This window comes from Helobdella robusta, assembly GCF_000326865.2.
Source record: "Helobdella robusta unplaced genomic scaffold HELROscaffold_45, whole genome shotgun sequence".
Classification (NCBI taxonomy): Eukaryota; Metazoa; Annelida; class Clitellata; order Rhynchobdellida; family Glossiphoniidae; genus Helobdella; species Helobdella robusta.
In genome coordinates this window covers 215,701-345,288 of record NW_008705095.1, presented here as the reverse complement: position 1 = coordinate 345,288, position 129,588 = coordinate 215,701, and the positions used below count along the sequence as shown (strand labels likewise).

The 129,588-nt window shown below is 32.8% G+C and overlaps 13 protein-coding genes across 13 annotated transcripts in view; 7 read left to right on the top strand and 6 right to left on the bottom strand.

The window, feature by feature from the left end:
- The window catches only part of HELRODRAFT_187336 (hypothetical protein), a 6,882-nt gene extending 4,938 nt beyond the window's left edge, over positions 1 to 1,944 (bottom strand). Inside the window, exons 1-5 of the mRNA XM_009026076.1 lie at positions 1,918 to 1,944; positions 1,351 to 1,452; positions 991 to 1,073; positions 582 to 642; positions 94 to 221 (exon numbers count right to left, since the gene is read on the bottom strand). Of these exons, the coding sequence (XP_009024324.1) occupies positions 94 to 221; positions 582 to 642; positions 991 to 1,073; positions 1,351 to 1,448 (370 nt within the window). The 5' untranslated portion in view covers positions 1,449 to 1,452; positions 1,918 to 1,944. The remainder of the gene's footprint in view (positions 1 to 93; positions 222 to 581; positions 643 to 990; positions 1,074 to 1,350; positions 1,453 to 1,917) is intronic.
- Positions 1,945 to 9,664: 7,720 nt separating this feature from the next.
- HELRODRAFT_177918 (hypothetical protein) lies at positions 9,665 to 12,466 on the bottom strand (the record flags this gene model as incomplete). The annotated part of the gene is made up of 6 exons (XM_009026075.1): positions 9,665 to 9,804; positions 9,912 to 10,049; positions 10,815 to 10,947; positions 11,291 to 11,402; positions 11,929 to 12,089; positions 12,317 to 12,466. 6 exons carry the CDS (start codon positions 12,464 to 12,466, stop codon positions 9,665 to 9,667), a joined length of 834 nt encoding a protein of 277 aa, XP_009024323.1.
- Positions 12,467 to 38,009: 25,543 nt separating this feature from the next.
- Positions 38,010 to 41,869, bottom strand: HELRODRAFT_177916 (hypothetical protein; the record flags this gene model as incomplete). Its single annotated transcript, XM_009026074.1, has 9 exons — positions 38,010 to 38,218; positions 38,347 to 38,470; positions 38,651 to 38,793; positions 39,387 to 39,560; positions 39,840 to 39,977; positions 40,042 to 40,251; positions 40,732 to 40,857; positions 41,095 to 41,169; positions 41,815 to 41,869. The coding sequence occupies 9 exons, from the start codon at positions 41,867 to 41,869 to the stop codon at positions 38,010 to 38,012; spliced, it is 1,254 nt and encodes a 417-aa protein (XP_009024322.1).
- Positions 41,870 to 44,798: 2,929 nt separating this feature from the next.
- HELRODRAFT_177915 (hypothetical protein) lies at positions 44,799 to 45,221 on the bottom strand (the record flags this gene model as incomplete). The annotated part of the gene is made up of 1 exon (XM_009026073.1): positions 44,799 to 45,221. The coding sequence occupies one exon, from the start codon at positions 45,219 to 45,221 to the stop codon at positions 44,799 to 44,801; it is 423 nt and encodes a 140-aa protein (XP_009024321.1).
- A 549-nt stretch (positions 45,222 to 45,770) lies between these two features.
- On the top strand, positions 45,771 to 55,362 carry HELRODRAFT_177914 (hypothetical protein; the record flags this gene model as incomplete). The annotated part of the gene is made up of 12 exons (XM_009026072.1): positions 45,771 to 45,952; positions 46,368 to 46,514; positions 49,814 to 49,938; positions 50,470 to 50,685; positions 51,628 to 51,797; positions 51,946 to 51,999; positions 52,066 to 52,126; positions 52,675 to 52,839; positions 53,333 to 53,448; positions 53,993 to 54,074; positions 54,573 to 54,732; positions 55,134 to 55,362. 12 exons carry the CDS (start codon positions 45,771 to 45,773, stop codon positions 55,360 to 55,362), a joined length of 1,707 nt encoding a protein of 568 aa, XP_009024320.1.
- A 2,324-nt stretch (positions 55,363 to 57,686) lies between these two features.
- Positions 57,687 to 62,363, top strand: HELRODRAFT_193217 (hypothetical protein). The gene is made up of 8 exons (XM_009026071.1): positions 57,687 to 57,809; positions 58,375 to 58,545; positions 58,870 to 58,955; positions 59,229 to 59,304; positions 59,674 to 59,852; positions 60,062 to 60,221; positions 60,611 to 60,765; positions 61,269 to 62,363. Exons 2-8 carry the CDS (start codon positions 58,401 to 58,403, stop codon positions 61,470 to 61,472), a joined length of 1,005 nt encoding a protein of 334 aa, XP_009024319.1. The 5' UTR covers positions 57,687 to 57,809; positions 58,375 to 58,400; the 3' UTR covers positions 61,473 to 62,363.
- A 13,010-nt stretch (positions 62,364 to 75,373) lies between these two features.
- Positions 75,374 to 76,683, top strand: HELRODRAFT_185900 (hypothetical protein). Its single transcript, XM_009026070.1, has 5 exons — positions 75,374 to 75,611; positions 75,676 to 75,769; positions 75,863 to 76,043; positions 76,120 to 76,265; positions 76,349 to 76,683. The coding sequence occupies exons 1-5, from the start codon at positions 75,403 to 75,405 to the stop codon at positions 76,508 to 76,510; spliced, it is 792 nt and encodes a 263-aa protein (XP_009024318.1). The 5' UTR covers positions 75,374 to 75,402; the 3' UTR covers positions 76,511 to 76,683.
- A 1,550-nt stretch (positions 76,684 to 78,233) lies between these two features.
- HELRODRAFT_185899 (hypothetical protein) lies at positions 78,234 to 83,280 on the top strand. The gene is made up of 7 exons (XM_009026069.1): positions 78,234 to 78,454; positions 78,538 to 78,631; positions 78,701 to 78,874; positions 78,937 to 78,961; positions 81,274 to 81,356; positions 82,854 to 82,898; positions 82,976 to 83,280. Exons 1-7 carry the CDS (start codon positions 78,243 to 78,245, stop codon positions 83,135 to 83,137), a joined length of 795 nt encoding a protein of 264 aa, XP_009024317.1. The 5' UTR covers positions 78,234 to 78,242; the 3' UTR covers positions 83,138 to 83,280.
- Positions 83,281 to 83,897: 617 nt separating this feature from the next.
- Positions 83,898 to 87,334, top strand: HELRODRAFT_177907 (hypothetical protein; the record flags this gene model as incomplete). The annotated part of the gene is made up of 7 exons (XM_009026068.1): positions 83,898 to 83,970; positions 84,745 to 84,877; positions 85,180 to 85,328; positions 85,697 to 85,842; positions 86,111 to 86,249; positions 86,685 to 86,801; positions 87,192 to 87,334. 7 exons carry the CDS (start codon positions 83,898 to 83,900, stop codon positions 87,332 to 87,334), a joined length of 900 nt encoding a protein of 299 aa, XP_009024316.1.
- Positions 87,335 to 87,971: 637 nt separating this feature from the next.
- Positions 87,972 to 92,609, top strand: HELRODRAFT_177906 (hypothetical protein; the record flags this gene model as incomplete). Its single annotated transcript, XM_009026067.1, has 8 exons — positions 87,972 to 88,167; positions 88,697 to 88,839; positions 88,974 to 89,109; positions 89,656 to 89,810; positions 90,365 to 90,497; positions 91,132 to 91,259; positions 91,969 to 92,038; positions 92,380 to 92,609. The coding sequence occupies 8 exons, from the start codon at positions 87,972 to 87,974 to the stop codon at positions 92,607 to 92,609; spliced, it is 1,191 nt and encodes a 396-aa protein (XP_009024315.1).
- Positions 92,610 to 94,280: 1,671 nt separating this feature from the next.
- HELRODRAFT_177905 (hypothetical protein) lies at positions 94,281 to 98,227 on the bottom strand (the record flags this gene model as incomplete). Its single annotated transcript, XM_009026066.1, has 3 exons — positions 94,281 to 97,060; positions 97,367 to 97,509; positions 98,136 to 98,227. 3 exons carry the CDS (start codon positions 98,225 to 98,227, stop codon positions 94,281 to 94,283), a joined length of 3,015 nt encoding a protein of 1,004 aa, XP_009024314.1.
- A 5,083-nt stretch (positions 98,228 to 103,310) lies between these two features.
- HELRODRAFT_144059 (hypothetical protein) lies at positions 103,311 to 104,547 on the bottom strand (the record flags this gene model as incomplete). The annotated part of the gene is made up of 4 exons (XM_009026065.1): positions 103,311 to 103,435; positions 103,678 to 103,746; positions 103,875 to 103,969; positions 104,423 to 104,547. Coding segments are annotated over 4 exons (414 nt in total), but the record flags the coding sequence as incomplete, so codon positions are not given.
- A 13,292-nt stretch (positions 104,548 to 117,839) lies between these two features.
- Positions 117,840 to 129,504, top strand: HELRODRAFT_85297 (hypothetical protein; the record flags this gene model as incomplete). The annotated part of the gene is made up of 6 exons (XM_009026027.1): positions 117,840 to 117,923; positions 122,322 to 122,579; positions 125,926 to 126,039; positions 126,140 to 126,355; positions 128,844 to 129,068; positions 129,400 to 129,504. The coding sequence occupies 6 exons, from the start codon at positions 117,840 to 117,842 to the stop codon at positions 129,502 to 129,504; spliced, it is 1,002 nt and encodes a 333-aa protein (XP_009024275.1).
- Between the last annotated feature and the right edge of the window lie 84 nt (positions 129,505 to 129,588).

The following is a 129,588-nucleotide window of genomic DNA, read 5'->3' as shown; positions in this document are numbered from 1 at the left end:
CCCACACAAACAACCACACACACAAACAACCAACCACACAAACAAACAACCAACCATACAAACAACCACAAAGACAAACGAAAAATAACCAACTGCACATATGAAACAGGGCATCGCACGCCCTAATTTGTGACAGGAAGGCATTTCCCAAGCCCTGGCCCTCGTGAGCCCCCTTTACAAGCCCCGCTATGTCCACCACATTCAAAAACGACGGCACCTTGCTGTTGGCATGTTTAACAATCTCAATTAAACGAACCTACAAACTTAACTCTGGAAAAATAGCAGTAACAAATGAACGACCTAGAGCTAGTCGTAATGAACTTTTAACACTCTAAAAATCAACACGGACTATAACACATGAAAAAATTTTCTGCTTTCTTTTTAAATATTTAATTAAAAAATACAAAAATACTAAAAAATACAAAAGTCAAATACAAACAAATCAAAAAAATACAAAAAAATACAAAAAACAAACAAACAAAGTTTATAAATTAATAGAATGTTAAGAAAATACAAAAGAAAAATACAAAACGATACAAATATACAAAAATATATACCAAAAAACTAACAAAGCCACCTACCTGGCTGGTTTGAAATACTTGCAGAGGTAATCAAATCGAGCATCTGGCACCGGTACTCGGCCTTAAATTAATTAATTAACATTTAATTTTTGATTTAATTTTTTTTAAAATACACTCATACAATAATTTCTATATAAAAAAAAATAATAAATATAGAAAATTAATTTAGTTTGTAGCAGGAAAATTATGTATCAAATGAACAAGCTAGCATAGATATAGCTTAATAACAACACTATCAATCAATCAATCAATCAATCAATCAATCAATCAATCAATCAATCAATCAATCAATCAATTAATTAATCAATCAATCAATTATTAATGATGATGATGATTATACAAATAATAATATTATAATAATTATAAATAAAAATATATGAATAATTATGAAATATAATAATAATAATACTTTCATTAGGATCTATTGTACAGAAAGGGAAGTTTTCAGCTGCAGCTTGGCTTTTGGTTAGGACATTGAAAAATGTTGATTTGCTGTTGATCAAAAAATATATTACATTCTTATTATAATATATATATATATATATATTATTTTTTTTTTATTTATTTATATTATATATATATATAATAACATTACATAAATGTATATTTTAGGCAATTTTTATAGTTTACAGGCTAGTAATTTAGTAATTCTCTGAGAAGTATTAACAACAAACACACACAGCATGCATTTGATGTGTGTGTGTGTGTTTGTATGTGTGTGTGTGTGTGTGGTGATCAATTGGGTGAAACTAAAGTTCATCATGCCCACCCGACATTAGGCAGCCCGACGATTCCACATTTCAAATTAGTCCCCATGCGACCTATAAGAATGGGCCTTTCCTCTTCTTGCTTCTTCTTTGGGGCCATTTTCCTATATTTTCAGAATAAAAATATTAGATTATTTTCACATTTTGAAATTAAAAAATATATTAATAAGAAGTTTTTAACCAGGTAAAAAAATACCATTAGGAAAACATTTGCAGCATGATCATGATCCATGATGTGATAATAATTGGATGATGTGATTGATGATGTGATTGTATTGTGAGTGAAGTGATGAAATGATTAATCATTAATTTAATTATTAATTTAAATTAATATTAACTATTTCTATTGAAAAAAGTTATCAATATCAATGTGATGAAATTAAATGAATTGTGTGAAAATTAACATGGAAAGGACCACTAGTCACTGAATATTAAATAATTCATAAGTTAGGAAATGCAGACGTATTAGAAATATAAATATTCAAAAAATGGCAAAAAAAATATTTAATATTTTAAAATTATTAAAAAAATTATTTAAAAAATATATATTAAAAAATTCACTCACGCTTTAGCATGAAGCAACAAACCGAAAAAAATTCAGATTGTCACTCGACTTAGAACAATGTTATAATGCAATGTTGCAAGTGCTCGGCCTCTAGATGGTTCTAAAATGGAACCGGTCACCACATATATATATACATACATATAATTAGAATATTTTAGTGTGAAGTTAATTTGAAAATAAACCTGTGAAAAGATGCATCAGAAATTTTCTCATTTCTATTTATTATTAATGCAATTTTTAATGCAACAGGTAGGCATGTTTGTGTATAGCTATGAAAAGGAAAATTTACTTAAAAACTAAATTATTGTATCTGACACGAAAATTAGTACAGAAACAAAAACGAAAGAATAAATGACAATATAAAAATTTAAACATTGATTGAAAGAGTTTATTCTAATTATATGGTATGGGCAATTCGTTGCGAAATCGTTGGAGGAAATGGTGTCAACAGTAGTTATTTTACTGCATGGTAGTTAATCAGCCGGTATAAAGGTTATATTCAATTCCTATCAAATAAATTTGACAAAATATCATACACAGGCAGAACTTAATAAAGAAATAGATAGATATATACACGTAGTTATAATACATTTATAATGTTGTATTTACACATTGAAATTGTACAATTGTGTTATGGTGTAATCTCAAATTATTTTGAGTTCTCTCAGAAAATTTTAAACGTTTTACTACACTATATATACTAGTTATTTTTATCAACAATTTTAAAATTTTATCAATAATTAAAAAAAAATTTCAAATTGATTTCATTGCAATATCACTAATGATTTTTGTGACTTGACTGATTAAAAAGCATCAAAGAAAGTTAAAATAGGATGGAGAATTTGTTATATTGGGATATTCGTTTAAAAAGCGAGCAAAATTTTAATATAAAAGCGCTTATAAATCTATGCATATTGGCTCAGCTTGGCTTGGCTCGGCTTGGAATCGGATGTTAAGCAAGGTGTGGTCTTAAACTATTTTGAATTCTCACGAAAAATTTGAACTGCGTGCGTACATATATAGTAATGGCTACTGTTGTTTTTTATAATGAATTTATGCATATTGGCTCAGCTTGGCTTGGCTCAGCTTGGAATTGGATGTTAAGCAAGGTGTGGTCTCAAACAATTTCGAATTCTCCCCGAAAAATTTGAGCTACGTGCTTACATATATAGCACTGATTACTGTTGCTTTTATAATGAATTTTTATTATATATAAATATTATAAAGTGACTAGAATCCATGTATACAAATAATTAAATTATATTATATTAGGTTATGTTTATATGAAAAGCAATATAGCAGATTCAACCAGCCAACCAGAAAGTTTCGAAGGCGTTCGTTCGATGACTTCAATTTAGTACGGTTAGCATTTTGGTTAAGACTGTATAATAGTGTAGTACATACATTAAATAAGTTTTTTATTGATGTGAATGATTGAAATGATGAAAATGTATGGTTGAAACGAGTATAAATAGGAGCTGAAAAAATGTTGAAATCAGATCAGGCTTTTCTGCCTCGCTCGAGTCGGAGTGCCTGATCTCATTTTTTATATTTATATTTTTTTAATTTATTTATTTTTATTTAATTTTATTTTATATAGAGTTATATAGAGTTATATAGAGTTATATAGAGTTATATAGAGTTATATAGAGTTATATAGAGTTATATAGAGTTATATAGAGTTATATAGAGTTATATAGAGTTATATAGAGTTATATAGAGTTATATAGAGTTATATAGAGTTATATAGAGTTATATAGAGTTATATAGAGTTATATAGAGTTATATAGAGTTATATAGAGTTATATAGAGTTATATAGAGTTATATAGAGTTATATAGAGTTATATAGAGTTATATAGAGTTATATAGAGTTATATAGAGTTATATAGAGTTATATAGAGTTATATAGAGTTATATAGAGTTATATAGAGTTATATAGAGTTATATAGAGTTATATAGAGTTATATAGAGCATAAATCCTATATAGATACCGTTCTTTGCGGTTCTTTTCTTTGCCGACCGGTCGGCTTTGCGTTTCTCTATTTTCATTTAAATTAATTAAATAAATAAGATTTGTCCATTCATCTAGGTTCATTCAGGTTCATTCATTCAGGTTATAGCTTCCAGAGGAGTTCGTCGTGGAGGATCAGAATGGTTGTGATGTCACCCTACGTTCAACCTTAACCCTAACTTTCGACTTTACGGTTTCTTAACGTTTTCTTTTTTTACCAGTTTGCTGGCTTTTCCGGCTGGTGGATTTCACCGCGGCTCGTTTCTCTATTTTCATTAAAATTAATTAATTAAATAGGATTTTTTCATTTAATTCAGGTTAAAGCTTCCAGAGGAGTTCATCATGAAAGATGTCAGGCTACGTTCGTTCATTCAGTGGCAAAGAATACCTGCCTGACTGGGATACGTTTTCTTCTTTTTTTCTGTAATTTAACATTAAGTAGGAATGCTCACACACACGCATACACAATTACATTAAGTAGGTATATAGGTAGGTTAGATAGGCCTAATTTTAATTGTAGGTAGGATAGATAGGGAGCATCCAACACTAATGTAGTTGAATAGGTAGGCAGCGTAAGTTTATCTCTTCTATTTTATCTTGCACCCACATTACACGCACCAGCGTATTACACACACACACACAAATACATACATAAACACATATGTTAGTATTTGAGCGTAATTTTATTTTCATTACACATTCTAATTTATTATTACTAAGGTTGAGAGTAATGTAATTTCATTGGTAGTTAAGAGCAATATTGTAATTCTAGGAAAAATATTGTAATGTAAATTAAAACGCTGTAAGTGTATCGATAGGTAGGTTAATTGTTAAGTTTTACATTATCATTATTAAGTTGGAGCCCAAGGCATTACGTAGGTGGTGGGGTGGGTGCCGAAAGGCCAATGAATTGGGCTCTTGAGTTTTGTAATTTTAGGTAAGCTAGGACCGTAATGTAATGAATAGGTAGGTTAAGGCTACGTTGTAACACATACTCATTAATAGATTTAGGGTTTAAGTTTTATATTATTATTACTAAGTTGGAGCCCAAGGCATTACGTAGGTGGTGGGGTGGGTGCCGAAAGGCCAATGAATTGGGCTCTTGAGTTTTGTAATTTTAGGTAAGCTAGGGCTTAATTGTAATGAATAGGTAAGTTGAGGGTACGATAGCCGATAGACTCTGAATTTCGAAGTCTCTTGTCAGAGGTAAGCCTTGGCGGCTAGTGGTGAACCGGCAATAGTTTACTATCCGGACGGCAATGGTTTACTATCTGCACGGTAATGATTTACTATGCGGCATGGCCATAGTCTACTACCCGCACGGCTTCCGGACGGCAAATGGTTTACTATCCGCAAGGCAGTAGTCTACTATCCGCACGGCAATGGTTTACTATCCGGTGCCCTGGCTGTCGGTGAACCTCTGTGCAAGGAGGGAGAATGAAGAGGAACTTTCGACTATCGTACCATTAACAATTTATTATAGATTAGTTAAGGTAATTGAATAGGTAGATAGGATTATTTTTATTAAGCAATTTAAGATGCAGGCACCGCTAAGCTTTCTAGTGAGAATTTTCTCTTTCTCCATTCCACGGGCTGTGTTTCAACAACAATCTCGAGGAGGACTGGCACCAGTTTTGGAGAACAACGCAGGAAACGGAAGGCACTCATCATTTTGCCTTTGTCGAATGGACGACGGTAAGTTTTTTTTACATTTTACTCTCTTTATTATTTTCAAATATTATTTATTTGCCATTATTTCCATTTTATAATTTTTTGCTTCTAAGATTCTAACATTCATTTACTACTAAGCTAATAAAAATAACTTGTCTACAGACTGATGAGAGGTGGGTAGTGGTGGGCGTCAGCACGTTTCAGATGGTGGTCTCATGTTGATCGTTCCGATGACAACTCGAAGAAAACAACAACGACGATTTTTGAAGTATGGTTTAGTTTCGTTGTTTTTATTTTTTTCATTTATTCATTTTGTCACACAATCTTTCATTCATCTATTAATTGACTCATTCTATTCATTCATTGATTCATAGATTGGTTAATTTATTCAATCACTCAATCATTCGCTCAATCATTTATTCGTTTGTTCTTTCGTTTTAACATTCATTTACTACTAAGCCAATAAAAAATGTCTACAGAATGATCAGAGGTGGGTTGTGGTGGGAGTCAGCACGTTTCATGATGATAATCTCATGGTAAGATAAGTTGCTTCTTACTTTTTTTCAATGGCTTATTTTTTATTTAAAAAAATTAACTTTTTCTTTCAATTTTGTTTTTCAGTATCCGGTAAAATTCATTTCCTCGGTGCGTGTCATATGATGGTCGATGCAATGGAGGTTCGTCCGTAGTGGGTGAAGAAGTTTCTGGAAGGTACGCGCGCGCACATTTACATACACGCACACACATAAATACAACACACACATACACAACATCCATTCATTCGGTGTCGTTGTTGTTATGTTTCTCTTCAACTTTCTATTTTCTTTACCGGACTTAATTTTATTCATAGGTAAGTTAGGGATTGAGATGAGTTGAACAACTGTAGGTAGGCTAGGGCTTAACATTAGTTAAAAAGTTTCAAGTAAAATATTAACATTAACATAAATTAAAAGCTTCAAGTAAAATTAAAACGTTAAAATATGTAAAATAAATGAGTTGAGTTATCATTACAGGTAAGCTAGGGCCCTGAGAGTAATTTAATTGTAGGTAGGTGACTGACTACCATTCTTGCGACTTTTTAATATTTTTTTTTGTGGTGTGTTTGTTTTCGCTTCTTAGCACCACACAACACCAACAAAACAAACTACAATTTTTTTTGTCTTCGCCTTAAATTTTACCATTTTTGAACAATCTTTTTAATAATGTCTATTTATTTATTTGTAAAATGTTGACTGGTTTCTAGTTTCTTATTTTGGTTATATAATTTTTGGATATTTCCTGATTTACTTTGTATATATGCATGCATGAATAATTTCTGTTTGGTATGTTGATTTAGTCATTATGATATGCTGTCAACTGTCCTTACTAAGTATTCATGTTTCGTGATAATTATTTTTTATCGATCGATATTTTGTTATATTTGTTTGTTTAAAATCTGAACTTTTTAAAAATTGACATTTAACAAATTTTAATTTCGTCACTTTTCATCTTTTGATGTCAAATAAAAGCAACTGTTGTGTTTTTCTTTTCTTACTAAAATCTCGAATACAAACATGTACACATAAAAAGACACAGACACACATACATACAAACATACATACATACATACACGCATACATACATACTGCCATCATATATACGCAGTACAATAAACATTCATATCATTTCTGTCAATGTATTTTAAGTATGTTATACTGTTAATCTTGTTAACTATGATGACGATCATCATCATCATCATCACAACCATCATCAACGAACAACAATAACAACAATATAATAATAATTACAACAACAACGACAACGAAATAAAAATAGTTGTTCTCATTATGCATTTCAAAAGCTTGCATTCTTCTTTTAATACAAGCGTTATATATATATATATATATATATATGTGTGTGTGTGTGCGTGTGTGTGTGTGTGTATGTGTGTGTGAGTTTGTTTGTGTGAGTGTGCGTGTATGTGTATTGTATATTTTTATCTATTTATTGAAACGTAATTTTTTACGCATACCCCTTGTCTCATTCTCTCTCTCTCTCTTTCTTACTTTATATATATATACATATCTGACTGGCTGGCTGGCTGGCTGGCTGACCGACCGACTGATTGTTTGATTGTTGGATTGATTTATCTCATAGTATTGTGTACATGAAAAAAAATCCGATTAAGCCAACCTACGGCTTCAGTAAGCCACTGTTTTTCACCTGACAAAAGCAATTTCTATATTTATACTGACAAAAATAATTGTGATATGAATATATTGATTTATTTAAAGCATTATATGTACAAAAAAGTGCTATCGTAAGAGTTCTATGAAACCCTGTAAGCCACTTACATGTAAGCCAACGTATGATTTCAGCAACCAGTTTCTTATGATCACCAGCAGAATGTAAAATATTCATTGAATATAATGAAGATAGTTGTTCAAATAACAATTTTGATTTATTTAGGCCGTTTATTTCATAAGCAAACCAATTTTTAACATGTTCGAATAGTGTAAAAAAAGGGTGACTATAGTTCAATCCTACTAAGCCAACCTTCGGCTTCAGTAAGTCACCGGATTTCACCGGACCAAAAGCAATTTTTATATTCAAATTAACAAAAATAATTTAATAATACATAATTCTATTTATCATTATTAAAATTAAATAGAATGACTACAATTTTAATTTAAGCATATTAAATCAAGTAAATATTTCATTTAGCTTGCTCGTTAAAATCCATGCAATTTCGAAAGCCAACAATCCAAGCACGACAAATAGCCCGACCAATAGATCGAATTGATCGATTAGTCCTATTATTTTAGTTATGTGGTTTGGAGCAAGGGGAGACATTACTGAAAATAAATAAAAGTTAAAAAAATTGAGGTTCTTTGCATATGCCTGCTTCAACCCATAAGAAGGTTTTGTATGCTGGTAAATAGGCCTCCCCTTGTATATACATATATATATATATAGGCATGTATATATTATATTATATTATATATGTTTTGTATTATCCTTTAAAAAATCAGAATCTGACAGATGCAGAAACTGCCAAAACATGCAAGACAATATTATAAAATGATAATGGAGTAAGAAGATAAGCATATCTTTAACCATTACAATTTAAATTTTGTCTAATATCCTTAACTGATGTTTTGAATGATTTTGGTTGATTCTGAGTCTTTTGGTTGATTCTAAGTCTAACTCTTCTCATCATTGTCATCATTTTGATCGTTTGTATGTTCTTCATCATTTGTATCACCAGTGGTATTCTTATCTGCATGTGATTGGTTCGTACATTTAAACCATTATTAGCCTACATCGCAAACAAACATATCTAACCAAACACCATTCCTTCGTTCAGCTCACCAAGGTCATTTTGCACCATAAGAGCCTTATAAACTTTCAACATGTTTTGATGAATATTCATCAAATCCTTTTTCTTCTGTTTGTTGAAGATGATTGACGTGACGAAGACGAAGGAGAAGGCGATGCCCACCGGAGCGCTAATGAGGACTGCTGGCGTCAGAAAATCTCTCACGGAGTTGGAAGCGATGAGCGAACTATTTTGGAAATTTTCCGTGACGTTTGTTGGCGGCCGAGTTGAAATCAACCTGCGGCGAGCTGTGGAGGTTTCATTCAGGTGATTTTTTTAATTTTTTTTTTAAATTTTTGACAGTGGTTTACTTGGTTGTGGTTATTATTTTCAATACGATGTCGTTAAACTGTGTATGTTGTTTAATAACATAATGATAGAATTGGATTCGACAATGCTTTTTATGGTAGTCTGTTTCAGAACGCACTCAGCTGCCTTCTTCCCGTTCAACACGAACTCTTCGCACTTCGCACTCTTTCCGCAATCTCCGTTGTTCACTCTGCAATCTTAAATCATTCATTCAACAATTTACTTAGGCTAAAAGCAATTTCTGTCTTTTAATTAAATTTTAAATTTAAATAAATTTGAAAAAACCCAGAAAGTTGCTAAATCTAACGCGAATTTTCGTGCATATTTGCCAGCGTACGTGCAGTAAAAATATGAATACGTACAAATTTCACTTATTTAATTTAACGCATTCCCCAACAGTACTAGCGAAGCAGAGGGGACGCAAAGGTGCAGTCACCCCCTTCCCCTCCAAAAAAATGTGTCAAAGCTAGTCTGAAAATATTTATGTAATAGTAATACTCAAAAATAAAGAACTGTCTTGAGACAGTCATGCAGAGCAAATCTACTTAAAATATTAACATTATGGAATAAGCGAAAATTTTGGCGGGTTTTTCCACCCCTTAAAACAATTTGTCGCGCCCGGCTGGACCCAGAAAACCCCCCACTGACCTCTGCCGTCACAAAACTCTCCTCTCCAGCCAGGAAAGCAGCGATGACGATTGCAGTTGTAGCCACTTTCGCTCAGCTTCTCATTCAAACAGAATCTGTACTGGTGTTTTGTGCTAGCGAATTCTTGCGGGTATCTCACTGAAAGTAATTTTTTAAATAAATTTCATTTAAATTGAGCGATGCGAAAAAAAATTTTATTTACCAACGATGGTAACACGAAAAATATATTCCACGGGGACTGGCCAAAGTAAAATTTTTAAATAATCTTCGCTTATGAACGCCCAGATTTGTATCTATCTCTCTTTTCAAGTTTTTTAGTTTAAAAACAAATGTTTCAATGACTGATTAATCACCAAACAATGCTTCGTTTTTGTGCAACATTAACTTATAATATTAAAATACATTTATATCTTTTTTTCACTGAAAAATAAGTTTAGATAAGATTATTTAGATTCATTCTAGCCTGGTCTGTGTATTTTAGAAAATTTTCGTTTCGCTTTTTTACCTCAACTTTATTTCCCAATAACATAATCAGAATCAAACTCATTTATGATAAACAGCCTGCTTCAAATCAATGGTTGAAAATATGAAGAACATAGTAAAAGATATACAGATGATATATCTGTAACGTTGTATGTGCTATAATAAAAACAAAAATATGATCCAATCTACTTTATATTTCACTGTACTTTAACTCTACTGAAATCTAAATTGTCTAGTTTTTTCAGTTCGCACACACATATTCTGAATAAAAAATTTTTCTTTTTATTTTTCTCCAGCCAAAACATACCACTGTGCTAGTTTGTGTTGGTTGTCCTCCGTGAGTGTGCGTGTGTTGTGTGTGCGTGTGTTGTGTGCGTGTGCGTGTGTATGTTGGTTGGGGAAAAACACAAGAAGACTGACCGGTGTAGACAGAGTAGATATTTTTAAAACCACACATCTTACCAGGGCCGTCCAAACATGCGGACGAACATTCACTTACTGGCAGCATTTCATTCGGTATGAGGAGGTCGCCACACAGACACCATTTATTTTCCTTTTCGATTGATTTGATTTTTTTATTTAATAATAATAATAAAAAAAAAATGAATTAATTAATGAATTAATTATTTTATGACTAATTAGACTTTTATGATGCAATTTTTGTTTTTAGCATTATCAACTTCAGGCGTGTTTTAAATACAAAGTTCTTTTTATTAATTCAATTCTACTTATCACAGGTATATAAATTTTTTGTCAAATGAAATCACAGTTTCCAATTTAAGTTAGCATTCTGCTTAATTCGTATTCAAGTTAAGTTTAAACTTTCTAAATTCACCTATATTTAGAGATGATTTTTGGTAAGACATTCTTCAAAGACACAGTGCAATATTACACACCATACGTTCGTTTATCACAAATAGGAATCTTTTGTATTTGAATCCGATCATTGCGCCTCGCAAAACCGGGCAATTCACCACTACACTATTTCGCCTACCATATATGTATGGTCTTTTGGCGAAAAATTAGTATTAAAATGGAATAATAATAATGAGTAAGAAAGTTTCTTTTTCAACCTTGATACCAAAATGTTTGCTGTTGGCATTTATGCAAAGTTCCGAGCAAGTGTGGAAGGTTTTGTTGGTTGCCAACTTGATGGGTGCCTGTGACAACTTTTCTAACTCTCTCTGTCTGAAGCATCCAACTAATTTGTGAACTGTTGTCCTATGTGTGTTTGTGTGTGTGTGTGTATATATGTATGTATGTGCATATGTGTGTGTGTGCGTGTTTGTGTATGTGGTGTGTGTGTGTGTGTGTGATTACTTTACGATATCAATAATGATTATGATTCTACAAAAACTTTGTGATACTGATAATGATTCTACATAATCAGCATCTTTTTTAGTCTTTCTACATATCAATACAATACAATACAACACAATACAACACCATACAATATAGTACAACACAATACAATATAATACAACACAACACAATACAATACAACACAATTCAATACAAAAAAATTTGTAGACACGTGTACAGTAAAAGTTCTTTGATACTATATGATACAAAACCCGAGTAAACAGCGTAAAAATGTTCGCCGCCACAGACGTATCTGTTGGAGCATTTGTGGCCACACTCGGTGGATGGTACCTTCACGTCCGGATCCACACCGCAGTGGCACTCGCTACCCAGCTGGAGTCGTTCGGTGGGGAAGTTGAGGGAGGAAACAAACAGTATTTAAAAGAAATATGAGTTAGATGTTTTCATTTTATTTAAATATTGTTTGAAAAAAATATCAAATGAGATATTTTTACTTGAGTAACTTGAAATGAAATAGGAATAAAAGTTAAAAAGATAGAAAATAAATGAAATTATTAAAAATGAAAAAAAAATTATTGAAATATAATTGAAAACAAAACCCTGAATGCGATGAGGTAACCTTTCTTGTCACCACTGTAGTTGAGGCACAAGCCGACGCAGTCCTCAAATTTGTTGATCGTGTTCTGGTACTTGGAGTCGAAAATCTCGAAACATCCAAGAAAAGACGTTTCTTCAAAATTGTCTGACATTTTGAGAAATTTAAAAAAAATTGTTATTATTTTTCTATGGAATTCCTTCCTAAATTCATTATGATACCGCCAGTTTTGGATCTAGAATCTAGTTTTGATTTAGATTTGGTCGAAGGGAATCATGGCCTTCACTATTGTGAGCAGAATTTTTATAAAAATTCAGTGAAACTCAGTTTTAGTCAAAAACCGAACAGTGATTCTTACGTACTACGCAACAGAGTTAAATTTAATTTTAGAATATGACGTTAATGAAGGAGATTAGGCTGATAGTTTTTTACTAGATTCATGTAGAACTCAATACTCTAATACCGACGTTCTCTATATATATTATCATGGATCGACCGATTAGTTAACGTTATCATTGCCGAACTCACATTATAGCCATACTATAGCTCGATTTTGTTTGGAATGTAGTGATGATATAGCGATTTAGGCTGGAAGATTTTTTACTAGATTCATTGAGTGGCGGATCTATATGAGCCGGTGGAGAGATATGGGCAGCATTTTTTATTAAAAGTTAGAAAACTTAGTATTTAGTTGAATATCAATAAAAAAATTGATGTGACAAACAAAAAAGAAGTATAAATTTGGTTAGTTTCTTGGTCTCCGACAGATTTTATAATTTAAACATTTAAAATTTTTGACTCTTCAGTCGGAATTGTCTAGATCGGTCCATGCCTCGGGTAACACTGATGTTTTTATTTTCACACATTTCTGTCATTGCTTCAAAGTTTTATTGAAAACGTAACTGAATAACGATTGAAAATAAAATAAATTATTCCAAATTTATTAAAAACTCCCTCATCAAAAAGCTGTGTTTGTGTTTGTTTGTGTGTGTGTGTGTTTTTGTGTGTGTGCGTGCTTTTAGGTTTGTTTTGTTTGTGTGCTAGTTGTATGATAGTTTTTCTGGCTATGGATTTTTGTATTGTATCTGTATGTGCTACGAATTATTATTGTTGTCTCATTGTAATGTAGATATTTGTTAATCATTTTTTTAAATTATATCCTTAGAGGTATCGACAACACACACACCACACACACCACACACACACATACACACACACACACAAAGATAGAGAGAGAGAGAATGAGAGCATCATTCGATGCTTGGGGATCTCGGGGATCTCTAGGCAGTAGCGAGACCAAGCGTTTTAGTCATTATACCATCTCTCCAACCAATTTTTATAGGCTGGAGAGATAATTTTACAAAAAAAATTCACTTATTCTAACCAGATGTAGAGCCAGAAAGAACTGAAACAACAACAAAAACTGACAAAAATCTAGACAGTGCACTACCCATTTCAGTTGATTTTATCCGTTTTAGAGTTTTTTTTTTAAAACGAACAAATATTTGAAATAAAGAGTCAGTCTACAATGAAAATTACTATAATATAAACCTGAGATGTTCCAATCATATATAAATAACATAATTAATAATTCTTTAAAAATAATATCCGCTAATTTAAAATATTTCTTGATGTTGAAATATAAAATTTAAAGTTAATGGTTTTATTTGAATGAATCAGTTTGGCCATGAATATATATATATATATATATATATGTTGGTAATAGGCCATAATTTTTACAATATTCTATAAATTCTACCGAATGTTTGGCGTAAATATGTTTGTAGTTCGTTTTTTCGATTTAAAAATATATATATATGTATGTATGTATATATATATATATATATTGCCATGGTTTAACTTACTCATTGTTTTCAATTTCATAATTTGAATATGTAACGACAACAGCAGTTGCGTCATGCTTTTTTTTTTGATTAAGCATGGTCAATAAATTTTAGTTTATTCTGATCTGTTAACGAATTCTTTTAAGATTTAAATTTATTATTATTATTATTGTTATTTTTATTATTATCATCATAAATGTTGTTATTATTATTTACAATTTTTTGGTAATTGTAAGTTTTAACACACAACATAAGTTACACCAAAAACAAATTTTCCAAAGACTGATATTTAAATGACTATAAATACATCGATAACACGAAATTATTTTATTATTTGAAATATTTTCATTATTATTATGGAAAATAATGAAATTTAACCCAATTACCCAATATTGTCAATGTCCGTAATCCGATAAATTAAACTAATCGGCTGTACTGGAAGAACTTTAAAGTTTAGTGACTTTAGTGAAACATTAACATATTAATCAAATAAAAATGTCAACATCTGTATTACCGACACTCTGCTTTATATCTTCTAAGCCAGAAGATAAGCCCAAAGATAAAAATGTAAGAAAATGTCAAGGTCACCACACCTTAGGATAAATACCTATTAAAACAGAATAAAGAGAGTAAGCAGAAAAATTTTAAAAAGTTTATAAAATTAACACCCCATCTGGAGTTCATCTTTTCCAACGTCAAACTTATATTCTTTGATCTCCGACGTACAGTTAGCACTGAGGCAAAACAGGGTACAGGTTTGTTCAGAAGGCTGGCAGAGGCAAACTTTTTTCTTCGTTGTTAAATCCGATACGCCGTTAGAGATTTCCATTTTTGACGAGGTTCTGAAATTTGTTAAAAATTATTGATTAATAATTATTGATAATAGAATAGCTGTTTTTATTTGAATGAAGAAAACAATTAAAAATGGTAATTAGGGGTTTTTAAATACTCGTTTTCAAAGGTTTTAGTGAAAGTCACAGTGCAGATCTGCAACTGGGTGGCGGTCTGGCTCATGCAATCTAAGTCACCAGCTACAAATTTAATGAGTGTTTTTACATTTTTAATGAGTCACTTTTGTAAATTTTGAAATTTTAATTTTTTTTAACTGCACACGGCGAATTTTCTACTGATACTGGTTGATATATGAATTAAAATTTGATCATTGACTGTAAAAAAAAATTTCAAAAATTCTGCCAATCAAATCGTGAAATCAGTAACCGTAAAACAATCATTGAGAACCCTAACTAACCAGATAACCTGTCGAAGAACCTGTTCAGAGCGTCATTCATAAAATTCTTACACCGCCCCAGCACCGAAAGTGCCCTATTTACCATTGAAGAAGATGGCATGTTGTCGTCATTGCATAGCTCATCAGTACATGTAAAAACGCATTTTGCCGAATCTGAAGGTTCACTACATTTGCAATAACTTTCTCTGGCTAACAGTTCAACTCCGTTTCTTTCGAATTCATACATACCGCCTTGATTTTCTTTCATTAAAAAGTTTAATTTTCATGTTTAATTATTGTTTTTTTTATGAAAATAAATTCATTCATTAAATTTCAAATTGAAAATGTATTGTTTTTGAGGGGGTAGTAGTCTAAAAGCTTAAATCCCTTCAATGTTTTATTACAATTATCATTAGTGGCAGATACCGGCGCTAACGTTTAACTTAAAATTTTATTAATGTTGCCAAAGAGATGAATAATTTCAAAAAAGTTTGATTCGAAAATGCAGTTCTGTAAATTTAATTTATTGCAGGTGACGATTAAAACGATGATGTGGTTTGTTGAAATGGCGTAACGAGGCATTGATAACAAAAGAAAATAGCCAGCTCAGACTTTAACCCATTTATTAAAAAACACCGACTGAGACACTCTTGTTGTAAAACTAGCTGTGGAAATTGTAGTAAAAGAACTGGTTCCAAAGGTATCACTAGTAAAAAATAATACTAGCCATCATAGTATTGAAAACAGTATTTGTATTACTATATAACTATAATTTTATGTAATGAAGAACTACGAAATGCCATCCTCAGAGCCTAAATAGGTGTAGACCTCAAAATTCTGAAAAAAGCAGCTCTGTTGGTCATGTCAAAGTGCAACTTTTGAATAAATTACAACAATTTTAGCATAACTACAACTGCATAACACTTGTATTTCTACAACGTTACAAAATCTCTGGTTGCATAAAAGCTTCATTGACGCGTTTAGTAGTAATTTCTTAAAAATTAATTTTAAAAATTTTAACATTAAAAAAAATGAAAAATTAGGATAAAAAATAATAGAGTTACTTCTGTTATTAGCCACGATTGTGAACGTGCACATTCGCATGCTGGCGCTTGTGGTCGGTGTGGTCCGGTTAACCTTGAAGCAATCAAGGCCGCGGCAAGTGTAGCAACGTTTTGTGCTGCCTGAATTGGGAAATTTTGATATACACGTTTTTTTTTGGGGGGGGGGGAATTTTTATATAAAATTTTAACTTTTGTGTTTGGTTTTTGTGAAAAGTGTTTTTATTAATGAATGAATGATGAATGAATGGATGGATAGATGGACGGACACGGACGAACGTACGGATGGGTGAGTGAGTGAATGAATGAATGAGTAAGTAAGTGAGTGAGTGAGTGAGTGAGTAAGTGAGTGAGTAAGTGGGTAAGTGAGTGAGTGAGTGAGTGTGTGTGTGTGTGTGTGTGTGTGTGTGTGAGTGAGTAAGTGAGTGAGTGAGTGAGTGAGTGAGTGAGTGAGTGAGTGGGTGAATGAATGACAATGAATGGATGAATACGAATACAATTTACGTTTGTAGTTCTTGCGAAAAATGTACATCATCCTGTAAAATCTGTTATGAAAACCTTTTAGAAAAATTAACGAAACGTAGTTAAAGATGGCTGTTTGAAAATAATTGATATGTAAAACTCTCTGCTTGCACGAATAATCATAGAGTGGCAGCATAGAGTAATGGTTAAGGTAACGGCACTGCCATTTTGGCATCCGGGTTCGATTGCCAAGATAGCCCTATTTACCACATCCGATGTATGCCTATACTTACAAACCAAATGGTAAAAAGTTCAACTAGTTAAAATAAACTAAAAAATTGAAATTATTTAAAATTTACTCTTTGGAAATAAAAAAACATCGAATGGTTTAGTTCAGTGGTAGATGGTATAGCTACAAAGACCTAATCACATGTTGTTTACTCCCCAAAAAAAGTATCACAAATGATAATTTATTCATTGTTTCAATGGTTAAATTGTATTTTCTCTTCCATAGATAAAAATATTATCAATTTTTCAGATTAAAAATCTTTTAAAAATCTTACTTTTCAGAGAGGAATTATATTTTTCATAGAGGTAACTGATGTTGGATGAAACGCATTTACTGTGATCGTAAAAACTGAGCCTGGGAAAATCCTGTACATAAGGAAAACCCTTGTTACAAAACTGACCAATGCAGTAGTGCTTACAAGTCATACGCCCGCACTCAAGGTGGCAGAAATTTTTGCGTTTATATTTTGATCCGTCTCTTTTTATGTTCAGTTGCCAGGAGCCAGAAGCTGTTATAAAATTAATCAATTAACACAATCCAATTAACAGATTAATAAAGTAAGTAATTAATTCTTATATTGTCAAGTTTTAATTTGTTAAAATCATAAAAAAAAACAGAAAAAAAAATTAATTAAGTAATTGGAGAATATTTCGAAATTTTTTTCAGTATTACATATGAATTGAAATAAAATAAAACCATCTCCTTAGTTACAATCCAACCGATGAAAATTCAAATGTTAAACTTCCGCCGTTGAAATTTAAAATGTTAAACTGAAGTAACTAACCGCTGTAAGAAGCTACAACGGCGGTAAAGCACCGACGGAAGTGCGGATATGTATGCAGATTGCTCTTTTTTCTTACGTGCAAACAATCTTCAATCCCTCTACAACTATAACACCCGAAAACTTTTCAATGGAATAAAAAAAAATTTCATTTAAATAATTTTGTTAAAATAGTTTGAAGATTCTAAATCATAAAAATCGTTAACCAATTAGCCATACCATTTCAAAACTATCCGACATAGAATGAGTTGAAAAGTTATCAGGTGAAAAATTTTCAGGCTGGCCAAAAAGTGGGTCATATCCAGGGTTTAGGTTTATCAATAAGTAACTTGCTAGGAAACAAAATGAATAAATAGTCTACGCGAGAGCTGTGGAGTAGACGCACTCACTTTTGGGCCATCCTGTTCGGCGTATCGGGAGTAAGTTAATTAAAACCTTTGAGGTCGTCAATAGCTCTCAATCCCGAGACAATTACGGATTCGTTTATTATTTGTAGGAAATCGTAGGATGTAGGGGCGAGAGAGTTGCAGAGGTTGGTCCTGCATATGAACTCACAGCGAAGGCTACTGTTCGTCACAACGCATCTCTCTTTTTCGTCTGATTGTCTTCCGTACTTGTCGTACGACACCAAACCTACAAAATGGGCAATGCTGACAGTTAGACGACAAAAAAGAAATTTTAAAAATTTCAAACAATCAAGGTTGGTGGATTTTAAGGAAGGACAGATTAGGAACCTGTCCTAATAATGGGGGCATCCTCAAGGAAGATGGCGTAGCGAGATTTACACTTTTCCGACAGCCTGGTTAGAATTCTTTAGCTTAATTACAATCTTTCGGCTTTCTAATTTTTAGCTTACGCTGGGAACTCCACACCTATAAATTCGACGCTGCAATGCAAACAATAGTGACCCATCCTACTATGCATCTAGCTGTGCTGCTTTTCAAACGTTACCAAAGAGATTATTTCAAATATCAGACACCTGTTTCATAGTTTAGATTAACTGAAGTGACGCAAGCATTGGCACCGTCTGTTTGTTCCTCTCCTGTTCTCATTGTATGACTATCTTCCAGACACTGAACTGGAGCATTTCAAAAGATACGTTCGTTGATATTGGGTTTTGTATCTATTAAACTATTAATTTTAATTAATTTATTTATTACATAAACAACTTGTTTAAATGAATTATTTATGAATAAATGTGAGTGAGTAATTTAGTGAGTGAGTGAGTTAATGAGTGAGTGAATGAATGAATAAATGAATGGATAAATAAATAAATGGACGAATGAATGAATATCATCTGACAATATCATTGTGTCATTTTCACACTGATTAATTATAGAAATTGTTAAATTGTCTCTGGAAAAAGATAGCCAAAACTTGAGCTGATATTATTTTGATTAGGATGTGGATCCGCATCGTCCAATTTTGTGTGGGGTGCTATGGTGACCCCCGTGTGTTCCACGCATTGACTGTTGTTGACGCTTCTTTGACACAAGGGTTTCTCCACATGTTCTTAAATTTTAATTTAGGTATTATATAGCAACAATATTATAATTTCAATGTATGTCTGGGAGCATACAGAACATCGCCACCCATAAATCTCCATGTTTTTGAAGGAGAAATGACATTAAATTTAAAACGCCAAAATTACCTTTAAATTACATTCTAAAAAATAAATCTGATATGAAAAACCCGGCATATAAATACATAACAACAAAAACCAAGGCACCAAAATCAAAATCGATTTCAACATTTTCAATAAGACTAAATGAATTCATCAAAGACAATAAAAACATAAAGAACGTGGAGGAATTAAAGTTTGAATTTCCTCCTTGGTTACTAAAGCACCCAGAAATTGATACGTCAATAGCAGGAATGGGCCAAGATGTAAAACTAGCAAATACCTTAGTTGAAGAAAAAAATTAATAACAATTTGAACTTCATTCAAATATATACGGATGGACCATAAAGGGAAAGTTCAACGTCTGCAGCAATGGTGGCCTACTGGCAAAGGAGATCTGTTCATGGATTAATGATACACCAACCAGGACCTGCTTCAATATACACCGCAGAGATCCATGCTATAGACATGGCTTTAAACTTTATTATAAATTCAGAGAAAAATGAATTCATAATATTTTTGGATTCCTTTTCTACTCTATCAGCCCTGAAACAATACAAACCTCTAAATCCATTAATAATTCAAATGCAAAATAAGATTCATAAGAACCTGAGAAGCAGCAAAAATTTTATTATAATGTGGTTTCCCAGACACATTGGAATTGAAGGAACTTATTCGATGCCAATATCTAGAGTTCCAAGTCCGTCCAGTGATTTAAATAATTTAACAAATAACCTTATTGTTGAAAAATGGCTGTAGGAGTGGAATAAAACATCAAATTTCTTAAATTTGCATAAATTAAGTATGCCATCAGTAAATAACAAAAAGACCAAAAATAGTTTTTTAAATCGTCATCTTCAGGCTGTTATCGATAGATTAATAATAGGACACTCAGCAATCACACATTCCTGGATCCTCAACAAAACAAAGCCACCTGATTGTGAAGCCTGCGACAAAAAACTATCTATTCAGCATATATTAACTGAATGTGAAAAATACGATCAGATCAGAAGGAAACTCGGGGTTCCATCAAATGTAGGATTGCTCTTCCAGAATAGAAGTCATGAAGTCTTGATCTCATTTGTGGAGGAGAGATAAATTTAATCAACAGAATTTGAAGTTTTCTAGATGTCACAAGAAAATAATCAGTTTCTAATGATTCAATAGCGTTAAAATAGCCCCATTGTGCTTAAACGCCGTTAAGCTGCAAAAAAAGAAAATTTTAATTTTGAAAAAAGATTTAAGATGGGTTCGTTTGTTTGTTTTATATAATAGTTATATTAGAGTCCTGAAATTAAAATGTCTCAATTTTTTTTGTTTTTTTTCATGATAGCGGCACCAAGGCAAATATTTTAACGAGTCGAAACGATCCGAGTATTAAACTTGCAGCTCGATGTGATGGCTTTTTTTTTAAATCAAAATTAATTAAATAATGTACAGTGGAATAATGATTTTCGTTTCGTTTCTATAATTTATCTGCCATATTTTTAAAACAAATTGTTATTCTAAGCGGTGATAAAATTGAAAATAAATTTCAAATAATAAAAAATTATCGATCCGAAAGCAGTTAACAAAAACATTAACCTTCAAGTTGGCTAAGACTATACAGCAGACTCATCACAGCAGTCTTGTTCAGAAGTTGAGCTATAGCTTTGGATGTAATGATTTCATCGTTACATAAATCTCCATTGCAGAGGAGCCAACATCTGAAAGAATCTTTCTCCACAGTGCAACCCGACGTTGTTTCGATGTTTTTGTTAGTGGTTCGGACGAATGTTAGCGCACCTGCGTGTGGTTTATTGAAATTTTTCATGATTTATTGGTTATAAATCTTCAAAAATAAATTAGCTTATATGTTTAATGACTACGTTTGAAAACAATTTCTCATTTTGTGTTGATGAAATTTGATATTTTGCAATTTTTTTCGATTTTAAAACAACTGCAAGCCATTTTTTTTATTGAGGATTTCATAAATTTCATATATCTTATTTTAATCGCCTAAAAATGAAACTTAAAGTTTAAAATAGTATCAAGACAAAATTAGGCAGTGCGTTTGTATAACGGGTAGAACTTCTGTTTCAATTTCAACATAACAGCATCCAGAAACAACACCAAACCTGATTCATAATTTTGGTGAAATTTAAAATAAAGTAACCATTGCTGTAAGAAAGTTCAGTGATGCAACCGTTGGTGGCTGGCTCGGTTTCCCAGATCATATGCATTAGGTAGCAGAAGCGCGTGTCGGTGCAAGTGATACAGCGGAAATCTTTCAAGAAACAAATTCAATGAACAATCACACACACACACACTCTCTCTCTCTCTCACGCCTACACAAACACACTCACGCACGCACACACACACAGTGCCACAAAACTTCTAAGGGCATACATACATACATTTCACCGCAAAATTAATTTTCATAATTAAATCTTTTCAATGAAATTTGCATTCAAAAAGATTTCTAGCAAAATTCTTTTACGACATTTCTGGACATTTTAGAACATCAACGAACCAGAAAATGATTTGATCAATGATTCTAGCTTATCAGAAACTTCACCGCTGGAACGGTTCTCACATTCCGAGAACTTTGTAAGTTCATTCTTGACGTAGCTACTGGGCAGCAGATTCTTGTTGCAGAAGCTGGAGTTGCATAGTAAGAAGCAGACGAAACTATCACCGTGACAAATGCACCAGGCGTTGTTAGTTGATGGGAAGTGGTTCGACTGTCTCCACCCCGTTATCACACCTGGAAATTTATGTTAATGGGAAGCTTTTTTTGGTGAGATTAATTTGGAAAAATTATTTTTGTGTCATGTCTATATTGTTGGCATGTAGTTTTCCATTAAAATTTTTATTTCAAGTTTTATTATGCATAACTTTTTGGATAAAAAAAAGTCATTTAAAAAAAATTGTAAAAGAAGCCTTAATCAACTAAAAATTTATATCTACCTTTAAACATTTTAACGTTAACATGTTGATTCATAATAAAGAATGTTAAAATAACATACAAAAAAAAATTAATTCAACCCGTCGAGGTGAAAAAAAATTTGGTGTAACACGCAAATCCTTTGTGGGGAGTTGTTGTTAGCTGGATTGGGACTTTATTGGATCTAACATGTCGGCAGTAGGGGTTCTTATAGTTAAAGTCGCATTTGTAACACGGCACACCTGCAATATTAATATGTGCAGGTAAGTTAAACTTTGAAAAAACTTTTCAAATTAATTAAAAAAATGGGTTCTTATTTGATGAAAGTTATTTCAAGATAACTCGCAAGATTTCGTGGGGTTGATTTAAAAATTTTAAAGCTGATGACTCTTCATTTCTGCTATTTTCTGTTTACTTTTTTCTATCTCTTACATAGAATTTTCGATATTTTCATCTTTCGTGGTCTGTCTGGTCGGGATGGTATATTCCGCAAATCTGGGTTTGCCTATTTTGCCCTGAGAACATGCTACTTATAATTAAGCCCTTTTGAAAAAATAGTACTGTCACATGATTAGTTTATCTTTAGAGTTGAGTTATGGAGCAACTAATGGAGCAACGACGCAGTAAATATCTTTACAGTTACAACTAAATGTTGAAAATAATTTCATGAAAATTTTTTACTTCTTGAGTAAAATTTAACAATTAATTGAATGCAATTTGAAATCAAATTAAAATAAACTAAACTAAATTAAATTAAATTAAATTTAGTATAAAAAAAACTTATACGAAAAACTTTACCGACCATTAATCTGTTGAAAATATGTTGACATGGCGTTAACATAGAACTTGGTTGAGCAGCCATCCAAAACCTCAAACATTTCAACACGAGGGATGAAATCGTTACAAAGATCATGAAAGCATTGGTAGGTGCACCTTATTGAAGTTTCTGTGCAGATGCAGCTGTTTTCTATCTTCCGTCTGGTCAGACCTCCTCGCAAAAATGTGTGTTCAACTTTTGTTTCGTTCAAACCTATTTCATGTATTTCGGTAACTCACGTGGTTTTTATTAGAAAATGTAACTGTATTGAAATATTTTAAAGTTTTTTTTTAAATATTTTTTTTATAAAATTTAATTTATCATTATTCAAAAATTTTGAAATTTGGCATGCAGCGTAATGTGATCTGAAGAGGAGATAACTGTCCCAAAAAGACGACTTACCCGAATTGGAGACCTTCAGTGTAACGAAGCAAGATTTGTACAACTTTGCTGACTTTTTAGTGTACTCGTCAACGTACAAGCAGCTGGGCAAATTTTCGCAGGTAAAACATGAGAGAAATTTTTCTGTAGAAGTTGAGAAATTTTTTTAAAATTTTGATTTTTTTTAGAAGATGAAAAAAATGTTTGAGCATTTTCATTAGTTAATTATCGCTAATTTTTAATAGAGTATCTTGATGAAAGATTAACTTAAGCCTTTTGGTTGTTTTCAAAGAAATAAATTCATTATTACAGAAAATATAGTTATATATCCAGCAATCGCAAACCTCTGACGACGTATTCAGAATTAGTGTGCATAGGATTTAACCTTTCCAGAACCAGACGGAAATTAAAATTACGGGTAAGGAACTCATTGCACAGGTCCTCTGAACAGTGGAAAGCAATTTTGAGATTCGTGTTGTTCAGATGCCTGATCTGGAATTGGTTTTTTGCCAGCACACCACTATCTTGTCTTATTGTCAGTTTATCTGAATCACCTGGTTATAGTTTCTGGAATTAAAATTCTATAACGGAAACACACACGCATGCACACACACACACACACACACACACACACACACACACACACACACACACACACACACACACACACGTACATACATACAATTTCCACGCATATGCACACAGACATGTATATATATATATATATATATATATATATATCAACATTTTAAAATTTACATATAATACATTCATTCCTTTATTAACTTACGCATATCAATATAAATTAGCCAAAGTGGATAAATTTAGCTGAAATCAACCAGCTTTATTTACTTTTATTGCAATGAATTATCGCAAACGAATTCCAACCTGAATAATCCAGATGTAATATGCATCCTTTTTCAGAGATGACCGCATTGCTTAGCGATTTAAAACATTCTAGGTCGTCAGAAGAGCATTTATAGCACTGTTTCTCTGCGTATGTTTCATAACATTTTTGTCGTAATCACGAAAAATTATATGTATAAGTTGACACTCTAATCAAGTTCATTATAGTGGCAAGGTTATATGGATGTATAGAGTTAAATACATATTTGTGTTTGGGTGGTGTTTGAGTGTGTGTGTGATGGGATTGATTGTGTACGTGTGCATATGTGTATGGGAAGACGTTTTCTACAAAAAAAGCCCCAGAAGAGCAATTGAAATAACCTTGAAGCTGTTCAGCATAATCTTCCAACGCCAACATAGCAGAACTACAGGTGACATTAAACTTTTGGAACATCTCTCTCGATGGCAGGACATCGTTGCAGAGGTTGGCTCGGCATGGAAAGTAGCAGATGGCGTTGTTGCTATCCGTGCATTCGCAGGAATCTTCTGTCATGTCTCTGCGATTCAGTTCTCGAGACATTTCGCCAAAATATTTCTTCTCATCTGAAATGGATTTTAAAATAAATTTTTTTTTAATTAAAAAAGTAATCATTGCGATTTCGGAAACTATTTTTGAAACCTGAGCTAGTCACGGCAATAACGGTAATGCAGCCGACTTTTGAATCATCAGCTTCGATGAATGTCCTCCCATCCCTCACGTATCTACAGCTTAAATTGCTCGGCAAGTTGCAAACGTAGCAGAAGTTAGCTGATAACAAATAATTCGCAAATTCAACTTTTGATTATTTATTAGTATGAAAAAGATAAGAAATATGTTACAATTCTGGTAGAAATTGAACTCCGCCATCCGATTCATCACATTTTCACCACAGTTTTCGAACGCAGGGTTGTAAAAACTTTTCATTTCCTGCTTGGTGATCGGCGTGAATCTATTGCAGAGGTCAGTGTCGCAGCGAAAGGTGCAGCTGATAGCATCGCTTTCGCAGATACATTGGCTTCCCGGGTTGGTTTCCTTTTCAGTTGAACCGCCTCTGACTATCTCAAAATGTGAATCGCTTGTCGCTGCAACGTGTGTTTGAAGATGCCATTTGAGGTTAATGTGCTCTTGAAATTAATTTATAACATGCCAATTTATATGCAAGTTTAGCTAAAATTAAACTCAGATTATGGGAATTAAATTATGATACAGATGTTGAAATAAATAGTCTTTAAATCTGAAATTTAATTAGTTTGAAAACAAGGCAATTTGCTGAAACATTTTAATGAAATCAAATTAAAAACTGAAAAATTATTACTTAAATTTGTTATGGAAACATGAGTGTAACAGTGAGACTGTGTGGCCGTTGTCTTACTGGTGCGTCCATTGATGTGGAGGCAGTTGGGAACACCCGTGCAGTTGAAACAACCGACCTTTTCATCTGGAATTCAATTATTAAAATGTAATTTGTTCATTTATTTATTTGTTAGCTTGTTTATTTATTTATTTATTTATTCACGTGAATTAGTTAGGAATTGACATGAAAAGGATTCAAAAAAGAGTGCAGCTCTCAGCTACTCTATGTAACCTAAGTAAGTTTGAGGGTTTCAGTGTGTATGTTTCATAACATTTTTGTCGTAATCATGAAAAATTATATGTATAAGTTGACAATTCTAATCAAGTTCATTGAAATGGCAAGGTTATATGGATGTATAGAGTTAAATACATATTTGTGTTTGGTTGGTGTGTGAGCGTGTGTGTGATGAGAGTGATTGTGTGCGTGTGCTTGTGTGTATGGGTTTTAAAACAGTTTCCAAATTATTTCATGTGAATTTTCAAAAAGTTCTTCCAAGCGTTGAATTTAAATTTCAGTCGCATAATTTTTATTGAATTACATTGAAAATGAAAAATGAGTTTATTCGTGAGTAGGCTAAAGTCTAGATTTGGTTGAATTTGTTACGACAATAAAATGTTGAAAATAACATTGACGCTAATAAAAATAATGTAAAGATTATCAAAGAGTGTTCAAGAGCTTTTAGCGTGTTAAAGAGATAACTCTAACTTAACTTAACTCTAACTTAACTCTCTCTAACTTATGTGCTCGCCTATCATATACTAGGAGACCTTGCTCACTAGAGCTTAACTAGTTGTCTAACTTTTTCTAACCAGTCAGTCCCTATTATATGCTCTGATTAATTAAACTGCTTTATGTCTTTAAATTTGCTGTCTCGTCGCGAACTACTTTCATAACTTAACTATCATTATAATTGCTCGCATACTTTAGCATATATCTAATAACAACCTATATCTATTTATACATCTTAACCTAAGTTATCATCTACATAATAATATTTTGCCAGTGTTGAATGGATATATTACGTTTGAAAAGCGATGAAAGGATAGCAGTTCAAAATTATTTAAATCAGCTACACTGTTTATCGTTGTTTTCCATGAAATTTTTGCCATCAAATAAAATTTCGTTCAGTTCGTTATGAAACGAGAATTCTTCATAAATGGCACGTACAATCATTTGAATATTGAAAAAAGCCGGAGATATGTTTGGTTTTTACATATTTTTAATGCAATAGCTAATTTGGATTATGTAGATTTTGTGAAAGTTTAAATCAGTGCATTTATCTGTTTATTATGATGCATACCATCTCTCACGTTAACCAATCAAATCGAGTCAATAAAATTATTCAACCGAAATTACACAAAATAAATAAATTCAAAAATTTGTAACCAATTAATTGATAATTTAGGCAATTAAAACATAAATTTAAAAAAAAAATCTGTTTGAATTGGTATACACGGTAAATGCAAACGAGCCAGCAACACTAACCACTAATACGCTTAACTATAGCGTCGCTGAACGAAGAGAATTCTTCCCTATAGTCGAGATCACTCCTGTGGTTGCAGAGGTTGCTCCTACAATACTCGGTGCAGATGTATACATCGTCCACATACTTGCAGTTGTATAGACTCGTCACCATTTTGTCAGAAACTCCTCTTGTATAGTACCTTCTACCGGTTACTGTTAACACAGGTAAATTAATTTTTAATTTAATTTAGTTTTAGTTTTTGTTTAGTTTAGTTTAGTTTGGTTTAGTTTAGTTTGGTTTAGTTTAGTTTGGTTTGGTTTACTTTGGTTTGGTTCGGTTTGGTTTGGTTTTGTTTAGTTTAATTAAATTAAATTAAATTAATTAATTAATTAAGAAGAAGAATTATTTTTTCGGAATTTGGTTTGAATGTTTGAGAATAGATTTAGAATACATTTGTTGTAGTTTGAGTTTGAAGTCGACGAAATAGACATTATACCTTCATTTTGATACATTCTAGCCATGCAGTAACGCGATGAGTTGAGTGCCACGGTCTCAACGTACGTATCTATTATGGCGCATGACTCGTTTTTAGTGAAGGTGCATGAGTAACACTGGATTTCTGCAAAAAATATTTCTCATCAAATTTCATTATTTCATTTCCGAACTACATCTCAGATTAGAAAATAATTCATTTATTCAATTCTAATATCTTCTCTAGTAAATTTAATTTTGAAAAAAGTTAATAATATAACTGTTTTTATTAGTTATTAACAGATAATTCTTGAATCAATTTTTTTTTATATAGCAGTTTGAAGGTGTAGTTAAACAAAATCAAAAAAGTTAAATTTTATTGAATAGGCACAAGAATAAAACAAAAAATAAGACCCAGTGACGGATCTAGACAACGTAAACTGGAGGGACCATAATTTGTGAAAATGATTTAATTTTTAATTTTACTTGGAGGTAGGCCTAGAAATTAGTTAATTGAAGATTTAAATTAATAAGGACACACTACAAAGCATTTTTTCTTCTAATATGATTTTAAAGAACATAATAAAATTACATTTTCAGACATAATTGACATAAATTCGTTATAATGACAAAAAGGTTTCAAAAAATCATATCATAATTTTTATAAATGATAGCTTGTAGCTATGTGTTTGCTCTGAAATAGTTTAAATGTATTAAATAACCGTTCAAATCATCGGCAAACTTTTTCATCCCCTCTACTAGCGAGTTGTTACAAAGGGAATCAACCTTTTCAAAAAGATCTCTAGTCGGTGTCATGCTGTTACACGCCCTCTCATTCAAACTGACACAGGGGATGAAGCATTTTAATGATTTTTCATCGCAGAAACATCCCTGGCGTTCGATGTTTTTGTTGTTTGGTCCTCGCCTTAACAAGCCTTTTGGTTCATTTCCACCTTTTTAAAAAAAAATTATATAATTTCTAAAATTATCACTTCACAAGGTTCATCGAAATTGTTATTATTATTATAATATCAATATCACCATCCTAGTAAGAGAACGTCATGCTATCTAACTAAATATTATTATTATTAAATAATAATAATTATTATTATTATTAATTATTATAAATTATTAAATTATATTATTAAAATTAATAAAGAATTATATGCCGAAATACCAGTAAACACGAATAAAAAACTGTAAATAAAATTACTGAAAAATAAAAGACAGCAAAACAAAAAACAATTTCTAAAATAAAATAATAAGATTACTAAAACTGAAATACTGGTAAACAGAAAAAAGTTAAGTAGTAACGAACTCGTGTCAGTAAAAGAAATTGTGGTGAGGCACCCATTGTACATGGTGTAGTTTTTCTTCACTGTCAACTCAGTGGCTATACCGCAGTGAAGATTTCCATCCCCTGTGCTACATTTAAAACACGTGGCTGCTAGCGCTGCTAACGTTGTTTGATTGTAAATGGAATTTTTAAAAAATATTAAAAATTGTAAATTTGTCTGAAATTGATATTTTTTTTGTTAAAAAAAACTGGTTTTGGCTCGACAAATAATTTAAAAGTTTCATGTTTGATGGGGAACTCCATTTTTTGGAAAGCTTCACAATCGGATAATATTTTTCATGATTAATTTGCAAAAAAAAATTGAAAATTCATTAAGATTTGGATATGAAGAAGAAAAAATTCGCTGCTGATCACAGTTAAATGGAACATAAACATAAACTAACCATTTGGAAGGCAGATAAGGAAAGAACCAATAACGAAATGAAGAAATTTCAACCTCATATCATCCAACGCGTAAAAAATTTTTTTATTCGAAATGTTGTGATCGAAATGCGATGCTAGTACACAGAGATAGTATATTTATATGTGTGTGCGTGTGTATGTGTGTGTGTGTGTTGTGTGTGTGTGTGTGTGTGTGTGTGTGTGTGTGTGTGTGTGTGTGTGTGTGGTTTATTTGAATTGGTGTGAAAATGAAATGATATTATGTTATGAGGGGCGAAAATTAAATTAAGAGCACGCATCAATTTCATTTATAAATTTGCATTTATAAATTTGCATTCTTATTCAAAACAGCAGCTTGATTCAAATTTTGATTTCAAACTTCATTTGTTTCTGTCGCTGATGAAAAATTTTTTTAGTTAGATTTAAATTTAGATTAATAAAATTTATGATCTTAGTATAAGTTTTTAATTATAAGTAATTAGAATTTAAAATCTGTCAAACTTTCGAGAATCTTATTAAACAGGGCCTTCTCTTTTGCATTCCAACCCGGTCAATGCGGCGTTGTGGACAAGTGCCATAACCATTACACCATCTTACCGCCTACTAACTAAAATGAATTAACAAAGCTAGAACACGTGGGTAATTAAGTTTTAATTGAAATTTAACGAAACTAAAATGAAACAATTTATTGGTCAAAAACATTTTTTTTGTTAAAAATGTCAACTCCAAATAACAAAACGTTAAAAAGAGTCAAATTATAATCATCATATTAAATTATTTTATTATTAATGTTTTATTGAAAAATTATATAAATCATGTTATAATTATTGTTATTATTATTGTTATCATCATCGTCGTTATTGTCAGGGGTCATTTTAATGATGGCCTTCAATCGTCCTTGACAAATGTGCTGTATTGCGATTCTGATCGAGCATCATCTGTGTGTATGTATGCTTGTATTTGTATGTAAGTATGTTTATGTATGTATGTATGTATGTATGTGCGTGTGTATGTATGTATGTATGTATGTGCGTATGTATGTGTGTATGTATGTATGTGGTATGTGTTATAAGCAACCATTACTTTCAGGTTCCACAGTAGGACCAAAGGTGCTGTCAGTCTGAGCTGCCAATATTTGATTTAAAACAGGTGTATGTATATATATATATATTCACTTTCTTTTTTAAAAATGTTTGTGTGTGCGTTACTATTCTTAATTGAATATCTTTAAATGAATATCTACTGTGTGTGTGTGTGTGTGTGTGTGGTGTGCGCGTGTGTGGTATATGATGTGTGTGCGTGTGGTGTGCGTGTGTAACCAACAAGTTCTGTTTCCAGAGGGGATTTGTGGAGTCCGATGCCAAAAATAGTTAACTGCTGAGGCAACCGCAATCAAGACGAAAACCGTAATGACAACCGAGATGGCGATGATGGTGTAGGTGCTGTTGGCAATCGTCGATGCGGGTTTTGAGTAGGTATTGGCCACAAACCTGTAGTCCCTAGTCGTTGGCTCCCAATGTTTTTTCAGTTTCACTGGATAAAAATTATAATTATCAGTTAGGTTAATATTTATTTTCTCTCTCTCTCTCTCTCTCTCTCCCTCTTTCTCTCTCCTCTCTGTTTCTCCCTCTTCTCCCTCTTTATCTCTATATCTTTTCTTATGAGTGTATGGGTCTAAACAAAAAAATTTGTAACATTTACCGTCAAAAAAGAGACAAGCAAAAAATTCAAATTTACGTTGGAGATTTGTAAAATAATTAAGATAAAGTAAAATAGTGAAATAAATAATTCACAGTGTTATCTATGAGAGAGAGAGAGAGAGAGAGAGAGAGAAAGAGAGAGAGAGAGAAAGAGAGAGAGAGAAATTTCACTGCAAAAATTAAGTTAAGGCTCTTTCAAATTAGTTTTTTATGTTTTTTAATAAGTATTAAAAAGAACATCTTTGAATAAACAAGAGTGAACAAGGGGCTGCCAAAAAACTTTGACAAATTTTCAACCCCCATGTCATAATATTTTGACCCTTCACCCTCTCAAATCGTGACGTCATTGGTAAACCTCTAATCGTTTATTTTTCTATTAAACAAAGTGTATTATAGCATTTTTTCGAATATTAATATAAAATTGAATTTAAGTTAATTATATAAACTCAGACATCTCATCATAATTAGAATTTCATGAAATGTCTGAACGAGGTTAGTACAGTTGGTGATATTAAATAATCACATGAAAAGCTGACTGGAAAAAAGGTTGAAAATACCCAACTTTACGTTTATTTCCCTACGTGAGAACCAATGCATCAATGCATCAATCTCCTCTCTCTCTCTCTCTCTCTCTCTCTCTCTTACACACACACACACATTACACACACACACATGTTGCATATGACAGACATGTAGAGATCGGCTTGCTTTTGAACCTAGCTACCGCAGCACACTGACCAGTATCTTAACAACTGCACGCACGCCATCTCGCAATTTTCACGACATAAAATTTATTTAATTTTAGAAATGAAATATTTAAACTAATTACAAGAAAACGTGCCATTCTTCCTGATACCCCTTCCTTCAGGGTGCACGCATTCCGCTTTCTCATCTTCTTGACAATTTAAAAAATCACCGCATCCACCGTTATTAATCGAACAATCTGCTTGTTTCGAATTTAAATCCATAAAAAAATATATTATATTTTATTACATTGAAAGTAAGCATTAACTTAGTATAGTAAGTAAGGAAAACGAAGTTATAATACAGGAATTGAACTGTGGTACATGAACTTAACATTGACCTAAAGCATTTGCGACTTCATGTACATTTAACCTAATTTCTTCCAAAGTTCATTGAAATATCATATTGTAACTAAATTTAGACGATCTTTGGTAAAAAGTTTGAATTTTGAATCAAGCCAGAAAACTGGTTTTAGAAGAACATTTTGAACGCTTCTAATATTTTGTAGTTATACAAATTGTAAAGTTGTTCTAATAAAACTAATTGAATAAAACAAAACTAAACAAAAACAAGCAAAAATTTTTGAGTTAACTTCTAATGAGACAAGTTTCAGTAGTCCACCCATTTTCACAGGTTCCTGGCACGCTTTGGGACATTTCTATCTTATTTTCCAGAAAATTTTGGTTATTCCAGAGATAATGTGAATATCTTTCAGTTTCGAAAAACTCGTAAAAACTTTGTGCTGTGAAACGTTAAAATGATTTTTCCCAACTTTTTATTAGTCAAAAGGTAATATAATTTTAAAAACATTTTTATTTGAAATTTCAGAATAAATTGAGATTTACTCTCATATATAGCCAACACTTTGCCGTTTTTTCCACAGAAATATTTATCGTTATCTGGGCATAATTTGTTGCAGTCAGTGATCGGTAGTAACTCCTCTGTGGATATGAAGGCGCTACAAAGACAGGACATTTGGTTCTGTTTGATCCGTTTCAGAAATTGTTGATAATTTGGAATTAATTCATTAAAAATTACCAAAAGGCAGGTGTAAATATGGGAAAGCTTGGGACTAGTTTTATGCTTACTAGGTTATTTTGGAAAAATTTAAGCGTTTTTTCTACCTTTTACAGACTATTACAAAATTTAATTTAGCTTATGCAATGATATTTTTCATATAAGGCTGAAAACCTAAATCGAATTAATTAAATCTGATTATTTTTTAAATCAATCTCACGTTCCGATGCATTGTCCGCTGCTTAGAATTCGTTCACGCTCAGTTACATGTAAAATTATTGCAATAGGCAGCGAAGCCAGAAATGTTCGGTGAGGTGGCTTCAATTTGTGTGAAAAAACATGGCAACACGACTATTTGTATGACATTTTATCTCTCAGATTTCAACAAATCGCTATTAAAACCAGCTATTTATACAAAATTTAACTTCATTTCATTAATGGATTTTTTAAATAGAAAAATGTTGATTAAGTCAATAAAAGGTGACTTTACCCACATAAAATTTTGGGTAATGCATTTGTTGGTTTCACAAAAATGTTATTTTAGTAGTTACTTACGTGGTGATACATAAATTTGAAAAATAATTAACTACCTTGACTCTCTGTAGACCAAAATATAATGATTTTATTTGTTTGCAGTGCAAGTTACACGATGAAAATGCGATGTGTTCTTGTACTCGTAAAAGTTTCTGTCCGTACTTTGCTAATCTATTCATTCGAAAACAACCAATAAACTTTTTTTCTTCCACGAAACCTGTCACAAATTTCACTTTCATTCAAGTAATTGGGATAATGTAAAATATATAATTTCTAAATTCATAATCGTCCTTCTTTGGCACGATGGGGTAAAGCTTAAAGAAAATACCCGCCAATCACATGCCTTGTCTAAGATGCCTTGAAATAGTTCACGTGTATTTATACACACTGTGAGTTTGTTTATTGCTGATACCTCTAAAATTTAAAAAAAAGAGAAGTGATAAGAAATAAACAATAAGTTGATAACAAGTACCGGAATAAACCGAATAAACATTCCTGCTTCCACATGCTTGCTTGCCTGTTTCACATCGGTCCTTGCAGAGCCCGTAAGGATATCTATTGTCTGGATCAACTCCGCAAGAACATATAAATACTAGTTCAGAGTTGTTGCCATATATCTGTGGTTCATGAGAACACGTGTAAAGGTATTAGAAAAGTAAATTTTTTACTAAATGTCTTTAAATTTGCAGTGTGAACGCTCTTAGTTGCGGCTTAAATGATATTCAAATATAGATGTTACAAAAAATTTAATTTTTCATTATTTCTTTCGTGGAACTATTAATTTGTGCAAAGTAAATTAGTTTTTGCAAACACACAGTACCTACCTCAAGTTTTATGGCAAACAGCGTCTCATCCATTGTTTGATCGATACAACCCAAGAAACATTCGCGAAATGTTTTAATTGGGAATTTCTTTTTCACCTTGAAAGTTTCAAAACAGCCAACATAATTCCATTTCGAAGGATCATCCTCTATCCTAGCATTCTCTTGAAGATAATTTCAGTAAACATGATAATTCGGTTAATAAACTTCAAAACAAATTTTTTTAAATTACTAAACATTTTCAACTTTTAATGACAAGTTAATTATTTAGATGAACAAAATAATGAATAACATACTTGAGTACACTTCAAGTTCTTCAATAAAGAAAGCTTTCGTATCCTCGCTTGTAGCGAAGACATAATTATACCGTTTCGTCACCTGTTTACAAGTTATTTTTCCTTTCTCCCACTCGCAGCCAAAGGAGTGAGACCCGCACGTGGCTGCAAAATTTTTGTTCGTCACTGATCTCAAAGTTTCATCCAGCTTCACAGACACATCTCCGAGCTGGTTTCCTACAATTTAAATATTATTTTTAAACTATTAAAAAAAATTCATAAAATTAAAAGGATTTTTTGTTTGTGAATGAGTTTGATGAACAGTTTTGAAATTCTACATAAAATTACTTTTTGCCGGCGGATAAATTATGACCGTTTTAATGGAATAAAAATCATCCAATTTGACGGCAAGCCAATGAAATAACTTTTCTACTCGCGAACCTGCGAATATTACATTTCCATCAACAACAAATGATAAAAGATCATACTCTGGCCCATCCTGGATATCTGAATAGACTGGGCGTCTGTAGGCCAAGTTTATACCAGGTATGGCTGTCGGTCATTGTATTACAAATTTTTAACAGTTCTAAACAAGTGCAGTTCGTTGAATGTAATATTAACAACTTATAAGATCATTGGCGCCGACATTATAATATAGAAGGTTTATTATAAAGGGCCGAGGGGTCAATTTAACGAACAGGCTCCAAATTTAAAGTGATTAAATACACAAAAAATATAAAAAAAATTTGTCCTGTAGAAAATTATACAATATTTATCAATTGTAAACTTTCTACTAAATATGTGTAATAAAAATGGAATAAAAATGGTGTAATAAAAAGTTTGTTCTTATTCCGAATTGGTGGGAGCAAGCCATTTCATGTCGGTGCCTATGAATGGAATTATTTAATCAGGAACCTATGCACTTTCCGCTTTTGCTTTCAACTTCATCATGCGGACAATCGCAGTGCTTGTATTCCAACGATTTGAAATTTGAAGACTCACAGATTCTTGGCGTTTTGCATGGGAACGTGTGGCAATCTAAAAACAAAGAAAGAGTAAATTTTATGATTTGGTATTATGAGTCGTCTCTTGTCAACCTTTCAATTTGCAGTTTGGGTCTGTAGAGTCGGCTTTGCACTCGACCCCCACACCGAGCTGTAACTCTAATTCGTACCAGGCTAGACAAGTCGTAAACAAAATACAAAATTTTAAAAATCTAAAAAATTGTAGTTAGTAGTAGTAGTAGTAATGAAATAAAAAGATTTCACTCAATCAAATTTAATAGCTGAAAGACTTGAATCTGTTTTATTTAGTAAACTAATAATGAACAACTTTGGGATTGCAGTATAATAAAGAGATCAACGATTAACTATCTACTACATTCTTTCTAGGTTCAGAAGAATCAGCAATACACAGTCCGAGCTATCAACACAACGAATTCAAAACCACCAAACTGTTCGTATTTTACAACTCAGAAATCTCGAACGCGCGAATAAATTTCTATATCCCAAATTATCATTAAACAGAAGAACCGTTGCTGCTAAAGTGTTGATAAGTGAGAGTAGTCTAATCAGTTTTCTGTTAAAAACACTGCTTTTTTAAACATTCAAACACTGATATAAACTTTATTGTATCCGTCTATAAGCTGAAAGATATCCGTTACTATTTAATCACTTAACTCAATAATTTTACTGCTAAGTAGCATACATATTTTAATAATTATATACTTATTTTCAGTTGTTGACATTTAAATTATTCAGTTTAATTGAAAGGAAATTTGGAAGATTAAAAGATGTTAACAGGGGGTAACAAATAAACTTGATAGATTGTAAAAAAAACGACTGTTTATTGCTAACTGGCGTAGATGAATTTACAACGATCAGATAAGTTGCAAGCTTTGTCGGCACACCGAACGTTTAACTTTTCATTCGTACAACAGTAATGTTCCTTCTATAAAAGAAATAATTAAATCTTGCTGAACATTAATCCGTTGATTTAAAAAAAATTAAATTCCGGTTACTACTACATCCTAAAAACACTTATGAAACGTGCAAGTAAACCACTGAACTTACTGAAACGACTGCAAACTCTTTATTTTTTTCCAGGCAGGAGAGGAGGTAGTGCTCCATGTCTTCATTCTCTACATCCCTCCTTCTCGAACCTCTCCTACACATGGAACTTGACCACTCGAAAGATGATATTAAAGAATGTCTAAAATCTGTACTTGAGACTATAAGTTAAAAAAAGTTATCGGTATTATAGTGTTACTATTAATTAATAATATTATTGAGCATTATTAATAATTATTATTACGTATTTTAAATGTAGAAACAATATAAAAACACGTTATTGTGTGAACAAAGAGGTAATTGAACAAATTATGTCTTGAATTCGTGAACGAAAAATCCAAACTGACTTGTGTAGACTGAGTAATGTTTGAACCCCCCGCAATACAAATCTTCATCCTTACATCTTATATTACAGATACTAGATGACACCCTGTGCATTGCCCTGGAGGTGCAATAGCATTCACTCCCTCTCTGAAATTTTGTGGACATTTTAAAACATTCTCAACTCTTATGCTTTTTATTAATTTGTCAGTGTCCTAGTTGAAATAGCTAGAAAAAATATCCAGAATGAATATAGAAATTATGTAAATGTGGTCTCACGTGCAATGCGATGAGATGCGATGTAGCACAGAATGCTACACATTCATCAATTGATCTGACGTAAGAAGCAGTGCTCTGGATGATTTGTGTGTAACATCCATTGTGGATGATATCTTGTTTCCGCTTCCTGGCTGAAGTTACGATGTCATTTTTCAAATTTAGCAGTTTACTGAGAATTTAACTATAAAATCTCCAAACGAATCAAAAACGCACAGAGAAATTTAGTCTTAGCACCATGAAACAAAAATTTGTTAGCAGAAAAAAAAGTTAAAAACTTTCAACATCGCAGAAAGTCCCCGACCACCCTTGCATGCAGTCGCCATCACAAACGCCATCCATCCAGTCATTCCCACAGAAGGGATAATAATCTGTACTGATTTTTCGCCATATTTTTGCTGAAACAATTAAATTTCTCTATAAGTATAGTTCGAATGATGAAAAAATTAATTAAGTCAATAAAAGGTGGCTGACTTGTATAGAGAGAATAATACTGCTTATTAATACCGCCACACGTATATTTCGTTGCATCTGGGCAGTCGATATCGCAAAATTTAATCTTCTCAATTGTCTTGGAATCTTTGTACAAGTCACCGCAGAAACAAAATTTCCCTTCCTACGTAGTTTCAAAATTTGTGGAATCAAAATGATCTGAAGCAGAAAAGCCATGAAACTTCCTTGCCTTAATAGCGAAGTGGACGGCCAGCAGTGCCGCGCAGTGCGTTTTGCACGATCGGTATGCTCTCGCCGGGTCCACGCCAACATGCAGGGGCACATGCTTCAAGGCATTTACGCACCCAATGAAGACGTCTTTTTCACGAGGTGCTACGTGAAACATGTTCATGATTAATTGATTTTGTTTGAGATTTTATGAAAATTTGAAATCAGAAATTAGGATTCGATTGAATATATTTGATATACAAAATTTTTTTTTTTTATAAAAATATTCCAACTTGCATAAACTGAATAAGCTTTATCAGATCCACATTTCAAAAAAGAATGATTGGTGCATTTTTTAGAACAATCTGACGACGGCAGGAAGTTCGCGTAATCGCGGATGCAGTAGCAATTCTGTTTCTGAGAATGAAAAAAAGTTTCTCACTCTGATAAACTACATCAAAAAATTTAATATTATAAAATCAAAATCTCTTAAATTGGTTACAAACTAAAAATTGAAAATCTATGTTTATCTGTAGAAGAATTTTTATGAACGAAAAAATTTACATAACACATCAAAGGAAAGTAAATTTCAAAAACTTGTAATGCAATTGCAAAATCAGGAAATATTTTTGAACATTTCTCCGAACAGTCAAAGATAGGCAGGCTGCTGACGGCTACATCGTGGCGAGTGATGGTCCCAAAACAGCCGACGAACTTATAGCCAGTACTCTTAACAGCTCCTATCACATGTTAGTTATTTTGTACAATCTTTAGATCTTTTAAAGATTTCAACATTCGAATAAATAATTTTTTTAAACAAAACTTATAACAAGGATCGTATTTGAATATCTTGTAATCAAATAAACTAAACAAAATGTTACACAATCAATGTCATATCTATGAAAGTGTAACACAAAACCACTCAACGTATTAAAACCCATATAAAAAGAAACCACTCCCAAAAGCAAATTTTTCAATGTCCGGATCCATTATTCGTTATTTTATCAATAGAATTTCTTAAAACATATACACAGCGGCATAGAAGGGATTTTTTGGGGGGTAGCTTTGACTTTTTCAAAGTTTAACAACTTTTATTGTGCTTTTACTGAATATTTCGGAATGCATTCTATCAGACCAGAAAAAAACAAAATGGTCCGTCATTAAAAAAATATTACTTTTGTTTTAAACTAATCAATTAATTAATGAGGAATAAGCAAAAAATGGTCATCGTCAAGTTTAGAAAATCATGCCCACCACACCGTAAAACTCTGGGTTCGCACACACGTTACATAAAACATGACATGACATAAAACACACATGACATGAAACCAACTTGCAAACACTTCGACTTCTGTAACAGTTCTCAAATCACCAAAACTGTCCTGCTGTTTCGTTTTTACGCTTAGAGTTTTGGCATATTGGTCAGCACAGTTGTAATTTATTTTTCTAAACCCACCGGGAAGAGGATTTAGATGACATTCTGACACTTTGGTTTGCGTCACATCAGCTATTGTAATGTTGGAAACGATCGTATTGTATGTTGCAAACAATTTTATTGTTTAGTGTATTAAGCGATTGAAGAGAGTTGACTCGGAAAATTGTTATCAGAGCAAGATTAATCTTACTAAATATTAAAATAACTGATTTTGTTTCTTCAAGAACATTAACAAGTCTTTATACTTATATTTTTTCAAACATATATTTTCATATATTTATATATTTTTTGGAAAGAAGCAAGTTTCAGTCACAAAGAGTCTTAAATGTTTATGAATTATTTTCAACTCACCACTTTTCAAAGATTTTTTACCAATTTTTTCATCATCTTTAGCGGACTCTTCATAACCCTCAACATCATTATTTTTGACCCCATCAAGTACTTGAAAATTAAATTCAGTAGTTGGATAAACTACGTGGATAATAAAAACTGGAAAATTAAAAAAATGTCAAATAATATATGTTTTAGGAGAATGTAGAAAGTTATAAGATACATGAATTTGTTTCAGGCTGTGAGTAAATGTGTATCATAACATCATGAACCGAATAAACTCGGTTAAGTTCAATATTCAACGAATGAACTACAACAGAGCTAGCAGTACCAAATACATTCCCATCAACCAAATACAATGCCGGCTCTCTTCCATTTTCAGTTTCGCAAAATGCTAATCCAGCGAAGGCTACGTTCTTGGTTTTCGGTATATCTAAATTTTTGTACACAATTGTTGTTTATATCTGTTGATAATATCATTTTTTTATATTTTTTATATTGGATTAATCTTTTTTTTATTTTTTTTTGACGATTATAGATTCTAAAAAAAAACGTAATATAATTTAACGAGGCATTTGATAAATGTTTAGTTAGTTTTGAAAAAACTATATTCTTAAAAGGAATTTTAGTGAAACTCGATAATATAGCAGACACTCACTTCTACAGCCTGAGCTAACACGTTAAGAATTCGACAAAGAACTGTAATCTAACATCCTAACTAAACTTATTATAGTAATAATGTGGTTTGTATCTCCAATGAGCACATATATATTATAGCTTAGTATATAGTATGCTTCACAATCTAAATTTAGTTACTCATGTATTCTGTATTTTCTGATTTCAAAATTTGTCCTCATTCTACATTGAAAAGTTAATCGTGATTAAACGTTATTGACACCGGTAAGTGACTAACCCACACAATTTTGTTGTTTATCGTGATAATCGTCTATTAGTGGACAGAAACATTCTTCAAATATTTTTTGATTCATAGACTGGCAAATCAGGGGTCTAGGACAGGTGTGTTGCTTAAGATTGCAGGCTGAAAATAAAAATTGACATGACAAATTTTTGAATGTAACTGCAAATAAATGATCATGCTAACTGAATTAAAAATATTGAATAAATGTTTGATAAAAAAAAATTTAAAAACTTTAAAAAATTATTTATTAAGTCATCAAACCAATCAGACAAGCAATTACACATTTATATAAAATTATATAATAAAACTATAATTATTACAATTTATTTAGCGAACATTTTATAATTTGTTAATTACATCTTTCAGGGCAGACGCCAGCAGCATCACATAAAGTTGTGACCTTCCCAAACATTATGTTTGGAAAATATTCAACTGTTGAAAAGTTTACATCAAATATTATTATAAAAGTTAAATAATTAACAGTAATGTTCATTCGTACAAATGAAAAATTAATTGTTTGACGCTATTCAAATATTTACTTATTCGTCAAACAGTGTCTCCTCTTTGTTATAATGAAGCAACTTAAACAGAAAAGATTTTTAAACCGCGCTCTTGCCCACACATCACGTGAGATAATCATAACATTTTTTTCACTCGCTAGTTACTAATAATTTATAAAAAACACCCAAAACTGTCAGACGTTGAATGTACAAATTTAAATGAAAAGAGCATCAGCAATTTAGTTGTGGCTTATAAGCTTTGAGTACAAGGTTTCAGTTTAAAAGTTGAAATCGGACGATGGAGAGATTACAAGATTTTAATTAAGGAAACGAACGTACGAACGAACGAACGAACGAACGAAGAACAGGCAAACATGTGAAGTAAGCGTGATAAAAAAATCTAACTTTCAAAATATCTGATCATCCATTGTCCATATTATACATCATGTTAGTACGAATAATTCTCGTATTTCCAAAAGACATTAAATTTACTATTCAGTTTGGATATAAAATTTACGATTTCAACAACATTTAAATGAACAGCGATGAAAGTAGAAATGTAGAACGAAAATTAAACCTGTATAATAACTTTCATCAGCAAATCCGTCATGCGCTTCAGCTGCACTCGACATGGTTTCATTGATTTTGTAACAAGAGCATTGTCCTTGACGATCAGACTGAAAGACAAAACAAAAATTCTTCACTTACCATTTGAGAAATAATAAATTATTGACTTAATAAAGTTGATCCAACCAAAAAATGTGAGTGGCGTCGTCGAATGAGTACAAATATGTTTAAAATGGTAAATAAAATATATCATTTAACTACGTTACAGATATTCTAAATTCTATATTGAATAAAAAACAACTACATACACGTTTTTCCATGGGGAAACTTGCGAAATCATAATACTGGGCATGACAGGTTGATAAGCACTGGTCAATAGAAACCAGAGGTAAAAGTATTTTTGTCGAGACTGTTTCTAAATAGCTTGTTGTCTCAATTCCAAATTTGGTTTCATACTTTTTAATTAATCTCGCTTAGGTAGTTGAAATTATACTTCATTTGTAACAAAGTATGAAATATGAATACGATATATATATATGTGTGTGTGTGTTTGTGTGTGTGTATGTGTGTGTGCGTACGTGCGTGTTATTTAGCTTCAATGATAATTTATAATACAATATTGACAGTGAAAAATGATCTTACGATAGGTCGCGGATGCACGGACGTAGTAAATATTGTGACAAGTTTCCGATGAATATACCATTTGGTTCATCGAAATCTCCATATGAATCACGCAAAAACATGATGAGTTATTTATTTTCTGGGAATATTTAAAAAAAATTATCAGTTTAGGCGTTTAAATGCTAACAATTTATTTGCGATTAACAAAAATAATGTACTGTCATTAATTTAATATATCTTATCTATTTTTTTCATAAAATTTTAAACAATTATTTTTTAATTAAGGAATATTGATAAACTAAACAGAAAGCAAAACTTCACATTTGCATTTATTCCAACTAGGAAACTCTGTCCAGTAGATTGAAATTTTGCGCAAAAAGCAACACATTCATCTAATTCTGAAGGTGTTTGTGTGGCAGTATAGTAGATATTTCTGTAACAGCCAACGAACGTTGTTCCTTCTTCGAAAATATTTTAAGGTTATGAAGTAGCAGGTACATTTTAACAATCGTGTATCTTATTCACATTATTAATCAAATGTCGTAAAATTCCTAGTGATTTTGTTTTCAAAGAAAATTTTATTAAATTTACTCACGGAATTTATCCGATGGTACGGTTTCAGCAATTTTCACTTTGGTGGACATCGAACATAGAAGCAGTAAAATGCATTTAAAAATTAAACTTTGACTCAATAGTTGACTGAAACTCATTAATTCCTTCAAATTTTTAAATAATCCTTACGTAGAGTTGAAAAATTTTTTTATAAAAAATAACAACAAAACAGAGTTGTTTACTAAACACAGCATAAGTTGTAAGCGTCATCAAGCTAGGCAACGTTCGTTATTTAAAAAAAATATTTTGAGATAGTTTTTTTTTCTAGAATAAAAAATATAATATACATAACATTCGACACAGATATACAACACATGCAACACAAATAAATAAGGTTCTTCTATTCAAATGCTGATTTGTAAAGAGGGCCGGTCTGAAGTTCCCACAAAACAGGGGCCTCTACAAGAAAAACAATGATCCTTCAACATATTTTTAGGATAAAATTCTTGTTAAAATACTGCTGGCAATCAAAAATTCTTTAAAAATATGGAATAAGTATTGAAATACTTGACTTGGTTAGCGAGATCTGGACTTGTGGATTAAAATAATAAAATCGGTTTGTCTTGGAGAATTTGGCAATTTTTTTTTCGAACAACTCTATTTCATGAAGCGTGATAACGAAATGCATCTGCAGTGGTCTTCATTTTTAATTAGTTTATCTAGGGCTAGACACACGTCGTTTGTGATAGATAGTTATCTCCTGCGTTTGAACTCGGTCACTTCAGCTCAAGATCAGACAAACCTCTCAGAACATTTGACCAAATCACCGTATATGAACTCTCTCTCTCTCTCTCTCTCTCTCTATATATATATATATATATATATATATATATATATATAATATATATATGTATAAAAGTTTTTATTATTTTCTGATAGGGCATTTCAGAGTTCTGCATGAAAATACAAGATAACAAGGAATATAGTTCTTCAGTAGATATCTCTGTGTGAGAACCACTGGAACGATTTTGACTAATAATATGGAATTAAAATCCCAATCTTCTAAGTCTGCCTTTGAACACCTGCATCGTAGAAGCTGTTGCAGTCTTTTTTTCTGGTTTATTCATGTAATTCATTTGATGACGCATGTCAATGTATGTCATTGCTAGCTGTTGAATGTGTGATTTAATTTATATTATACACTTTTCCCTTATGAAATACAATTTTTACAAATTTTACGATTACATTTCTTAGTTATTTGCGCTGTCCTGGCAAACTTTGAGTCAAACAAACCGAGTGAAAACTGAGTAATACAATGACAAACTGAGTGAATATTCTCTCAACGGCAGTAAGCGGGTGGGATTTCAATTGTAATTTAGAGGTGAGTTCGTTGACATCTTTTCAAATATTTTGCGTCTAAATGACAAAATAGTTGTCATGGCAAGATATTGGCATGTATAATTGTATATGTTTGACGATGGTGTATGTAGATACATACATGCTATCTAATTTGTTTTACAGACGATAAGAAAGATTCGATTAAGATAATATTGATTTCATTAGCTCAAAAACTTCTTCATTATTCATTATTTTTTTTTATTAATTTGTTATTTCATTTAGTCATTCATTTATTTATGTATTCATTAAATCAATCATTCGTTCGTTTGTCCATTCATTCGTTTATTTTCATTCATTCAATCATTCATTCATTCATTCATTCATACATACATACATACATACATACATACATACATACATACATACATACATACATACATACATACATACATACATGTATGTATGTATGTATGCTCCAAGGCTTCAATCCCGGTTCTCAAGGAACCATCCGGCTTTTCTGAGCATGATGGTAGGCGCCCGGATACTAATACCTTGGAGAGCCGGCAGATGTTTGGCGTGGGATGTTACGGTCCCTGGCACCCTTGCCGAACGATATGTAAACCTGACAAGTAAAGAATGCGGTTTGGCCGCGGCCAGGGCAGCGGACGAGAAAATGAAAAAATATGGGAACGCCCTCCCCTTGATGGAATTCTTGCTAATATGTATCGAGGTTCTCGGCCCGATGGACCCCAACACCCTTAAATTTCTTAAGGCAATGTGTAAAATGATCAGCGTCAGATCAGGCGACAGCAGGGAACTGTTTTTCGCAACTAACCACATTTCGTGCTTGTTGCAGCGGTTCCTGCGTGTCTGTGTGCTTGAAAATATCCAACTGAATGCCGACATGTGCAATTAACGACAAATCAAAGTGTTAATCCATTTGTTACTTGATGTTTGACGGTTCAGTGTCCTCATCAAGTTTTGATTTTAACATACATACATACATACATACATACATACATACATACATACATACATACATACATACATACATACATACATACATACATACATACATACATACATACATACATACATACATACATACATACATACATACATTCACGTATCCCCGTTTCGTATTTCACTGTTATATAAAAAGAAAGTTTTGCTTCGATTCACTCTCACGATGTTTGAATTTGTCGAGTTGTTAGAATGTAAGAACGAGTTTGTTATTTTTAAATATCTAAACTGTTATTGTCTGCGTGTCATTGCTATTGAAACATTCTGAAAATGTTTTTTTTAACTATTTCAATTTTAAATGAATAACAAATTTTATAAAAAAAAATAATATATCAGAAACGGTGAAAATCAGCTCACATACTCCAAAAAAACATCACCAGAAAAACTTTTTCACCGGAAGAAATCTTGAAAAATTGGCGGGAAAAAAGAAAGATGGCAGTTGATGAGGCGAGCGTTAGTGAAGACATCATTGAAAAGATTACCACCAAGCAGCGGAAGGTCAGTTACTGCGATGCCCATGAGAGGATCGTCGGCGGTGGCCGAGGTGGTGGCGATGCAGACGACTACTACCCGACTCACTCCAGTAGCGACAACGAAAGAATGAACGTCGTCTTGTAAGATGTTTGTTTTATTAAGAAGTTTTTTTTGAAAACAGTCTCATATCTGAATATTTTTTTGTTTTACAATCAATGTTCATAACCAAATAAGTGGCCAAACTTATATTTAATAATATTTTTAAAAATGTCTTTTTACATGGTATTCAGTACAAGAACAAAAGTGAAATGAAGACACAAGACAAAATGAGCGATATAATAATAATGATGATGATGATAATAATAATAATAATAATGATGATAATAATAATGAATGCTTTTATTTTCCAAAAAACACAAAATGAGTATTAAAAAAACCTGTATAAATAATAATAACAACAACAATAACAATAATAATAATAATGTAACAATTCACTGATGATCAATCGATCGATAGATGAACAAAAAAAAAAAAAAAAAAAAAAACCTCCAACAGGCAGAGACGTCGCAAGAGTTGGATGGGAAAAAAGTTCTCGAACGTCCTCATCGAGGATGGAATCCAATCCGAAGTGGTCGAGGAGATAATTGCTGAAGAGGAGAAGAAGAATCGAAGCGAGGACCACGAGAAAACCGGCTGCCACAAGTCGGCTCCTTTTTATTCCCTCTTCCGATTTTATTTATTTTTTTTTATTTATTTATATTTCTTTGTTTTTCTCCATATTACGTAGGTCCGACATACACAAAACTATACAAATGTATACACAAATGTATATACAAATCATTCTATACTTAGCTAGATGCCATGTCTGAAAGGCCGTATTACCCACAACACACGAGGCAAATACGTAATTTGTATACGCGAGCAAGCAGTGTTGTAAACGCACGGTGTGTGCTCATCTATAAGTTTCGGACAAAGAGTATTCGAATCAGACCATTGCATAACAAGAAACAGCGCCAGACATGGCACTTTTACCGACTGAGCTAACTTGTTTAAATGTTAAAACTTTATACAATCTTATTACTTCTCCTTTTTTCTGATTAATTCTGTTACACTGAATGTAATTGTGTCGAATTTTCTTTCTGTAGAATTATTTTTTGATTTGCATTGACGGTCGCAAATTTTTCCACGAGAGAGGTTCGAAACATAAAAATTCCCACGAAAGTGAAACCAAAATGTTTAAATTTTTTAATAATTTCATGTGTGCAAATTTCTGATAACTGTTTTTATCACACAATGGTAAATTTTATCAAAAATTCAATTACGATTTTAAAAAATTTAAATTAAACGATCGTGGGAGAATAAAGGTACCTAATTTGCTTTCTAAGTATCCAAGCTCACACAGCAAAATATTTCAGGTTTCCATGTTTGTTTGTTTGTTTTTCAAATTAGTAGCGTTCAAGACAAACAATTCAGATAATACGGTTGTGAGAAAAATTTGTCGTAAGAAGATACTTCTACTTTTTTATTTAAAATTTATTTAAATTTTATTTAAATAACTCGTTGGAATTCGTTAATCAAATTTGGTTGCTAAATTATTAAAAATCACAATGGTTTAATTTTGCGAGAGTCAAAATAAATGTTTAAACTCTGTACTAATTTTATTGGAATATAAATTTAACACCGACATTCTAATTGCTTAAGCGTCAGCCATAGGATCGAGTTTATTGAGGCTTTTGATTATTCTGTCCAAATTCAATCTAATTAGTGCCTGCTATTTAGCTAATTAGAATGTTCCTTAATTATATTCAACATAGAACTGACTAGCATTAGTATAGCACTCGTGTTTCTCCTTTTGCAACAACACAGATTCCAAATTTAAACGGCTTAGCAATCTCTGTAAATAAATCATTTACTAACATTATAAATCTTTGCTGTTTTAATGAAGGTCGCACACACTAACACTCAAGTGCACGTGCACCAAGACAGACACATGTGTGCTTAGCATGTAGAGAATATTTAATTTTCAACAAAAGATGAGTTTAAGTGACAAACATGCTTTATTCAGTGTTTATATGCACTCGGATATTATTTAGCCTATACAGAGCGCACTCGTAAAACTATTTCAAACGAGTTGAATACTGAAGATGCAAACAATTTACATTAAATTAACCTATAAACACATACAAACGTTGTAAGCACACAAACATCATACATTTCATATGTTAATATATTTTTGAATGTTTCCAAACTGAAAAACACTACCTTGGCGTTAAATTCTTGCAAAATTATGTATAGAAAAAACATTGCCAGTGCAAAATATTTGAGACTACTCCCATGCTTGGACACCTCGTCCAAGCGTGGAAGTAGTCTCAAATTTTGCACTGGCACTGTTCAATATACTCACTGCTAACCGTTATCAGACAGTGGCAGATCTAGACAACCTTAACGGCGTACCAAAATTGTGAAAATGTTTAAATTTTTAGAAATTTTTACGTGTGAGCTAGGATTTGTGTGGTCAAAACTAGGCTAGCGACCTTTTTTTAGATTATTTATACAAATACTGGATCCCTCATGGATCCGCCAAGCATGTTAGCCTGATTGCCAATGATTTCCATGAACTTCCAGTGACATCTCCGAAACGTTTTCACAATTTTACCTTGCTTATTCTTCAAAAGTATCAAATATGACATTTTCAATAAGACTCTCTTAAATAAATAGAAAAAAATTAAACATGAGTGAACTCCGCCGAATTTCACGCACGCAATCTTTTTCAATTAAAATTTTTTCCACGAATCGCGCTCATACTCTATATTAACACTAATAATAAAAATTATATTAATAATTATTATAATATTTATTATTATTATATTATGAATCATTTAAATTACAAACTCATTAGTAACCTACCTTGCGTGTTGCGAAAAATTCATTTTCATCGATAGAACTCGGCGTATCGTTTATAATTATTTTTATTTGCGTGTGCCGTACGGCGAAATTTTTTCAATTTATTCGGTGTCTGACTGTGGGAGAGTGCATGCGTTTAATTGTAATTGAATTTTTTGAAATGTGTCGTTAATGTATGTGTGTATGTGTGTGTATGTATGTGTGTGTGTGTTTTTGTGTGTGTTTTCAGAATTTAGACATTTAGTATTTTTTTCCCATATAATCTAATCATCAACTTCATATCAGCAAGTTGTTGCAAGTGATTCGCCTTTTATTTAATTTAACATAGAAGAACAATACAAAATCAACGTTAACATGTGGAATCACTCCCAATTTGTCTAACCCGAAGCGGTACCTCGATTAGGCTCTTTCGGTGTAGTCACACCAAACTGAATATAAATTGTTTCCATGCATGTATTGATACATACTGCTTTTTGGGTTCATCGAGACTCTTCACTCCCTTAAGAAGACTACGTAGTATATTTCTATTCATAGGCATCGTGGGTTTGATATTTTCAAACTTTAGTCTGGTGGTTCCTTAAGCCAACATCGAGGTGCCAAACAATTTTGTTGATAAGAACTCTAAAAAATTATTAGCCTGTTATCCCTAAGGTAACTTAATCTAGTGATCAAATATTGGATCTAAAAAGGGTTTTTGGGTTCATCGAGACTCTTCACTCCCTTAAGAAGACTACGTAGTATATTTCTATTCATAGGCATCGTGGGTTTGATATTTTCAAATTTTGTCTTTAGTCTCCGCTTATCTACTTGCTACAACATTTACGCAGAACAAGATATTTTAGGTTTTGAAAAACTGATCTTTTTAGGTTTTCGGTTAATTGTATGACAAATCAACAAAACCTCCATTTCAACACAAAATTTATACTATTTTTTAAAACTTTCAAGGTTATGAGAACCTGTTAGACCTAGATAAAACAATAACGCAAAATTTAAACTATTTTTTAAGACTTTCAAGGTTTTGAGAACTTTTAAAGATTTTGGTCAACTCACCGACAAACAAATTAAAACGTTCTTTTCACCACAAACTTTTAAAACAGAGCCCAAGAATCTGTAGAAAGCGTCATCGACTACACTCCTCTGCAGATAGCCCTCCTGGTTCTGGCTCTCATTGACGTGGCCATCGTCATAACCGAGATCATCCTGACGCTGCAGATTTATAAAAGTAAATCCTATTTTCTTATCAAACTCACAAGCACAGACATACAAACACACATACACACACACACAGAGACTGACATAGACATACGCTCAAAAACACAAAAATGTAAACAGTAAACACACACATTTACACACACACAATACACATACAAACACACTTCCACACATATTTTTTAAGCTCTCATGAAGTACCAAAATTACTAACCTAATAACATATTAATTAATATGATTTTATAAATACACGCTATACAGTGAATTCTGGTTAATTGTTTGACAAATCAACAAAACCTTCATTTCAACACAAAATTTATACTAAATTTATACAAAACCTTCATTTCAACACAAAATTTATACTATTTTTTAAGACTTTCAAGGTTATGAGAACCTCTTAGACCTAAATAAAACAATACCACAAAACTACACAGACATACAAACTCACATACACACACATTTAAATAAATCACATTTAAATTAGACATACAAACACACATACACACAATCATTTAAAAACATTCCAAAACCTCCCAAAAAACAGTATCAGAAGAAGAAATAAGCGAGGTCCTGAAGACTACATTTGACTCGTTGACCGGTTTGTTAGAACTCGAGCCAATGTCAGAACTGACCACCATCGTCCAAACCATCAACCACACGTGCATCAGCAGCGGTTGCAGCAGCGGCAACAGTCCCGACAGCCACCCAAAACCCAACTCCCATTTTGTTTCCAGTGACGTCCGATCAGGACATTCGGAAGGTTGGGTTTATTTTTTTATTTAATTCCAATTTGGGGTTGTGTAAAGTTTAATTATCGTTTTTATGTACATCAGATTTAAATATTGATGTATGGACTGTTAATTAATTAATTAATTAATTAATTAATTAATTAATTAATTTTAATTCTAAACCAGTCGGAAGGTTGGGTTTTTTTTTATTTAATTTAGTTTGTGGTTTTTAGTAATGTAAAGTTTAATTATCGTCTATACATCAGATTGAAATACTGATATTTAAACTGTTAATTAATTAGTTAATTAATTAGTTAATTAATTAATTAATTAATTAATTAATTAATTAATTAACATGGTTGGTTTGGGATTTGTTTAGGAGTACAAAAATATTTAATTGTAAAACAATAAACAATAATAAAAAAGTAAAAAATAATTTTACTCATTTTCTAAAATAAAAATAATTACAGAAGGGCTTACAAAAAGTTTGAGTTACAGTGTATTTTTTTTATTGCTCTAAGCTCTACTATGTGATTGATATTTCAAGCATCAGATAAGTATTAGAACGATAACGATCAATTGTGTGTGTGTGCGTGCGTGCGTGCGTGTGTGTGTGTGTGTGACCTCGTGGGAAAATGAAACAAATCCGAACAAAAAAAGATATAATTGAAAATGATGATGACGATGATGATGATGACGACGATGATGATGATGACGACAAATACGAATACTATGACGATGATGATGACGACAATGGTGATAATGATGATGAAGATGATAATGTAAATTACGATGGAGGCATTTTTGTATGCTGTGCTACTTTGAAGGGTACGTATAGAATGCAATGAAATAAGTCACCATCAAGATTTCAATTTCTATATCTCCAAACTTTACATGTAATTACATCTTATTAAAATTAATTTCAACATAAGTTACTTACGCCACTACAAAAGTTAACTTAACCTCAAAAACAGGAGAAGCGCCATCAAGCGGTGATCAGTCCGAAGAACAACATTCGGTCGGCCTCACGTCAATCAACAGGGAAGGCCACACCCACCAAAATCCAACCATCGAACATCTAGAAATGGCAGAGAAAGCCCTCAACATGGCCAGCATCATCATCCTGGGAATTTTCGTAGTGATGGTTGGTTTGGGATTTTTTTAGGAGTTGTTCGGGATTTTTTTTTCAAGGTTTTTCCAAGATTTGTTTGGGATTTTATAGGATTTTTTTTATAAAAACTATTTTTTGCATTTAAAATGTTGGATTTAAGCTCTTTACATTTCTCTTTCAGGCATTTTTGAGAATGTTTGCGGTGGGATTGCGTTACTTCAAACAGTATATGGAGGTTAGCTGTTCATTTTAGCTGATCATATGGTGTAGTTACGATTTCGTCTCGTTTCGTTTAATACAGGGTGGGCAAACTAGGGAGCTGTTTTATGCGGTCCGCGAGGCCTTGTTCGCCCAACTAAAAGGTCGTCAGCCAGAAAAAAAGCCACAAATCTTCAAAAAATTCTCCCCCGAGTCGAAAAAAATTGTTATTTAAGTACATATGCGGCCCTTCAAAGGTAAAATTGTTCTCAATACGGCCCTCACCGCATAAAGTTTGCCCACCCCTGGTTTATTATAATGACTTGCGTGTTTATTCGCAAGACAGACAACCAAATCGAAAATATATTTTATTAGGGTTTCTTTAACAAATGTTCGTTTGTAGGTTTTTTTTAGTTTTTTAAAAATATTCGTTCAAATTTTGAAACAACTTAACCAGCAGATGATGAACTTGAAAATTTTAAATCGTTTGACAAATATAAATTCTTCTAAATTCTGTTTAATGCCAAATAAAATTATTTCAATTTATCCCTCCCCTTTTTACATTTTAAAAAAATATGCAAGACCTTGAACAAGACCTTAAACTTGTACTGAAAATTATAACAGAAGCAAGTTTAGATAAACCAGATAAAATTTAAAAATAACAATCAATTAATTTAATATATTGAATTTTCAAAAACCAAATAAATAATAGGCTATGCAATTTCGGAAAATAAAATTTCAAAGGTATTGGACGCTGTGGTCAGCACCCTCTCCTTCATACTCGACATCTTGAAGTACAGGGACGTCATAGAAAGCGATGCGACTGAGGCTGTAATTGTCATTCTACTGCTCTGGCAGATTGTCAGGATGTTTAATGGTTGGGATGAAATTTGTTTTTCCACATTTTGAAATCTGTCTATTTCGTCCAAACAAGCTCAAACCATCAAATGGGAAATATGCTGTTGATTAGATTAATAGGATTATATAATATTTCATTATTGATATTTGGTATTTGGAGTTAGAAAATAAAAGGATGTTACAAATGATATAAATGTGTTTAAAGAAATGACTTCTAATTAACCTTTTTATTTGAAATTTCAAAGTTTGTCAATTTCATCCAATTCAATTCAAACAATCAAATTATACAATTGAGTTTAAAAAAATAACATGAAGAGCAAAAAGTAATCCACTGATCTGGTTCAATTACAAGAGATTCCGATCCATCATATGCTATGTGTATTACTTCTTGATTTATGCGCGAATTTACAAACGTTTTTAGTTTGTTCCCGATACAATTTAAAAATTATCTACAGACACAACTGTAAAAATATACGCTCACAAAAAATTTTAAGTTTTTTTTCTCCCCAAAGGTATAATGCTGACTGAACTGAAGAGGAGAGAGTTTAGGATCATGTTGTTGAAGAGGATGAAGAAGAGAGCGGATATCAGGATGGCTAACTGCGCCACTGAAAATCGCCTTTTACAGGTTTTTTTTTGGGTTTTTCGTTTTTAGAATTAACAGTTTTGGGTTTTTTTTTAAGTTTTTCGTTTCTCAGATTAACAATTTTGTAATTTCAAAATAGAATTACTAAAGTTTGAAACAGTTTATTCTAGATTTTATAAGAAAATTGTACCTTTGTTTTTCATTTATTTATAAATTTAGCGGGCTGCTTTTATGGCATTCAAAAGATTGTAACTAAAATTTTAACTTAACTGAAACATTTTTATAAAATATTATACTCTGACTTACTATTAATTCATCTCGAATCTAAATCGAAACAAAAATTTGATTGTTTTAGATAATTTAAATGATTGAAATTTTCTGATAAATTTACACCATTACAACTCATTCTAATGTTTCATTTCAAAATTACAACTTTAAATGATGAAACGGTAATAAAAATAAAAAGAATAAGTTCGATGAAGCTGATTATTTATTTTCATTTATTTATTTAAAAACAGAATTATACCATAAAGAATGTCTCTCTAGTTTTTTTAGCATGCGTATCAAGTTATTTTTTTCATACCAGACGGAGGTCAAAAGTTTGCAAAACCTCAGCTGTAGAAAGGGTGCAACTACGGACGAAATAGGAATGTGCCATCCCATTAGGAGTGAGTGTTTCGGTGACATCTATTCGATCCGATACTTGTATATTACCACTTTTATATCGTTACTTGTATTCGATCCGATTCTTCATATATGATCACTTTATAACGTTACTTGTATTCGATCAAGTATTGTACATTTCTTTTTTTTTGATTACTTTGGAGACTTTTTTAAACATAATTTTTATTCAAATAATTTTCTTATGTTGCTTCTGTCCAGTTAATTTTTTTAGTAATCCTATTCAATTGCCATAATAACTTTACTTCCATTCAGTGTATTTTTATCGAATTATCCAGAATATTTCAGAAGCGGATTCGATCCGAGTCTAAAGTTTATTGAGATGTCGGAAATCCGACATCCTAGCATTATCCCATTTTAAATATCTCATTCATAATATCATAAATCATTGCAAATTCCAGTAAACTTATAGCAAAACGTAATAGATTCAAGATTTTAAAAAATGTTTAAAGAAATTAAAACAAATCTCGCAACACCACCAACAGTCTCTGCAAAGCCCTCGATCAAGTCAGCCCTCTCCTACATGGCAGCCATTACGATCGACATGTCTGGCCAGAGTACCACAAAGTTGGAGCTTGCTAGTAGCAGCAAACTCAACAGACTCTCAAACGTTAAGAGTAAACTCTCGGCCGCTGTCTCGAAAAGGTCATTTTGTTGTTTATTTTAAATTCAATTTTCCAATGTTTGGTTTTCTAGAAGACGGTCTTGTCTCCGACTGAACCGGACTAAAAGCAAGGCAGACAGGGCCCTACAGTTCCGGGCTCCACAAACTAAAGGCCCCCCCCATAAGAAAAATAATATCACTTAGTAGTTTGAAAATATTTTTCTTTTGGTTTTAATGAACAAAAAAACGCAATAAGCTAACCAAGGTCACCAACTTTTTTTAAAATCTTATTTACGCCATATATTAAAAACAAGAATATTTAAAACCATAAACCATTCGTTTATCCGTGTTACAAAATACTTGAAAACATTCCCTAGGTATGCTGACTTCACGAAACATTTTTCTTTCTGTACAACATTTTTTTTCTCTCCTAACATTGCAGAAACTCCGCCAACAAGCTCGACGACACCGGCCTCATCAACTTGCCCATCTTCTTCCCCGACTCCCTACCTTCCAAACTTCCCAGCCACCGGTTTGCCACAACTTCTTACAGCGACGACAACAACAACAACATCAATAACAACATTAATGATGACGACGACGACGATGATGGTAATGTGGGTAGTTATAGGGCTGATGGGGGTGCGAATGCGTGCAGTACAATGATCTAGACGGAAATTATTTTTAATATTTTTGATATTTTTTTCATTTAAAAATTGTTTAATCTGTTTTAAGTCATATAGCCTCTTGATAATTTGTAGCCATTAAATAGGTTTCTACTGCATTAAATGAAGTTTGCTTAGATCTCAAAATGAAAAACGTGTAACAGTAATAATTATAGAGTGCATACACCTACACACACACACACACACACACACACACACACACACACACACACACACGCACGCACGCACGCACACACGCACACACAAACAATCAAATTTTTTCATTTCATGCATCATAACCGTCGGCAGCTTCAGCATATAAAGTCGTAATCATTGTCACTGTCAATAAATTAATCTGGAAAAAAAAACATTGGTAACATCATTGTATGGTTATGGAATAAGGGAGACACATTTTAAACGGCCATAAAATCAACAAGTTTCATAGCCAGAAGTTAGCACCAATGTTACCACCTTGTACAATTCCCCATAATTATAACCTGGAATTTAGAAAAGGTACTTCTGAGTTCAAGTAGGCTTAAACATTATTATTGTTATTTATCTTTTAAAAATCATAGAGGTATTACAACACACATACACACACACACACACACACACACACACACACACACACACACGTACACACACAAACACAAACACACATTCAAACTCGTCAGTGGAGCAAAAAGAAGAGGTGCCTTAATCATTAGCCCATCTCGACACTCAGTTATAATAATTAATTAACCAGCCCCTCCAAACTAGTTATAATTATATGTTTGCCACATTTTCATTTTTAATACTTTTTTAATTTATCATTTCACACACACACACATAACACAAACACACATATACTTCATACACTGTACATACTACATACACAAATCAGGGAATATTAAGAAATAAAACCGGTGTTTTTACTTTCATTTTTCAAATATTTCATTATTTCAAACATTTCTATAGACAGTGTTTGAAAGTTGCGTCAAAGTTTAAGTGACCTTGTTCGTGTTTCTTTAATTATGTTGTTTTATTGATAACTTTTATTTCTCCTTTCATGAATTATTTAGCATATAGTTAGTCGTTTTATTTCGATTTTCAAAATTTTTCTTTTAAAAAAATAAAGCAGAAATCACCAAAAATTAAAAAAAATAGATTAAAAATATCGAAACAACAAAGACGTAACGAAAAACCAAAAACGTAAGCGATGAACGCTTCATTACAAATCTATATTACGCGTCCTTATTTGAAACATACCGAAAATTCGGTGGAAATTTATGGCCCGGTTTCGGCTTTAGCCCTTTTTAAAGGGCAAGTATGGCAACTTACGTTCCAGGAGACATTATTTTTGGTTTCCAGAAAAAAGTTTTTTTTATTCTAATTAGCAGGAAATAAATTTTGGCCGTTGTGGCTGTTGTAAAAGCACAAATTGAACAAATGATTGAATGTTATTTGGATTTTAAGAGATAAAGATTTGGATGGAGATTGGAAAGAAATGGATAATCTTCATAATGGTTTGTTTTTCACTCTAAAAAATTAAAATTTTTCTCAAAAATTCTTAACGTTCTCTGTCTTCGATCAGCTACTCTTTCGGATTCACAATCCGGACTATCTCAAATTATTATTATCAGTGAAAGTTGATTGAGTTGTATCATTTGTGGTATATTTAAGATATTCTTCACCGAAATCGTGTACAATAAAAATTAATAATAAAAAAAAAATAAAGGTATAATAAAAATAACTCCCAACGGGTGTACAATGAAGGCATACCAACGAAAACGCTCCTACCATTATCTACTATTCAACACAACTATTCTAAATAATAATAATAATGAATAATAATATTGATGATAATAATAATTAAATATTGGAAATTTTTATTATTATTGTTAATTTCACAATTACAGTACTTGAACATATTTAAGGTATAATGACTTTGTCATATTACTATCTACTAAATGAGTTTAAGCCATGCATTTGAACACAAGCTGGCATTGTTTAGCTTGTCTAAGCATTGTTTAACTAGGGGATAATCGATTAAGTGCGTATGTATGTATGTATTTATGTATGTATGTATGTATGTATGTATGTATGTATGTATGTATGTATGTATGTATGTATGTATGTATGTATGTATGTATGTATGTATGTATGTATGTATGTATGTATGTATGTATGTATGTATGTATGTATGTATGTATGTATGTATGTATGTATGTATGTATGTATGTATGTATGTATGTATGTATGTATGTATGTATGTATGTGCGTATGTATGTGCGTATGTATATGTTTGTCGTGTCACATATGTAAATTATTAATATATGGTTAATTAATAATTTTTTAATTTCGGAAAGTTTATTTAAAATTTTAAACAATCCTACTTTATTTTTCGTTTAAAAGATTCAAATTTGTAAATATGTAAGAAGGGGATTGATCGATTTATTAAACTTCATTTTCTGGTAACTTTGATTTGATTCTATTATTATTTTAAACGAACTCTTTAAATATTAATACTATTTTCATTTCTTTAATTTTTATTTCAACAAAAACGCTCTAATTTTTATAAATATCTAGACATTCTACGATCACTCAACAACTACATTATTTGTCAGAAATCAATTTTAAATAAAGTGTATAATTTGCATTTTAAAACCAACCACACACACACACACACACACACACACACACACACACACACACACACACACACACACACACACACACACACACACACACATACAAACATACATACAAACATACAAACAAACAAAAAGGTTAATGTATACATATAGCAATAACTGCAAACCTACTAAAATTTATTGAAAATTTTTATCAATATATTCCAAGTGAGGCAACAAGGGGTGTAACAAGAGGTAGAGGCACCCGGGGGTGACCGAACGCCCCCCCCCCTTGCTCCATATCCTACACCATACTTCACCCTAATAACAAAAATCACTTTTAAGTACTTCATTTATAACTTTAACATTTATTAAAGAATAAACTTTCCATTCGTCTTTCAGGTAGTATCACAGTATAGATAGGAGAACGGGATGATCAAGTGGTATTTTATAGTTGGCCTGGTGTTTCTTCAATTCGTGATTGTGGTCATTGCTGGTGTGATTCTGTATGGTATAGAGAACAAGAACGAGTGGGCACAGGCAGACCTCATCACCAGGAGGTTCAAGAATTTCACAGGTGGGTGGGTGTCATGGTTATGTCATGAATATGATGATGAAATGATGATGGTGATGATAAAATGGTTGATGGTTAGAGTTATTTTTCTTGATTTTTGAAAAAAAAATTGAAGATAGGTTAACTTTATTTAGAAAAAAAAGTTGATCCCCTATCAAAGAAATGTAAAATTCAAACTTTTAACCGTTACTAAGTCAAAAACTTCCAACAACATCCAAATATTGTTAAAAATTAGTTAAATTTAATGTTAAAATCAATTAAAATGTTTGTTCAAAATCATGGAAAACCATATTTTACATTAGTAAATTATTTTAAACCTTAACCTAGATTCGAACCTATGTTTGTCTAATGAAGACCTAAAGACTTTGTACTACACTCTGAAGAAACTTCTAGACGGAGGACTTAAGTATAAGGTTGAAATAATTCAATATAACTAACTAGCTTGTTGGTGACGGTTAAATGGTGAAGGTACCTGGTTCTGAAACTGCTGTGACCTGTATCGATTGCAAGGAGTTCCCAGTCTATTAGATTGGACGAAGGATGCATGCTCTTACACGTACATCAACATGTGCTCTGTGCTTTGTCATCATTATCGGCTTTATAGTCACCATCACTACCACCACCATCATCATTGACATGATAATCATCATCAACATCGTCATCGTAATGATCATCATCATCACCAGCCATCAGGTGATTACGGAACATCATGGGACTATCAATCCAGTATATACACTGCTCTCCAAGTGGCCAGCGGAGTGGGTTGGTCATGATGGTGATGATGATGATGATGAGATGATAGCGGTAACATGATGATGATATTGATGATGATGATAATGATGATGATGACGATTTAATGAAGATGATGATGATGATGATGATGATGATGTTGATGACAATGAGGATGATGATTACTACAATTGTTTTAATATTATTATAACGGCAAATCAATTTGTTATAACAATCACAATTGTAATCAATCAATCAGTTAATTGATTAATAATTAAAACAATCATACCAATTAATCATAAATATATATTATTAATATAAATTATAATATATAATAAATTATAAAATTATAAATAAAAATTATAATATAAACTATTAATAAATTTCAAACGCATAAAAAAGGTTTCGGTACGAGTTCGCCAAAAACGACTGGCGGTCGAGCCTTTGTGATCTGTTACGCGATACTCGGAATACCGATATTCGTTGTCGTGGTATTCGGTATGGGCGAGCAGCTCCTCAAGGTCAGTGACTGGATCAGGAGAAAGTTCTGGAGTAAAGCTAATTATAGAGATTCCGGATGGGTATGTTAGTTAGTTTGTGTGCGTGTGTTGTCTGAGTGTGCGTGCGTGTGTGTATATGTTGTGTGTGTGATAGAGAGAGAGAGAGAGAGAGAGAGAGAGAGAGAGAGAGAGAGAGAGAGAGAGAGAAAGAGAGAGAACAAATGCTAAATTGTTAACTAATGACTGATAATTGAATAATTAACGAGATATAACTAATCGATCCCTTCTAGGTTCACCTCGTTCGGTCAATAATTCTTGTGGTAATTGGTTTCCTGATATTTTCCGTCATATCCGGTGGGATCTTTTGCGCAATCGATCCGACCTTGAACTACGGCAGCGTGCTGTCCATCATCTCAATCGTGTTTATTGGACCTGGAGAGTTTATGCCAGGTTAGTCTGTCTGTCCATCTGTCTGTCTGTCTGTCTGTCTGTCTGTCTGGATAGATGTCTGGATAGATGTCTGGATGAATGTTTGGGTGTGTGTCTAGATAGATTTGCGTGTGTGTCTAGATAGATTCGAGTGTATGTCTGGGTAAATTTGAGTGTACACACACATAGACAGATTTAAGTGCATGTCTTCTTGATAAATGCCTGAATAGCAGTCTAGAGATTTGGATATATTGAAAAACGTCTGCTAATGTTAGTTAAACGCGATGGCAACCTCAACGATCATAATAACAAAACAATAGACAAAAAATAGAAATAAAAGTATAACGAACAAACAAAAATTAAATTAAAAAAAAATAGTTAAAAACATTAAAAACCGAAAAACCGACCAGGCGAAAACAACGACTCGATGTTCAAAGGTTGGTACAGACTGGTTGTCGGAGTCTGGAGCGTATCGTCTGTCATCTATTTCTCAGGAGTTATCCTCACAACGAGAAGGATCATTCTCATCTATTACACAAATACCGGATTGGAAATTCCCGAGAAGGTTTACGTAATATTTTGGCATTTTATTTTTTTTATAAAATTAATATATTTGTTAATTATTTCTATGTTGTTTTATAATTTAATAGATTATTTAATTATAATAGATTCGTTGTTAGGAAAATTTATTGAAGAGGCATTTTTTATTTAAAGTATATTTCTAAGTTTTAAATACGAGCGCAATTTTCAAAAAATCAAATCTCTATATATACTTGACTGAATGACATTCAGAAAAAAAATCAACTAAATAAGAAGCAAAATAATCAACTGAATAAGAAGCAAAATTAAACATCTGCGTCTCATTATATGAAAATGATACGAAACGATATCGGAATTTCGATTCAATTGAAACGAGACGGTACCACGTGCCACTTGATATAACGAAATGTAACGTTCGATATAGCGAGATATAACGTTTGATATAACGAGACATAACGAGACGCAGGCACTAAGCCAACATCTATTTTACCAATATTTTTAACAATTTTCCAATCGCAAAAAAAACAGCTGGACGAGAAGAAAAACAAAACGCAGCCACTCTCATCAGTAGTGAAAGTTAGCCACAACAACAAACCCGACCAAGAAAAACCGTCCCCACTTCCGTTACCATCTTCGACAACGTTTTTTCCTAACCTTCAGACGTTAATGAATAGAAAGAGTGGAGGCCCGCATGAAATCAAAGGCTACTCCAATTCCGTATACGTGGAATAGGAGAAAATAAAGCTATTTTTTTATCAATAATAAATAATTATCTTTATTTATTATTGTTAATATTATTATAAACATTATTATTGTCATTAATTTTATTGTTGTTGTTATTACCATTATCGCTTACATGATGATGAAAATAATATTGTTAATGATAATGATGGGATAAAAAATTAGTGATACTTTATTTTATATGCTGAAAACATTGTGGTGAACTAATATGCAATCAAACTTGGGATGACCTCGCACACCACATACACACACGCACACACACACAAATGTACATATAGAATTGGTCATATGTGTGTATATTCAACACGCACACAAAAGCGCCGATTTGTGAAAATTTTAAGAAAGGCGAAAATGGTTGAGTTGCAGAAAATCTATAATCACGGTAGCCTGGTTACCGAAAATTTAGCAAAAATTTAGTCTAACAAGGGTAGGTTTTTTTAAATATTGGCGAAAGGGTAACATTGAGGTTTTTCCCTATTTTGATCTATTTGGGAGGGGTCGAAAAGGGCCGTGGTCTGCTTTCGCACCTTCAAAGTCGGCGCCTGTGCATTATATTTATTTAGTATTTATCACTTCTACATTAGTATTTAATAACATAGTAACTGAGTAGTGTTATTTTCTAGGTTTCTTCTATTTCAAAAAATATTTAACAATTAATGATTATATTTATATATTTGATAAAATTATATATTGCTCTAAGTTAAATGAATCATTTTTTTCTTTAAACATGATACGAATAGATGAGAAATAAATTTTACAGTAGTTCTCTCTCAACGTTGTGTTTAAATCTTGTGCTTGTGCAGTTTAACGGCATTTCAACCCAACTGGCTCTCCTTGCGCTTCTTGTACCTTTTCAATAAATCTCTTTTGTCGTTATTCAAACTCTTGAGAGACTATTTTTAAACTGTTTTAAACCAGGGATGGGCAAACTTTTTGCTGTAAGGGCCGCATTGAGAACTATTTTATCTTTAAAGGGCCGCATATGTATTTAAATAGCAAACTTTTTTTCGACCCGAGGAAGAATTTGTTTAAAATTTTTGGCTCCTTTTTTTGGTTTTTGGTCATAATGTCTGACTCACGACCATTTTTTGGCGAACACAAGACCTCGCGGGCCGCATAAAAAATAGCTTCGCGGGCCGAATACGGGCCGTAGTTTGCCCACCCCTGTTCTAAACTATGTTTAAATTTTATAACTCATTAGCTTTGCGATGGTGTGATTGTTAAGAACCGCGGTCAAACGTAAAAATATCCTCCTCTATCACATGCTCTATGTGTTTGTGATGCGAAATAGGTATGAAATTTTTAAACAATAAGAAACTCATTTTAGGTAGGTTTAAATAAGAATTACTTCATCGACTAATCTATTCTAAATTTTTCAAAAAAAAATTAAAAATAAATTAAACGCAGAGCTGACGTTTAGATTCATGAAAACAAACAAAACTCCAAATTTGTTTAAATATACGGAAAGAAATTTCATGTTTAAATTTTTTTTTCTAGCCAAGAGTTTATTTTAAACTAAATGTTAATTTTATTTCTCTTTCTTGTCATTTTGAAAATCCTTCACACAGATAATATCGGTAATCTTACGACATATTGTCAAAAAAATTTTTATTTTGTATCTGATAACACGTTCTAATGCATCACGTAGATGTAGTGTTTAAGTCGAAACAGGAAAAATTACATATATTTCAATTATTGTTGTTGAAAAACGTAAAAAAAAATCTTCGGCTAGGGATAAAAATATGGGTATTGAGATTAAATCTATAATAAATACATAATATAGATGAGTCGATCTACCACGTGGGCTGTTTCTACGACGTTCTCAGCTCGACCGCCACTGTGGCCGCTACCAGACTCGGATGCTTCCAGTACTGCCTTCTTCACACCAATTCAAATCTCATTGGCGTTAAGGTTGGGTTTTTTTGCTTGTGATAATTGGTGATAGTGATAATGACGACGATGATGTTGTACGTATTGCTACTGGCTGTGAACCTTTTTGCAGTTCTTTCTTAAATCTGATTGCGAAATAGATTCATGCTAAATTGCAATATTCAAATTGGCCTTTTTAAGTTTCTATTTATAATATTTTTTTAGTATTTTTTTGAAATATCTTTCGTATTTTTTTGTAAGTTTAGTAAGATTTAAAAAACTTACACGTTCTGAAAATTCACCAAAAAGCTCCATTGAATGCTTGAGCCAATAAACTTTAAGAATTCAAAAATATTTGATAAATTACGGATGCGACCAGTGGAGAAACTGCTAAAAAATGATCAACAAACGCTCTGATTAGACGCAAACTTTTCAGAAACATATTAAATGAAGAGTTTTTTTTTTGTTTTTTTTTTGTAATTATTCTTTTTGAAATATATTTTTAATGAATACTACAAATCTCCAATTTGAAAAATTGTGTTGTCACGGTTAGGACGGCAACAACTGCTTGTGCATAGATAGGACGGAAAAGAGAGTGACCTCAAAACTTTGCAATATAAAGTGTCCAGGAGAGAGTGTTTATTGCGGTGGCAGTAAATATACATCAGTTTACTGGGGTATGTTTCTGTTTTCTAGTTGAACATTCAATTTTGAGAAGAGCTTATCAATATTCACACATTCGACGTGATATTTTTCAGGCAAACTCAAAATTTTTTAAATAATCAGAAATCTAAATAAAAACGAACAAGAAAATTTCAAACTCTACCCGTCAGTACGAGAACCAGTGACCCATGAACTTTGCCATTTGAGAGACTACATAAGCATGTACACGTACGGGCGGGGCAACTGTCGGAGCCTAGGTGAGAAGCATACCATCACGACTTGCATCAGGGTCTGCTTCGAAATGAGTCTGCCTATCACCGTCGTCACATCGGTCAGATGTCACCATTTTCACTGTTTTTGATATTTTCTAGATACTTTTTTATTTTTACTTTTAATCATATTTTTTCTGATTCAACCTTCCTTCACGAATGCTGTTTGCTTATTGCGTAACGTTATTTGCTACACACTGAGCTTGTTCAATGCATCGTTCTTCAATTAATAAACTGTTGTCTGCTATGTATCGCAAAGACCATGCATGCTATTATTTGAAATTTGTATATTTTTTCCTGATAAATAACAACTAATTGAATAAGAAATCAAAATTCCTTTCAACAAATTTTTAACCGTGTGCCTGAAGTTGTAACAACTAGATAGAGGTTATAATAGAATCTAAGACAGACATCCTCTCTCATTTCATTCAATTCTGAACAGCGCAAACTGAGCGAACTCTGCCCCTAAGTTAGATGTATATTTCAATTCCAGAATAAATGTTGCTGCTACGGCCACAAATCGACTTCATGCCTGGATTACATTGAAGAGCCCATCTGTGACAGAAGCTGCCCCGGTCGGGAGGATACCTTTTGTGGGGGCACGCGTTGTGTGCGAGTTTATCTGAGTTAGTGTTTTTTTTTTATTTCCCTTGCCTCAATTTGATAAACTTTTTTAATTTTTTATGGATTTATAAGTTTGAAAATTCAGGTTTTTTCAGTCTAAAGGTTCTAATTATCTGAATCATACATTTTGAATTCTCCAACAACATTCTTCGCTAAATTTTATACGTTGTAGATATTTTTTCATCAAACTTTAAAACTAAAATAAAATTCTTCGCTAAATTTTGAATGTTTAAAAATAAAAATCAATTTTGAGTATTTTATAAACATTTATTTATTACTACCAAACTCCAGATCGTACCCCGTTAATACCCTAAAAATGTCACATCATATTCTGTAAAACAGTTTAATCAGTATAGTGAATGAATACTCGTATATAAAAAAAAGATAAGTACGAAGCGGTCAAATAAAAGCAAAATTTATACCAGCGTTTATATAGTTACGGTTTAAAATCTAACTTGATGTTTTATGACCAAGATATGTTATAAGATTCGCTCGCTGTCTAGACATTTTATGATACTAGGTCGAAAAAATTTTTTCAAGTTGAAAATTTGTACTGCTTAGACTTGAAAAGCTTTGAAAAGTGGGAGATGTAGTCAGTATTTCAGATGTGCATTTCTCAAAGGTCGACAATCAATGTTTTAATGTCTGTTTGGTGAATTAAAAATATAAAACAAATGTTTAACCATTTGGTTTTGTTAATTCGCTTAAATGTAAGGATCAACAATCAGAGTGCTAATTTTTGGCAGCTTTTGAGCAGCTGGTATTCGGCATGGACAGGACAGCTGTCAACCACTGTTTGAGTCGGGAGACTGTCCTGCAGACTTCGTGCGGTGAGAACTGTCAGATTGGCTGGAGTGGAGCTGGGTGCGATATACGAGGTGTTCACTCATCATCTTCTTCCTCCTCATCATTACCACCATCATCATCATCGTTATCATCATCCTCGTCCTCATTTATCATCATTATTATCATCTTTATTCTCATCATTGCCCTTATCACCATTCACTCATCAAACTTCAACGTCGTCATCATCATCATTCTCATTCATTCTCTCGGTCATCATCAAACGTCATCATCATTACAAATTGAATTAATACTCTTTGGGTCTGAAAACTTCAAAAAGAAAAAAAACATTTTGCTAGTTCCATTTCTTCAACAACAAAAAACGCGACGTTGGCAGATTGCAAGTTATACAACGGGAACTGCGGTAACGAGAGGAGATGCAGTCGAACGGTCGTCAATGAAGTTGCGCTCGCCGAGTGCGTCTGCAGTAGCGTTCAGTACGCGAACGCTAGTGGCAACTGCTTCCGTAATTATTCCATAATTATTTTGAATGAATTTCTCATAATTTTTTTTTGAATAATTCATTAATAATTTATTTAGAAAGTAAACAACTTAAAGACACTGGTCTAACTCGATGAATTTTTGCTCTTAACAATTCCCCATCCGAAAAAACACACAGCTCTGGAAGCGTCGACGAATTTGGCCTACTGGCGACCAACCCACTTTTCAAAAAATTTGAACTTCTCAAGTGGCCACGCCGCTGTTGACGGGTTCAGAGTTCACACGAACAATATTTTCTTCCGCGACAACTGCCAGGCCTGGTTTGCGGTCCAACTGAAAGGCGTCTTCATCGTCATGCGCGTCCACCTTTTCACTCCATGGGACTCTACTCCGAGAATTAGTCAGATGATTTGTTTCTAGAATTGTAACATAATCCAAAAACATTGTCCGTGTTTAGAGTAACTGTTTTGTTTGCAATAGCACGTCGGTCTAAATTTAATCATTCAATGCTTCAAATTTACTAAAGCATGCGAGTGTAGTAAAGTAAAGTGATCTTAAATATTGATGAAATGACATCAGGAAGAACGATATTACCCACTATAACTTTTTTCAAGACAGAGGACTTGATGATTTTCAAGTATGGCTGAACTTCACCTTGAATGAAGATCCATTATTTGAAGGGGATATGCCAAACGTGATCCCCTGCAGTACGACAGTTAAGGTGAAAACAGTGGGGCTCTGCCCTGGTACACCGTCTCTGGTTCGATGCGATGAGGAGAGCATTGGAAAGTATGTTTTCCTGACCCAAAGCAAATCATCATGCTCCTACTTGGAGTTTGGATTCTCCGAAATTGAAATATATGGAAGTGAGTGAGTTCAGAGATATTGCTCTAGAGAGGATTTTTTTATTGTGTGCTGGTTGAGGAATGTTAGAAAAAAAAATCCTAATAGAATATCTCGAAATCTTGACAATAACGACAATTAACGATACAGCAACAAATTAAATATTGTTAATAACAATAAAACAAAGAACAAAAATAATATTATTATTCACAATATTTACAACATTTACAATTTAAAACAAATAATCCTAAATATTCCAAAGAACCTGCCAGAGAGATGGAACACCATTACGTAGGTTGCTTCGAATCATTCCTTTGGAGCCAAAAATACACGGTCCAGTCGCTGAACGACTGCCACCAGCTTTGTAGCAACGAGTCGTTGCTCTACGCTATCAGAGTCGTGGAAAAATTTAATAATAAAAATAATAAGATTATTATTATTATTCTTTTTTATTTTTATTGTTATTATTAGAGAATTTATATAGCGCCCTTTAATGCAACTCAAAGGCGCTGCTTTCTTGTTGTTATTATTATTATTATAGTTGTTGTTATTTTGAATAAAATAATAAATCGATAAATATATTAGACAGACACATAGATTTGATACAAATATTAATATAAATTATAACTATCTATCTATCTATCAATCTATCTATCTATCTATCTATCTATCTATCTATCTATCTATCTATCTATCTATCTATCTATCTATCTATCTATCTATCTATCTATCTATCTATCTATCTATCTATCTATCTATCTATCTATCTATCTATCTATCTATCTATCTATCTATCTATCCATCCATCCATCCATCCATCCATCCATCCATCCATCCATCCATCCATCCATCCATCCATCCATCCATCCATCCATCCATCCATCCATCCATCCATCCATCCATCCATCCATCTATCTATCTATCTATCTATCTATCTATCTATCTGTCTGTCTGTCTGTCTATCTGTCTATCTGTCTATCTTTCTGTCTGTCTGTCTGTCTGTCTGTCTGTCTGTCTGTCTGTCTTTCTGTCTGTCTGTATGTATGTATGTCTGTCTGTCTGTCTGCCTGTCCGTCTGTTTGTCTACTTATCTATCTATGATTATTATTATTATCATCATTGTTATCATAATAATAGTAATATTATTCAAAATTAACTTCATAATCCTATTAATAAAGAACGGCAGATCGTGCAGGTGTAGTAACGCGGTCGACTACAAGTTCCCGAGTCACGAGTGTAACATAGGATGCAACGATTCCAAAGAATATTCTTGTGGCAGTTCGATGCTATACTCGGTTTATTCGTGTAAATGCACTAAAATCAGTTAAATTTAGATTTATGTTGTCATAATAAGTGGCCTAGCTTGGGCAGTTGCTTTGCCCTGGAACGCCATTTTGAGAGGCGGGTTGTTTAGGTATATATATCCAGATAAAAATATATTTCATTGAAAAATTTTATTTTGGTTTTAAAAAAATAATTAACATTTAGACAAAATATAAAAAAGTATTTTTTTTCATTTCTCTCTCTCCACTATCTCTCTTTCTCTCTCTCTCTATCTGTTTGTCTGTCTGCCTATTTATCTATCGATCTATGGTTAAGCTAGCTAATTAGATCAAATTTCTAATAAAAATTTAATAATGCTAAACAATCTCTTCAAAAATTTGATGAAGAGAAGTGTAGGAATTAATAAGAAGAGGTTCTTTTATATTGAGACACCAAAATTTGAAAATGGGTTAGTCAACTGGGGTGCAAATAAGGGATTTCCCAGGGCTAATTTTATAATCCCAACACTCCAGTGAAATAATAACAAAAAACAAATATTAATAATAAAACGCTCCATTATAATATCAATAATAATTATAAACAAATAATATTAATAATAAACCTCTGTTCTTCTCCTAAACAGATAAGAGATCGAATGAAAACATGCTCCGATACGTGGGCTGTTTTAGGGGAACTCAGGTGAAGAAAATCTTTCGGAAAGGGATAATCGTGGATGCGGAACAGCCCTTCAACTCCTGCTTGATCATGTGTAGGGAACGCGGCGCTGAACAATTCGGAATCAAGGTTACGGAATGTTTTTCCCGCCAATAATAATAATATTATTAATAATAATGAAAGAAATAGCCAGGATCGAATTTTGAGGTCTAGAGACCCAAAGTCGAAGGCCCTTATTTATTTAATTTTTGGAATAAAATTAGCCATATTTTTTTGGTTAAATTTTTCATAAATGTGTTTTCTACAAACACACACACACACACGTGCACACAGACATACACCAAACACACACACATGCACACAGACACACACCAAACACACACACAGACACACACCAAACACACACACACACACAAACATCATCTTTAACACGAAACACAGCAAGCCAAGACATGCGCGTGCGGGCAGCTGTCGGTAAAACAAGACCTTCTCCCATCGGACCAGTGCAAGGTTAAATGTGCTGACGCACCGACCTTAATGTGCGGTGGTAAAGGCACATATAGTGTTTACGAAGGTCAGTGTTTATTTTATTATTTTCGCTTTTCTTCTTCTTCTTATTACTGTTGTTTTTATTATTCTCGTCGTTGTTAATGTTATTATAATGGTTATTATTGTTGTTAAGTTTCCTTCAAAAATAAATTCTACCTATCTGTATACCTATCTACCAACTAGCCAATCAAACTATCTATCTATATATCTATCAATCTGTATCTATCTACATATCTATCAATCAATCAAAGATATCTATCTGTATATCTATCTATTTGTATCCTGTCTATATATCTATCTTTCTGTATCTATCTATGTATTTATCTTTATGTACGTCTGTTTGTTTATCTATCTACACACAGACACACATTTACAAAATTTTACACTTCAGTGGAGTCATACTATCAGTTTCCATTCGACTCCATCAAGTATCACTTCAGCGTCCGCGAAAAAAACTCTATGTTTAGCACGCTGGGATGCGAAGACGGCTGGAAGGGTGACCTTTGTGACGTTAGAGGTCAAGGGCTATTAAAATTACGATTCAGTTAAATTTTCATGCAATTAATTGATTAATTAGTTAAATAGTTTTTTCGTAAAATAGTCTAATTAATTAATTTAGACTGCTCTGTTGATAACGGAGGTTGTGGCAAGATCCTAAAATGCACGGTTTAATACTTTGCTTTTGATTATTTATAATTTATAATTCAATAACTTCCAGATGCGTCGACAACTCACACACACACACACGCACACACACGCACACACGAATCAGGTCACAGGTCACAGGTCACAAAATCATTGCCAGGTACCTTAACAGTTATACAATCGCGTTGTCCATCATTATTTTCACAATTTTCATTTTTCTGCTTTATTTGTAAAATATTAAAAAAAAATTAAATGAAACAATTGTGAGACAGGAAAGTCTAATAGTCGAGTGCCAACACCCGGAGAGTAACATGGCCCTCCTAATCAACGGATCATTCATAAGTACGTGCGTTGAACGATTTCATTGAAAATTAACATTTTCGTTGTAGAAATTGAAATGAGGGAGTGCGTGAGTGTTGATGATTGAATGAGTTTTGGATTTATTAATGAGTGAATATTTAAACGATTGATTAGACTAATAAATGATTGAATGTATAAATGGATAATTAAATGAATGAACAAACGAACAACTTAAAGAATGAACGAACGAATGAATGAATGAATGAACGAACAAACGAATGAATGAATGAGTGAATGAATGAATCAGTTGATGAATGAATGAATCAATGAATGAATGAATAAAGGAAAGAATGTACAAACGATTAAACTAATAAAAAACTTCTCATTACACTTTTACCTATCTGTAAATGTACGTTCATTTTTTGATATTGTCAAACCACTAGTAACTAAGTCTTACTGATACTATCGTAATGTTAACGGATCAATTGTTGTAAACAATTTTCAAACTCTAGTTTTAAAATGTTAAGCAGTAGGTTAACAAAATGAATGTAATTAAACTCATCAAAGTAGAGGTATCGAATCACAAAGTAATTTAGGTAAAAATAATTAGTATAATATTTCGAAAAGAAAAAGGAGTTTAATTCACAAATTATTCGTGGCAAAAGTTTTGAAACATTTACTTGGCGATTTTTTTCCAGGCAGAGTGAGGCCTGAGGGGGATCCTTCCATCGTACTCTCCACCAGAAGAAGAAAAAATAAGTATTCGATCATTTATTTACTTATCATTTATTATTAATAATCTCTTTTCGATAGAGTACTTTTTTTAATTTATTTTCAACAAAAAGTAAACAACAGAATGGAAGATGTACTCTCGAGTTTCAATATGTGTGACGCTTTTATTCAAATTTAGGCTTAATTTCCCAAGTCGATATCAGTCGCTATTGTAAGGGTTCTTTTCTCAATTACTCTTTGGAGAAAAATGAATTAACGAAACGAACCGAAACGAAAAGCAACTAAAATAAACATGTCTCTATAAAATATAATAAAGCATTTAGTGTTCCGGTATCATTTAAAGACAATCAGCTACACGATAATTTTTAATAGTAAAAACCTCCGCGAATGATAAACTTTACAGAAATGAAAAAGGGAATGCTCTGAACGTCTTGACTTTATTGGTCGCTTTCTTGGCTCTCCTCATCTTCTGTGTTTCACTTACCATAATAGCCACCATGTGTTTGAACGTTTCAATTGATCGGCCAGGTAAGAAAAGTGTATTATTACCTTTATTAGCCCTTGACAGGCCATCATTTTGAAGACACCCTTCACCTTTTTCCACGCTATGTTTTCCGAAAAAAATTATTTTAACCATTTTAACCAAATTTTTATTAATAATTGAGAAATGTATTAGTCTTTTTAAGTATTTTTTCTATAAGAGTATTTAAAGATTCGCCCTTTTAAAATAGTGCCCCAACTAACTATCAAGATCAAACCCCCCATCACAAAACCTCTAGTCTAAAATTTTTGTCAAACTTTAATGACATTATTTACTTAGTAAGAACGTAAACAAAATAGGTTTTTGGGGCTTACCTCCCAATTTAGAAATTTTTTGCAGGGGATAAGTAAAATTAAACAGAATCTATAAAATAACATTTCAATAAAAAAGTATTTATATATTAAAATTTATTCAATGTAAAAACGATTCCAAGAAATAACATTTAAACATAGTGGAAGCGCAAAAGGAAGGATCTTTAGGCCTGAAAACTTCGTCAGATGATGGCAGTTCAAAAAGCTAGTAATTGGCAAGAGTCTAATCTCATTGGTACCTATTCAGCAACTTGTATTCTCATTAGTTTAGAATTTTGGATGAGAATTTCTGACTAACATTTTTTGTTATTTCATTTCTATATGTGATAATTTAATCCGTAACATAACATTTTGCGAATATTGTTCAGCGAGACATTATTTTTGTAATAAATAATAATGACCTCAAAAAAGCCACACGTCTGTTGTTGTTCCATTCAATCAAAATGAAAATTTAAAAACTAATTCTATTGACTGACAAGTTTTTATCAGGAAATGTTTCCTCATAACAACAATAATGACAATAATAATAATAATAATAATAGTACGAATATTTATGTAGCGCCACACTCAGTACGCACTGCTATTACAGAGGCTTCCAGATGCTATATACATGTGTATATATATATATATATATATATACATACATATATATATATATATATATATATATATATATATATATATATATATATTTCTGAGCATTGACATCATTTCCTGAAATCGCTGAGGAGGACCTTGTGAAGATTATACTTGACTCTCCGTCTAAAACTTGTTCACTTGATATCATGCCAACACACATTTTTAAGAAATATCTAAAGTTTTTTTATAAGTTTTCTAACTAGTTTCATAAATCTCTGCTTAAAAAAAGGCATAGTGCCAGACTATTTCAAGCATGCCACAGTTGTTCCGATTCTGAAAAAAGTCGGCAGCGATGACGGGGAAATTGGAAACTACAGACCAATTTCTAACCTACCATTTCTATCAAAGGTGCTGGAGCGTGTTGTGAATGGGTTTCTACTGAAATATTTAACAGACAACGATCTTATGCCAAGGTATCAATCTGGGTATCGACGGTTCCATTCCACCGAAACAGCTTTGTTATATGTTTTATCAAGTTTGTTTGCTGCAGCTGAGGTTCAAAACATATCGGTACTATCATTCCTTGATATGTCAGCAGCGTTCGATTGTGTGGATCATGACATGCTTATAAAGAGATTGGAGTGCAGTTATGGTGTTCTTGGAGTTGCCCGTGACTGGTTCAGGTCATATCTCAAAAATCGTACACAACAGGTCGCTTTTAAAAACACAGTGTCAGATGTATCGTTGGTCTCATCGGGGGTGCCGCAGGGATCTGTACTGGGACCCATCCTGTTTCTGCTTTATACATCAGATATAATAAAAATAATCAGTTCCCACGGATTTGTTTGTCATGCCTTTGCGGATGACATCCAGGTGCTGATCACCGGTTCTCCGAGATCATTTGTAGATGAAATAAACAGATTTAATAAATGTATGTCGGACGTTGGCCGTTGGATGTCCGATAATTCATTGAAGTTAAACCAATGTAAGACTCAGTTCCTCCCAGTTGGGACATGGCAGCAGTTATCGAAGATGAATGTCACTTCAATCAAAGTAGGAGATACAAACATATCCTTTAGTACAACAGCTGTCAATTTGGGGATTCTACTGGATAATGAGCTATCTATGAAAGACCACATCATATGAAAGACAAAATTGCAGTGATTGTGTTTAAATCCTTGAATGGAATGTCACCGGCTTACATCTCAGACAAATTTTCCAGAAAGGCATCTACAACCTGTTTTCATCTAAGATCAGATAATATGAATCTTTTGGCGGTCCCAGCTAGGCATCTACGAATAGGTGCGAGTGATATTGCGGTCGCAGGTCCGACAGTCTGGAATGACCTACCAGTTTCATTAAGAAGATCTGGAATTAACTTTGTGACATTTAAAAGGGAATTAAAAACATACTTATTTTCTGTGGAAAAACAATGAATTTGAATATTTTGATTTATATCAATCATGCACAGTTATTGTTATTTTATTTTTGATGGCGCTTTTGAAATTATTAATTTGCGCTATACAAATGTTTCTAAATAAAATAAAGTTTCTAAATAAATATATATATATATATATATATATATATATATATATATATATATATATATATATATATATATATATATATATATATATATATATATATATATATATATGTTGGTAATAGACCATAATTTTTACAATATTCTATAAATTCTACCGAATGTTTGGCGTTAATATGTTTGTAGTTCGTTTTTTCGATTTTTCTCACTAAAGTTTTTTGGTGAACGTTTAGTTTATTAAAATTCAAAATAACTTATTTTTCGAATTCATGCTGCAAATAAGGCCATATTTCGATTCCGAATGAATCATCGTCAGTGCTCCTTGCTGTATATATAGGGAAATATTGACTTTGTCAAGATTAACACCTAAACCTGACACCTAATTCGCATCAAAGTTCAATTTTACAACACCAAAGTTAATTTTTACAACGTCAAAGTTAATCTTGACAAAGTCAATATTTATATATATATATCTATATATATATATATAAATATCAATTAGAAAATACATTATTACTTTAAAAAAAATTATTCTAATATGAAAAAATTACAAATAATAAAATATCAATTAAACAACTAATTAAAAATTAATAATGAAATTAACATTTATGAATGAAGATTTTAAAATAAGAAATTGAACCAGTTGCTAGTGAATCGTCGGCCAAAGATGTCAATTATAGTTTAAAATGAATAAATGAATTATTATAGAACAATGCAACTTAATTTAATTGCGTTTCTAAATTTTACATTTTGTAAATAAATGTTAGAAAATATTCAAAGCGATCAGTGAAATGACAGCATACGGCAGAATTCACATCTAACCTATCAGTAATTGGCCATTCATTGCTTATCAGAACATTGACATCAAACACAATTATAAAACAACTGAAAATATTCAAAATGAGTAGAACAACTTATCAAGCTCAATTGAGTGACAAGTCTCAAAAGTTTTTCTAAGAATATAAAACGATCGGTTGTTGGCAAAATGGTAGGTCCTATACCGTAACTTTCCTCAATCCACGAAACGTCACTCTTATCTCAGAAATTAAATAAAGTTCACTCTCATATGAAGATAAACTCAATCTGGTGATTGGCATTGAGGTTATCAATTCTACAGATGTTGTTCTTATCAAATTTTCTTATTGCACCGCGATAAAATTTTGAATAAATACCCGAGTCTCTGAACGAGCTTCACTGGTTCAATTTGTTCCGACAAGTTAGACACTAAACGATGAAGATGTTAGTTGCAAACTTGCTGGTGGTCTTCGTGGCTGCGGTCTATGCGGTTCCGGAGTCTCGCATTGTTGATGGGGTGAAGGCTGACGTCGGGGAGTGGCCCTGGCAATTGGCCCTGTATGATGGACTAAACTTCAACTGCGGCGGTTCAATTGTGGCTGCGACTTGGGGGGTGACTGCTGCCCACTGCGTTGGAAAACTTCCGTTGGTTTTTTGTTAATTTTAAATTCCGTATGTTCTGTTTATGTTTTTAAAAATATTTTTATAGATCCATTTACAAAATTCTCGGCGGAACGAACAGAAACAGCTTGAGCTGTACTTCAGCCAACTGTGTGACCAGGGTTCTAAAGAACGCTACCAGGGTACCAAGCTCGTTTCTTCATTAAGATTAATATTTCTTAATTTTTTTTTGAGTTGTAAGTTGTAAAGTTATATATGTTTGAAAATTTTCCCAGCATCCTATGTACGTTGGCGATGGAAATTTGGGTTTCCCGAACGACATTGCGTACATGGCGTGGGTGGAGCCAATCAAGGAAGTCAGCAATACAACCTTGAACGTCAAATACATTCAGAGGGCCACATCACTCAACTACGTCGGTAAGAACTGCTACATCACTGGATGGGGAAGGATCGTAGGTAAGGTTTCAATTTTTTTAGATTTGTTGTTCCATAATCGAATGCCAACGATTAAACTAAATTTGAAAATAAACAGGAGGTGGAAGCCTTCCACTGGACCTTTTAGAAGCAAAAATTGACGTGCTCACTAAGGAACAATGCCAAAAAATATGGGGTACCAAAGTTACTGATAAACACGTGTGCGTTCAAGATTTGAAAGATTACACATCGGCCTCATGCAATGTAAGTGGAGCCTAAATTATAACTCTATTTACGGTTAAAACAAAAATATTTCTCTTTCTAATTTACCACTAAAAATTTTCAAGGGGGATTCTGGCGGTCCGCTTGTTTGTGAAGACGCACCTAACGTATGGAAGTTGGTTGGAGCAACATCATGGGGCGTAGTAGGGTGCAGACCTACCTACCCATCCGTTTACACCAGGATTTCATCCTACAACGATTGGCTCGATTCCCAGGCAAAAGCATAAGTTACATAGCTACATAATCTAGACACGGCTTAAAGAAACAACTTTGAAATAAAAATTGCTTCATTAGATTGCTTTATTCGAAATTATTAAAAAACTTTGAAATTCTTATGTTTACTTTATTAAATTGTTTTATTCAAATTTATTGAAAAAACTTTGAAACATAATCCTAAAAATTTGACCAAATGTGTTGTTTGTCAATCAAAACAAAATTACGCTGATCATGTTTAACATTACCTATACAACAATAACTAATTTGAGTCAAACACATAACAATTAAAATTCATAACTTAGTTTTGAAATTTCAAAATTGCATAGCAACTGTAAATTTAAATCCCATCCATTTTAGTAGCATCTTCACCGACCTCTACTCGCCTCATCCCTTGCAACAAATCTTCCATGCACACTAACATTCATACAAAAGTATTCCCTTCTAAGAAGCGGAAAAATATTGTATTAAGCAAAAAAATCATTTGAGTGACTTACATAGGGAACGAAAGTTTGTATGTATTTGTTGTCATTAATTTTGCTGCCGAAAGTTTGTTTAGGATGTTTAAAAATTGCTGAGGACCTATTTTTTGTACCTCAATCGATTTCGTCATTTCAAACATTTAAATAAAGACATTATATTACAAAAAATGGTCATAGGTTTATTACTTTTGAGAGCAAAAACCACAAAAAAAAAGAAAATTTATACATACATTGAGAATTATTTTTTCGGTAACGGGAGCAGAAGAGAGTAGAGCAGACGGGTTATTGGCAATTCTATTACTGCTCGTGACTACGATAAAAAAAACTCGATACTTAGTATTTAAGTGGCAGTATATGTACTGTTCAGTTAACGACGTTGGAATGGTAAGAAAGAAACTCTATAAAATAGGGCCGAAAATTTTCAAAAATCTTTTATCTTTGACCTTGGGGAGATTTGCCTTGACGTTTCCAAATATTGAATTTTCAACTTCATTTAAATTTTCAACTTCCATTATAAACAGATAAAAGTGTTTTTGATAAAAAAAAATATTCACTACAGTTTAGGTCGAAAGATAAAACGGATTTTCAAATTTAGTTTATTCACTTTATTTGTATGTGTAAATTGTTTGAATAAATTCGGCAATTTTTTTAAATTTGGCCCGTCAACTTTTCACTAACACCCGCCAGTCGATTTGTTCTTGGTGTTACACTAATCAATTGACTACTAAATAACTTTCTCTCTCATTATTAAACCAGTTGGTTTTTTACGAATAAGTGGACAAAAATATTTGTCGTCAGAATTGTTGTGATTTTTTATAATTCTAACAGAAAATCACAGAAGTATATAACCCGAATAAATTTAAAATTAATAATTTGTATATTCCTTACATTTCTCAGAAAGATGTTCAAACATGCATTGAAAAATTAAACCAACGTGATGAACCATATACAAAAAACAATAGAAGCAACTACTTTAAAATTATTAACAATAACTAATGAATGATTTTGGTTGAGATATGAAGTTGTTTAAAATATGACAGTAAGTCACTTCAAATAATCATCCGCGTTATTTAATGAACAGCAACTGGTTGAACTTTCACAATTGTTTGAAAATTTTTTCTGCGAAAACAGATAAGTTATCAATTATACAGATGTTGTTTTTATCAAATTTCCTTGTTGCATTGGGTGAAACATTTGAATAAATATTCGAGCCTCTAAGCGATCTTCAAATGTTCAATTTGTTCCGACAAATTAGACACAGTGAATGATGAAGATGTTAGTTGCAAACCTGCTGGTGATTTTCTTGGCTGCCGTTCATGCGGCTCCAGAGTCTCGCATAGTTGGCGGGGTGAAAGCCGACAAGGGTGAGTGGCCCTGGCAGATGGCGTTGTATGCTTCTGGCAGATTTAGCTGTGGTGCTTCAATTGTGGCTGCGACTTGGGGAGTCACAGCTGCCCACTGCGTTGGAGGACTTCCGTAAGTACAACTACTAATTTTTTATTCGCAATTTAATTCGTCAATGTACAAATAAATCAACTGCAAATTAATTTTATTAACAGTGTTACTTACAAAATTCTGGCCGGCACAAACACCAACAACTTGATTTGTTCGGTTGGTCACTGTGTTACCAGGTCTCTGAGGAACGCTACAAGAGTAAGATGCTCAATTTCTTCAAATATATATATGCTATATACGATCGTTAATTGAGTAATTAATTTCTAGCACCCGGAATACAGTGGAAGTGGAGCTTTAGGCTATCCCAACGACATTGCCTACATATCATGGGCGGAGCCTATTAATGAAGTTTCAACAGTCAACATGACGGTCAAATACGTTCAAAGAGCCACCTCAACCAACTATGTTGGCAAAAACTGCTACATTACTGGATGGGGAAGAGTGAAAGGTGAGATCTTTTATATTTAAACTGCCACAATATTTTCATTTTATAAAATTTCATATTGATAGGGGGTGGAGTTTTGCCAACTGATCTCATGGAAACAAGAATCGATGTTCTCACTAAAGAGCAATGTCAGAAACACTGGGGATCCATAATTACAGACAAGCACGTTTGCGTTCATGATTTGATAGATTTCAGCTCAGGAGCGTGCAATGTGGGTGGAGCATAAATAATTTTTGATAAAATTTTTTACATTTTATTGGTAGCCATTTGGAAAAAAAATGTTATTCTTAGGGTGATTCTGGCGGTCCTCTGATCTGTGAGGACTCACCAAAAGTGTGGAAGCTGGTTGGAGCAACGTCGTGGGGCTCAGCCGGTTGTGGAACTAACATGCCATCCGTCTACACCAGGATTTCATCCTACAACCAGTGGCTCGATTCCCAGGCAAAACCTTAAGTTATGTGGTTGGACTGGACAAAGCTTAAAAAATCAGCATTTAGCATTAAAATTTCAATTGCTACATTTGATGACACTTTTCAAATTATTGATAAAACTTTAAAAACTCAAAATTTTGTTTAGTTTGCCTGAAAAATAAAATTTAAACTATTATTGAATGTGTAGTTTATTAATCCTAACACAACTAACGATTCAAAGATCGAATATTAGGAATTTAATGATTAATGTAAGCCAAACACACCAAAATAAAAACCTCAATAGATAATTTGAGAAAATTTAACTTTAATCTTTTCTTTTGACAAATTCTAGCAACATCTCTCCTCTATTATTTCTGTTTCTATTTCATATTTTCCCATCCCTTCTTGTCACTTTTTTAATTTCTTCATCATTATAGTCTGTAGTTAGCGAGTAAGCTACAATCTCGGATATCGCCTGAAACTAGCGTACATTAGACTGTCATTTACTGGATTTTTGTGCTTTTTCTGATAGCATCATTCCTCCTCTTCTTTCATAAAATTTTTCTCCTGACCAAATAATTCCACTTTATTTTACTTCACCCTGGCCAGTCCATCTTACTTCACACAATATAATGGTGTCATAGTTGTAATCGTTCAACACGTGCTTTATAATTTCATAGCATTATACCTGCTACAACGTTTGCACGTTCCGACTGTAACATAATTTCTACCGGCCATTCTGATATTTCCGAGCTCCGTATAAACTTTTCATCGCAGTTCCTAATCCGCAAAACTGCAACGCGATCCTTGTTATGCTGGCAACAATCGTGCCTCTATGGTTCTTGTTATAAAGCTGCAAACGGCAAGTCAGCAAGTTCTTGTCAGCCCAATTTCAATTTTCAGAAAGATATTCAAAAAAGTATTTTCAACGTGCTTTTTGTTGAAAGCACTGACAAAAATAAAAGAACAAAATAATCAATACATAAAAACTATCATTACTTTTATTAATGTTTAGTAAAAACAATTATAAAAGTTTAAGAGTAACTCAAAGTGATAATCTATTTTTTTGAAAGCCTCCTTAATATTATCATATGAACCGGCATTTGGTTAAGTTCTCACAATTGTTAAGAAATTATTTCACGATAAAAGATAAGAATTAGCTTGTTAACGTTTGCGCCAAATTGTCTGCTTACTTACAATAAAATTTTAAATAAATACCCAAGTTTCTGAGCGATCATCACTTGTTCAATTCGTCCCGACAAGTTAGACACTGAACGATGAAGATGTTAGTTGCAAATTTGCTGGTGGTCTTCTTGGCTGCGGTTCATGCGGCTCCAGAGTCTCGCATTGTTGACGGGGTGGTAGCAGACAGAGGGGAGTGGCCCTGGCAATTGGCACTGTATGTTTCTGGCAGATTTAACTGTGGTGCTTCACTTGTGGCTGCAACTTGGGGAGTAACTGCAGCCCACTGTGTTGGAGGACTTCCGTAAGTACAACTACTAATTTATAATTTATAAGAATTAAATTAGTCAGCTTACCACAAAATAAACTGCAAATTTTTTAATTAACAGTGATACTTACCGAATTCTGGCCGGCACAAATAGCAACTGCCTGAATTGTGAGTCTGGTCAATGCACTACAAGGACTCTAAAAAATGCCACACGAGTAATTTGTTCAGTTTTTTTCCTATAAACGATAATTTATTGAGTGATAAAAATTGTAGCACCCGGAATACAATGAAAATGGGTACTTAGGTTACCCAAACGACATTGCCTACATATCATGGGTGAAGTCCATTAATGAAGTTTCTTCAGTCAACATGACGGTTCAAATACATTCAAAGAGCCAACTCAACCAACTATGTTGGCAAAAACTGCTACATTACTGGATGGGGAAGATTGACAGGTGAGATCTTTCATTTTTCAACTGTCACAATGTTTCACGTTTAACAAATTATTCAATGGCAGGTGGTGGAATTTTGCCAAAAGATCTCGTGGAATCAAAAATTGATGTCATCACTAAGGAACAATGCCAGGCTAAATGGGGATCCAGAATTACAGACAAGCACGTGTGTGTTCATGATTTGAAAGATTACACTTCAGGCGCATGCAATGTAAGTGGAGCCTAAATACTTTTTGATAAGATTGTCTAAATTTAATTGGAATCTTTTTTTAATGTTATTCTTAGGGTGATTCTGGCGGTCCTCTGGTCTGCGAGGACTCACCAAAAGTGTGGAAGCTGGTTGGAGCAACGTCGTGGGGCTCAGCCGGTTGTGGAACTAGCATGCCATCCGTCTACACCAGGATTTCATCCTACAACCAGTGGCTCGATTCCCAGGCAAAACCTTAAGTTACAATACGGACTCCAGTTTTTAGAAAACTGTTGTGAAAGGCTTTTTCAATAATTGAATAACTTTAATTTATTGAATTTTAATTATAGAAATTTAATTTGTGGAATAAAAAATACATCTTAGAAATCTTATATTCTTCTTTTTTAACGACATTGCTTACATGGCGTCGGTGGGACCAATGCCACGAAATTCATGATAAAATCAGGTCACAAAAACTGGAGTCGCATAGGTGCAATAGTAAAGGTACATGGATTGGTGTTGTTGATGCAGTGTTTAGGTTTAAATGTAAAGAAATCCGCGCCTTTCACGTGTAAAAAATGTGTTTCGCCTTGATTCACGTGATATTAAACAATGTGTGTTTGTTGTAATAATATAATGCACCTCAATCGGTTGCCATAGCGCTTTACAAAATGGCATAATTATTAATATTATAATTATTATTATTATTACTGTTATTATTATTATTAATTCTAAAACAAATTTACAATTATTATCTAAAGAGCTCTGCACATTTCAATTTCTAATGTAAATTAATAAAAATTTGTCTTCAAATTTTATAAAACGTTATATGCATTCAGTAGGTACGCCTCTAATAAGTTTGCTTCTTTGATGCACTACTTCGTTTCACTCAATGAAGATATGTGTCTGTTTATTTTTTTAGATCCAACAATATCTGATTCAGTAGATTTTTACTTATTAATAACTTTCTGTGAAATTTAAAATTTGGAATAAACATTTAAAATATTTAGCCACCATGTGGTTATTTATGAGAGAAGGGAAAGTCAAAAAAGGCACAAAGCGTAGACAACCTCTATGGACAAACCCAAACTTATATGAAGTCACAAAAATTTTAAGTAATTATTTTTCTGTTTTAGAGAGCATTTACACGTAAAATTTTCACGCATTTATTTCTAACACGTTTTCTTACTTGGAGTCTTCAACAAAAATAGTGCAATTAACGACAAAACAGGACTTATAATCATCTTCATCCATCAGCTGTGTGCAGTCGCTGATTTCCTCGCGACATATCTCCACCAGTCTCTATCCCGTACCTCTTCTTCATCTGTTCTTTTCTTCGTAACTCCATATTTGGACAATTCTGCCCGTTGTAGATCATTGTCCAAGCAGTCAATCCATCTTCGTGTAGGTTTTTCTCTTTGTCTTGCTTCTTGAAATTTATACACCATGGATTGCCTAGTGGGTCCAATTGGGCACGTGTGCGTTCATGATTTGAAAGATTACTCTTCAGGCGCATGCAATGTAAGTTGAGCCTAAATACTTTTTAATAAGATTGTGTAAATTTATCTGGAATCTTTTTTTTTAAATGCTATTCATAGGGTGATTCTGGCGATCCTCTGGTCTGCGAGGACTCACCAAAAGTGTGGAAGCTGGTTGGAGCAACGTCGTGGGGCTCAGCCGGTTGTGGAACTAGCATGCCATCCGTCTACACTAGGATTTCATCCTACAACCAGTGGCTCGATTCCCAAGCAAAACCTTAAGTTACAAGGCTCTTAATCCGGAATTCTGTTTTTAAGAAACTGCAGTGAAATGCTTTTTCAATAATTGACAATTATTTTAATTTTTGGAATTTTAATTATAGACATTTAATATTTGGAATAATAAATATATCTTAAAACTCTTATATTTTTGTTATTGCTTACCTTGAAATTTATGATAAAAATAAGGTAACTAAAATTTTAAATAACAAATCAACAACAACCAAACCCGACATAAAAATTCGTAATTAAATTTCCAAATTTGAAACATATCTATGATGGAAGTCATCACAACTTGTGCTCAGAACTTTCTTCTCAATCAATATTCTCAATTTAAAATGTTTATTCACAAATAAAATATTTGTGGATCACTCACTATTCATAGGCAAACACCAAATCCTTTCAAAAATGTGATTTATTGTAAAAATAATTTCATATTTAGCCAGAGCAAAATATTTTCTAAATATGACATCACAATTATCTTATAGACATTGAAAAATAATAATCATAAGTCCTAATAAGATATTTTACACAATATTATTGTAAAAAAATTAATTAACTAATGAATTGTTTATTCTTAAAATAAAAACCAAAAAATATTATTAAATTTTTCATAAAAACGCGTGAAAAATTATCATAAAATATTGATTAGAAAATCTTTTGTTTACATAAATCAGTATTGTTTATATAAATAATGATGCACAGAATTAAATAAATATTTAGTTAAATATTAATTTTATTTAGTAATTTTTTATGGATAATAATGGATAAACCTTTATTTTTATTTACATTTGTATATTCTTTAAATTTTTTATTTCGTCGTAATACGAGGACAGGTCAGTCGTAGCAGTAGTAGTAGCAGTAGAAGTACTAAGGTAGTAGTAGTAGTAGTAGTAGTAGTAGTAGTAGTAGTAGTAGTAGTAGTAATAATAGTAGTAGTAGTAGTAGTAGTAGTAGTAGTAGCAGTAGTAGTAGTGGTAGCAGCAGCTTTTGTGTTCAATATAATGTGCATGATTTATTACCGTGATTATTTTTATTACAAAAACGCACTAAAGCCCAACATTTCTTATGTTTCTCTTGTAATTATTACTTTAATGTTGCTGCTAATTCTTTTGTTGGTTTCTGTTTCTGTTGAAAAATTTTGTTATTGCTAAATAATTTTTACGATAACATTTGGAGAGAATGGAGAGAATCTGGACGCAAAACGAAGATTGATTGATTTGGAGAGAATACACAGTTGAACAAAATTAGGCCGAAATCATATTTTTAGAGTGAACCATTTTTCTTTTAAAAACAAAAAAGTATGTTTTTTTTCTAAATTTTTTCAACTTTTCAAGATTTCAACCTCGATGAGGCCCGGATTAGAACTATCCAATTGAGCTAAAACTTTGCAAGTACCATTTTCAGCCAAATGGCAGTTAAATTTCCTATAAAATATTCTACCTTTAATGTTGTAACTACCCAATTGTACATACACGTCAGTTGAACCCAGGCGTTGCAAGAGGTAGGTTAGGTAGGGAATCTAGTGACTGGCAATATCAGAGCCAGGCACCATTCACTTTTTATCGTGAATAATAAAAACTAAAAATTACTAATTTTGAACCGAAAAGATGGACATGAAGAGTATATTGGTTGTTTTTCGAGTGTCATACCATCCAGTGCTTGCTTCGTTGATTCCTACACGGAGTGCAAAACATTCTGTATGGACGATGAAAACTCATACCTGATTGCTTTCAGAGTTTGGTTATTTTAAAAATGTTTTTCGTTTCATTTACTAAGTTTGTATTATTCCTTAGATTTAATTGATCAATATTTTTAGTATTAAACTGCAAATTTTAAGCCCCATTGTATACCAATAAGTGTTCGTGTAAATGTTTATCAAATTAATCGTCTTGCTAAAACCTACAACTAAAAAATGGTCTCCATTATCAAACTTTTAGAAATGGTGAGACAACAATATTTATTTGAGTCTTATACAATTTTATGTTAAAATTTCTGAGATTTCACAAACACAAACATGATCATTAATTTAAAATATTAAGAAGGAATGTTTTTCATTTTGTTGACAAGGACAAGACGGAATGCTACTGCGTCGTTCGAGTAGACCTTATGGTTTCCTCCAGCAAATGTAACATGCTCTGCAATAATAAGATCGATAATTGTGGTGGTGAAATGTTTTATTCAGTTTTTTCAAGTCAGTAGATAATTCTTTTGACGTTTTAAACAATGAAAAGTATTAATTTAATAATCATTTTCAAACTTTTATGAAAAATTTTCCAATAACTAACTTATAACTCGATTTTAAAATCCTGTCCGCAAACATTTCAATAATTTTGTCAAACGATTTTTCCCCTTACACAATTCTATAAAAAATTCACACATTGACAAAAAATTTTTAATGTAGGAAACTCAGAAGTAAAAATAAATTCAACCTGAATATGTAAGGAGCATGAAAATAATATAAAATAAATAATTATACAAAGGAAAAATGTTAGAAATTTCGATAAAATTGTTATTTTCACGAAAAAAAAACTAACACCATCAACTACAAACTACTAACAGTAAAAAAAGCACCACATCTCGATTTCTCGCACATCATGTCCCTGCCATTCAGTAACACGAAAAAATGCTTCGACGCTCTCAACGTTATCTCTATTCAGCTGTGCATAGCCGCATGCAGTGAGATGAAGTTCCCTCATACCATTCTGGTCTCATTTGAAATTTTTGAGTTTTCATTTTAGTGAAAAATAATTTATTGAAATTAAAACTAATGAAAAATAATTATTAAAATTATTGAAGTTCAAACGAGGCTGTGTAGAAAAAAGTCGCATTGCATTTAATTTAATAGTGCTTCAAGATTCAATACTTTGATATGATTGAATCCAGCGCTATTTTTCCAAAATAAATGTTCCGAATTTTTTTCAATCATCGTGATAATATTTCATTATATCTTCTGTTGACGCGCCATTATGTCAGAAAGACACACAATGTTGTTGCGCTCTACTGATGGAAGGTCAATGTGAAAAGCCCTCCTATGACCCTTCTTGCCACAAATTTTGCGAAGGGGACCAGACTCAGATCTGCGGGGGCTACCAGTGCCTGCCCATATACTCAAGTTTTTTTATATCTTTTTTGATTATTATTATTCTTTATAAAATCAAAATCTGACAGACTCAGATTCTGTTACAACACGCAGAGCAGTATGAAGTCTCTTCCTTTGTTATTGATTTGTAGTTAGTTTGAATGTTTACTAAAAAATCATCAACATTCCAACAAAGCTGTTCTTATAATTGCGTTAATATTTTTAGAAATATTTTAAATTAAAATTATCTCGTCGGTGTAACGTTAAAATAAGATTACACATATTTTGGTCTAATGAGCTAAATGATCGTTATAGTCGTCAGAGCCGATTAATCAATATACTAATCACAAATTTTTTTGAAAAATTGTAAATTTTAAGAACCTACGAAAATTTTTTGTTCATCTAATCATTAAACTTTTTCATCTTTCAACCATTACAACTAATTCCACAACTTCAATCTGCACGAAGCATTCAGCCAACTTGTTTTTCAAAGCGGAAAATCAGTATTCCACCATTGGCAGAACAGCCCCTTAAGTCTTATGAACACCCCAGGTTCTGGGGGTCTGTGCCAGGAAGGCTGGACAGGTTCCGAGTGCAACCAAAGAAGTATTGGTTATCTCTGATTTGTATATTCTTCTGTCTGTCTGTCCGTTTGTCTGTCTGTCTGTTTGTCTTTCTTACTAATTTTTTGACTAAACTTTTTTTTCGAATGTATTTTTCTGTATTTTGTCCGTTTGCAAGTTTTAAAAAATTTACAAACTTCTCTTACTTCAAACCATTTTTATACAACCTTTTCAAGCATAAAAACTATTTCTTTTTAAATGTAAGCTTCGCAAGGCAAACTTTATTCAAACGAAAAAAATATGTATACCAAATCTCTTTGAAAAAAAAAATGTCTTGTACTTGAGCTTCCTATTTGAATCTGCAAGAATCGTTTTTGTTGCGGTTATCTTTTTCTATAAAAACTGATTTCAGACTGTTTCGTTCAAAATGGAGATTGTGGCGAAGAATTCATATGCAAACGCCTGTCAGTGAACGGGGTACAGTATGCCGAATGTTTCTGCAGTGATGACAATTACTACACATTCGGAAAATGTCTACGTAATCATTCTTACTAGCTATTTTACAAACTGTTTAAAATGTATCACTAGCATCAAACTTACGTGCCACCTGAAGAAGGTGAATAAAATATAGAACATTAAATTAAAGAAACATTTAATAGATATCAGTATAAAAAGTTGTATATATAATTAAAAATTCATTAATCTCAAATAAAATAGATGGATATAAAAAAAAATTAATCCAAATTTTTTTCTCCATAGCGATGATGAAGACCACCAACATCGCATTGTATCGACCGATGATGTATAAGTCGCTAGTCGATTCAAAGTTGGTTCTGCAACAGCTGGGGGTGACGTCATTGGTGGACGGGCTGATTGTCCAGAATGATATGGAGTACACCTCCGTTTCTTTCTTCTCCATATCTTTCCACGTGTCCTTCTATATTCACTATGTTACTCTCTATCACGCCAAAAATATGAGTCAGTCCTCTATGCGTTTGTATCGGAAATTAGAATTAGGTTGAGAAATTCAAAATAAAATTAGAATAAAAATTATTCACAGCGATAATTGTTTACTTATTAATTGCAGGATAATAATTGAATACGATTAATAACAAGTAATTTTTTTAAAGAGGCAAACAGCTCATGTATAAGAAACCTCGAAATATATTTGGGCGAAAGGGAAGTCGCTAACATGACGGCCAGCAGTATGAAGAACTCTCTGACTTTTTGTCGCAAGTACACAAAAAGTCTGGCCTGTCCCGGCATGCCGATGATCATGCCGTGTGTAGAGTCATCAAGAGTTATCGCCACGAGTGTCATGTATTTCAAGTTTGAGAAAATTCCGTCGAGTGCCAAGTATTCGATCGCCGAAATCGAAGTGTTTGGAGGTGGTTAACTATGCGTTAATTTCAGTGATGATGTTTATGATTGAATTAATTTGAGATTCTCCAAACATTTTATCGGCGATATATGTCACTGTATTTAACGTTATTTTGCCAACATTTAAGTAATAATGTAAGTAATCGAAGTGTTTGGAGGTGGTTAATTTCGGTGATGATGTTTATGATTGAATTAATTTGAGATTCTCCAAACATTTTATCGGCGATATATGTCACTGTATTTAACGTTATTTTGCCAACATTTAAGTATCATAATAATGCAAGTAATATGCCCAACGGCAACAAAACAAATCTTTTTTTTATTCACGTGTTTCAAAAAAGTAAAAATAAACGACATTCTGCGAAAATTGTAATAAAAAATGGCATCTGATGAAGATTATACAATCTACTATAACAAAATCACAATTTACAATAGTTTCGATATTTTTTTCATTTAAACATTTATTCATTTATCTAATTAATCATTATTGATTTTTAATTAATTTTAATTTAAATTCAACTTAATGAACTCAACAAGATGAAACTTTGACCCACGTGTACACCTACATCGGATGCTTTGCAGTATTCAAAGGCCAGAAGATAATAGGCGACTACTCTTTCTCGTCGTGCGTCAGCGAATGTCAAAAACGCGCAAAGGCGAACATCGTGTTCGCATTTAAGGTGCGCGAATTTTGCTACTACCTGGTTTAAAATTTTATTTTTAGATTTTAATTTTCAAAGGTTTATTTGTTTGTTGATGCGTCAATGATCATTCTTATCATACGCTGATCATTCTTATCGTACGCTGAAACCAGAAAAGAACGCTTTGCTACTACGGAGCCGAACCCGAAGAGAAGGTACCGCAAAGATACTGCCATCTAGCTTGTGACGGCAGCGTTGAAGATTCCCAGAAGATCTGCGGTGGAAATAGATTCTACTCTGTGTATTCTGGTGTGGTTTGTGTGTGTGTGTGTGTGTGTGTGTGTGTGTGTGTGTGTGTGTGGTTTGTGTTGTTGTGTGTAGATTGCAGTTGGTTGTGTGTGTGGTTTGTGTTGTTGTGTGTAGATTGCAGTTGGTTGTTGCTAGCTGCTGTTGCATCGTTTCAAAGTTTTTTCTTCTTTTTATTATATCAAACTTGCAAACGCAAAAAATAGTGAAATGTGTAAAAAATCAGTATAACCATAAAAAATTGGACTGGCAAAAATATGAAACTAATGATTAAAATACGTTAAAAGATAATACAAATTATGATAACGGCATCTAAAAATCACATATATATATATATATATAAACAAAATTATCTTCCAATACTGAAAATTAAAAAACTGGCATACCATATGAAAAATTTCTACAATAACTACAACGTAAGAAATTGAAATATAGAAACAATTAGAATCCTCCCATACTAAGGCAACATTCATATCGTACATTTATTTTATTTTATTTCGTAATGTTTTAAAAATTGTCGGACTTTTAAAGTTTACGAATGCATATAAGGTATAGTCACCGAGAAGACACTGATGGGTTGTTTTAGGCAAATGAAGTATGAAAGGGGTGCCAAACATCACAAAATTGAGATCAACCCATTGACCCCTTACGGATCCTGCCTTCTCATGTGCAAAAAAATGCAACCACAACATTTTGCTATCAAGGTTTGGTAAAATTTTTCAAAATATTATCTAGGTTTGATATAAATTTTATTTAACTTCCTAAATTCTACTATGTTTTGATTTGTTAGAGTTTAATAAATTGACACTCGGAACCTCTAGGGTAGATTTGTTGGTGATTTTATTGGCAGGCGGCCTTAAGATTGCAGGCCTTTGATCTATTTTTGTACAGAATTAAATAAATCTTTTTTATCATCTAATAAATATTTATGTTATCAACTTTTGCAAAATTTGACTCATAGCACCAATCAATGCTAAACAACATATGTTTGAAAATTTTTGTGTGAAAAGATGTGGTTTTTTAGATGAATTATGAATGAGGATGTATTAAAACAGACCGGTTATAAAAAGAGGAAATTACTACAGATAATTTGACTGGGGCACGAGAAAGAAAGAAAACCATAAAATCATTCAATTTTGATAGGCCAGAGTTTATTGTCGTAACATTATTTCCCTATAGAAATTTTTCACAATTTTTATTTTTTCGATTTCAACATAAATTCCATCTTTATCTGTTTTTTTAATTTTCAAATATAAAGAATGGCAAGCAATGCCTATGCGGGAATCTGTTCCTCCCGAACGAGCTGCTACCTCTCTCAAAGTGCGATGTCGTCTGCGTGGACAACCCGAAGAAATCATGCGGTGGCCGTGATTCTTATTCGGTTTACTCGAGTTTGTTTCAATTTTTATCAAACATTTTTAAACTAATAAAAGATCTTGACCTATAAATGCGTTGGTAATAATGTCGTTTAATAGGTCGGAGGGACTTGCTTCAAATCTCAACAAATCCGCATTTCACAAGCGAATTATTTTGTTGTGCGCTTGTGTTGTTTGTTTTTTGTTGATGTTTATTAGTACCCATGAATTTTATTGACTCTTGCAAAAAGATTTTAAAATGTAGAAATGTGACTTTCGAAGTTACGATGATTAGATCCAAGTCAAGTTCAAATGGAATTTTTTATTACTAACCTTATTTCTAATTATATGCGAAGTTGGCTCATTCATGCACGTTTGTTTGTAAACATGTTTCGCATTTGTTTGTTGATCCAAAACATTCTGAGGTTGGAAAAGTTTATAAATTAAGAAGATATTTTAAAAAAAACTTGAAAAAAATTCCAACTGCTTCAACACTTAATGTTTATCTAGATTGAAAGAATTTTCTCCAAACTCTGCTATGTCTTTTTTTACAATTCCAACGCAAGAACTTCTACACATGTGACGTCATCGTTTAACGTTAACAAAAACTCTAAAATCTAAATTTCCTCCATCAAATTCGGAATTTATATTAAAAACTTGAAAATCGCAGTTTTCAACGTCTACAACTTCTCGGAACCGCCGCGCGTAAACAGATTCTGCATGAACGAAGAGCCATTCAACAACGAAACCTGTGTACCTGGCAAGTGCCAAAATGGATGGTCGGGACCGCTCTGCGATGTGCGCGGTTAGTCTGTCAGCTGGTTAGCTAATTATTCAGTTTGTCGGCTAGTCAGTTAATTATTCAGTCAGTTAGCTGGTCAGCTAATAGCTCAGTCAGTCAACTGGTTAGCTCATTATTTAGCCAGTCTGTTGGTCAGTTGATTATTCAACCAGTCGATCGGCCGATTGGTTAGTCGGTCAGTCAGGTTATTATTTGATCAGTTAGTCAGTCAGCTAACTATTTAGTTAGTCAGTCAGTCGGCTAACTATTTAACCAGCCAGTCAGTCAATCAGCCAATTAGTTTATAATAATAATAAATAACATGTAGAGAATCAGTTATAAGAATAATGTTGATGACGATAGTAACGCTGAAATGTAAAATTTACACGGCACAAGATTGCTCAGAGGATAACGGCGGATGCGGACCTTCCATGTTTTGCGAGGTTCCTACAGCCTTTCTTATACGATCAGTTTAGATTTTTGGAAATAAAATTGAAAATATGAATATTTATAATTCAATCGGATGAACTAGTTATTATAACACTGATAAAAGTTTTTGTATGTTTTGTGAATATTTTCCGTATCAATTCGAGTCAATTTTTAAACAAATTTCAATCTAATTTTTGTATAGATTGGTAGACATTAAGATATTTTTTATCATGCTACTTATATTGTAAATAGTTTTACAAAAATATATTATTTTGCCGTTATAATTTTTTATTACAGGAAACCGACCTACTGACCGAATGCCAGCATCCAGAAAGAAGAATAATATACAGGAATGGATCTTTCGGCGGTTTGTCGGTTCATTGTGTGACCATGTTTACAACGTAGTGTCTGTTTACAACGTAGTGTCTGTTTACAACGTAGTGTCTGTTTATACCGTAGTTTCTGTGTGTGTTTATATAGTGGTTTATAGCATATGTATTTTATGTTTTTAACCAAATTAATACACGTATCATATATTCACGAGTTCTGAAAGATTTGTTATTTGTTTTCCAAATATAGATTAATTCAAAATAATTATTTTTTAAACATTTATTATTTTTTTTCTCACACACACACGCACACAGACACACACGCACACAGACACACACACACAAACACATACACACGCAAACACATACCCACGTACAGAAATAGTGGACAATATGACTTTCTCGTCTAGCGACGATGACAGCAACAGTACTGCTGACGGAAACAAAAATGACCAAAGCATCAATATGGTCACAGTCGGGATCACTCTTTCCGTTATATCATTCCTTCTTCTGCTCTTCGGAGTTCTCTTTGCCTATTTCAAAAGGCAGTCGAAAAAAATTGAGCAGGCGTTAGCCCTTAAAACAAATCGGAGAATCGGTTACTTTTAAATCCTTCTATAAAAAATTATAATTTTTTTCTATTAATTTATTATTATTTTTTTTTTTATTTAGCAATTACTTAACAATGTTTTACAAAAAAGATTTAGCCTTTATATTGATTGGTGATTTTAATTCTGAAAAGTATTCATATTTGTTTATTTATAAGTAGATTTATAAAAAGTTTTTTGTTAATTCATTCATTTTTATTTATTTATCTATAGTTTTATCTATTCGTTTATTTTTTAATTTATATTAAATTAATTAATAATATTTCAGTCATTTCAATTATTTTCATTAAAAAATTTAAATAAAGATTCTTCTATAGATTTATCTGAGGGGAGCCTAGGTTGGCTAAAATTTATATTAAATTGACTTTTTGATTATCTGCATTTTTTGTTCTTTAATAAATTTTGGGTTTTTTTTTCAATTTAAAAAAACAACTCAGTTGATTTATTTACGAACCAAAAGTTTAAAAATCGATTCATAATAAATAAATGAAATAAAATAAAATTACTTTACGATATGAAATAATGGATACCATAATCTTAACAGATCTATCCTTGTCGAATACTACGTTAAGTTGAATAAGAACATGAAGATAGAACACAGTTAACGCTTATAAATAAATTTTTATACTTTGTTCAACTAACACGCATTCTTATTCAATTGATGTATATTTTTTTAACAATATTTTACAAAAATTGTTTAGTCTTTCATTATTGTGAGTATCATTGGCGTATCTAGACAACGTTGACTGGGGTCAAAATTTTGTAATTTTGACCGGGAGCCAAGAAATTAGACTGACGATCTTTTTTTAGTTTATAACCCCTGTTTATGTCGATTTTGTACTTAAAAACGGTATTTTCCTGTCTACAAAATTGTTTTAATGACTTTTATTAAAAGGATACCTCACAACGGGATAATCCACCCCCCTAGATGCGCCACTGGGCAAAATTTTAAGATAAAATAAATTTACCAGTCCAGATCAAACTTATTCTATGATTCATTTTAAACGTTATAGTGTAAATATTAACTGACTGATGAATGTATATAGCTACGTTTGAATCGGGCTGGTAGGAAAATGTTTTCGAAAAAAGTACAATTCTGTAAATTCTGATACTAAAAGTTTAGTTGAAATGGTAAAAAACTTCAGTAAAAAATAGTTCAAAAATGATCAGGAAATGTTTTTTCCAAATTTCAAAACGAGTCTCGAATTTTTTAGACATGAAAGATTGTTGGTGAATTCGAGAAGTATAGAATTTCATTCTATTTGGTCGTGTTGAAAATATTTGAGTAGTTCATTTCGTTTAGCAAATTTTCTGTTGATATTTTAGAATATTTTTAATTAGGCTTAACTCAAATTAGAAATTTGTGAGTCTGTCAATATATTGCACCAGTAAAAATCAGTGAACAACAATTTCTGTACCACGTTTGTTCAGAATGTTATTTAGACTTTTTAATTGTGAATTGTTATAAAAATATGAATAGGTTAGTCATTTCCGATAAATTTTTTAAAATTCTTTTTCGCTTTTGTAGTTTATAAAAATAAATTAGCAAAAATTCATCACAATCTTTATAAAAATATAAATGTTTTCGTTGAAATGGTACTTAAAGGATTGTTAGTATCACCGCATAAGATATTTGAAAAAATATTAATTGGTTGCACCCACGAGTTACAACTCATTGTACGGAACACTTGTTAATCCTTTCAATGTTTTTTCCCGAAAGAATTCCGGATGGGACAGCGGGATACATTATATCGGACGGATAGATTTCCATTCTCGAAAGTTTGCGATAGGGTTTCAAATTTTCAATCAATGAAGATTTCTTGCGGGATTTATGCAGATGCATCTCGGATTGAGTCTTCAAAATGTTGTAGAGTCCCAACGAGGCCTCGCCGATTATGTTTTTTGAGTTGTCCACTTTAGTTTTTTTCACCGATGATGACTTTTTTGATACTTTCTTTTTGGATTTTTTATCGTTAGCAGTGTCTTCTTTGCCTTGGTGAAAATTATTTTCTTGGCTTTTAGCTTTATTCATTGAGTTTCTTTTCAAGTTTTCCAAATTTTCAGAGGCTCTCCTTCCTCCAGGTTTTAGACTCTGTTTTTCTGCCAACAAATCAACATCTACATTATTATCATTGTCGTCCTCTAAATTAACGACTGACACAATTTCAAATTGTTCATCAGCGGTTTCGTTCTGTAATTTTCTGATTCGAGAATGTTCGTTTCTACTTTGTCCATATCCGCAAATAAAATCATTTTCAAAATTTTTTTCATAAATCTCATCAATGTCGTCGTCATCGTCGTCGTCATCATTGTTAACTAGATGGCAGTATGAACTTTTATAGATGATTCTTGATGTCTGACAGCCTCGATCACCATTATCTTCATAATCACTTAGTGAGTCAACATTCTGAGCCAAAACTAATGATTTTCTTCTTTTTATACTTCCTCCTAATTTATTATTATTTTGTTTTAGTATAATTTGTTTGGGCCAGACATCCTGCTCGATAGCAATGGTTGTAGTGAAGTGAATGTTCTCACAGCTTTTAAGCTCTCTACTTCTTCGGACAGGGTTAACGCACACATTGGCAGTATCGTCCGCCTCTTTTTCAGTTTTTATAAAATTCTTGGTTGGTGATGTTTTAGTATTTTTCGTAGGCTTTGCGTTAGGTTGGGTCTCTTCTTTTGGTTTCCTTTTAGCATTAGTCACATAGGAAACGAGAAGATTTGTGAATTGAGTGTTGTTCAGTTGTCTGTCGCAGGTATCGTAAATGTAGGAGTGTGAGGAATGATGGAAAGGTGACTTGTTGTGAGTCTCGCTCAGCGGGCAGCGAGAGAAGTTAGATGTTTCTCTTGTAACTGATTTTATAGGGCTGATGGGGTTGTTGTTGTAGTTGTTTCTGCTGCTATTTTGCTCATTGCCAATGTAATTAATGCTGTTATTGTTGTTGTTAATTGTTTTGCTGTGTATCATGTAGTTGTTGCAATTGAATGATTTGTTGCCATGCTCTGTTGTTGTGATGTTCGCTGTTGAAAGATTGTTCGGAACAACATTTTTAGATATAATTTTTTTGTTGCTGACGCTGATTTTAGTGTTGTTGTAGTTGCTGTTGTAGTTGGCGTTGTTAGTGTTTTTGTTGTTGTTATAATTATTGCTGTTGGTAACGGTGAAGGTATAAGACTTGCCATGTAGCGATCCGTTAATGTACGAGGTTTTGCTCAATGACGTCTCAATCGAGGTGGTCTTGTTGTTTATTGTTTCGTCTGTGTTTGAAGTAGAACTATCAATGTTGTTGTTGTTTTTGTTGTTGTTACTGTTGTTTTTGTTACTGTTGTAAATACTTTTAATGTAATTTTGGTTGTAGTCATAATTGCTGCTGGTACTGTTGATGTAACTGTTGTTGTAATCGTTTGCGACATTTTGGTTGATGTTGTTACTGGCGCCGTTAGAACTATCCTCCTTCATGCTTTTCAAATAATTAATGACGTCATAATGAGTTTTGAATCCGCCATTTCCGGTTTCATTGCTCTTCAGCTGCCACAAGGATAAGTTCCGGTTTAAGACGGAGTTGAGTTGTTTCCTGGAAAGTTCGTTCGGTGTTAACGATCCATCTATTGACGTGTCGGTAGCCGTGGTGGCTGCGTTTTGAGCTTGTTGGTTTAAAGATTGCTTCGATGAAGCGCTAAATAATTTATAATCAAACAATTTGATGTGGTAGTGGGGATTTTGGTAGGGACATTGATGTTGTTGTTGATGTTGTTGTTGTTGATGTTGTTGTTGTTGTTGTTGATGTTGTTGTTGTTTTAAATGTGTTTGTTGTTGATGTTGTTGTTTTGGATATGTTTGTTGCTGCTGATGTTGCTGGTATTGCTTTTTTATCGGCGTGAACTGATTACAATCGATGAACTTATCGCTAAAATCGTTAAAGTCCCAACAGTCCAACTTCTGTTTTGGAGTGTAGTTCTGGCTACTGGAAGGATGTGTAAGTTTCTTATCCAAAGTTTTGCTCTTGTTAGCCTTGATGCAAGTGTTGTCCGGTCTCTTGTTGACGTTGTTGTATGTATCACTGTTTACCTCCCTACAGTTCAAGCCATTGCATGCGCTGATGTTTTTATTGTCATTGTTGTCAATAACATCATCGTTGCTAATGCTATCAAAATTGATGCAATTGCTGTCGTTATTGATGACATCAACGTTGATACCACTGCTGTTGTAAGCGTTTTTCTTCCTGTACAGCTTCTTGTTATACTCGTAGAAATTTTCATGGTTCCCGTTCATGTATTTCGCAGTTTTTGCGCTCTTGTCCAAGGTCAAAGTGGACAAGTATTTCGCTTTTTTGGGGGTCGAAAGGGGCGATGATGCCAAACAGGAGAGAGATGTGGAGTCGAGAGAAGAGGATGGAGTGGTCATGCGATCTGTTGTTGTCGTTACTGCAGCTGCTGCATGCTTCAAGTCTGTGTTTTTTAATAAGCGTGTTATGTATAGATAGTTTTGTAATTGGTTTCTCAAATTTGTACAAGTGGGATGTTTGTTTAAACTCCAATTTGTTTATTTTAATCAACATTTTTAGGCGCTAATTTTGCTAAAACAGTGTCAAATAAGAAAAATTTAAAAAAAGTTGAAATAAATTTGTTTCAATTTAAAATGATGATGAAAAATTTCTATTTAAACCATAAAACATCAGCGAAATTAACTATATGTTGTTACTGATTAATAAATTTTCAAATAGCTAATCGATAACATAAAATAATTATGGCGACCTTGAAGATCTGGGTCAAAAACGAGCACCCTACTTCCGTTACCCTTGACCTCGATATTTTTTACGATGTAGGTGGCCTTCTGATCCAGAGAACTTCCGGGTAAAAATGGGTTTTCCCGCTCCAGAATAGGTTCCAGATGGAGTCTATTAGCATTTGAGATGTTATTGTTATTAATATTTATAATTTTTAAAATTTTGATAGTTATAATTATCAATTTTGTTATTATTTGTATTATTTTTATTTATTATTATTATTAACATTGTTAGTAATGTCGAAGTTGATGATGGTGATGACGACTCTATTTAGCATGATGTTGATGATGACCATATTGATCATCATCATAATCATTGCTCATCCATTTCTCATTCATAATTCTAATACGATCTTAATCACGATGATTAACTCGTTTTAATCATTTTAATCACACAAATTCTTAATCATTTCAACCATACAAATTTTTAATCATTTCAATCAGAGATGGGCAAATTACGGCACGAGGGCCGCATGCAGCCCGCGAAGCTATTTTATACGGTTGAAAAAATATGCTATCCAAGTACATATGCGGCCCTTGAAAGGTAAAATAGTTCTCAATGTAGCCCTCACAGCAAAATGTTTTCCCACCCCTGATTTAAATCATACTAACTCTTAATCAGTTAGATCACACTAATTCTTAATTGTTTTAATTGTACTAACTCTAAATTATTTTAATCCTACTAATCTTTAATAATATTTAATCTTAATCAAATTACTTAACAATAATGATACTGACTCTTCCAAAGAAATAGGTAAGTATGAACAATCCCCTGTCTGTGTCGAAATGCTCCTCGATCCCATCTCGCCTTTTAGTGTTGCATACATCATTTCTTCCCAAAAAATATTTATTTAGTTTTCAAAATTTTTTTTTTGAAAAATTTCTAAAAATAAGTTTTGACGACTAAAAAATCAAATAAGTTATGCAATTTCATTCAAATAAACTTGTATTTTTCAATCATTTATTGGTAATTAATTCGAAATACGTAATTGAACAAAACTTGTTAATGGATAGGACAATTAAGATCAATCAATCAAATAAGCATCTAATTATGGTTTAATTACTTATTTAATTGGTTGTCTAATTAATTGGTTGACTAATTAATTAATTAATTTACTCAATTAATCATAGTAGCTTTATAGAACAACTTTAACATTGACATCATAATTATTTATATAGCGCACATTATTTGTGTTATTATTTATATAGAGCTGGTAACGTATATTTTTTTGATATATATATATATATATAGAAAGAGAGAGAGAGAGAGTAAGAGAGAGAGAGAAAGAGTAAGAGAGAGAGAGAAAGAGTAAGAGAGAGAGAGAGAGTAAGAGAGAGAGAGAGAAAAAGAATAAGAGAGAGAAAGAGAAAGGGTTTTACTTACTGCGTTCTCTGTTTATGTTTTTTATAAGTGTAATTGGGCATGCAGATGTATATCCTTCAGGCAAACATATAAAAAAAATAACAGTTAATTGGCTAATTTAACAATTAATTGATTAATTTAGATTTAAATCGGAAGAGAAAATTTTAATACTCCTTCAATTTTGAAATTCCAAATATTGAAATGATGAAAATACGAATGAGAAATACAGAAAAGTAGTCCTAAAGAGGTAGGATAAGTTGACATGGAGATAATGGCGCAGAATTTCAGTGATCAGATTCTCTGGTTGAGAGAAAAGCACATTTGATAGACCAGCTAAGTGAGGTGCAAAGACAATCGAAGTCGAACCAAACATCAACATTGTTTCTTTTAGTGAAAGTAGTGGATTGTCGTCGCAATCAATCAACTTAAAACTAAACTCTTGAGCTATTCCTTTTAGCATGAATTTCATGGGATTGTGATGTCGCAAGTATCTCCATATACTTTGTTTAATAGGGATTAATTTGTATTTATTATTCTTCATAATCTATCTCTACGTCTTTCTTCAATTATCGCTTGGTCTGACTCTATGTGTCTTAAACTTAATCTTTTTAAATTTGAATTAATTTGTTTTAATAAATCTAAACGTTTTATTACTATTCCTTCTATTATCTAACCTGATTCTAAAACTTTTGATGTTTTTCATAAGTTTTGTAGTCTAGGCTTTATCTTTGATTTTACTATGTCTCTTTCTTATCCGGTTTATGGTGTTGCTAGAAGTTCTTACTTTCATCTACGTAGGATAAAAATCTTTTGCCTTTTCTTGACAATCCCACTTTTTTCTTTCTTGTTACTTCTTTAGTTTTATTTAGGATTGAATATTATAACTGGCTCTACTATGGTCTTCTTGATTCGCTATACTCTATCTTTTAAGTAAAGCTTTTAACTTTGCTCCACATTAATCGCTCGTGCCCCTTTCTTTTCTCATATATCTCCATATCTTTTTCTCTAGCACTGGCTACCTATAAAATATAAAATAATTTTTTAAATTTTCACATTTGTGTATAAGTCTCAATCTAAATTATTTCCCAAGTACTTGTCAGATGTATTAATTGAATCTAAAAACGCCCCAGTTTACGATCGTCTTGTTCTTCTTCTCAGCTCGTGTTAAACACTCTTATGCTAAATTTGCATTTGGTTTTCTGGTCCTTTTCTCTGGAATTCTCTACCTCTTTTTCTGACTACTTCTCCATCCCTTCTAAAGTTCAGAGTGGATCTCAAGACCCAACTGTTTGCAAAATTCACTGAGGAGCGCTGTTGAACATCGCGGAAATAACTTTTTATAAACTAATTGATTGATTGGTTGATTGATTGATAGGCTGGAAAGACGATTTTATTAGATGCCTTAGGACGTATTTTCTGAGCAGCTTATTCAAATTTAGTAGCTCCAGAATGTTAGGCGCGCCACAAAAGCTTGATCTTGTTACGTAAGCTACATTATGTTATCAAAAACACTAAGTATTCCTGGTCGTCAATATTAAACTCTTTTTATTATTACCATAATTATTATTGTTGTTATTATTATTATTTGTTATTAATTATTATCCTTATTAATATTCATTTTATTCTTTTTTTATTATTCTAACGATATTACGACCTTTCGTCACGTTATAAATGGCGTCAAAGAACACAAAAAGGGACTAAAAAGGGATGGTACATTTTGATTTTTGTCGGAGCGAACGTATCGATAGCCTATCGATTTTTCTTACCTCTGTGTACGATTCCATTCAGTCGAATAGTACCACATGAAAAATTGTTGTGTGTGCTGTGCGTGTGTCTGTATGTATGTATTTGAGTGTGTGTTTGTTGTGTGTGTGTTTATGCGAGTGTGTGTTTATGTGTGTGGTGTGTGTGTGTGTGTGTGTGTGTGTGGTGTGTGTTTTTCGTTTCTATACATTCAAATTTTTAGGACGAAAAAATAATTTTTTTCAAGGGACTTTTTTCTTATTTTTTCAATCCAAAAAACGATTTTCTATGCTTAGTGCTTTGACGGAGAAAAAAAAAATTTGAAAAATTTTTCTCTTTGCCAATAAGAATATAAACTATATAAATAATTACAATTTCGAAAACAATCTTCATAAATGAAATTAACTAAAACATAAGCAATATAAGTTATTATCAATATTTATAGACAAATATATGCGTGTGTGAGTGTGTGATTGTTTGTGCGTACGTATGTATGTGTGTGAGTATATTATAAATATAAGCTATAATTGAAGATGACAATATAAAATATACAAAAATAATGCCTGAATATTATTATTAATAATAAATAATAATGAAAAGACACGTCGTATAAGAACGAGTAGAACATGAGAAGTAAAATACCTTTGATTCAAGAAAAATATCATAAAAAATTCTGATAGAGTGAAAGAAAATCGGAGAAAAGAGAGAGAGAAAGAGAGAAAAGAAAGAAAGAGAGTGAGAGAGAAAGAGAGAGAGAGAGAGAAAAAAAGAGAGAAAGCGGGAGTTATTATGGGAAAGGCTGCATAGAACATTTTACCAAATAATGTCGCAAGAACAATTTTATTAACAGTTGGCTAGGTATTAAAAAACTGCACACAACAATTCCATAAAAGCCGAAAACTGAAAACATACAGACAGTTGGACAATCAGACAGACTGACATACGAGTAGACAGACAAGCAGACAAGCAAAAGAAAGACAAACAAGCGAGAAGAAAGAATTAGACAGGCTAATAAACAGAGAAACAAAAAGACTAGGAAACAGACAAACAAGCATACAAATATACAGAGTGACAAACTAACAGGCGAACTTACAAAACAACATACAGAAATTCACAAGCAGACAGACAGACAGAAACACAGACACACAAAAACACAGACAGACGAAAGTTAATTCCTGTTGTAAGACAAGAGAGATCTGACAGCCGATTGGTCCCACCAACGTAGTCGATTGGCTGGTTTGATAAAATCATCATCATTACCATCAACCACGTCACCATCATCATCATCGCCATCATCATCAACATCATCATCATCATAATCGTCATCATCATCGTCTTCAGGATCGTTATTTACCTTTCTCAAATAGAGCTTCTCCACCCGGTACAAGGACGATGATGTTGTTCATGACTGTCAGTGAGTGAATGAATGAATGAATTATTGAATGGATGAATAAATGAGTGAGTGAGTGAGTAAACAAACGAACGAACGAATGAATGAATGACTGAATGAATGGATGGATGGATGAATGAATGAATGAATGAACTAATAAATAGATGTGAATCAATAAATGGAAAGAAAAGTAGATTCACGTATAAATATACATATATAGATAAACAATAGAGAACTAATCAATAAAAGAACGAACGAATGTTTTAGCTACTGAATGAATGATGAACGAACAAACGAATGAATGAATGAACGAACGAACGAACGAACGAATGAACGAACGAATGAATGAACGAACGAATGAACGAACGAACGAACGAATAAATGAATGAATGAATGAACGAACGAATGAATGAACGAACGAACGAACGAACGTACGAACGTACGAACGAACGAACGAACGAACGTACGAACGAATGAATGAATGGAAAAAAGGTTTATCAGAAAAATTAAAAATCTCAAAAAAAAAATGAATATTAACAGTCCGTAATTATTTCTTGCGGCTTGACTTCATGCCCAATGCCTGTAATTTATAATATAATTTATCAAATAATTCACATAATAATTCGCCATATAATTTACAAAATAATTTACCAAATAATTTACCAAATAATTAACCAAATAATTTACAAAAAAATTTACCAAATAATTTACCAAATAATTCACCAAATAATGCACCAAATAATTCACCAAATAATTCATCAAATATATATACTATGTAATGTCATTTATATGTAAGTTGTGGTACGGTATAGTAGTAAAAATTAAAAAATAGTAATAATAATGATAATAATAATGGTATTAATGTTCCAGTTTTTACACAGGTGCATGATTTCATAGAGACGTCTCTGCGATCGAACCCGGTCACTACAAACTACGCTATCAGGTCAGCCTAGGTGTTCTTACCTTTCTCTTTTCTTATCTCGGCGAGTTGGTTGCGCTTGAATTTTCTCAGTATCTCTCTGTCTGCTTCTATCTGGATGATGATGATGATGAAGATGATGATGACGACGATGATGATGATGATGAAGGTGAGGATGATGAAGCTGGTGATGAAGATGATGATGCTGATAATGATGATGAAGATGGTGACGATGATGGTGATGATAACGACGATGATGTTGGTGGTGATGATGACGACAACGATGATGATGATGATGATGCAAAACAAAAACATTAATAACATTAGCAACAACAATAATTATTATAACAAGAAGGAGAAGTAGAAGAAGGAGAAGAAGAGGAAGAAGAAGAAGAAGAAGAAAAAGAAGAAGAAGAAAAAGAAGAAGAAGAAGAAGAGAAAAAAGAGTAGAAAGAAAAAAAATCTCACCTTATGAAGGTCGTCAAGGTAGATGGCAATGTTGATATCCAGGAGATTGCCATCCACATTCCTGGATCCGTTATCCCACGTGCCGATATACTGCATGTTGGTACTTAGGTGAGTGTACTTGCCAGAGCCGTGCCTCTGGTTGTCCGACCAGTTTCCTGTGTTTCAGTAGGGAGTGATAAAGGAAAGATTGAAAGAGTGAATCAATGAATGGGTTAGTGAGTGAATGAGTGAGAGAGTGAGTGAGGTGAGTGAGTGAGGAAGTGAGTAAGTAGATGAATGGATGGGTGAATGAATGGTTGGATGAATGAATAAACAAACGAACGAACGAATGAATGAACAAATGAACGAATGAATGAAAGTTTGAAAAAGTGGATAGAGGAGTGAAACGTCAAAAAACCTTCATAAACATCTCCATTAGAATATTTATATATTCCGAAGCCATGTCTGTCATCATCTTTCCATTTGCCTGCGTGATGATGATGATGGTGGTGGTGGCGATGATCACGATAATGATACCACCACCATTAACATCATCATCACCATCGTTATCATCATCGTCATCACCATCATCATCATTGTCATTGTCATCATCACCATCGTAACTTGATCCATCCGTATATATGATCTTTCCCACCCCATTCTTCCGTCCGTTGCAAAATTCCCCAGCGTAAACTGCGCCATTTTTGTACCTAAAACATCAAATTTTCTTCAATATAGACGTATATTGACAATATACATGTGCTGGGCTGTATGTAGTGTAGTGGTTAAAAGCGTCTGATTTTAAGCATTGAGTGTCCGGATTCGAATACCCTGTCGATCGTACGGAAAAATTTTTGCGTTCGTTCGTAAGTATTCACGGTTGTGTATGTGTGTGTGTGTGTGTGTGTGTGAGTACATGTGTGTAGATGCGTGTGTGTGTTTGTCTTATTACATTTGTGTATGTGTATTATGTGTGTGTTTAAAAATATGTGGATGAATCAACCAACCCACCAATCAATCAATCAATCAGCCAACCAATCAATCAATCAACCAGCCAATCAGTCAACCAACCAACCAATTAACCAACCTACCAATCAATCAACCAACCAACCATCCAACCAATCAGCCAATCAATCAACCAACCAACCAACAAATCATCTTACTTATAAACCCCAAACCCATGTCTCTTTCCGTACGAATAGTACCCCTCGTATTCATCCCCATTGGGGAAGGTTGCCCGCCCATAGCCGTGCCTCTGGTTGAACTCGTTGTACTCTCCCTGGTACTTGAAGACCTGGATAGGCACCCAAATAGGTTTAAAGGATGGCCGATTGTTAGTATTGAAAAGCTGGTTTTTTGTATTGCATTTATTGTATTGTTTGCAGATTATTGCGACTAACATGCAAATTTGATTGTATTGTATGCCAAAATAGGCACACACATGTGATATTTCAATGATGTCAAACTGTATGCATTTTAACCTAGGCTAACACAAGATACTATTATAGTTATTCGTATTGTTTGAGTAAATAGTTTAGTTTATTCTTTCATCCATCCATTCATTCGTTCATTCATTCATTTATTCATTCATTCATTCACTTACTCTTTCTTACATTTGTTCTTTCTTTCATTCATCTATTCATTCATCTATCCATTCATTTGTTCATTCATTCATTTATTCATTCATCCATTCATTCGTTCATTCATTCATTCATTCATTCACCAGCCTTAGAATCACGTCTGGCTCGGAAAATTTTTAACAAAGTCTCCACAGACATTATCGTTTATATAAAATAAATTTTGTAACTTAATTCTATTGCTAATGGATTGGCTGATTGGTTGTTTGTTTGGTTAGTTGACCAGCGAACTAATTGGTTAATTGACTATTTGAATTATTTATTGATTTACTAATTAACTTATATAACTGTTTTATCTTGAACTATTAAATTATTTATTATAGATAAGATAGCATGATTACTAAGTTGATTGAAATCGTTTAGTGTCTAGTTATACATTTATTTTATTATAAACCAAAGTTAATTCTATTAAAAATTGTCTAACGAAAATATTTTAATATTCAATTTTAAAATGAGTTAATTCGGAAAAAACAAGTTTATTTCAACTAATTGAGAACAGACGAGATATATTTTTCAAATGGAGACGCCAGAAAATGTTGCTTATAAACATAAGCGCGTCACCAGAGTAACCAAAGATTGTGAAATAATATTTCGAAAATAAATTTTTTAGGAAGTACGCTGCTGTATAAATACAAATTGATGCCTCTGAAAGTCGTTGAAGAGGAAATTGTAATAAAAAAATTAAAGTTAAACTCGGGGACAGTTCATCAATTGTGAACATTCTGAAATACTCAGCGATGTTCAGCTTCTAGGCTAGAAAAAATTTAACAAAACACATTAAAGAAAATTATTTTTTAAACTGCCAAACAAGTTCTAAATAGTCAGACAGGATAATAAATTAATTATAAATTATGGTAGTAAACTATCTATAAATTATTTAATCAAAATGTAAAAAAGTTATGATGCTATGGTTGGTAAATTTGACTTCAAATTTTCTGTCTTTCGCTTATGGTTTTCCATGTTTCTTGTGACAAGAATTTACTTTTGGCAGGTATTTTCTGTAATTATTTTTCGTAATTTTTTGTTTTTTAATTTAAATTTATTTTACGTTATTATCTTTTATTTATTACAAGAATTTTAATTCTAGATTCAGGAACCGAAGATTATTTTATTTTTTTTTGTAATTTTATGAGTGTGCGCGCGTGTATGTGTGTGGCGTGTGTATATGTGTAAAAGCGTGTGCGTGTGTGTGTGCGTGCGTGTGTGTGTGCGTGTGGCATACAAAATAAAATTATTTGATAAAATAATTCAACTTCAACGTTTAAAAGAAAAGGAAAATATTTACATTTGTCGCCTTGCTCGCTAGACTGGGTGTCTTTGTGTGTGAAAAAAAAATGCTCACAAAATTAAATTATTTAATTTAATTTTTAAAATTTAAAATTAATTATATAAAATTCATATGAATTAATTAAAATTTAACAAAATCATAATATTTCCTTTAAATTAAGAACTTAACCTTGCTCTCTAACACCAATTATTGTACTCTCAAGTGTTTGAGATTTTAACTGCAAGCACTTGTAGACAGCCCAAAATAGAAGTACGAAAACAAGAAGTGGGGATATGATGGTAAAGATGAAATAGATATTGGTGAATTTGAAGCCTTTATTTGTATCACTGGTATGGTTAGAATCGTCGTCGCTGGATTTAAACGTTAAATTTTTCACTAGATCTGTGTGTGTGTGTGTGTGTGTGTGTGTGTGTGTGTGTGTGTGTGTGTGTGTGTGTGTGTGGTGTGTGTGTGTGTCCTGTGTGTATGTGTCAGAAACACATTTACAAAACAAAATAATTGAAAATTAAATGAAAAGAAAACAAAATATAAACCTATCTACACAATAAACACAACACATGCTACGTTATAAAGAGACACTAAGTTGAAACAAACTCTACGTTATAAACAGACACTTCGTTATAAGCACATACAACGCTATAAACGAACACTACGTTATTAATAATGTCACACAATAGGCCAACAAACCACCGAAGGATCCATTTCTGTATATTACTCTACTCTCGGGGTGCTGACATTCGGTCAGCAGGGCGGTTTTCTATTAATATTATTATTAGTAGTAAAATACTACTATTACATTTATTATATTATTATTATTATTATTATTTTGCGTTTTATAATAAAATTTATATAAATCCTAATAAAACAATTGTATAAAGGTATATGAAACTTGAGTGGATCGTATTCAATAAAAAATCATTCAATGAATCGTCTACCGTATCATTTTCCATATACTCTCTTAGCAGCAAACACGCGTGAATCCGTGCATCAAAACACATTCCGCATGGGATAGGGGGGGGGGGATAAGCTTGCATTCGAAACAGGTCATTGCAACAGTGCCAAGCAACTTCACCACTCCGCCACCCAATGAGCTGACAATTGTACAGGGCTAATCTCAAAGTGTCTTGAAAGCGTTTCTAATTAGCAGAAATGTTTCATTTTAACAGTTCAGTATTTCTGACAAATTTTAAAATTCAATCGAGAATAATAGAAAATGGCAGAATAAGCCGATATAAACTTTGCAAAGCATTGTCTGGCCACATCCTCCATTATTCACCAAGCAATCTAGTGCGGTGTAAATAAACGTGTCAATTTATCAACATTGTGCAGTAATTATTGTTAGATTTTAACCTAAATTTTATTTTTAATAAAAATCAATAATAGTTTATTAAATATTTATATTTTCTATCATCTGTGATAACATTAAATTATTTGATCATGGTTTAAATGACAGTTAAAAGATCCATAATAACTGACGAATTGACTCATTGAAGAACTAATCGAGCGACCGACCGACCAGCCAATCTAATCAACTACCCGACCATTCAACTGACCGAACGATCGAATAATATTTTACAGGTTGACCGATTAACTGAATAACTGACCACGTTCGTCACAGTGCAGTCCAGTCCAGCCGCTCTGGCAAGACCCTGGCAGGCAGGACTGGTTGTCGAAAGGCACTTGATTCGTGCAGAAGTGATTTATCCTCGGTGGTTCGGAGAAGTTGTAGATGTTAAATACTGCATTGGATGATTTTAATACTGAAATAACTTGGAATGAAATTTTGATTTTCCAATTGGTTAACTGAAATAACTTTGAATGAAATTTAGATTTTCCAATTAGTTAACTATTCACTAAAATCTGTGTCATTATCTTTATTTGGGCACCCGGCTAGCTCAGTCGGTAGGAGGGCCACGTCTCGCGCTGCTATTACGCGATGGCATGGTTCGATAACTGACTATCCAACATTCAGAGACGCGTATAATGCGGTGCCTGCGCGTGCATACATAATTTGTATATGCGTCGTGTGGCGTGGATATTACAGCCTTTGTGGCACGAAAGTTTAATTATAAGTATAGAAATAGAACGACCGGTCAGGAATAAGCAGGTCTCCGTTTGACAGAGTCGCATTTTAAAGAGTTTTAAAAAAATCTTTAAACTTTAAACTTTCGAACTCGTTTATTTAGTTTTATAACGATCTATTTCAATATTTGACGGAGAAACGTTGTAAAAATCTGCATGCACGTGTTATGTTTTGAAATTAAAACATTAGTGATAGAAGCACGTGTAAATCGCAGATTTTTTGGCAACTGAAGTAAGTCCCAGCAGCCTTGGACACGGCATTCAAACAATCAAGCCAACATTTCGCCATTAAGTTCTATTGAATTTAAAACAAACCGGTATATATGGAATAGGCCTCGCGTCCACCACAAAATTTTTTGGGGTTGTCCCCGCAAACTACATCGCATTCCGACAGAGGTAGCAACTCGTTTGGGACGAACAAATCGCCACATATGCACCGTCTTCCATTCTTTATTTTAATAAATATGGAATCTATTCCAACTCTAAAAATTGATAATTTTCAATTTAGTAAACTCTAGTAAACCTTGATTCCGAAATGTTTCGGGTGCATTTGGACGCATATGAGTAAGCAGGAACCGTAAGCCGTGCGTGGGTCGACGTCCAGTTGATGCTGCTGAGTTTTCTTATCATATAGAGACCTCCTGAAACAGCCCAGCATCATCTTCTCGGTGACTATGCCTGAAGTGCGTTCGTTCATTGTGAGTTGTTTTTTACCGTTGTTGTTGTCACTTGAATTTGTGCAGTCGTTGGTGCAGAAATTCAGCTAACTCAGATTAGTAATCATATTCACGGTTTAGTTGCTATTTAGAAATATTATCATGTATATACTTTGCTTATATCTGTCTTGCTGTTTTCTGTTCTTTTAAATTACAGGAAACCAAACAAATTTTTACTCTAAATTAATTTTGTTTTTTAATAACTTTATACATTTTTATTCTACAAAAAATCAATCAATCGATTAATCAATCAATTAATTCCCCTAGACCAATTCTGAATATTCAACTGGGCTCAGCTTGAGATTCGCAAAACAAGCAATTACAAAGTAAAAAAATTAAATTAAAAAGAAGCTTGCCATCATCATTACCAAAAAGACAAACAAAACAATGAAAAGCTTTTTAAACAATAATTTTCTTTTGGAAACTTCACCAGAATAAACGGAAAAGAATCTCCTTCCACCGCAAGTCTTTTGAGTATCTTCAAGGCTCCCATCACAAGCCAGGTCGCAGTACTCTTGCGGTACCCTCTCCTCTGGTTCAGCTCCGTAGTAACAACGTGTTTTAGCCTGGTTTGTTTGTTCGTTCGTTCGTTTGCTCGTTTGTTTGTTTGTTTGTTTGTTGCAAAAAATTGATTACGCATGAAAAGTTTTTTTTTGTTAAAATTTTATATATAATTATTTATCATCAATTCGTCTCGATTGATTGGTTGGTTGATTAATATCCAAATATATAAAAACTCAACCAAGAATAAAAAATTGAATGCTAAAGCTTTGGTGAACTATTGAATTAATTTTTTGCCAGCTTTTAAATTAATACTTTACTAAAACATCTCAAATTATTTAGCTCCCCACAAAATTTAAACAAAATCAGAAAAGCCAGAAATCACTTTAAAAGCAAAGATGGCATTTGCTTTGTCAACACGCTGGCACTCGCTGACACACGACGAGAATGAGAAGTCTCCAATTATCTTCTTGCCATCGAATGTGGCGAAACAGCCGATGTATGTATATATATAAGATCTTGCTTTATCTATTCAAATGGTTTTTCCATTATTTTATGATCTGTTTGTCTAATGAAATGGTTTTATCATTATTACTATCCTCCTATTGTCACCAATAAATAATTGTTGGATATATCTGAAAAATAATTTTTTTTCTCAAGAAATGGACGGACAAGTATTTGAACCCGGTCAGTTGTAGTTTATCTACGTTGCACACGAAAATTTTTTCATCTCGAATAACTATGCAAATAAAATTTAATTCTTTGATTTTTTCAGGGTAATGCAAATTGTTATTTCTTTATAAACGAGTACATAGAATTACGTCTAACCGCCATAAACTTCGATTTCAGAAATGGAAAACGACGAAAATATGGATAACTTCTTTTCAAATTTGACGTATAAAGTAGTGGCGGCGAACTCTCTGGATGAATCTATGCATGGCATGATTATTGGCAGGCCGGGACAAGTCAGAGATTTCGTGTTCTTTCTGCAAAATACGAGGATGTTCTTCATACTGTTGGCGGTCACGTTCCTGGTGCTATCATCGCCCAGGTATATTTCAATGTTCTTCATTACCGAAGTTTCTGCTCCTTAATGAACACAATTTTCATTCACGGATTATTATTATTCAAATTAATTATGGACCGAATTTATTATTTGTATACAGATATCATGAAGTTATACTTATAACTAGTAGAGCCAATGGATATATGATCAAGATACTTCCGACTATTTCTAACTACAAATCAAATTTTTAGAGAACTCACTCATATATTTAGAGTGATAAAGAGTAGCCCAGTGAACGTAGTAAGAGACGTGTAAACTGATAGAGAACCATGAAATTAGGGAAGAAACTTTTTCCGGTTGCACTATCAGCCCGTCAACAAGCACTGGTGTCTCCATACGTTTTCTTTTGTTAGCAACGTTTGCTGAAAATACTGGCCGGTAGAATGCGATGTTTGTGGTTCTCTGTTTTGCTTTTTTAAGGTTCATTTTGTTAAATATATATAATTTGAAAATAATTTGCTCTTAATATTTAGTTTTCATTGTTAATAATTCATCGTACAACACAGGAACAATTGTTTCAAGCATTTAGCGATAACGCATTTCGGGTGAAAGTTAAAAAAGAGTTACGTAGGCATTTCCCAAACGTATAATGAGTGTCATCCTTGCAGACGCACTCGACGTACTGCACGCCATTCACGTTTATGACTTTACATTCGAGCCCTTCACCGCAGTCTCCATTCCCAACAAAACAGTCTGGAGTTAATTTTATTGGTAGAAAAATTACTAACTTGGCATAAATATAGATAAAAAAAAACCGAAACAGACCCAGAGAAACACAAATCAATCAGCATGGAAACAGACTAACTTATAATCAACATAAAATTAGGTATAGACTAATTAAAAAACGAGCAGGCGAATAAACGGTTCCCTTATCCTATAAATAAATACCTCTTTGGTTGCACTCGGGACCTGTCCATCCAGACTGGCACCTACCCGAGCCCGCCATTTTTAAAAGACTTGGAGGACTCTTCTCCCAATGGTGAAACATAGATTTTCCACTTTGGAAAACAAGTTGGCTGAATGCTTCGTGCAGGTTGAAAATGATGTTGATTGAGGAAACAGAGATTTTGATAAGAAAATAATTTTACTGTTTGTTTACAATAATTCATAATATTTCAAAAAATTTCAACTCACAAAATTTCATAATTTAAAATTGATTAAATTTATACTAGAGAAATAATAATGAAAAAGACTTGAGTAGAGAGGCTGGCAGTCGTAGCCGCCACAAATCTGGCTACTATCGCCTTCACAAGTCGTCTCGCAAGATGGCTCGACGACGGGTTGATTGCACTGGCCTTCTTTCAGCGAACTACAACAGCAGTCTGTGGTTTTCTGAAATAATATTAATGCAGTTGCATATAAAGTAGCGGCGAAACTGGAAAATCGTGAAAATGGACTTTTTTCGCCATATTTCATCGTAAATTGTTAATAACGTTGCATCCACTTCTTCCGACTTTTTTTTCACATGGCCTTCTCTTGCAATAAAATTACTTTAATTACCATTATTTTAGGATTAAAACCGGGAAAAAACAAACAAATGAGACCAAAATAGTGTGTGGTAGCTTCATCTCGCTGCAAGCTGCAATGCACAACTCGACTGAGATGACGTCGAAAGCTTGAAAGCACTGTCTCGCACTGCTTTTTTTCAGTGACATGATACTCGTGTAGCTGAGGTTCGCTTTTTTTACTGTTGTTGATTTTGATGGCGCGTGTTGAGTTTTTGTACTACATTTTTTGTTAAAATAGATTTTTTTTCTTATTTCGGCAATATTATCAGTTTTGATTTCAGAATTCTATATAAATAATATTAAAATTTTTTTGCTTGCGTGCTCAATGTTTTTTTGATGAGTTTTTTTGATGAGTTTTTTTTAATTTTTATTTATTTAAATTTTATAAAAAATAAATGATGACAAAAATTTTTAACAAATTTATTTAAATTCCTAAAAGTAAGAAGTTAGATTTGTGTCACTATACCGTATGCAAACTTCATAGATGGGATTTAAAGGTATTTCAGATCCCACTGAATATAAAGTAATTGAGTTAGTCAATCGTAAACTTAGAAAAGACTTTTAAAATATTGCATAGTTATTAAACAAGATTCGTCTACGAACTTGAAAATACGGAATAATAATTTTCTCCGCCGCAAGAATCAATTTTGTTCAGGCAGAGCAAATCGCACTTGCTGGATGGCACCATTTGGTCAACTCTTACAGTGCAGAAACATTCGGTCTGCCTCTGGGAACCAAAGTGTAAAACTCAAATCATCAAATCAATGGTTGTCTGTGTTAATTCATGTGTAGATCCTATCAATACTTCCATCCCAATCACGAATTTTTATAAATTAAAATTGCTTCATAATTAGAAATAGAAGAGGTTCTTGTAAAATAATTAATTAACTTGATGAGTTTTTTTGATCGATTTTTTAAGCAATTTCGTTGAATAGGGAAGTCGGAGCAAATTATTACAAAGACTGCAAAACAATTCAGCCTTTTTAGAAAAAAAAATTAAACTAAACTCTGAAAGCGATCAGGTGTGATTTCTTGTCGCGCATGCAGAACCTCTTGCATTCTACGTACGATTTAACGAATAGGGCGTTGGTCGGTACAACTCTGCTGTAACAACCAATGTAGCTCTCATATGCAACTGTTGATAAGAATTCGTAAAATTAAATTCCTCCATTTTTTGATAAAAGATATTTAAACTTTAGCGATGTTTATTGACATTCTAAATTTCATTTTTATCATGTGTTAAAATCAGTGTAGAGCACACTTTCGTGAGGCTCTTTAATTGTCATTTCTAAGCATCATTACCGGTCAGTTAGACAATTAATTTATTACCGTTTTTAGCTTCAAAAATTGGCGTTAACAGACATCACCAAACTAACCTGTATTATGATACGAATACCTACAATGGCGTCAAATAATACTACAACACTATATACTGCTAACAAACTTACTAATCAGAAATACTAGGTAAGACATATAGTATTAAATTAAAGGTAGTAATAATAGTAATAATTTTTATTATAATTATTATTATTATTTATTATTTATATGGAATGATAATAAAAACATACCTGTATTTCGGCGGAACAAGTAGCGAATCAAATATATTATAGAAAATAAAATTAAATTTTGGTTCATTATCATTGAAAATGTAAACAATTTATTACAATTATTAATAGTTAACAATTAATCACGGTTATTATTATTATTATTATTTATATAAACGATGATGTTATCTATGTAAACAAAAGATCACCTAATCACAGTTCCATTTAAATTCACACGTCTGTCAGCTTGCGAGTTTCACTTACTTTGTGTTACACATTTTCAAAAATAAACAAATACCAACGTTAATATTTATTTTCCCCATGATGTTCTTTACATATTATAACATGAATTCCACAAATTTACTTCAAAAAAATAAACCTGTCCGCACAGAGGTTCACCGACAGCCAGGGCACCGGATAGTAAACCATTACCGTGCGGATAGTAAACCATTTGCCGTCCGGAAGCCGTGCGGGTAGTAGACTATGGCCATGCCGCATAGTAAATCATTACCGTGCAGATAGTAAACCATTGCCGTCCGGATAGTAAACCATTGCTGGTTCACTACTGGCCACCAAGGCTTACCTCTGACAACAGACTTTGAAATTCAGAGTCTATCGGCTATCGTACCCTCAACTTACCTATTCATTACAATTAAGCCCTAGCCTACCTAAAATTACAACACTCAAGAGCCCAATTCATTGGCCATTCGGCACCCAACCCACCACCTACGTAATGCCTTGGGCTCAAACATAATAATGATAATGTAAAACTTAACAATTAACCTACCTATCGATACACTTACAGCGTTTTAATTTACATTACAAGATTTTTCCTAGAAATACATAATTGCCCCTAACTGCCTATGAAATTAAATCACTCTCAACCTTAGTAATAATAAATTAGAATGTGTAATGAAAATCAAATTACGCTCAAATACTAATATATGTGTTTATGTATGTATTTATGTGAGTGTGTGTAATACGCTGATGCGTGTAATGTGGGTGCAAGAAAAAAAACTTACGCGCCTACCTATTCAACTACATGTTGGATGCTTCCTATCTATCCTACCTACAATTAAAATTATGCCTATCTAACCTACCTATATAGCTACTTAATGTAATTGTGTGTGCGTGTGTGTGCGTATGAGCATTCCTACTTAATGCTAAATTACAGAGAAAAAAGAATAAAACGTATCCCAGTCAGGCGTGCATTCTTTGCCACTGGATGAGCGAACGTAGCCTGACATCTTCCATGATGAACTCCTCTGGAAGCTTCAACCTGAATGAAACGAATGAAATGAAAAAATCTTATTTATTTAATTAACTTAAATGAAATTAAAAAACAAGCCGCGCTGAAACCCGCCAGCCGAAAAAGCCAGCCAACAGGCCAAAAAGGAACCGCAAATAAACAATAAAAAGTTACCCAGCCAGGCTGAATGAACGAACGTAGCGGACATCACAACGATTCTAATCTTCCACGATGAATTCCTCTGGAAACTTCAACCTGTATGAATGAACCTGGAAAAACCTAAATATAGCCTCAATCTAACGTTAACTCTATATAACTCTATATAACTCTATGTAACTCTATATAACCATGCAAACTACCACATTCAATCAATAAAAAACCAACTAAAACCAGGAACCACCGCATGCCTGCTGAATGTTTGGTGTGAAACATAACAAAAATCACACAACCAATCAAGAATAGAAGTCCCTAAACCTACCTATATAACTAAATTACCTTGTGCCCTAGCCTACCTATACAATAAATTAATTTTTAATCTCACCTACTTATGTTTTATTAACTTAACTTAAGACTCATGAAGAATGAGAAAAAGGAGTAGAACAGAACATAAAATGCTATCATGCAAACAAACATGATGTATGTATGTATGTATGCATGAGCAACCGCTAAAGAACCTACCTAAAATAAAAAAACAAAACAAAATACAAACATACAAACCACATACAAACATATATAGCCGCGCAACTCTATATAACTCCATATAATAAAATAAATAAAAATTAAAAAATAAAATAAAGGAGATCAGGCAGACTGCTTCAAGCCTAAAGCGAGGCAAAAACATATTTAATGTGTGTACAACACTATTATGCGGGCTTAACAACAATGCTAATGCTAACCGCACTAAATTGACGTCAACGAACGAACGCATTCGAAACTTTCTGGTAGGCTGGTTGAATCTGCTATATTGCTTTTTATATAAACATATAATCTTAATAATTTATATATATTATATGAATTCAATATAAAAGCAACAGTTATCAGTTCTACGCTGTTCAAATTTTTTGGGGAGAATTCAAAATAGTTTGAAACCACACCTTGCTTAACATCCAATTCCAAGCTGAGCCAAGCCAAGCCAAGCTGAGCCAATATGCGTAGATTTATAAGCGCTTTTATATTAAAATTTTATATACGAATCTACCCAATATCGATATCAAAGAAATAAAGCGAACGAGTTTAAAAAATATTTTATTCAAAATTTAATTAAAATAGAACATATAAACAAGTTTTATTTGCCAAGTAATTCTATCCAATCATTTAAACAGACAAACCCTTCAATTGAACTATCTCGCACTCTATTTCTTTTTAGGCTTATCAGTTCTCCAGATTTTGAAAAAGCTTGTTCTCTTGGTGTGGAAGTTGAAGAGATACATTTCACTAATTATAGAATACATTTCACTAATTATAGAATGTTGATAAAAGAACTATAGTATATAGCAAAAAATCTATTAAATATCTAACTAACTAATTAATTAACTAATAAGTAAAACACAAATTTATAAATAATTATCAATAAAGTTTATTTGGGTTAATGCGTCTGGCTTGGCCAAACATGGCGGTCTCTGGGTTGGATTGCATCACAAAGAGCCCCCACTATCAAATGCTTTGCGTGTGATGCGCTGTTTATCTCGCATCCATCCAAATACGTAGTTTCCGTCATGCAGTTTCCTCTGAATGTCGAAGAAGTTTTACGTAGACGAAGTAAATGAGAGGATCAACTTATAAAAATTGAAGCGATTAGTCTCAGTGGCATTTAAAACCGTATAAACAGGGGGCCGATTTTGGTCTTAAGAGAAAAGGCAATATAACTAATCAACCAGGGTATATTTTTCAAGTACTGATTTAATGAATTATGTTCTTGTTTGTTTTAATAAATTATCCATTCAATTTATTTACACGTATATTTTCTTGGAATTAGATAAACATTTTGATCTACAAACCATACGTTTCAAAACAAAACTAGCAAACCTAATGTGTCATGACTAAAAAAACTAAAAAAATATACCTGCAATTGCAATGTGTGTGTGTGTGTGTGTGTGTGTGTGTGTGTGTGTGTGTGTGTGTGTGTGTGTGTGTGTGTGTGTGTGTGTCACTCCAAGCTAATTCTTTAAGATAAATTTGTACGATTCGTGTTAAAAGAAATCATATTTTTAGCCATTTTTGATTTATTGAGACACAAAAATTTAAAAAACACTCATACACTTAGAATTTATGATTAGTATCGTTGGTTAGTTCCGGTTGCGTGCGATGCCTGGTTGTCTTAATTATCCGGTGTCTTTGGTTTAGTTGTTCGCGATTAAACGTTAAATTAAATAAAACAAATTGTGTAAAAGCGAAGCTTTTTATCGTGAGTTGAAAATTATTTTTTCATTTGGCTCCATTTATTTGTTTAAAAAAATTTAATTAGGATAGTTAGAAATATTTTTATTAGGCTGGATTTCGATATTGCGTCGAACCTCGCGGCGCAAATTAAACCTGTAAGGTTATTTTATGATAGTTTCGGCGGTACAACAAAAAAGAACGAAAAGTTGAATTAATTCATAATTTTAAATGTGAAGCAGATGAATTAATTTTGTTTACGTTCGGTTTTAAAATTTCTAGTCGAGTTTTTTCTAAGAAATGAATTTAATTTCTTCTTTGAACCTGAATTTTTATATATGCAATGTCTCTCTTTTTTATAATAGACGTTCCGGGTTCGACATCTCAGAATCAACGCTACGAGAATTGAAGCGAAGAGTAGTTAGTAACCTTCGCCCATCACAAGAAAAGGAAGGGCAATAAAGTATTAAGTGGTCGGTGCCTGCCTACCACGAATGAAGTGACCACCACAGCCTAGCTAGTAGTTAGTTTCCAACAGCTTACAAACAACTGATTTCTGCTTCTCTGCTGATCTGAATAAAACTATTTTAAGAAGAAAAAGATGGAATCAAAGATGGTCTTGAGAAAGCAAACAGGTCACTTTTGTCCAGGCTGCAAAGGCTCTTTTAAAGCTAAAGAACTTCTATTGGAGCATTTGGTGAAGTGCTCAAGTGTCAAGTTGATTCAGCAAACCCACCCTGTTAGTAGAAACAAGCCAGTGCTTGAGATTCAGATTGAAGAAAAATTAGTTAGTGCTACTGCATTTTCTTAATTGTCAATAAATATTTAATAAATAATTCCTCTTACTTAGGGTAGGTGAATTTGAGGAATTGTGCAATTCATTATGTATGTAGTCAGACCCTTTGTAACATACAACAAAATTTCCATATACTAGGTTCCTTAGAATTTTACATTTAAAACATGTTCTATAGAGTGAAAATAATTTCTCTATAATGAACACAAAATTTATAAAAGCTAAAATAATATGTTTGAAGGAAAAAAATGGGTTAAATTTTTACATTACAGTTTTGTGTATTACATTTTTTGCTTGATTCATACATATAATATATTATTTTTCATATTTTTTTGGCAGTTTTATAGTGTTATACTATGTGTTATTACTTTTTGTTAGAAAAAATAAAAGACTATGAGGTTGTTTTTTACTACAATTACACTAATTGTTAAGAAACACTTATCAATTTAAGTAATATAGAATTCTTTTTTCTCATACAAATTCTACCTAAGGAAATTTCTATATAACAAACTTGTTAACTTAACCATCAAGTCCGCTGTTCAGGGGTCTGACTGTGTATGCTAGTAAGTTGGTAAGTTAAAGGAAGCTGGTCATAGTTTTAAAATAAAGTTATGTTCATTTTAAAAAAGTAGAATTGAAATTAAAAAATTTGAATTAATAGAATTATTAGTGAGTGATAGTTTGATGATAAAGGGTTGAAAAAATTGCAGTTATATTGTGTAGCGAACCAGCTCATTCTGAGTGAGCTAATTTTGAAGAAATTTTTTAAAGTTTAATCTACTGATTGATTAAAAAGTTTGACTAATTTGAGATTAGGAACATTTAATTAACTTCTTGATAATATATTTTCCTATATTCTTGATTCTTTTTAATTAGTTTTAGAATTAGAAAAAATTTATAAATTTAAATTTATTAATTAAATTTATTTGATTAAATTTTCATCAGATTGCATTTACATGCCATCTACATCTACAATTTTTATAAAATTAGCAAATTCATTAAATCTTTTTCCAATTATTATCAAACAACATCAAGTTATTTTTATAAAGAAAGAACTTCTTATCAATTAACAATTATAATTAAATAATTATTACTTCAGTAAATTATAACTAATTATTGGTAACTTACTTATTTACGCAATTGATTAACATTTAACTGAACTATTATTCTCATTTTTTTTCATTCAACATAGTTTTTAAGTTATTTTCTTTTTTTCACCTCCTTATTAATTTTATTTATTTATATTCATTTTATCCAGCCTGATGGAGACAAACCTCCACCAAGCAATCCTTCGATGACAATACCCCAACAAGCAATGATAACAGGTCAAAATTCCTCTGTTGAAACTGATGTTGAAAGCAATTCAGTGGCAGCAGTGGTGGCTTCATCGGCTGCTACTATTTCTATTCCTTCTATTATAACAACACTTACCATGACGGACACGTCGAATGTGACGAGTGTGCCATCTATATCGCTTACAGATTCTCTAACATCATCACTCCAAGCGGTTGAGAAGATTGAGACTAATGTCCAGTCAGATAAAAATATTAAGATACCTGTAGGAAGCATTATCTTGGGTCCCAATGAGTCCGATGATTTTGTGGCCTGCACTGAGAAAGGTTATGCGACGGAGGTTGCAATGGAGGTTTCTTCTTCTCAATGTCAGAGCTTCTATGATGGAGAGGGTGATGATGTTTGCGCTTTTGAAGTGATAGAGGAAGTGGTGTCGGGTTCCAATGGTGCTAACGTTGCTGACAAACATCAAGATGGCTTGTGGAAGGAGGTGAATATGATTGCCAGTACTGCCACTTCAGAAAGTGTCAGAAAACAATCAAAACGTCGGAAATTAAGCTCCGGACCATGCAGCAACAGTTCTATATCAAATGACAAAGATGTGGCTTCAGGTTCCAACAGCAATAATAATAACAACAACAATAACAACCAGTCAGTTTACAATCTATGCCTTGCAGCTGAAATAGCATCCAGCATGGAAACAGTTCAAGCAGCCAAGTCTCTACTGGGCATGAGTCAGGGAGACATGGAGGAGGTGGACAAGAACAACGTCAAAATGGTCAGCATACTGCGATCCTGCAAGCCTGATCTAAGTGACGATGTTACGAGTGATGAGTTGAAAAGTGAATCTGAGTTGTCACAAAAGAATATCGTCAGTACTAGTGTTTCTTCATTCCAACCCACAACAACTTCTAACATTGATCCCGAAAACCAGAGGAGTATTATCATCAATAACTCTTTTGTCACTAAGCAAGAATCAGAAGATCAAAGCAAGCTGCCTTTGAAGCAACAGCTGCTTGAAAAGCAGCAAGTGCTGCCGCAGCAACAACTTCAACTTCAGCCTCTACAACAGCATCCACAGCAACAGCAGCAAGTTATTCTAACAACGACGCCGGTGACTCCCAACTTGACTCAGCTGAATCTCTCCTCGAAGATATCGTTTTTGCAGTCGTTGAACAAACGAATTGTTACCGGAAAGGACACAGATGGTGCCAATCTTTCTGCAATGATCACGACCCCCGTCGCTGTATCCAACTCGAAAGTTAAGTTGGAAACTGTCAATCTTGAAGAACTTCAAGACGGGTCGGCCGGTCTGACCCCGCTGTCCATTGCAGCTGGGGAGAAGAGGAGGACCTCTCGTCTTTCGAGTGCTAATGCCGTCAGATCTACCAATGAATTGAGCAGCAGCACTAGCAGGTCCTGGTCACTTATTTCAATTTTGTTTCAGTTCATTCAGCAACTAACTTATGAACTGTTTAAGGGTTGAATGATTGATTGATTATTTGATTTATAGATTGGTTGATTTAATGGTTAAATTATTTACAAGTTGATTGATTAGTTTACAAATTGAATCGTTCACTCATAGTTTTTACTATTTTTTTCAATTTTATTTAAAACAGACTTAATTTAATTTTACATTCATTGTATCAGTCAGAAAGTTTACATAGTAGAGTTTCGTCATAGCAGAATTTAAAATGATCTAAACAAAATATAGCTTAAATTGCTGAATTAATTTTTTTTAAATGGTGAAAACTAGATTGAAAATTACCCTAATTATGAACCTTGGTTATTATTTGTTAGTATTATTATTATTATTATTAATTTTTAAAAAATTTCTAAGGGATTTGTGAACAACTTTTAACGTTTGTTTCGTTCATCTTTACCCTATAGCTTTCCAAAATGCCAGAAATTTTGCTAGTTTGAAACTCTACTGTGGTTTTGTTTTTTGTTATTAACAATTTTTTCAACCGTTTAACAGGATGCGAATAGACTCAGACAAGTCTCGCAGCAGTATTGTTGTCTATCAAAACAAACAAGAGATTCACTACCCACTAGCAATGAATAACAACAACGCGGGCAGCAACAAGATAAACCACACCGTCAATGCTAACAAATCCGGCATCGGAGCAACGCCAGTGTTGTTGAAAGATGTTTATAACATGAACAACAAGAACGTTGTTTTTTCTAATAGCACCAACCACAGCAACCCAATTAATCTTAACAGAAACAGGGCGAGGCAAATTGTGTTGCAGCAAGATGCAGAAATGATTCAAGTAACCAACGAAGTTGAGGTGGAGACTGAATTAGAAGATAGAAAAAATCTAAAAAATTCAGCTAACGAACCTTACATAATACAGGTCCTACAATCTAGTAATAACAACATCATCAACAATAACAGCAACAGTAACAACGTTTCTCATGTTAGTCTGCTGACTAACCAACGAAATCAGTTTGTGAACGAGGTGAAAGATGGGAAGATATATGTCTGTGGACTCTGCGACAAGGCATTCAATGACTGTGAGACTTTGAAAATACACGTGGAAAAACACGGTGGAATTGAAAAACCTGCAGCCTCTAAGAGTAGAAATTCTACTGAAAGATATTCAGGTGAATGTCTAATTGTTTATTTGGAAAGGAAGACATTTTTATTAAAAAATTTTTTTGTTGTCTTTTGAATTTAAAAAATAAACGCTTTAATTTGTTATATCAAATTCAACAAGGTTTATATGTTTATTTAAAGGTTTAGATATTTGTTTAAACGAAAAAAATCGGAAAAAATTCATTAACTTTTTTTAGTCTATAGCATAAGATATTGTTTTAAAAAGTTTTCGACTGATTATTTCTATGATCTTCCTAACAAACATTTGCTAGAAACTATACTTATAACAATAATAATAATAACAATAATAACTTATAACAATAATAATAATAAGTAATTAATTAACGACAGATGATGATAGCTGTGGTGAGGAGACTGAAAACAATTCAGTGCCAACCACCCCATCCAAGCAACAGCAGGCATCTACTAGACAGCACACATGCAGAGAATGTGGTTCAAAGTTTAGCAGGTTGGCACTCCTAAAGAAGCACGCCAAGACTGAACACGGAAGTTTGAAGGCTTACGTGTGTGGAGCTTGTAACAAGACATTTGCGTTTGCGTGTGGTTTGAAACTCCATGCACTGACACACGGTGCTGAGAGGAGGTATTCGTGTCAGTTCTGCGGTCGAAGGTTCAAACATGCTTCTAATCTACAGAAGCATGTTAAGGTTCGGCTGATGCTTTTTTTTTCTTTTTTATCTTTTAACTATAATTTGTGTTTTTAAGGCTGAATGAAATAAAAGTCGGACTTTCTTATAACGAATTCTATACTACGGAAATCTCTAACGAATTTTTATTTTTTTTGTCTCTTGGGTATTTTCATATAAAATTGTTTCTATAGGACGAAAATAATTTATAAAAGTTGAAAAAATATTCGAAAGTTTTTAAAGAATAATTGTTGAACATTGTAAATTGTAAGTTACATTTTGGCATTACTGTTTTACGCATTATGTTTTTTGCCATATACATATATTAATAATATAAACATTTATGAAACGCCCATTTGCACAGCTGCTTCAGAGGCGCCCGGAGCCCGTGTTAAAAAGATGAGTCTTTAATCACTTTTTGAAAAGACTCAACGAGGAACATTGTCTTAACTGAGGAGGTAACGCATTCCAGACATACGGAGCAGCGTGACAAAAACCGCGGCCAGCCAGGCGGGGTCCGGCAACGGGAATGTTTAGGAAACCTGTTGAGCTGTTGCAGAGTGATCTAGTATGTTCATGTCTGGATATGAGGTCGTATAGATATGTTGAGGTAAGGACTGCAATTTTGAAGATGATTCGAGCGGAAATTGGAAGCCAATGAAGCATTGGAAAGAGAATGGAAGAACTAAAACGAGGAGGTTTATTAAATATAAGTCTAGAAGTTTTATTTTGATAGTCTGTAGCTTTCTGACAGATGCACGTGAGGCCCCATACAATAAGGAGTTGCAGTAGTCTAATCTAGAAAGGATCAAACATCTGCAAAAGGCAGCAACAACATCACATGTAATCATATGTCTAATATGTCTTATTGCGCAGAGGTGATAGTTGCAGGATCTGACGATTTCTGATATGTGTTTATCAAAATTTAGATGTCTGTCAAAAGTGAACCCAAGCAACTTGATCGCATCCGAGATAGGCATTGTGGACCCTGCTATGTCCATTTCCTCGAGCTGAAACCTCGACAGTTGTTGATGTGTCCCAATGACCATAATTTCAGATTTGTTCGGGTTGAGAAGAAAATTATTAGCATACCACTGATAAACCTCGCTAGTACAATTGCTTAAGACTCGAATGCTGCTTTCAAGATCGCCAGAAGTAACAAATGTATGCAGATGAGTGTCATCGGCGTAGTGATGAGAAAATAATCCATTTTTACTAGAAATGTCGCTAACAGGAGACACATAGGTATTGAACAAGATTGGACTGAGGACGGAACCTTGAGGGACTCCAGTGTCGATCAAGCAGGTAGAGGAAGTATGGTTTCCCAGCTTCACAAACTGCTGTCTGCAGCTCAGGTAAGATCTAATCAGAAAGCAGAGAATCGACAACAGCCATTAAGTCAGATTGAAATCTGTTTAGGTTAATGCGATGTCTAGACTTATATGTACGAGTTTCGATTAGGGGCGGGTACTGAATGTACATATGTCCACAAGAATGATTTTATGGTCATAGAGTAGGTGACATCTGATGGATGATCTCACTTCTTTTATGCTATCGGAAAACAAAGTCGAGGTGATGATTAGATCAAGAGTATTACCACACCGGTGTGTTGGAAAGCTTACGTGTTGAGATAAGTTATTTTCTTCCAGAAGGGAGGAGAGACGCTCGCTACCAGGACAGTTGAAATCGCCACAAATTATAAAGGAAGATGAAGATGAATGTAAGTAATTTATTAAAGTCTCCAGTTCCTCAAAAAACGAATCAACAGCCGGACCAGGAGGGCGATAAAGAACGACGAGAATAATAGCCGACTCAGGGCACACGAGCTTGGTGACAAGCAGCTCGAACGTTATGAAAATACCAAAATCTAGCGCTGAATGTCGAAATGTCGCCCGGTATACAACAGAGATGCCACCACCACGCCGATCAGGCCTATGATAATGTGCCACAGAAAAACCAGGTGGGGCAATATCCAGCCTATATAATATAGAACTTTTTCTCGAAAAAATTCTGTGGAAAATTTCTATATAGCAAATTTTTTTGGAACCATCAAATTCATTGTACGAAAATCCGACTGTATTTACAGACAATTTTTGAGAAATTCACTCTTTTCAGATACATCTTTATCGAATTTGAAAATTTCGATACTGCATTAAAATAACGAATCACGAATCTTTTGTTCTGTTTGACGGCAAGGATGCAATTTTTATAATTCTATGAATCCTACACAACTTGTAGAAAAGAGTTTTTGATGGAATCTTCTAACTTCAAAATAATTGTTTATGAAAAATTTTCAAAGTTTCACGTTTTTATAAATACGTTTTTTTTTTAAATCAAACCTACAATTGTAAATGCTTCGTTAATTTTTTGATTGCTGGCAGTAAAGTTAACATTTTAAGCGTACAATTGTAAATGCTTCGTTAATTTTTTTGATTGCTGGCAGTAAAGTTAACATTTTAAGCGTACAATTGTAAATGCTTCGTTAATTTTTTGATTGCTGGCAGTAAAGTTAACATTTTAAAAAGTACAGACTCATTCGAATTGAAATTTACAAAGTCAAAACAAAGGTAAGTTTGTGTAACCAATCAAATATGGAATAAATGTAAAAACCAATATTCTGTTATTTGGACATATGTTGCAAAATATGTTGTAATTGATAAATGAATTATTCAGATCCTGAGATATATTCCGGTAGCAAAAAATACCAATTTTCATTTAAAATCAAGGATTGTAGTAACAGAATTATTGGAGTTAGTTGAACTAAAGGGAAAAAATTCTTAAAGAAATTATTACAATATAGTGATAAAGTATAAAATGTTGAAAACTGTAGAAATAGTCTCGATACAAATATTCAAGTTCAAAATTAATCAGTAAAAAACAAGTTACAGCTACGATACAGTTGAATATATATAGTATCGATACAGAGCAGAACAAAGATGAAAATTCTTTGATTTGCTGTTGCTTATTTGTTTATTCCAATTAAAAATAAAATTGAATCAGAGGGAAAATGTTGATATCATGAAAAATTATGCTAGCCACTGATAAAATGATTTAAATGAAAAACATGTTAAAGCTGACACCTATCAGCTTTAATCTGTTTTTAATCTCCTTTAATTCTATTTTCAAGTTTTTTAAAATTCGGAATTGCTTCTTATTAACTAGAGAGATTATTCCAACTAAATCAACAGTGTTAAAAATAAGATCGCCAGTTTTGTTCAAATTGAACTGAAATTTTATGATAAAAAAGTTTTATTCCATTAATAAAATTTTTCTAGTTATGGTTTTCAATATATTTTTACTACGAAACAAACAGGTTGTTCATGTCAACACATGCAAATGCCGGACAATTGAGTGTGTCTGTGGCAAGAGAGATCCAGCTTCGTTCAAGATTGATCATGCCTGTCGAATCTGTGGAAGAGTTTGTGAGAGCTCAAAGCATCTGGAAATACATTACAGATCCCACACAGGGGAAAAGCCTGAGGTTGGTCTCTTCGATGAATTGTTCAATGGTACAATAAGATTTTATGTTGAGACTGTCGACTAATCAAAATTGCTTGATATCAGCAAATACATTCTAACAGGTATGCCAAACATGTGGCAAGTCATTCCAGCACAAGTCGAATCTTCAGAAGCATCAGATGAAGCATACAGGAGTCAGACCCTTCCAGTGCCCGCACTGTCAGAGAAGTTTTTTTGTGAAGCATAGCTATATGGGCCATCTGCGACTGCATACTCATGACAGTCCATTCACTTGTGAAACTTGTGGAAAGAGTTTTATCAGCAAGAATGGATTGCAGGTTTGTACAGTGTGGATGTAAGGCTTGTATTTGTAAGTTTGTATGTGGTCTGAGTTAATGTCAAAATTTGTTGTTCGACTAATGATTAACCTCAGATAATACAAAATAATGATTAAACCAAAATATTTCGTTGATTCATACTCATACGATACAAATCAGGTATACAACATAATATGATACAATGCAATCCAAAAGTCGATTAAAAAATAACTAATAGTCTTAATTTATATTTTATATTTATGCACATATACAATATATATATTATATATACACACATATACAAATATGTGTGTATACATATACAAATATATATATACAAAAGGTTTTGTGTTAAAATGCTGCATAAAGTTCTGAAAATCTAGTGAGCAAGAAGGAACTGAGCTTTCACTCAGTTCCTACTCAGTAGTTCTTGCTCAGACATTGATGGAGACACCATCGCGAATTAATGTCCCTAAAGGCGTGGATTGGCCCGTCAAACACATTTTAAAATGGTAGGGTTGTAGGTGGTGACCTGCAGTTCAACGATGACGATGTGACCTTGTCTCTTGCCTTAATGCTTTCTGGTCGATCGACTCGCGCAAAAACATTTTTTTACAAGAATTTCAGCCTGAAATTCGATATAAAATCATTTCATGAGAACGAACATCCAGGAATTTGATCAAAAATGGTGAATCAACTAACCTTTCGTGTCGATGATGAACTTCCTTGACTACTTCAGACAAGCGAGAATAGTAGACGTTAATTTTCAGTTTCGAAGCTCGAGAGTGGCGAATATAATTATATTTTTGTTTTCCAAACATTAGGCCACGATAGTTTATCTCAGTTATCTACAAATCTTCAAAATAAACGTTCATTGAAAGATATAATTTAACGATTTTCGATTCAAATTTGCAAAAAATTTACCGCATTGATTATATTATTACCTCCGAAGACACTAAATATATATAGCGCGACATTTCCTGTTTCATGCACCGAAGTTAAATTCGATAATATTTTTGTTCTATATAATATACTTTTTAAAAATTAAAAAGTTTTGCAATTTATTATTATTAGTTATTATTATAATTGCTCAACTTGAATTTATTATTATTGGTTATTATTATAATTGCTCAACTTGAATTTATTATTTATTATTATTGGTTATTATTGAATTGACTTGAATTTTCACAAAGCATTATAGCTTTGTCTTCAAGTTAGCTCAGTCAGTAGGAGTGTTCTGTCTCGCGCTGCTATTACGTGATTGCATAGTTGGAATACTGTCCTTTCTGAAACTCAAAGATCATCATACCCGTATGATTCGGTGCTTGCGCGTGCATACATAATGTGTACGTGCGTCATGTTGTGTGGATAGTTGTACGGCCTTCGTGGTACGAAGGTTTAATTATAGGTATTTAATAACATGTAAGCAGTTCTGCTTTTGAGAGTTGCACTATAAAGAATAAAAACAAGGCCAACTGTACTTTGTGTTGTTTATTCAAGATATCCATTTCTTCTAGTTATTCCTAATCACTAAATGATCCATAAATAATTACTGAATGTTTTCATTTCATGATATATTACAACAAATAAAATAATTAAAATCGGCTAAATATGAATTTCAATAATTTCATTTTTTTTAATATCCAATATTGATGGCGCACCATACCTGCTGTCTCAGGCTGTGCACCCCTTCCTAATTGTAAGACCTATACTACTTTAGCGAATGCTATAAATTTTATACCAGTTATACTTGTAAGAATGATTTTTCAGCTCGGTGCCGTTTCAGTAAGCACTTTGTAAAATTTATTTGATAATATTTCTCATTTCAATTACAGTCCTTCGCCGTATTTTTCCACTATTGAATGAAGGCGCTCCTAAACGTCTAACGAATGCACAGTTTTACGTATAGACAGACACACCTTTGCGTAATGAAGCGCTGTGCGCCTGCGCATAAAATTCTCGTAACACGTGAAACGCCAGTTATTGCAATTACAATGCAATTTGTAGTTAGAAGTCTGTACATTTTTTGGAGACACCTTGATCGTTTCTTATTCATTATCAGCTATTAATTCAAATTAGTTATTTGGTAGCTTGTCTTACGAGCCGCCTTGTTTTTTTTTATCCACTTTCAACTCAGAGGCATTGGTTATTTTCATCATCTATCTTAAATTTAAAACCACATGGATCAAAAGTTAGAATTCTTTCCATTATTGTCATCTATGTAATTATCACTATTTTCGTTATTTCTACAATTCATAATCATCTTCACTGTCATCTTCATCATTCTCCCTCTCCATTATCTTAATCAGCTTCTTCTTTATCATAATCGAATAAACACGCACTCGCATGCAGAGATATATATCCTTTTTATATAGAAAATTTACCAAATCTGATATTTTTTTATATGTTTAGATGAAATTGATTGAAATGATTTATTATGAAAAATGTATTTAAAAAATTTTTTCACTCAACTTGAACTCGCGACTACTAAAAAACCACTACATTACAGGTCCATTCGATCTTGCATCAAGAACGTCTGCCCTTCTGCTGTGGTCAGTGCGGCCGAGAGTTTGCCCAGTTGGGCAACCTAAACAAGCACCTCAGTCTGCACACAGGGGACAAGCCCTTCCCTTGCAATTACTGCGATAAGAAGTTTGTGGACACCAGTGCCCTAAAGAGGCACATGGTCATCCATACCAGGGAAAGAAATTATGTCTGCCCTGATTGTAATAAGGTCGGTTCAGTGAGCAAGGGGCTGGCTGGCTTGTTGGGAAAATTGAGCGAATGTTTCTTTTGATTCATTGTACGTAGAATGATAAGTCGATTTAGGGATGAGTTACTTGTTGATTGATAAATAAATGATTAATCATTTAATTTAATTTACATAAAATTTTCCCTGCCTGTAGTCATTCCTTCATTTCTCAAGTTTGAGATCACACCTGGCGACTCACAAATTCGAGGAACAACAACATCAGCAGCAGAACCAACCTCAGCAACTTCAGCAACAACAACAACAGCAACAACAGTTCGGCAGTAGTTTGTACGAATGTGAAACATGCAACAAGACATTCACCATGAAGTCTGCCCTCTACAAACACATGAAAGGTCATAGTGAGAATGCTGAACCTGCTATTGAATACATTGTTTACTTGTCCAACCAAGATGTGTAAGATGGATGTCTGGTTTATGTATATTTTTCTTGTTTGTCATAGAGGTTGGTGTGGTGAAGAGTTTTACTCTATTTTTAATGATGA

Bases quoted from the DNA above. Each gene is read 5' to 3' on its own strand.
- HELRODRAFT_185900 (XM_009026070.1), top strand. From the start codon at position 75,403: ATGAAGATGTTAGTTGCAAACTTGCTGGTGGTCTTCGTGGCTGCGGTC. The intron at 75,612-75,675 runs GTTGGTTTTTTG...ATATTTTTATAG, and splicing joins CACTGCGTTGGAAAACTTCC to ATCCATTTACAAAATTCTCG. The intron at 76,044-76,119 runs GTAAGGTTTCAA...GAAAATAAACAG, and splicing joins TGGATGGGGAAGGATCGTAG to GAGGTGGAAGCCTTCCACTG.
- HELRODRAFT_185899 (XM_009026069.1), top strand. From the start codon at position 78,243: ATGATGAAGATGTTAGTTGCAAACCTGCTGGTGATTTTCTTGGCTGCC. The intron at 78,632-78,700 runs GTAAGATGCTCA...ATTAATTTCTAG, and splicing joins CTCTGAGGAACGCTACAAGA to CACCCGGAATACAGTGGAAG. The intron at 78,962-81,273 runs CTGATCTCATGG...GAATTTTGCCAA, and splicing joins AGGGGGTGGAGTTTTGCCAA to AAGATCTCGTGGAATCAAAA.
- HELRODRAFT_193217 (XM_009026071.1), top strand. From the start codon at position 58,401: ATGATCAAGTGGTATTTTATAGTTGGCCTGGTGTTTCTTCAATTCGTG. The intron at 58,546-58,869 runs GTGGGTGGGTGT...ACCTTAACCTAG, and splicing joins GAGGTTCAAGAATTTCACAG to ATTCGAACCTATGTTTGTCT. The intron at 58,956-59,228 runs GTTGAAATAATT...CATCATCACCAG, and splicing joins ACGGAGGACTTAAGTATAAG to CCATCAGGTGATTACGGAAC.